The following is a 144,179-nucleotide window of genomic DNA, read 5'->3' as shown; positions in this document are numbered from 1 at the left end:
GAGTAGTTCAAGTCCCCCTGTTGCCAACCAAAACAGCCCTGAAGACATGGATTCCACAAGACCCTTCCATCAGAACCAGTATTCACTCTTTCAGTAACTCTCCTGTTGTACTGGGTCATACGGTCCAACATTTGCTCCCAACAAGCAGTGAACCGGTTTTAATTCCTTGGACCACTTTTAGTAGGTAATGACCACTGAAGAGAAGAAACATCCCACAAAAGTTGCAGTTTTGATGATACTTTGGCCCAGTCATTTTTTGTGCTTCCAACACTCCAACTTTGAGGACAATATGTTAACTTGCTACAAAATATAGGGTGTGTCAAAAAAATGTACCCAAAAGTTTTTGACAGCACAGAAAAACCAATCAATATTATCAGACCATGTGGCCAAAGCATGTAATTTTCTCCCCAATACACAGTTTTAGTACAGTCTTTCCTTTTTGATGTTTTAACCCTTTATATTTTACACCACATGATCAATGTAACCTCCTCTTCTGAAGGTTTCCTAAGAAACAAATCATTTGTCTCCAGTTTTACGGAAACCACCGAGCAAATTAAACTCTCCTTGCCATTGCTGGGGAGTTAGTTCGCTCTGAGACTGAATTTTGGATGGAAAGAGATGCAAGTCAGTCCTTAGGATGCGTTGCACGGAACTCAACGATTTTTGTTCTCTGAATTAGGGTCAACTGTAGCATTTTTCCTGGACTTTAATGTCTTGCCGAACAAACTTTATGATTCCTGAAATGACAAAAACACCAGTAACACTTTACTTGAAGGTATCATCATAATAGTGACGTCACTGTCATAGTAATGGCAAGTTGACAATTTGGCATACAGCTGAAGACCAAAAAGGCCAAAGACAACTTCTGGTTATGTCGCTTTGATTAATATCATGTTGTCATATTCAAGACAACCCAAAAAATATCAAGTTGTCATTGCGAAAACTGAATGACACGTAATGACGGCAGTCGTAAACATTTATGATACTGACATAATGTTTATGACACGTTCACGACTGTGTCATGTAACACTTATGACAGTCTTATGTCACTATTATGATGATACCTTCAAGTAAAATGTTACCAAAACACCATTATTTCCCAATAAAACCATTTCCTGGTATTCATATTCCAGAGTTTTTTTTGGAACACTTTTTTGAGACACCCTGTATATCTGCCCAATGACAGGTGTCTTTGTAATGGGGATAATCAACGTTGTTCACCTGACAGTGGTTACAGCTTTATGGCTCATCAGTGTATATTATTACACAGTTGCATACTGTCTGTTATTGCATTACAAATTGACTGTATCTTTGTAAAATTGCAACATTGCACAAACTTTCAATTCCCCCATGTTTGCAGGAAAAAGCATTTGACTGGCAACCCACTTTATGACACAGTTTCAGAGATAAAGTGCCCAACGTACTAACTTACCTGCACAAACTTTGCCCATGCGCTCTTTGTGTATAAGCCTCTCTCCCTACAAGCATCCTCAGGACCTTTTACAGAGGTGTGGTCGAGAGCGTTCTGACATACTGTATCTCAACATGGTTCTCCAGCTGCAGTATGTCAGACAAAAAAGCCCTGCAGAGGATAGTTATGGGAGCTGAGAGGGTCGTCGGAGTTTCCCTCCCTTCTGTCCAGGAACTCTTCTTGAGCCGCTGCAGGAGCAGGCCACTGACCGTTGTCAGGGACCCTTCACACCCTCTCCACAACCACTTAGAAGTGCTGCCATCAGGCAAACGCTTCCGTAGCATCAAAACCAGGACTGCTTGACTGTTCAACAGCTTCCTTCCTCAAGCTGTTACACTGCTGAACAACTGACCAGGATTTTGTCACCACTGCACTTTAGACTTTAGGCACGTTAACAACAAGCTGCTACTTGGACACTTTAACAGACAATTCCATTTTCATTTCATTTTCAGTCTGATGTCTCAGGGATATGTGTGTGTATGTATGAGTATGTGAGGGGTTGGGGTGGCGTGGGTCGGGGGTTGGTGTGATAGATCTGTGTTTTTATGTAAATCTTTTTTTTCTGTGGATACCTGCGAGAAACTCCCTTTCATTTTGCCTGCTCTACAACTGTATGTACAGCTAAATGACAATAAAGTTTGATTTGATTTTTTAATTTGATTTCGGTATACATATCTGTGTTGCAAATTTGGTGAGAATCCATGAAGTATTGCTCTGATGGTCTGGATGATGGCGATGCAAACAGCTGTGGTTGCATTTCAAATCAATTTTAATGTTATTCCCTCAATGTGATTTTAATCTGTGATCTGACACAAATTTTGTTTTTTGTTTTTTGTTTGTTTGTTTGTTTAAAGAGCAGAGAGACGGAAAGGAAATGTTGACAGATACAGTGGGGCTAAAAAGTATTTAGTCAGCCCCTGATTGTGCAAGTTCTCCTACTTAGAAACATGAGAGAGGTGTGTGATTTACATCATAGATGCACTTCAGCTATGAGAGACAAAATCAGAAAAAAAAAAATCCAGAAAATCACATTGTAGGATTTTTAAAGAATTAATTTTTAAATTATGATGGAAAATAAGTATTTGGTCACCCACAGACAAGCAAGATTTCTGGCTCTCACAGACTTGTAACTTCTTCTTGAAGAAGCTCTTCTGTCTTCCACCTGTTACCTGGATTAATGGCACCTGTTTGAACTCATTATCTGTATAAAAGACACCTGTCCGCAGCCTCAAAAAGTCAGGCTCCAAACTCAGCCATGGCCAAGACCAAAGAGCTGTTGCAGGACACCAGGAAGAAAATTGTAGACCTGCACCAGGCTGGGAAGAGTGAATCTACAATAGTCACGCAAGTTGTTGTGAATAAATCAACTGTGGGAGCAATTGTAAGAAAATAGAAGACATACAAGACCACTGATAATCTCCCTCGATCTGGGGCTCCACGCAAGATGTCATCCCGTGGGGTCAAAATGATCTTGAGAATGGTGAGAAAAATCCCAGAACTACACGTAGGGACCTGATAAATGACCTGCAGAGAGCTGGGACCAAAGTAACAAAGGCTACACACTACGCAGAGAGGGACTCAAATCCTGCAGTGCCAGGCGTGTCCCTCTGCTTAAGCCAGTACATGTCCAGGCCCATCTGAAGTTTGCCAGAGAGCATATGGATGATCCAGAAGAGGATTGGGAGAATATCATGTGGTCAGATGAAACCAAAATAGAACTTTTTCGTAAAAACTCAACTAGTCATGTTTGGAGGAAGAAGAATGCTGAGTTGCATTCCAAGAACAACATATCTACTGTGAAGCATGGGGGTGGAAACATCATGGTTTGGGGCTGTTTTTCTGCAAAGGGGACAGGGCGATCCGTGTTAAGGGAAGAATGAACGTGGCCATGTATCGTGAGATTTTAAGCCAAAACCTCCTTCCATCAGTGAAAGCACTGAAGATGCAATGTGGCTGGGTCTTCCAGCATGACAATGATCCCAAACACACCACTCGAGAAACGAAGGAGTGGCTCCGTAAAAAGCATTTCAAGGTCCTGGAGTGGCCGAGCCAGTCTCCAGACCTCAACTCCATAGAATATTTGTTGAGACAGTTGAAAGTCCATGTTGCCCAGTGACAGCCCCAAAACATCACTGCTCTAGAGGAGATCTGCATGGAGGAATGGGCCAAAATACCAGCTACAGTGTGTGCAAACCTGGTGAAGACTTATAGGAAACATTTGACCTCTGTCATTGCTAACAAAGATTATGTTACAAAGTATTGAGTTGAACTTTTGTTATTGACCAAATACTTATTTTCCACCATAATTTACAAATAAATTCTTTAAAAATCCTACAATGTCATTTCCTGGATTTACTTTTTCTCATTTTGTCTCTCATAGTTGAAGTGTACCTATGATGAAAATTACAGACCTCTCTCATGTTTCTAAGTAGGAGAACATGCACAATCAGGGGGTGACTAAATACTTTTTGGCCCCACTATGGATGTTTGTTTTTCTTTCCATGACCACTCACTGGAGCAGTACAATTGAATGTTTTCCACAAATGAATCATGCAGCAGAAAAAGACATTGCTTGGATGGCAGCATGTGTTGCTCCAAAACCTGGATGTACCTTTCAGCATTGAGGGTGCCATCACAGAGGTGTAAGTTGCCCATGCCATGGGCACCAACACAACACATACCATCACAGATGCTGGCTTTTGAACTTTGCGCTGGTAACAATCTGGATGGTCTTTTTCCTCTTTTGTCTGGAGGACATGACGTCCATCATTTCCAAAAACAATTTGAAATGTGGACGCATCAGACCACAGCACACTTTTGCATTTTGCGTCTGTCCATTTCAAATGAGCTCGGGTCCAGAGAAGGCGGTGGTGTTTCTGGATGTTGTTGATGTATGGTTTTCGCTTTGCATGGTAGTTTCAACTTGCACTTGTAGATATAGCGACGAACTGTGTTAACTGACAATAGTTTTCCTCAGTGTTCCTGAGCCCATGCAGTAAGATCCTTTACACAATGATGTCGGTGTTTAATGCAGTGCTGCCTGAGGGATCAAAGGTCACGGGCATTCAATGTTGGTTTCATGTAGAAAGATGCCCATTATATTATGATTATATTATGGACTGTAGCTGATGGAATCCCCTAATTCCTTGCAATTGAACATTGAGAAACATTGTCCTTAAACAGTTGGACTGTTTTTTCACACAGTTGTTCACAAAGTGGTGATCCTCACCCAATCTTTGCTTGTGAATTGCTGAGCCTTTTGGGAATGCTCCTTTGATAGCCAATCATGACACTCACCTGTTTCCATTTAACCTGTTCACCTATGGTGTATTCAATTGAATATAGGTTGAAGAGGATTTGCAAATCATTGTATTCTGTTTTTATTTATATTTCATGCAACATCCCAACTTCATTGGATTTGGGGTTGTACTAAGGTGATCGCCGGCCACTAGCCCTAAGCTTCACTAAAAGACCCAGAATTTAGATAAAGTTGAGGCCACAGCCCACTCTGTTTGCTAATAAAATGAATTTAAAAGAGTAGAAAGCATAGTAACATACTATGCCAGTATGCTCGCCATACGAAAGGGAAAATAAGTGTGTCTTAAGTCTGGACTTGAACATCTTTACAGAATCTGACTGAATACTAAGATGTTCACCGGCTGCTAGCCCTAAGCTTCACGAACAGACCCAGAATTTAGATGAAGTGAGGTCGGACCTGTTCTGTTAAAAATAGAATGAAATTTAAAGAGATAAGAAGCATGGTACTATTCTATGCCAGTATGCTTGCCATACAAGAGGGAGAATAGATGCATCTTAAGTCTGGACTTGAATGCCACCTTGGAAACTGACTGTTCTATTGACTCAGGGAGATCATTCCACAAAGCAGGTGCATGATATGAGAAAGCTCTGTGACCCACAAACTTTTTATTCACCCTAGGGACACAAAGTAGTCCTGCACCCTGAGAATGCAGATCCGGGGTCAGTACATAGGGTTTAAGTGGGTCAGCCAAGTGGAGAGGTGCTAGTCCATGAATAATTTCATAGGTTAATTGCAGAACCTTAAAATCTGATCTCACAGGGACAGAAAGCCAGTGAAGCGATGCCAAAATGCGTGTAATGTGGTCAAACTTTCTGCTTTGTGTCAAAAGTCTGGCTGCAGCATTTTGAACCAATTGAAGACCCCTAATGCTGTTCTGCGGTAAACCAGAAAATAGAACATTGCAGTAGTCCAATCTCGAAGAAACAAATGTATGAATCGGGGTCTCAGCATCAGCCATAGACAGGATGGGATGAATGTTCGCTATATTTCACAGGTGGAAGAAAGCCATCCTCGTAATATCTCTAATGTGGAGGTCAAAGGGCAATGTAGGATCAAAAATTACCCCAAGGTTCCTCACTTTGTCAGTGTGATGTATGACACACGAGCCTAGGCTAAGCGTTAGCTGGTCAAATTGATGCCGATGTCTCAAACCAAAAATAAAATACAGTTACATATTCCCCATGCTTCATGTATGACGGCTGTGCACCCTGTATGTAACAAGAACGACACCCCCACTCTTTCACACACTATCCTCCAGATGCCTATGGCACACCTGTGCTGCCACTTCCTGAGACCTGTATGTATCCACCACACGTGCTGTGAATTGTGAGACAGGCTTACGGACGTTTCCTTCTGTCAACATTCTTTTATGCTGTGCCAGTGGCATTATGCAAACAGTGTTTGCATAATGCAAACAAGGTGGCAGTAATTAAACCATTACTTAAAAAGCCATCACTTGACCCAGCTATCTTAGCTAATTATAGGCCAATCTCCAACCTTCCTTTTCTCTCAAAAATTCTTGAAAGGGTAGTTGTAAAACAGCTAACTGATCATCTGCAGAGGAATGGTCTATTTGAAGAGTTTCAGTCAGGTTTTAGAATTCATCATAGTACAGAAACAGCATTAGTGAAGGTTACAAATGATCTTCTTATGGCCTCGGACAGTGGACTCATCTCTGTGCTTGTTCTGTTAGACCTCAGTGCTGCTTTTGATACTGTTGACCATAAAATTTTATTACAGAGATTAGAGCATGCCATAGGTATTAAAGGCACTGCGCTGCGGTGGTTTGAATCATATTTGTCTACTAGATTACAATTTGTTCATGTAAATGGGGAATCTTCTTCACAGACTAAAGTTAATTATGGAGTTCCACAAGGTTCTGTGCTAGGACCAATTTTATTCACTTTATATATGCTTCCCTTAGGCAGTATTATTAGACGGTATTGCTTAAATTTTCATTGTTACACAGATGATACCCAGCTTTATCTATCCATGAAGCCAGAGGACACACACCAATTAGCTAAACTGCAGGATTGTCTTACAGACATAAAGACATGGATGACCTCTAATTTCCTGCTTTTAAACTCAGATAAAACTGAAGTTATTGTACTTGGCCCCACAAATCTTAGAAACATGGTGTCTAACCAGATCCTTACTCTGGATGGCATTACCCTGACCTCTAGTAATACTGTGAGAAATCTTGGAGTCATTTTTGATCAGGATATGTCATTCAAAGCGCATATTAAACAAATATGTAGGACTGCTTTTTTGCATTACGCAATATCTCTAAAATCAGAAAGGTCTTGTCTCAGAGTGATGCTGAAAAACTAATTCATGCATTTATTTCCTCTAGGCTGGACTATTGTAATTCATTATTATCAGGTTGTCCTAAAAGTTCCCTAAAAGGCCTTCAGTTAATTCAAAATGCTGCAGCTAGAGTACTGACGGGGACTAGAAGGAGAGAGCATATCTCACCCATATTGGCCTCTCTTCATTGGCTTCCTGTTAATTCTAGAATAGAATTTAAAATTCTTCTTCTTACTTATAAGGTTTTGAATAATCAGGTCCCATCTTATCTTAGGGACCTCGTAGTACCATATCACCCCAATAGAGTGCTTCGCTCTCAGACTGCAGGCTTACTTGTAGTTCCTAGGGTTTGTAAGAGTAGAATGGGAGGCAGAGCCTTCAGCTTTCAGGCTCCTCTCCTGTGGAACCAGCTCCCAATTCAGATCAGGGAGACAGACACCCTCTCTACTTTTAAGATTAGGCTTAAAACTTTCCTTTTTGCTAAAGCTTATAGTTAGGGCTGGATCAGGTGACCCTGAACCATCCCTTAGTTATGCTGCTATAGACGTAGACGGCTGGGGGGTTCCCATGATGCACTGTTTCTTTCTCTTTTTGCTCTGTATGCACCACTCTGCATTTAATCATTAGTGATCGATCTCTGCTCCCCTCCACAGCATGTCTTTTTCCTGGTTCTCTCCCTCAGCCCCAACCAGTCCCAGCAGAAGACTGCCCCTCCCTGAGCCTGGTTCTGCTGGAGGTTTCTTCCTGTTAAAAGGGAGTTTTTCCTTCCCACTGTAGCCAAGTGCTTGCTCACAGGGGGTCGTTTTGACCGTTGGGGTTTTACATAATTATTGTATGGCCTTGCCTTACAATATAAAGTACCTTGGGGCAACTGTTTGTTGTGATTTGGCGCTATATAAAAAAATTGATTGATTGATTGAAGAGAGGAGAGAGAAGAAAGTGGTGAAAGAGAATTTAATGTCGAATGTGCAAGGGCGTCCAACAACCAAGGTGGTCTGGGTATTGCCCATAAAGGATCCTAATATGCAAGGGAAATTCCATCTGAACCATACTGAATTAACTGCACAACATCACCTTGTAAGAGTGGAGGTAATATGCAAGAGGCAGGCAATAATGTAGAATTCAACCACTGGACTCAAAAGTACCATCACCACCCGCGTTTGAGAATAACCAAATTTGACATGAATCTCTGCAACTTGACATTATATGACTGGTAGGCCTGACATAGGAGACGTACACATCAGTGCCATCATTCCAGCAGCTTGATAGAAGCAGTTAAAGTCCCCCCTGAGCAGCAGTAGTGGCGGCTCCAATACAAAAATGAGGAGTGAAATAGTAGAGAAGCTTGAATCTTCGACTGGACTGGGTTGCTTGACGCGAGGACGTTTCGCTTCAAATCGCAGAAGCTTCCTCAGCTAAAATTCTTGCTCTGGAAGTCTGACTTCTGTCTGACTCTTGTAGAGAAGAATAAAGCAGAAGCCAACAAAAGCTGGAGTTTTAAACCTAACCAGACCCCTCCTACTGAGAGGCAGACTGCTATAGGCTAGTGACTACACAATAGCTCTAATTAGCAACTATTGTGCTGTAGTTAGCACACCTAATGGCAGGACTGCTGTCCCTCTAATGATGGGATGGATGCCTTTCTGATGGCTCCCTTGATGACGTGAATGACTCATTACCATGAACAAAAGACTGAAACTCCTTTGACCTGAGTACCCCATTGTAAACAGGGGATAAAGTGTGTCTCAGACCCCCTCCCCGGTTAAGGCTGGGTTTCAAACGTTTCACAAAGAATGCCTCCTTGACCCCTCTCTCAAACCATTTCTTCTCTCTGGCTAATATTTTAACTTCCTTGTCCTCAAACGTGTGGTTAGTGTCTTTAAGGTGGAGGAGAACCGCAGACTAAGGTCCACTGGCGCCCTCTCTGCAGTCCTGGTATAGCCTTTTGTGTAAAGGTTGCTTCGTTTCACCTATGTAGTGTTCATTACAGTTTTCCTGACATCTGATAGAATACACTACATTGCTCTGTTTGTAACTAGGGATCATGTCCTTAGGGTGAACTAATTGCTGTCTCAAGGTGTTAACCGGTTTAAAGTAAACTGGGATTTTGTGCTGTCTGAAGATCCTCTGTTGTTTTTCCCCTACTCCTGCTAAATAAGGGAGAGACACTCCTCTTCTTCTTGTCTCCGTCTCCTGTCTATCTGGTCTCTTTGTTCTCTGGGGACTTCTGCACTTTGTCCAGGGACCATCGTGGGTACCCACATACTGTGAGGGCTTTCCGGACACGTTGTTGTTCTTTAGCCCTTCCCTCTACAGTTGTGGGCACCTGTAGGGCTCTGTGTTGAAGCGTCCTGATCACCCCAAGCTTGTGTTCAAGGGGGTGGTTTGAGCCGAAGAGCAGATATTGGTCAGTGTGAGTTGGTTTTCTGTAAACCCCTGTCTGGAGCTGCCTGTTCTCTCCAATCGTAACATCACACAGTTGGTAGAGGGACAGCGGTCCTGCCATTAGGTGTGCTAACTACAGCACAATAGTTGCTAATTAGAGCTATTGTTTAGTCACTAGCCTATAGCAGTCTGCCTCTCAGTAGGAGGGGTCTGGTTAGGTTTAAAACTCCAGCTTTTGCTGGCTTCTGTTTTATTCTTCTCTACAAGAGTCAGACAGAAGTCAGACTTCCAGAGCAAGAATTTTAGCTGAGGAAGCTTCTGCAATTTGAAGCGAAACGTCCTCGCGTCAAGCAACCCAGTCCAGTCGAAGATTCAAGCTTCTCTACTATGGAAACCACCTGGACAACTGAGAGCCTACACAGAGGAGTGAAATAGTTATCAGAAAGCCCACATTTAGCAAACACCAAGGAAGAATGTTTAGTGAACAATGAACAAGACATTGGATGACCCAGAGATGTTGAGAATAGCGAAGCACTGTGTACAGTTTCGGATGAACACAAACATAACCAACCATCACAACATAGGAGCAAAAGGCTGATATTTTATTCACAGTAATGGTGGTGGAACATCCACCTGACATCAGTTTTGATTGGGTAGGAAGAAAACAGGGGAAAACTACAAAATCAGAATTGTTTGCAGTAGTGGAATCAACACAACAGACCAAGAAAGCAGTGAGGACAACAATGCTGAGAAGCTTGACCATGCACAGAGAGAAAGAAACAGCTGAGTCTTAGCATGGAAATCAGGTGAAGTACATCTAAAGTGATCGGGTGCCATAAATCTGGGATGTGAGGAAATGATCTCACAAGAACTGAAAAGAGTGCCTGTACACTGGCCAGAGGAGGTCAGGGGTGTCAGGAGAATGTTCAAGTGCTTAGTTTAAGATTATCTATCATATATTTATGGTTGTTGCTGTAATGAACAACCTGTGTGAGAAACAGCTCGTGCTTTTCTGCCGTTCTACCATTGAGGGCATCCTTGTGTACGGAATGACTGTGTGGTCCAATGGATGCTCTGCAACAGACAAAAATACAATGCAGAGAGTGATGAACACAGCTCAAAAGATCATCGGCTGTTCTCTTTCTTCTCTGGAAGAATTGCCAACTCTCGACTGCATTCTAAGAACCCATTCACACTGGAGTTTGCAATCAACTTTAAGCCAGATTCAGTCCAGATTGCTTCCTAGCCAGATAGCATTCAGACTTGTTTTTCAAATCTGGCTCATCCTATTGGGCCGCGTTCAGACTAGGGTTTGCAATCCACTGCAAGCCACATCCTGCACCAGACTGTAAAGTTTGGGTTCTGTGCTATTTTGCAAGGAAAGTACATACCTAACAACAAAATATTTTTTATCCCAGAGACTTTGACTTGAGCCTAATTCCTTGACAATGTAACAAAAGTCAGATTTACCTGGTTTTCCAAAGCTCATGGCCATAAAGTGTCGTTTCTCTGTGGTTGTATCTTAGGGTGAAATATGCACCAAAAATGCAGGAAGTGGTACCTAAATATTTGTTCACAAATGCATGCCCCCCCCTACAAAATTGGATTTTCCCTCTGGATTTTCAGAATGACTTTTGATGTACAGATACATACTGCAGATTTTTTAGGTCATGTCAAATCATGCAGATGCAGATTTTTTTATTTTAGTTCTTTTTTATTTGGTGCAAATGCAGATTTTCTTGGGTAAACTTGGAGTAGAAGAACTACTCCGCGCAAATAAAACTTTCCAGTCTGGTTTCTTTGACACTTTTCTGACATCTGAACATGTGGGTGCGTGTTTCTGTATGCCACAGAGAAATTGTTTTACTGGAGAAGACAAACAGTACACGTAGACGTAGTCTGATGTCCCAAGCTCAACCTACACACGCGTTTGAATTCAAGTCATGCATGTGCACGTACATGGGGTGCTGTGGCTGTTTTATGTTTTCCGAAGAGGAACAACGGACAGCTTGATGGAATATTTAACTGTAGAGTTGACTCCTTCAAATAGGTGAATCTGTGTGACATTTCAGATGGAACCTACCCTGCGGGGTATGTTCTCTACGCTTGGGAGAAATGGCATGTTGCGTGCTTGGTACCACTCTCTGTGGCGGACATCGACGATTGATTGTATTTGGTTTTATCGTAGGAGGGCTGGTACTTATTTGGTTTATGTGCAGCCCTAACCTACAGCAGAATTGGCAAGGTGGCTGCTGCCAGAAACACAACCCCTCATCTTTCCGTCATGATTAATGAGTTGAGCAAGGCGATACATTCTCATACTGCATGAACTCAGGTGACCGCCAGCTGCTAACCCTAACCTTCACTGACAGACCAAGAATTTTGATGAAGTGCGGCTGAGATTGTTGCTGTTAAAATGTTGCTGTTGCTAATAAAATGAATTTAAAGAGATAAGAAGCATAGTACCATACTATGCCAGTATGCTAACTGTACAAGAGGGAGAGTAGATGTATCTTGAGTCTGGACTTGAATGTCTCTACAGAATCTGTCTGTTTTATTTATGAGGGGAGTGTATTCCAAAAACATAGGGGCATGATAAGAGAAAGCTGTGTGGCCCGCAGAATTTTTATTCACCCTAGGGACACAAAGTAATCTTGCACTCTGAGAGCACACTGTCTGGGCTGGTACATAGGGTTTAATTAGGTCAGCTAAGGGAGGTGGAAGTCTATGAATAATTTATAGGTTAATAGCAGAACTTTAAAATCTGACCTCACAGCGAAAGGAAATTAGTGAAAAGACGCCAAAATATCGGCCTATAATTTTTCAACTAGGGTCAAAATTAGATTTCTTAAGTAATGGTTTAATCAATGCATATTTGAAATTTTTAGGAATGGATCCCGAGGTTAGCGACAGATTAAACATTTTCAACACAAGAGGCCCAAGAGTGTGCTACAGGTCCTTAAACAGTTTTGTTGGTATAGGGTCGAACAGAGAGGTTGTGCTTTTAGCAGACCTATGCTTGAGGCCACGTAAGTGAACACTGAACCAAGGCAAGTGTGTTTAGGGGGGTGCAATTTTAATGTAGGTGGAGCAATCATGTCGAGTGTGGTTGTGAGCACTGTGTTTAAGCTGTCCACAAGACTCTCTACTGTATGGTCATTTTCTGAAAGTGACACTAAGATATTAGACAGTCTGGCTCCAAGTGCAATTATAGTTGAAGAGTCAATGTGACACCATGATGAAAAATAAGGTTCTCGTTCCAGTAAACAAGGCAATGAGACTGTAACCTTAAGAAGTGAGTGTATTTATGTATTTATGTGTCTTTATTCATTGAATAAATACACTTTTTAGCTTGTTAAAATTTGTAATTGAAACAAGAAACAAGGTTATCTCACCTGACTGAGGGTCCCACTTTTAGTGCCCATCTTATATATAGCCAATCCTGGCACAAGTAGGACAGAGGAGAGGGTCAGTATCCATCCCAGTGCATGGGCCCACATTGGATACACATACCAGTGACTGAATTTCAGAGGTTTGTGCTTCGCCAAGGAAAATATGAGTGAACCCTTAAAATAATAAGTGAATACAAAAAGACTTGTTAGTAGTTTGATGTTATGGAGATGTACAATGACATCGTCATCATCATAATGAAAGCATATACTCACCAGTGAAATGAGGGGCGTGAGGTAGCACCAGCAGATTTTAAACAGTGGACTAGCAAGTACACCAGTCGTGGCCTGAATGATCAAACACAAACGATCTGCCCCTTAATAAAGTAGAACAGATTTCACATTAACAAGACTATATTTTATGTTATATTCAAAGTTATTGGTAAAATAACTTTGCAGTGTTAAAAATAGCAAACCAACCAAATATCCAACCCATAGTCAAGGATTCAAACACACAGAGAAAGAGGATGCAGGCTCCATTGTAAGCGTAGTAGTCAAATAACTGCAACACGTACATCCCTCCCTTGGAACAACAGCAGAGAATAATGTGGATTAATTTTGCAGATGTGGACGTAAGGCTCAAATTATTGTACGCCATTAGTCTCACTTGTGAGAAAGAAATCTGATATTAACTGATATTATAAAATGCAAAGAAACTGTTGCAGGATCAAGCAGTACATGTGCATACTTCTTCTTCTTTGTCTTTCGGCTGTCCCCGTTAGGGGTCGCGACAGCAGATCAATTGTTTCCATCTCACCCTGTCCTCTGTATCTTCCTCTGTCACACCAACCACCTGCATGTCCTCCCTCAGCACATCCATAAACCTCCTCTTTGGCCTCCTTCTTCTCCTCCTGTCTGGTGGCTCCATCCTCAGCATCCTTTTCCCTATATACCCTGGGTCCCTCCTCTGCACATGTCCAAACCATCTCAATCTCACCTCTATGACTCTCTCCACACCATCCCACCTGAGCTGTCCCTCCGATATGCTCATTCCTATTCTTGTCCATTCTCGTCACTCCCAAAGAGAATCTCAACATCTTCAGCTCTGCCACCTCCAGCTCTGCCTCCTGTCTTTTTATTAGTGCCACAGTCTAAACCGTACAACATAGCTGGTCTCACTACTGTTTTGTAAACTTTCCCCTTCGCTCTTGCTGATATTCTTCGGTCACAAATCACTCCTGCCACCTTTCTCCACCCACTCCACCCTGCCTGCACTCTCTTCTTCACCTCTTTACCACACTCTCCATTACTTTGAACAGTTGACCCCAAATAATTAAACTCATTTACTTTCACCACTTCTACTCCTTGTAACTGCACTATTCCACTGGGCTCCCTCTCATTCACACACATGTACTCAGTCTTGCTTCTACTGACTTTCATTCCCCTTCTCTCCAAAGCATATCTCCACCTCTCCAGACTAGACTCAACTTGCTCTCTACTCTCACTACAGATCACAATGTCATCCGCAAACATCATAGTCCACGGGGACTACTGTCTGATCTCATCTGTCAACCTGTCCATCACCACTGCGAACAAGAAAGGACTCAGAGCTGATCCTTGGTGTCATCCTCAAACTCCACTTTGAATGAGTCTGTCATTCCAACTGCGCAACTCACCGCTGTCACATTATTCTTGTACATGTCCTGCACTGCCCTAACATACTTCTCTGCCACTCCAGACTTCCTCATACAGTACCACAGCTCTTCTATTGGCACTCTATCATAAGCTTTGTCTAAGTCCACAAACACACAATGTAACTCTTTCTGGCCTCCTCGGTACTTCTCCAAAAGTATTCTTAGAGCAAACATTGCATCTGTAGTGCTCTTTCACGGCATGAAACCATATTGCTGCTCACAGATCTTCACCTGTTTTCTAAGCCTAGCTTCTACTACTCTTTCCCATAACTTCATGCCATGGCTGATCAACTTTATGCCTCTGTAGTTACTGCAGCTCTGCACATCACCCTTGTTCTTGAAAATAGGAACAGCACACTTTGTCTCCACTCCTGAGGCATCCTCTCACTTTCCAAGATTTTAGTAAACAATCTGGTTAGAAACTCCACTGCCATCTCTCCTAGACATTTCCATGCCTCCACTGGAATGTCATCTGGACCAACTGCCTTTCCACTCTTCATTCTCTTCATAGCAAGCCTCACTTCTTCCTTACTAATCTCTTGTACTTCCTGATTTACTTTCACCACATCATCCAGCCTTTTCTCTCTCTCATTTTCATTATTCATTAGCTCTTCAAAATATTCCCTCCACCTTCTCAGCACACACTCCTCACTTGTCAGCACATTACCATGTGTGTCTTTTACCACCCTAACTTGCTGCACATCCTTTCCAGCTCTGTCCCTTTGTCTGGCCAATCGGTACAAGTCCTTTTCTCCTTCCTTACTATTCAACTTCTTGTACAGATCGCAATATGCCTTTTCCTTTGTTTTTGCCACTTCTCTTTTTGCCTTGCACTGCATCTCCTTGTACTCCTGTCTACTTTCTTCATCTCTCCGACTATCCCAAAACTTTTTCGCCAACCTCTTTCTCCTTATGCTTTCCTTGTCTCCTTGTCTTCCTTCCACTGCCCAGATGTCATACCCAGTACTGTCCTAGCTGTCTCGCTCACCACATCTGCAGTACTTTTCCAGTTGTCCAAAATTGCTTCCCCTTCAACCAGTGCTTCTCTCACCTGCTCGCTAAATTTCACACAACAGTCTTCCTCCTTCAGCTTCCACCATCTGATCCTTTGTTGAGCTCTCACTCTCTTCTTCTTCTTTACCTATAAAGTCATCCTACAACCATCCTATGCTGTCTAACAACACTCTCTCCTGCCACCACCTTAGAGTCTCTGATTTCTTTTAGCTTGGATCTCCTATGTAGTCCACCTGTGTGCACCTTCCTCCACTCTTATATGTTACCCTGTGCTCCTCCCTTTTCTTAAAGTACGTATTCACCACAGCCATTTCCGTCCTTTTTACAAAATCAACTACCATCTGTCCTTCCCCATTCCTATCCTTGATACCATATCTTCTCATTACTTCCTCATCAGCTCTGTTCCCTTCACTAACATGCCCATTGAAGTCCACTCCTATCACCACTCTTTCATGATTGGGCACACTCTCCACCACCTCATCTAACACACTCCAGAAATCATCTTTCTCCTTCATCTCACAACCTACCTGTGGGGCATATGCACTGATGATATTCATCATCACCCCTTCAATTTCCAACTTCACACTCATCACCCTGTCAGACACTCGCTTAACCTCCAACACACTTTTAACATACTCTTCCTTTTAAAATGACCCCAACACCATTTCTCTTCCTGTCCTCACCATGGTACAACAACTTGTACCCACCGCCGATGCTCCTGCTCTTACTTCCCTTCCACTTGGTCTCTTGCACACACAATATGTCTACCTTTCTCCTCTCCATCATATCAGCCAGATCTCTTCCTTTACCAGTTATACTACCAACATTCAAAGTCCCCACTCTCATTTCCACCCTTCTAGTTTTCTTTTTCTCTCCCTGTTTGTGGAAACGTTCTCCTCCTCTTGTCCATACTGTAGAAAATTAAATGAAGTACTGTATATAAAATTACTACATACTGACCTCAGTGATCATGATGAGCTGGGAAAAGAAGCACACAACACACAAGAGAAGAAGCAAACATTCCCGTCGTCCTTTTCTATGCATTGCTGTAGGAACTCTCACAGGTCTTGGCTGGTGGCTGGTGTCTTGATCTGTTAATTGCGTTTGCAGCAAGCTTGCATTGCGACTGAATTGTGCAAGTGACAAATATGTTACTATCCGCGATCATTGATGCAACCCCATGCAGAGTCAATTGAGAGTCTGTTACGACCCATAAGATCAAGTTAAGGGTGAGTTGAGACTTGTGAGAGTTTATCAAGACCACTTATGAGACCCATGTCTCTTGTGCAAGTGTTTTAAACACTTCAATACACACCTGTCGGAGACCAATGGAGAGTGATGGGGAGTGATGGTGACCGAGAGGGATCACTTTTTCAACCATGAAGACCCCATTGTGACCAGCCTGCAACCCCAGTGAGAGTCAGTGAGAAGGACACCAAATAGAGGCCACTTTTCATTCATGACTTAGTCATGGACTCAGTGCAAATGGGGTGTAAATGATCTGGGTTGGAAACTCTCCTTTTCATCATCTGTATTCTCCTCCTTGGTCAGATCAGCTGCCATCGTGGTCTGAGCTTTCATTGCAATGTTCATGATACTCAGCTGTACTTAAGCACCAAACCTCAAATCAGCAACCCTACTGTCCATTATGAGCTGCCTGGAAAGCATCAAGACCTGCGTGTCATCCAACCATCTCTAGCTTAATGACAATAAAATTGATGTCTTGGCTGTAGCCCCCTGTGACCCTTAATTGGAGTAAAAGGGTATAGAAAATGGATGGATGGATGGATGGATGGATGGATGGATGGATGGATGGATGGATGGATGGATGGATGGATGGATGGATGGATGGATGGATGGATGGATGGACGGACGGACGGACAGACGGACGGACGGACGGACGGATGGATGGATGGATGGAGCCCCCATACCACTGCACCAAACAGTGGGTGGATTTCTCTGAACACAGACGGCTGCTCCATCTCTCCTTCCCCAGAGGTCCACAACCAACTGTAGGTGTCATTCACTGTTCTTTCAGTCAAAAATGAAATATCTCTAAATCTACCTTTTACATCCTGAAGAACATCTCTAGACTCTGTCCATCACTCTCCGAGTGGACACTAAGTGTAAGCAGCACATTGCTCGTACGCTTATGTGCCTTCACCTATGTCTCAGTTCGACCTCATGCCTCCTACAAAATGGGTATTTCTCACATACAAATCACTTCATGCTATTGCCCCCAGTACCTATTGGATGTTCTTAATTTTTTAGCATTTACTAAAGTAATTATTATTCAATAATTCTCTGCTAGCTATTTAGCTAAACAGTTAAACAGTGGACATTGGATATTAAACTAAATGTTTTTTTCAATAATTATTTACTATAACATTTCGTTTTATATATATATATATATATATATATATATATATATATATATATATATATATATATATATATATATATATAATAGATTACAATTTGTTCATGTAAATGGGGAATCTTCTTCACAGACTAAAGTTAATTATGGAGTTCCACAAGGTTCTGTGCTAGGACCAATTTTATTCACTTTATACATGCTTCCCTTAGGCAGTATTATTAGACGGTATTGCTTAAATTTTCATTGTTACGCAGATGATACCCAGCTTTATCTATCCATGAAGCCAGAGGACACACACCAATTAGCTAAACTGCAGGATTGTCTTACAGACATAAAGACATGGATGACCTCTAATTTCCTGCTTTTAAACTCAGATAAAACTGAAGTTATTGTACTTGGCCCCACAAATCTTAGAAACATGGTGTCTAACCAGATCCTTACTCTGGATGGCATTGGAGTCATTTTTGATCAGGATATGTCATTCAAAGCGCATATTAAACAAATATGTAGGACTGCGTTTTTGCATTTACGCAATATCTCTCAAATCAGAAAGGTCTTGTCTCAGAGTGATGCTGAAAAACTAATTCATGCATTTATTTCCTCTAGGCTGGACTATTGTAATTCATTATTATCAGGTTGTCCTAAAAGTTCCCTAAAAAGCCTTCAGTTAATTCAAAATGCTGCAGCTAGAGTACTGACGGGGACTAGAAGGAGAGAGCATATCTCACCCATATTGGCCTCTCTTCATTGGCTTCCTGTTAATTCTAGAATAGAATTTAAAATTCTTCTTCTTACTTATAAGGTTTTGAATAATCAGGTCCCATCTTATCTTAGGGACCTCATAGTACCATATCACCCCAATAGAGCGCTTCGCTCTCAGACTGCAGGCTTACTTGTAGTTCCTAGGGTTTGTAAGAGTAGAATGGGAGGCAGAGCCTTCAGCTTTCAGGCTCCTCTCCTGTGGAACCAGCTCCCAATTCAGATCAGGGAGACAGACACCCTCTCTACTTTTAAGATTAGGCTTAAAACTTTCCTTTTTGCTAAAGCTTATAGTTAGGGCTGGATCAGGTGACCCTGAACCATCCCTTAGTTATGCTGCTATAGACGTAGACTGCTGGGGGGTTCCCATGATGCACTGTTTCTTTCTCTTTTTGCTCTGTATGCACCACTCTGCATTTAATCATTAGTGATCGATCTCTGCTCCCCTCCACAGCATGTCTTTTTCCTGGTTCGCTCCCTCAGCCCCAACCAGTCCCAGCAGAAGACTGCCCCTCCCTGAGCCTGGTTCTGCTGGAGGTTTCTTCCTGTTAAAAGGGAGTTTTTCCTTCCCACTGTAGCCAAGTGCTTGCTCACAGGGGGTCGTTTTGACCGTTGGGGTTTTACATAATTATTGTATGGCCTTGCCTTACAATATAAAGCGGGGACATTTATCTAAATATTTAATTTTACATTTATTCAAACATTTCGACAAACACTTAAATACTTAGATAAAGAATAACTATCCAGTACAATGTTTCTTCAAGTCAGGTCTGGTGGCAGGCACAGATGCTGTGCTTCATTACATCCATGACACCAAGGAAACTTGTTGGGTCCTCAATGACAAACACCCAGGTTGACAACTGCTTCATTCCCACATCTCTAAAATAACTAGCTGGCACCCCCAGGTGAAACCTGGGCGTCTCTTTGGCCTTCTCCAGCACATAGCGTCCTCAACACTCAGGCACCTGCACACTGGATCAAGCACAGTGAAACATGCCACATGGCCAAAACGTCAAAGCTGACGCTCCCTCACGAGACAAGTGATAATCCTCACCTCTGTAACTACTCCTTTGTCCTAAATTAAATGTTTAGCTATATTTTAACTAAATATGTAGCCAAAATTACATAAATACAGTTACAAGTTTACAGACACTGGCTAAAAACATTCAAACTCAAATTTCTCTTATTGCACATATTTGATTTTATCAAGAATATTTGTTCAATCAGTTACAATTTCAATTTTACTTCCATATAAAGCTATTTAAAAATAATAGTTACAACAACTGCTAATTCCAACATGTGTTCCTGTAGAAATACTGCCCTATAAGTAGTTAAAAAGTTAGCTTCACTAACTGGTAATCAGCTAACTGAAAAGTTTTTTTTAACGCTAAACTGATAAACAGATAACTACAGATAACCGATAACTTTCAATTTTGCCTCAAATATGCTCTCAGCTACTAAGAAGCTGATTTTGAGATTAAACACCACCAAAGCTTCTAATAGAACCAACCACGATCACAAACCCAAACAGCCAATGCACCAGCGCTTCTGTCTTTGTGCTGTCGGAAAGCATCACTTACCCTGACAAAATACAGTGGTCCAGCGATGAGGCAGAGGTCTTGAAATGGAAAGCAGGATTGAATTATTATGGTTATTATGGTTTTGCTTTATAAATAAAATTATTCCGGATAGAATAACTACATTCATGTAAACTCTTAAAATGTAGAAAGTGATATATAACACATATCTGTTAATTTTAAAAAATGCACTAATTCTGAAGATTTGAACATTAACACACAGAAGCCCAAAGGAATGATGGATAAACTAAGCCTCCGCTCATACTGTTTGGTTGATTCATTCATTCTATGTAAAAACCAACACAAGTGAATCAATGTAACCTGTGTTGGTGTTTACAAATAAATGTGCTTTTGTAAAATATGTCATTTTTTTCATTTATATATAAAAAAGAAAGAAATTTTCAAGATCCCGCAAGACAGCGCTTAAGTGCACGCGTGATGACATCACAACTCTATCCGTTTAGGGAGACAAGGTTTCTTTCAATAACAAGAACTGTCAAAAAACTTTCTTGTGTGCGGTTGGAGTTGTGTGGCGATAGGAATCGCCTTTTGAATGCTTGAATAATGATGTCAGTTGCACAAAGAAACAAAATAATAGTGAAAACATGTTTGGTGCGGTGTCATAACGCATCAATCAGTCGCTCCGTGAGACGTCATAATATCCGATCGGTTAGCGGCTCGGTGCGGTGTTATAACAGATCAATCAGGCATTCCATGAGGCGTCATAACATCAAGCCTGGTTCACTTGACAAGATAATTAGGCCGATATCGGACCCAATCTTCCCCTTCCGACAATCTTAAGGATGCCCCGACAATTGTGATGACGCTAAATATAATCTTAGAAGATATTTCTGCCATGTGTGGTGTGTTAAGAAGGACGTGAGGAGCTAAATGTGACATGCAGCCAATCAGAACGAGAAGTGTCTGACCTGGGAATGTTCGTGTGTGAAATCTGTTCATGTGTGTTGTTTTTACCATGTGGCTGACACCACACACTGTACAACTAAACCTGTCAGATCTATGATTTTTATTTATTTATTTATTTTTTTTATCTCCATGTGTGTGGTCTCTCAGATTTTGGAAACCTACAGATAATTTTAAAATCCTGCAGTCGACAACACTGTGATATAACTGGTCGCCAGTAGATGGCAGTGTTCTATGCATTGTGACGCAGATTAGATGACACCACTGCCTATAAGGGTACATACATTTTAATTATTAATGAGTTCCTTCTGAGATCATTTAACAGACATCTTACTTGTGTGTCCAGACCTAGAAGAATGAAAAACAGACAGCCCAAAGCTGAGGCATGCCCCCTGAAATTGTATCTCAAACTAAATTTCTTGGAGTTTTTGTTGATGACAAGCTTAGTTGGAAAACTCATATAAAACATATTGAGTCCAAAATATCAAAAGTTATTGCTATCTTGTACAAAGTACAATACTTTCTCCCCCAACATCTGTTGGTTTCATTGTATCACTCATTACTTGTCCCTTATATGACTTACTGCATTGAAGTTTGGGGAAATACATATAAAACAAATACTAATCCAATATTTCTGTTACAAAAAAAATGTTATAAGAGTGGTAAGTAAAAAACCATATTGTGAACCAACAAATTCACTGTTTGTTCATCTTCAGTTTTTGAAATTTTATGACTTGGTTGATTATTTTACAATACAGATAATGTATAAAGTTAAAAATGGACTCTTGCCTCATCATGTCCAGGGGCTGTTTAAAATGAGCGAGTCCAGTTATAATATGCATGGATCTTTGGTGTTTGATAGAAGAAAGATTCAAACTACTGCTAAAAGTCATTGCGTTTCGGTAAGGCCAATCTCCAACCTTCCTTTTCTCTCAAAAATTCTTGAAAGGGTAGTTGTAAAACAGCTAACTGATCATCTGCAGAGGAATGGTCTATTTGAAGAGTTTCAGTCAGGTTTTAGAATTCATCATAGTACAGAAACAGCATTAGTGAAGGTTACAAATGATCTTCTTATGGCCTCGGACAGTGGACTCATCTCTGTGCTTGTTCTGTTAGACCTCAGTGCTGCTTTTGATACTGTTGACCATAAAATTTTATTACAGAGATTAGAGCATGCCATAGGTATTAAAGGCACTGCGCTGCGGTGGTTTGAATCATATTTGTCTAATAGATTACAATTTGTTCATGTAAATGGGGAATCTTCTTCACAGACTAAAGTTAATTATGGAGTTCCACAAGGTTCTGTGCTAGGACCAATTTTATTGACTTTATACATGCTTCCCTTAGGCAGTATTATTAGACGGTATTGCTTAAATTTTCATTGTTACGCAGATGATACCCAGCTTTATCTATCCATGAAGCCAGAGGACACACACCAATTAGCTAAACTGCAGGATTGTCTTACAGACATAAAGACATGGATGACCTCTAATTTCCTGCTTTTAAACTCAGATAAAACTGAAGTTATTGTACTTGGCCCCACAAATCTTAGAAACATGGTGTCTAACCAGATCCTTACTCTGGATGGCATTACCCTGACCTCTAGTAATACTGTGAGAAATCTTGGAGTCATTTTTGATCAGGATATGTCATTCAAAGCGCATATTAAACAAATATGTAGGACTGCTTTTTTGCATTTACGCAATATCTCTAAAATCAGAAAGGTCTTGTCTCAGAGTGATGCTGAAAAACTAATTCATGCATTTATTTCCTCTAGGCTGGACTATTGTAATTCATTATTATCAGGTTGTCCTAAAAGTTCCCTAAAAAGCCTTCAGTTAATTCAAAATGCTGCAGCTAGAGTACTGACGGGGACTAGAAGGAGAGAGCATATCTCACCCATATTGGCCTCTCTTCATTGGCTTCCTGTTAATTCTAGAATAGAATTTAAAATTCTTCTTCTTACTTATAAGGTTTTGAATAATCAGGTCCCATCTTATCTTAGGGACCTCATAGTACCATATCACCCCAATAGAGCGCTTTGCTCTCAGACTGCAGGCTTACTTGTAGTTCCTAGGGTTTGTAAGAGTAGAATGGGAGGCAGAGCCTTCAGCTTTCAGGCTCCTCTCCTGTGGAACCAGCTCCCAATTCAGATCAGGGAGACAGACACCCTCTCTACTTTTAAGATTAGGCTTAAAACTTTCCTTTTTGCTAAAGCTTATAGTTAGGGCTGGATCAGGTGACCCTGAACCATCCCTTAGTTATGCTGCTATAGACGTAGACTGCTGGGGGGTTCCCATGATGCACTGTTTCTTTCTCTTTTTGCTCTGTATGCACCACTCTGCATTTAATCATTAGTGATCGATCTCTGCTCCCCTCCACAGCATGTCTTTTTCCTGGTTCTCTCCCTCAGCCCCAACCAGTCCCAGCAGAAGACTGCCCCTCCCTGAGCCTGGTTCTGCTGGAGGTTTCTTCCTGTTAAAAGGGAGTTTTTCCTTCCCACTGTAGCCAAGTGCTTGCTCACAGGGGGTCGTTTTGACCATTGGGGTTTTACATAATTATTGTATGGCCTTGCCTTACAATATAAAGCGCCTTGGGGCAACTGTTTGTTGTGATTTGGCGCTATATAAAAAAAATTGATTGATTGATTGATTGATTATACCACGGAGTCAGGCACTTCTGATTTAAAGCTCTCTTTTTTAGAGGAGCTACAGCATCCAAAGTTGTCTTCAATGAGGATGTAAAACTATTGACGAGATACTCTATCTCACTTACAGAGTTTAGGTAGCTATTCTGCACTGTGTTGGTATATGGCATTAGAGAACATAAAGAAGGAATCATATCCTTAAACCTAGTTACAGCGCTTTCTGAAAGACTTCTAATGTAATGAAACTTATTCCCCACTGCTGGGTAGTCCATCAGAGTAAATGTAAATGTTATTAAGAAATGATCAGACAGAAGGGAGTTTTCAGGGAATACTGTTAAGTCTTCTATTTCCATACCATAAGTCAGAACAAGATCTAAGATATGATTAAAGTGGTGGGTGGACTCATTTACTTTTTGAGCAAAGCCAATAGAGTCTAATAATAGATTAAATGCAGTGTTGAGGCTGTCATTCTCAGCATCTGTGTGGATGTTAAAATCGACCACTATAATTATCTTATCTGAGCTAAGCACTAAGTCAGACAAAAGGTCTGAAAATTCACAGAGAAACTCACAGTAACGACCAGGTGGACGATAGATAATAACAAATAAAACTGGTTTTTGGGACTTCCAATTTGGATGGACAAGACTAAGAGTCAAGCTTTCAAATGAATTAAAGCTCTGTCTGGGTTTTTGATTAATTAATAAGCTGGAATGGAAGATTGCTGCTAATCCTCCGCCCCGGCCCGTGCTACGAGCATTCTGACAGTTAGTGTGACTCGGGGGTGTTGACTCATTTAAACTAACATATTCATCCTGCTGTAACCAGGTTTCTGTAAGGTAGAATAAATCAATATGTTGATCAATTATTATATCATTTACCAACAGGGACTTAGAAGAGAGAGACCTAATGTTTAATAGGCCACATTTAACTGTTTTAGTCTGTGGTGCAGTTGAAGGTGCTATATTATTTTTTCTTTTTGAATTTTTATGCTTAAATAGATTTTTGCTGGTTATTGGTAGTCTGGGAGCAGGCACCGTCTCTACGGGGATGGGGTAATGAGGGGATGGCAGGGGGAGAAAAGCTGCAGAGAGGTGTGTAAGACTACAACTCTGCTTCCTGGTCCCAACCCTGGATAGTCACGGTTTGGAGGATTTAAGAAAATTGGCCAGATTTCTAGAAATGAGAGCTGCTCCATCCAAAGTGGGATGGATGCCGTCTCTCCTAACAAGACCAGGTTTTCCCCAGAAGCTTTTCCAATTATCTATGAAGCCCACCTCATTTTTTGCCTCAATAAGAACACTTCATCAACGCTGAGGCATTGATGAAGTGTTCTTATTGATTTAAGATAGGTCTGTGGAGCAGAGCCGACACTTCACCTGCAATAAAATAAAACATTAATTTATCTGAAAACAATTCAAACCTCTTACCAGAAAGGAGTACAAACATATTTAACGGAAAAATAAGAGTAAGCAATGCCCAAAGGAGAAAAAGATTTACCTTATTTGGTGTTAAAAAACGAAACTTATTCCAGACTGGGGTAAACCTCTTTGAACGATCTATGAAGTCAGTGGAACAAGGTGAGGGCAAGTAAAAATCCACAATCCAACTCCAACAGCAAAACTCCATCCAACAAATCCGCAACATGTCGATACAGTTTGTTTCCTTATAAACACAATTTGGTGCGGCGCATCCGAACGACACACTTCCTGTATCGGTCACAAGATTTTTTTCTTAAAGCTATACACGCACCAATATGGGGTTTCACTCTTGTGTGCTCAGCACAGTGCTGACGTGCCAGTGTTGTTCATCCCATCACTACATTACACGTTGCATGGGTTACCGTACTTAGCGTTAGTTTGACGTACTAGTTACTGTACTTTACAGCTGTTGAGCGAATGCAAATTTAGTTTAACGTAGTGAAAAGTGAAAAGGAAAAGGAAGTGAAAAGGAAGGGTGAAGGGCCTTTGCAGGCGTCAGACGCGGCAAGTACCAGAGGTGCTGCGGAAGCGTCGCAAATCTGTCTAAAAGCATTATTTTCAATGAGACGCGTCGCTTTTTTGACGCGGCAGAAGCGTCGTGGGGAGTGCGCATTGCCGCTTGTCGTCAGACTGCCGTGGTAAAAGTTCAACCCAGTCCAACTTTGGCCGCATACTCTCACGCGCCACTAGTTTAGCTTATGGGAAGCTAAAAGTGGACGCTCTTGTTTTGGCCGAACAACTATCCAGTTTTTGGATATTCTGTGTTAGCGCGTGCCTGTGGCGGACGTGCTTGATGAATTCCTGCACAAAAATCCCAGATAATTGTGATATATTCCTGTGAGATAATGAGTATATCTCATCTAAATAATTCTAAAATTTACCAGTAATAAAATTATGCAGGGGGTGGTGGCCAAGTGGTTAATGCCCTTGATTTCAGTGCAGAAGGTTCCGGGTTCAAATCACACCCCAGCCACATTTCTCCATGTAATGTGGAGTTGTGTCAGGAAGGGCATCCAGCGGAAAACCTGTGCCAATTCAACATGCAGATCCACCTTGGATTTGCTATGGCAATCCCAAGTGCAAAAAAGGGAGCAGCCGAAGGGACTTACTTACTTACCAGTAATAAAATTATGAAGAGAACTGAAGTTTTAAGAGTGGCCATAATAAATATTTAAGAAACTTAAAGTTCATGAGCAACTTCACCTGTTATTGCTTAAGGACATTGTAAACATTGACACGATGGAGTATGACACAGAAGAGTTCAGAAAGATACGATTGGAATGGTTTGATAACCATTTGCATTTGGCGATGAAAGACCTGGGTGTTAACTTCGTGTTAAAGGCAGAACAAGAAGCTGCACTGCAAGAGATCGATCTGGGAAGAGACACATATTCTGTGTGTGTTGTCGCGCCATTGAGAACGGCACACTGAGCAGGGTGCTTTTGCCACTGTGAGCTGTGACGTAGCTTTGCACTGTGCAATAGAAACAAGGCATCAGGCCAAGACACGGAAGACTTCAGTGCAGAAACCACTGATCTGTATAAAACAGTTATATACAGATCAGTGGCAGAAACAAGTCGCAGAATGGCTCATTTATACCCAGCAGTTTTCTGAAGAAAATCCTTGCTTTTTTTTTCTACATCAAAATCAATTTGATTACTGGAAAAAAGCTTCTTACATTAGAATGCTTGTAATTAAAATAGTAAAAAATAAGAGTCTTTAGAAACCTTTCTTCATCTGTAAATTAAAACCATAATTTACCTGTTATTTCAGATTAGATTATTTCTTGTTTATCATAAGGAACCTTGGACATTTATTTTTAGACATATAAAATAACATTATAAAACAATGACATCACGACGACTTACAGAATACTGTAACTTCTTTTAACTTTACTGAATGTATTTTAACTTGCGTCATCTGGGCTACGGTAATCCACCTCTGAGGATAGCTACAGAGGCTAAAGTAGAAATAACTCAATTGTTAGGTTCTATGGAGGTTTGAGGTCATGTTTTTTGCAGTGCAAACACACTTTTAATATTAGCCAGTGAATGACCCACCATCTTCCCAGATAACTGCTATTTGAATTTTGAGTGCAGCGTAATGGCCGTGAGCAACTTGCAATCTGAGGCAAAGCTCCAGATCTCTCTTAATAATGTTGCTGTTCTTTAATGTATACTTAAAAATTGAACATTGTAATTATTGTTCTATTATTAATAATCATATTGTTTCATTTTTAGGGCAAGAAGAACACTGGTGTCATCAAACGGCCTGAAAAAGTAATGATATGGTTGTGCAAGAATTGCAGCTTTAGAACATCAACACGTTTACAACTCTTAAAGCATTATAGGTTGAAACGTTTACCCACTGGTCGGGCACTGCCATGCTTGTACTCAGATTGTCCTTGTCCTTTCAAAGGTTGGGGTGCACTTCGCACACATATATCAAGGGATCACATAACAACAATTAGGGCAAAGTGTTTCATTTTGTTGTCTTCTCTGTAATTCACCTCATTTTGACACAGAGAGGCAATATTTTGAACACCTGGGAGTTCATCTGAAAAAACACAAAACTGCTTGTTGTGTTTTTAAAGACTGTAATTACAGTACAAATATATATTCAACATTTGCATCACATAACAGTAGGAAGCACAATCCTCACTGCCTTGAAGATTTTAAACACACCATATTTCAGACATACTCAATTCGGACAACAGAAGATAGTTGTCAGTTGGTTGATGAAAGTGACATTTCATCAGATGAAACACTTGTCACTGAGGTTGAAGATTTAGGTAAAGTAATTGGTAATCATCTTACTTCATTAGTACTTAAACTGCATCTTCAATGTGCCAAATAGATGCATAGATGAGATTGTAGAGGAGCTCCAGTTGATTAGTTGTTCAGCATCTACACCTGTTATAAAAAATATTGTAACTAAAACCATAACTGTACTGTTGATGGCATGGTCATCAAAGATTTGGTAAATAGCATTTGCCAAATCCTCTTGGCTCAGCCTTAAGTGAAAAGGTCCTCTTGGTACAGCATTCCAAAGAAATAGGTATCTAAAGGAACATTTCTTTGTTGTTGAGCCATTAGAGTATATACTCGATGCAAAAGAGGGAAGGACATTCCAGTATGTAACAATTTTGCAGCAGTTGTCTGAAATTCTGAAAAATAGGGACATTCAGGAAACAGTGTTTAGGAGTGCAAGAGATTGTGGTTCTACAGGTCAGTATACTAGTTTTCGTGACAGTTCTCACTTCAAGAAAAATGCTTTTCTTTTTGAAGAGGAGTTAAGACTTTCACTTCTGCTCTACTGTGATGATTTTGAAATCTGTAATCCTTTAGGAACGAAACAAGCACAAGGTAACAGGTGTCTACTGGGTATTGGCTGATATTGATGATAATGTAGACCTTAAAACTGATATCAATTTACTTAGCTGTTTTGTGCAAGGCAGATGATATTAAGAGATTTGGCTATCCTCAAGTGCTAGACCCATTATTAAATGATTTGAAAACATTTGAAGAGGATGGTTTTTATGTGCCATGTTTAAGAAAAATTAATAAAGGCACTGTATTTTCTTTTATTGCAGATAATCTTGGTGCCCACTCAGTTGCAGGGTTTGATGAAAGTTTCAGTGGGTCATATGTTTGCAGATTTTGTACTGGAGAGCGGTCCCAGATTCAGGAGCATGAAGTCAGGACAGGAGTATCCTCTGGTAGAACAAAACAGCAATACCAGTTGGATGTTGAAGCAGTACTGTCTAGTAACACACATAGACGAGGAGTTAAAAGGCATTGTGCAACTACTCAAAAATTAAATCATTTTCATGTGACAACAGGTTACCCACCTGATGTGCTACACGATTTACTTGAGGGCATTGTACCGGTAGAGTTGGCATTGTGTTTAGATATCTTGATAAAGAAAAAATACTTCTCTTTGGAAGAGCTCAATAGAATTGACAAACAATTCCCATATAACTGGAAAGACAGGACAAATTGCCCCAAAGTATACCACCAAACCTCACCACACGTAAAACCATTGGTGGCAACACACATGAAAATTGGTGCCTGCTAAGGGTGCTTCCACTTATGATTGGCCCAAAAGTACTGGAAGAGGAACAGGCATGGCAGTTGCAGATGACAGTCAAAGATGTTGTTGAGTTGGTTATGTCATCTATCCACACAGATCAAAGCACTGGTTACCTAGAAAGCCTGATCGTCGAGCATAGGCATAGATTTAGCAGTGTTTTTCCATACGAGAAACTGATTCCAAAACACCATTTTATTGAGCATTACCCGCAGCTCATCAAAGCATTTGTGTCCTTATGGACAATGAGGTGTGAAGCAAAGCACAGCTTCTTCAAGAAGATAGTGAGGCAAACTAGCTGTTTCCGTAACATTTTATTTTATTTATTTTTTCCCCTGTCTGCATATACGAGGTCTGTTAGAAAAGTATCCCACCTTTTTATTTTTTCAAAAACCTGATGGATTTGAATCACGTGTGCTTGCATGAGCCAACCTTGAACCTTCATGCGCATGCGTGAATTTTTTCACGCCTGTCGATTGCATCATTTGCTTGTAAGCAGCCTTTGTGTGAGGATGGATGTAGTCTCTCATCAGATTTTCTTTGCAAGGAAAATGGCGGAACAACTGGAGCAGTGCGACTGCATCAAATTTTGCCAGAAACTGGGAAACAGCCAGGTGGAAACCATTTGGATTATTCAGATGGCTTTCAGTGACGACGCTATGGGCATCACACAGATTAAGGAGCGGCACAACCGGTTTAAAGACGTCCGCACAATGGTGGAGAGTGAACCGCGCTCTGGTCAGCCATCAACATGCTGAAATGACCAGATCATTTCCAAAGTGAACGTTGTGGTGATGCGGGACCGTCGTGTGACTATCCGAGAAATTGCGGAAGAGGTGGACATCAGCACTTTTTCAGCACATTCCACTGTGACAGAAGATTTGGCCATGAAAAGAGTGGCAGTGAAATTTGTGCCGAAGGCTTCGGCACAAAGCTGACGGCGGCGCAAAAGCACCTTCGTGTTGAAGCCTCACAGGACATGTTGTGACATGCCCACCTCTTCCACAATTTCTCGGATAGTCACACGACTGAAAAGCCACCAAAAGCCATCTGACTCTTCCGAATGGTGGAAGAGGTGGGCATGTCACAACATGTCCTGTGAGGCTTCCATTTCCTTGCAAAGAAAATCCGACGAGAGACTACATCCATCCTCACACAAAGGCTGCTTACAAGCAAATGATGCAATCGTCAGGCATGAAAAAATTCACGCATGCGCACGAAGGTTCAAGGTTGGCTCATGCAAGCACACGTGATTCGAATCCATCAGGTTTTTGAAAAAAATAAAAAGGTCAGATACTTTACTAACAGACCTCGTATAGTAATGGTAAATGCCACACTGGCAGAACATTTATGAACATTAATACACATATATGCAATTTATTCTTTCAGGACAGAAGGTATGTAGTGCATGAGTGAATGTGGTGTGTGTGTGTGTGTGTGTGTGTGTGTGTGTGTGTGTGTGTGTGTGTGTGTGTGTGTGTGTGTGTGTGTGTGTGTGTGTGTGTGTGTGTGTGTGTGTGTGTGTGTGTGTGACCCCCATCTGCCCTTCCCGATCAGCCTACAACATCCTACTCAAAGCTGACTGACAACTTCTATCAGGAGGGACCAACCACCAAAACAACACGAAGACAGACAAAAATGAAAGACAAGTGGTGAAGCAATAACTGTGAAGTGAGACATCGAGGAGACGGGGCCCCAACATAAAACATGCCGGAACAAACCACCACACATAAACAAGCAGTGACAGCAACAGTCTGTTGTCTAGTTAGTGAGCATTCATACCCTAATCTAGGACACCAGAGTCTTGATCCCCTTGAGAGCACCCAAAACCGAATTGTGGTGTCGGCCACGAACACATAACCAACCTTCCATAACATTTTAAAATTTAAACTTGAAGAGAGTTTTACTGTTATGTACATGGACAAAGACTTTGATAATCAGTTCTTCACTCTAATGTCAACAAACCTGATTAAGGACAAAGACAAAAATCAAACTAGTTAAAACAGAACCTGTTATTCTCACATTGACTCCCATCCATGCGACAGCTACATCCTCTTCTTCTTCTGTCACTTGGTTCATCTGACACCATAATTCTACCTAAACACCCAGAGCATCGATCAGAACCTTGGCCCAATAATGTTGTGATTCCAACCTTCTCATATGATGTTGAGATCCTCCTTCAAGCAGGAAATAATGCATATGAGAGTGATGGCTCACTCCTGCAGAATCCAAGCATGAACTGTAATATACTTGAGAGACTTGCTGAAGCCATATTCAACTTCACTGCCTACCCCACTGGTCTTCAAATACTGGCAGTTGTAGAGGCTTTAATTCAAAAGCATCCTTGTCTCAGGGAACCTACAACCTCATTTTCAGGCATGTATGGATGGCAGCAGCGTCTTAAATACAAGATGGCTAATTACCGTACAAAAATGAGAAGACATGATATACCTTGTCCTGAGCTTGATGCCAACTCCTTGACAAGGAAATCCCCTGGTGAGAAAAATCCTGCAAAAAATTGCAAGAGACCAAAGAGGGCAGAGGTCAACTACCTACCTCCAGATCCACCTGGAGAAACTAGTGACAGTCTCGAGGTTGAGAGACAGGAGCTTCTTCTTGAGGTTAAAAAGAACAACACCAAGTTGATTCAGGAAAAGATGGCCAAAACGTTCTCCTGTCGAAGGCTTGAGGTTGTGAGTGGTAGTCCGGTCCTTGCTGATTTTAAAGAAAGATGGCCTGCTTTGTTTTGCGAAGCTGAGGCAGGTGAAGCTATTGCAACAAAACATACACAAAATGCAATGGTTTTCCATTGTTTCTATTAACCACGGATGTGCTTGTGGATCTTATAATTTCAGATCAAGGAAGAATTCAGGAGAATTACGGCAGTCTCTTTGGAACATATCTTCATGTCCAAACTGGACTACTATACACCTAAACTGATTGCCTTAATGAAAATTAAGAGAGGTGTCCTGGGGACCAAACTGAGGCCATTACTCGACAAACTAAGTCAGGTGTGGAGAGCTGTACATGACCCAGATTTTTGTCAGAACAGAACTGACAGGTCAATTCAAAGATTTGCAGATGTGTGGCACTATTTTCCTCTATTGTTACACGAGTATGTTCCTTGCACTATGTATGCGTTTGCATTTTAATTTGTTAGTTCATTGTGTATGACTCATAGCTCAGTATTGACACAATTTCAATTGTTTGACAGAACCAAGGCATTGAGATGAGACGTTCAAATTGTAACCTTTACAACTTTACAATGTACTTGCCAGCAGACAACTTTACTGATTAATTTAAATCCCTTTGTTCTGATCAGCAACCCCTTGTTAGTCCTGAACATAAAGCCTTCATACTTTTTCCACCTGTTTTTTTTTTTTTTTTCAACCTTACTCACTAAATATACACCCACCACAGTGCCAATATCATATACAGTGTGTTGATGGAAAAATTGATCAGGAATTTTAAGGCATTAAACTGCATAGATAGTCGAGCTGGTTTTGGGTGTTTTAAAATGCCCCAATATATAACCAAAACATTGACCAATGCTTCAATGCAGATAATGAGGGGAGAATCTGTTTGAGATAAAGTTAAATGAATATGATTTCAGGAAGGGAGGTTTGGAAACCTGCTAATCTCTATTTTCCTAAAATGTGGAACCACTGATCAAAGTAATGCTTAATAATGGTTGTTTTTAGGGCATATGTAATCTAGGATATTCAAATCACTTAAGTGATTCAAATGGTTCTATTTTCATTTATTTATTTTTATTTCTTAATTAATTGTATTGTCATTTGATGCAGGAGGACAGCCGCAGTGATGCCACTCAGCACATCCTAAAGATTCTGGTTGTCCATGGGGCGGATGGAGAAGATCCAGTGAATGTATCCATCCTTCTTGAAGGCCAGGAGATATTGCCAGGATGTGGCAATGCTGCCAAAGCTTGTACACTGCTAATGGGACTGATTTATGCCCTCAACCTTGCATACCCCTCACCACTGTGCTACACCTGTGAAGTCTTTCAGAAACTTTTCTTGGAACTGGATGGGATTAAGTTATCCCCAAAAGTGCAAGCTTTAAAGTTGAAATTGTTGTCTTAAATTTTGTAGCCGAGGAAACAGTATATAACAGGGGTGGTGTTATGTGGGCCGCTGAAGAGGAGGTACTGCTGGCCCACTACCACCAGAGGGCGCCCTGCTTGGAGTGCGGGCTCCAAGCACGAGAGGGCGCCAGACCCAGAAGAAGTGACAGCTGTCATTCATCCCCTGCACCAGCTGTCACTCGTTCATCACCATCATAAAAGCCGGACTGCAACTCCACCTCCTCGCCGAGAAATCGACTACCATTAAAAAGGTAATTTCTCTGCTGACAGACACTTTGTGTGTTTAACCTGAACTTCTGTTACAGCCGTTTTCCTGGAGTGTTTCCTTATCTGAGGGATTGGCGTTTGGTGTGACAGCGACGGCTTCGCCTCACATCCCAACCCAGATAAGTGATTAAACCAGGAGCTGTACGAGTGTGTGATTGGAGGTGGAGGAGCTCCCTCCTAACTGTGTATGGACTGTGAATTACTGAGTGTGCGGACTCACACTCATACATCATATCTCTGCTTTCTGCCAGCAATACCAGGGTCGACAGCCGAAGACAGAGGCCACCTGGGGACTCGGGACTTGGCGGCTCCGGTGTTCTTCAGACCGTTGGTGGTGGAAGCCGTGTGGGACGCGGCTTCTCTCTCATCAGGTGTCTTCTATCTTCGAGCCTGCCCACACGTCACCTGGTGTTTATTGACTGTGCAAATTTCTGTACATTTAGTTGTGTATTATCACAACATTAAATTGTTACCTTTTGGCTTACTCATTGTCCGTTCATTTGCGCCCCCTGTTGTGGGTCCGTGCTACGACACCTTCCCAACAGGATTTCTCGGCCATCGTCATGGATTCCGAGGGGCGTCAACCCGAGCTTGAACGGCCAATGGAAGAGCCAGGAGCGCAGGCGTCAGCGGGAGGCGTGTTGAGTGAGCTGCAGCAGATCTTAACCGCCTTCACGGCTCGGTTAGATTTAGTGACCGAGCAGAATGTCCTCCTTAATCGGAGGGTGGAGGCTCTCACCGCCAGGGTGGAAGCGCACGATCAGGGCGCTGCTGCAGCCACTCCTCTGGTTGGTCCTGGGCCTGTATCAGACGTTCCACTGGTCATTCAACGAACCCCCCCCACCGTCCCCTGAAGCATACATAAGCCCTCCGGAACCGTACGGGGGCTGTGTTGAGACGTGCGCAGACTTCCTCATGCAGTGTTCGCTCATTTTTTCACAGCGCCCTGTCATGTACGCGTCAGACGCCAGCCGGGTGGCTTATGTTATAAATCTTCTTCGAGGAGAGGCACGCGCCTGGGCTACGGCGCTTTGGGAGCAGAATTCACGGCTCCTAACATCTTATACTGGGTTTGTACGGGAGTTCAAACAAGTGTTTGACCATCCCAACAGAGGCGAGACCGCTTCGAACGTGCTGCTGTCTATGAGACAGGGGCGCCGTAGCGCAGCCGAGTATGCAGTCGACTTCCGCATCGCGGCAGCGAGGTCCGGCTGGAATAACGTTGCGCTCTGCGCCGCCTTTGTAAATGGACTGTCTCCAGTCCTTAAGGAGCACCTACCGGCTAAGGAGGAACCGCGGGATTTTGACGGGCTTGTCGATTTAGTTATATGCTTAGACAACCGTTTAAACGAGCATCGTCGGGAGCAGGCCGGGGGCGTGCCAGGGCACGAGCCGTCCCTCCCCCTTCCGGTTCCGAAAAGGTGACATCGTCCCCACGCTTCACTGCCAGAGAGCTCTGTGTGGCTACAGCTCCCCCTGCTGAGGAGGCTATGGACACGAGCAGGGCCAAAGTGAAAACAAACATTAGACAAAGGAGGCTGGCCCACGAGGAGTGTTTTATCTGCGGCTCTTGTGAGCACCGGCAGAAGGACTGCCCCAAACGGTCAAACTACAACGCCCGTCCTTAGAAACTGGGCTAAGGGTGGGCCATAACATGCACGCGGGGAAACCCCGCAAATCTGCACGAATCCCAGTAACAAATCTTTGTGGGGATTTAACCCTTCACGCCCCAGCACTGGTAGACACGGGGTCGGAAGGGAATCTGCTGGATAGCAGATGGGCAAAGGAAGTAGGGCTCCCTCTGGTGGCTCTTCTGGCACCATTGCAGGTGCGAGCACTAGATGGCACCCTGCTTCCATTAATCACACATCAGACACAACCAGTGACTTTGGTTGTGTCTGGGAATCACAGGGAGGAGATCGTGTTCCATGTAACACCATCTACCTCCCGAGTGATTTTGGGCTTTCCATGGATGGTGAAGCACAATCCCCGGATAGATTGGCCGTCCGGGGTTGTGACGCAGTGGAGCAAAACCTGCCACCGGGAGTGTTTAGGATCCTCGGTTCCTCCCGGCACTACGGCTAATGAGGAGGTCAAAGTCCCCCCCAATCTATCGGCGGTGCCAAAGGAGTACCATGATCTTGCTGATGTTTTCAGCAAAGATCTGGCACTCACTCTTCCCCCGCACCGACCGTACGATTGTGCCATTGATTTGGTCCCGGGCGCTGAGTACCCGTCCAGTAGGTTGTACAACCTCTCACGTCCGGAACGCGAATCAATGGAGACCTACATCCGGGACTCCTTAGCTGCCGGGCTGATCCGGAACTCCACCTCCCCGATGGGTGCTGGTTTCTTTTTTGTGGGTAAAAAAGACGGCGGACTCCGTCCATGCATTGATTACAGAGGGCTGAATGAGATCACGGTTCGCAACCGATACCCGTTACCTCTGTTGGATTCAGTGTTCACGCCCCTGCATGGAGCCCAAATTTTCACGAAATTGGATCTTAGAAACGCGTACCACCTGGTTCGGATCCGGAAGGGAGACGAATGGAAGACGGCATTCAACACCCCGTTAGGTCACTTTGAGTACCTGGTCATGCCGTTCGGCCTCACTAATGCCCCCGCAACATTCCAAGCTTTGGTAAATGACGTCTTGCGGGACTTCCTGCATCGGTTCGTCTTCGTATATCTGGACGATATACTCATCTTTTCCCCGGACCCTGACACCCATGTCCAGCATGTACGTCAGGTCCTACAGCGGTTGTTGGAGAACCGGCTGTTTGTGAAGGGCGAGAAGTGCCAGTTCCACCGCACTTCTTTGTCCTTCCTGGGGTTCATCATCTCCGCCCAACTCCGTCGCCCCTGATCCGGCTAAGGTTGCGGCGGTGAGAGATTGGCCCCAACCAACAAGCCGCAGGAAACTACAGCAGTTCCTCAGCTTTGCAAATTTCTACAGGAGGTTCATTAAAGGTTACAGTCAGGTAGTTAGCCCCCTGACTGCCCTGACCTCCACCAAGGTCCCCTTCGCCTGGTCGGATCGGTGCGAAGCCGCGTTCCAGGAGTTGAAACGTCGGTTCTCGACTGCACCAGTTCTGGTGCAGCCTGATCCTGATCGCCAGTACATAGTAGAAGTGGACGCCTCTGACTCAGGGATAGGAGCCGTGCTGTCCCAGAGCGTGGAAGCTGATAAAGTTCTCCATCCTTGTGCCTTTTTTTCCCGCAGGTTGACCCCAGCTGAACAGAACTATGACGTCGGCAATCGGGACCTCCTCGCGGTGAAGGAGGTTCTTGAAGAGTGGAGACACCTGCTGGAGGGGGCATCGTTGCCCTTCACGGTTTTCACAGACCATCGGAACCTGGAGTACATCCGGACCGCCAAGCGGCTGAACCCCAGGCAAGCCCGCTGGTCTCTGTTCTTCGGGCGCTTTGACTTCCAGATCACGTACCGCCCCGGGACCAAGAACCAAAAATCAGATGCATTGTCCCGGGTGCACGAAGAAGAAGCCAAAGCGGGGCTGTCGAACCCCACCAAGACCATCATCCCCGAGTCTGGCCACCCTCACCTGGGACATGGAGAAGACCGTCCGGGAGGCCCTGACAAGGAGCCCGGACCCGGGGACTGGCCCCAAGAACAGACTGTACGTCCCACCAGAGGCAAGAGCTGCCGTATTGGACTTCTGTCACGGGTCCAAGCTCTCCTGTCATCCCGGAGTGCGTAGGACCGTGGCAGTAGTCCAGCAGCGCTTCCGGTGGGCGTCCCTGGAAACCGACGTCCGGGACTACGTCCAGGCCTGTACCATCTGCGCCAGGGGTAAGGCAGACCATCGGAGGACTACGGGACTCCTCCAACCCCTGCCGGTGCCTCATCGCCCCTGGTCTCACATTGGCCTGGACTTCATCACGGGCCTCCCGCCGTCCCAGGGCAACACCGTAATTCTCACAATAGTGGACCGGTTCTCCAAGGCGGCCACTTCGTGGCCCTCCCGAAGCTCCCGACGGCCCAGGAGATGGCAGACCTCCTGGTCCACCACGTCATGCGGCTGCATGGGATACCATCGGACATCGTTTCAGATCGTGGTCCCCAGTTCTCTTCGCAGGTGTGGAAGAGTTTCTGTAAGGAGCTGGGGCCACCGTGAGTCTCTCGTCCGGGTACCACCCCAGACAAACGGGCCAGGCAGAGCGGGCCAACCAGGAGCTGGAGCAGGCCCTTCGATGCGTCACCTCCGCGCATCCGGCGGCCTGGAGTCACCATCTGGCCTGGACCGAGTATGCCCATAACAGCCAAGTTTCGTCTGCTACCGGCCTCTCCCCTTTTGAGGCATGTTTGGGGTACCAGCCCCCATTGTTCCCGCTGGTGGAGGGAGAGGTCGGTGTGCCCTCGGTCCAGGCTCACCTCAGGAGGTGCCGCCGGGTGTGGTGCGCCGCCCGCTCTGCCCTGTTAAAGGCCCGGACGAGGGCCAAGGCCCATGCAGACCGCCGGCGTTCCCCGGCCCCCACATACCAGCCCGGGCAGGAGGTGTGGCTCTTGACCAAGGACATCCCTTTGTGTGTCGACTCCCCAAAGTTGAAGGACAGATTCATAGGACCCTTCAAAATCCTCAAGATCATCAACCCGGCCGCAGTGAAGCTTCAACTCCCGGCTTCACTGCGGATTCACCCTGTTTTTCACGTTTCCCGTCTCAAGCCACACCACAGCTCGCCCCTCTGTATTCCGGGACCTACGCCGCCTCCTGCCCGGCTCATTGACGGGGAGCCTGCCTGGACAGTCCGCAGGCTCCTGGACGTCCGTCGTAAGGGCCGGGGGTTCCCAATATCTGGTGGACGGGAGGGGTATGGACCTGAAGAACGCTCCTGGGTGAAGAGGAGCTTCATCCTGGACCTGGCCCTCCTGGCCAATTTCTACGCAAGACATCCGGACAAGCCTGGTCGGACGCCAGGAGGCGCCCGTTGAGGGGGGGGTCCTGTTATGTGGGCCGCTGAAGAGGAGGTACTGCTGGCCCACCACCACCAGAGGGCGCCCTGCTTGGAGTGTGGGCTCCAAGCACGAGAGGGCGCCAGACCCAGAAGAAGTGACAGCTGTCATTCATCCCCTGCACCAGCTGTCACTCGTTCATCACCATCATAAAAGCCGGACTGCAACTCCACCTCCTCGCCGAGAAATCGACTACCATTAAAAAGGTAATTTCTCTGCTGACAGACACTTTGTGTAATAATCTGAACTTCTGTTACAGCCGTTTTCCTGGAGTGTTTCCTTATCTGAGGGATTGGCGTTTGGTGTGACAGCGACGGCTTCGCCTCACATCCCAACCCAGATAAGTGATTAAACCAGGAGCTGTACGAGTGTGTGATTGGAGGTGGAGGAGCTCCCTCCTAACTGTGTATGGACTGTGAATTACTGAGTGTGCGGACTCACACTCATACATCATATCTCTGCTTTCTGCCAGCAGTACCAGGGTTGACAGCCGAAGACAGAGGCCACCTGAGGACTCGGGACTTGGCAGCTCCGGTGTTCTTCAGACCGTTGGTGGTGGAAGCTGTGTGGGACGCGGCTTCTCTCTCGTCAGGGGTCTTCTATCTTCGAGCCTGCCCACACGTCACCTGGTGTTTATTGACTGTGCAAATTTCTGTACATTTAGTTGTGTATTATCACAACATTAAATTGTTACCTTTTGGCTTACTCATTGTCCGTTCATTTGCGCCCCCTGTTGTGGGTCCGTGCTACGACACCTTCCCAACAGGTGGACAACGAGGGCCGAGACATTGCAGGTTTTCCTTGCAACCAATAACCTCAGCAGGTGGGTCGCTGATGAGCAAATCACCTGAGCATAAACACCTGATCATCCATGAAATCACCTGCTGAGACACCTAATTGTTAATGAAATCACCTGCTGAGGTGATTGCTAGTAAGGAAAACCTGCAGAGTGTCAGCCCTTCATGACACGATTCCCACCCCTGGTATATAATCTTAGCTGCCAGTGTTCCCCATGTTTCTCCATCTTGCAAAAGACTGAAAAGACTGTAGCAGCTTTCTTGGACCCTCTGCTCAGACGGCAGCTTGTTTTTGTTTGGACTCTTCACTGTCCCTAAATTTTGAGGACATCAGCCTGCTGGCTGAATGTTATGGACGACGGGTTTTGGCCCCCGGGCCATACATTTGATACCCCTGGTTTAAAGTGCAATGCCATAGTGCTATTTTGAATGTTGCTGTTGGACTGTTATATTTGAAGAAAAGTTCTGTTATAGTATTTGAAAAGCTCAGTGTTTGAAAAGTGCCGTAATATTTGAAGAAAAATGCTGTTATATTTGGAAAAAATCACTGTTAGAATATTTGAAGAAAAGCACCGTTACAATAGTTGAAGAAAAGTGACGTTATATTTCATGAAAAGCACTGTTACAATATTTGAAGAAAAGTGTTGTTATAATATTTTATGAAAAGCACTGTTACAATATTTGAAGAAAAAGTGCCATTACAATACAGGGTGAACACAAAAACACTCCTTGGTTTCAAATATTTATAATATCAAAAGTTACATGAATAATTTTACAATTTTGAAGAAGAATCTGCAAGAGAAAAAAACCTTGAGTTTCTGCCACTAAATACCAAAATTGTAAAATTATTCATGTAACTTTTTGGCAGTTGTGTGCTGGATGGTGTATGGGGAAAAAAACGCCAAACGAAAGCTCCCTTGTGAAGTGAGCGAAGTAACAACTCATTTGACACAAAGAGGCTGAGTACCATAAACATCCATAAATTGTTAACCAGCATGAATTTTATTTGATTTTGCATTTATTAAAATCAGCATTTGCTTTACAAATTTTATGTTTCACTTCCCAGAACATTCACATCCAGTTGTATTTGCACTCAAACCTTTGTAAAAGCACAAGCCCCCACAGCAGTCCCAACAACATGGAAAAGCTGGCTGAATGTGTGGGCTTTCCAGTTCCACTACTTTCTGTGCTCTTGTATCTGAGCTCTTTCTGGTCATGTGACAGTAGATGGCATCGCTTCATATTTCCAGCTGCATCCCACACCAGGATCTCTGCACGAGTGGAGCAACAGCTCGATGTGTACCTTACCCACAGTGGATGAGATGAACCTAGTCCCCATTCAGAGATGTTCAAGGCAGGGTCTCCTTTCTCCAGTCTCACATGATGGTGTTGATGTTGGTGGTGTTCTGCGCTGGTCATCCTCCCTGTGCTTGCCAGATGCTGATCAAGCCCAGTTTTAACTTCACCAGTGGTCTCCCATGCATCAGGGGGGTTGAGGAATAGAGTCAGAATGCCATCACCCTTATGCAACTGGAGGGCTGCAAGGCCAGAGTGCCCCCTATCTGACACAGCCAGAGATATGCTCCAGTTGGACTTGTTACACTCAGTAGGGCAGGATATCTTCATTTGTGCAATGGAGCAGGTTGGTGGGGCTGTATCAGGATCCTAGAGGAAAAACAGTCATGTCAGCTCCCTGCAGATAATTTACTTGTACTTGAGCTTGTTTTGGTGATTTGCATTTTCCATCCATCCATCCATTTTCTTCCGCTTCATCCGAGGTTGGGTCACGGGGGCAGCAGCTCAAGCAAAGCTGCCCAGACCTCCCGATCCCCACACACCTCCACCAGCTCCTCCGGGGGAACCCCGAGGCGTTTCAAAGCTAGCTGTGAGACATAGTCCCTCCAGCGTGTCCTGGGTCTTCCCCGGGGCCTCCTCCCGATGGGACATGCTCAGAACACCTCTCCTGCGAGGCGTCCGGGAGGCATCTGAAAAAGATGTCCGAGCCACCTCAGCTGGCTCCTTTGGACGTGGAGGAGCAGCGGCTCGACTCTGAGCTCCTCCCGAGTGACCGAGCTCCTCACCCTATCTCTAAGGGAGCGCCCAGCCACCCTGAGGAGGAAACTCATTTCGGTCGCTTGTACTCGCGATCTTGTTCTTTCGGACATGAGCCAAATCTCATCACCATAGGTGAGGGTCGGAACGTAGATCGCTCGGTAAATCGAGAGCTTTGCCCCCCTGCTCAGCTCTCTCTTCACCACGACGGTCCGATACAGTGACCGCATCACTGCAGACGCTGCACCGATCCGTCTGTCGATCTCACGCTCCATCCGTCCCTCTCTCGTGAACAAGAACCCAAGATACTTAAACTCCTCCACTTGAGGCACGGACACTGAGCCTTGACCTTCACTAAAAGACCCAGACTTTAGATAAAGTTGAGGCCCGCAGCCTGCTCTGTTTACTAATAAAATGAATTTAAAAGGGTAGAAAGCATAGTAATATACTATGCCAGTAAGATAGCCATGCGAAATGGAAAATAACTGCTTATTAAGTCTGGACGTGAAAGTCTCCACAGAATCTGACTGTTTTATTGATGTAGGGAGATCATTCCAGAAAGCAGGTGCACGATAAGAGAAAGCTCTGTGACCCACAGACATTTTATTCACCATTTTAAACAGTAATAATACCACACTCATTTTGCACTCATCATAAGGCTAGGATACAGTGCCCTCCAAAGTATTGGAACACATTTTAATTTTTATGCCATTTCAAATACAAGAAAAACGAAAAAAATAAATAAATTTAAAAATTTAATTTCTGAAATTATCTTCCTTAAACTCAAACTGAAAGCAAATCTCTAAAACTTGATATAAATTAATTAAAATATAAAAGCCAAGATGATGGGTTGCATAAGTAATGCTATGCTTTGGGATAATACCTGTAAATAATAATCAGTTTTATTGCCACAGTTTTCTTCAGACAAGTCAGGGGACGGATACATGAACATTTCCAAGTCACTGAATAAGACTGTATTTACATCAGTTATGAAGAAATACAAAAATCTTTGCACCTAAACATCAAATCTAGGCTTGCATCTCAGATGTACTTTCTGGCAAATTGTAGATGAACTTACAGGTCTTCTTTTTAAGAAAATCTTCCTCTATACCACTTCATCAGGAAGCTATATGTATTTTTAATTAATTACATTTTTTGGAAATTTGTTATTTTGGTTTTTAGACAACAGAGAACATTACATTGCTATTTAGTTAGAAATCTGTTCAGTTTCCTTTGAAGTTTTAAGCATTATAAACAAAATACAACATGGGAGAGATTGAGAGTGCAAAGAAGAGTGCCTGTCTGCCTATCACAAAGAAATCTGAAGAGAGAGATACAGACATTTAAAGCAAATAAATAAATAATAATAACTTGAATTAAAACACTAAGCGCATCCTAGGGTTTTTGGACTGTCACCTCCACAAACTCCACTCGTAGAGGTTTCACATATTTAATCCACTTGATCCAATATTCAACAAAAGCATCCTTCTGCAAATGTAAACAAAAAGTAACCATTTCCATAACATAAAGTTCATTCACAATATTAATCCACTCTTGTATTGTGGGGGATTCAGCAGCCACGAGTGATGGCTTTTTTACAGGCTGAGATCAGCATGCCAAACATATATTTGTCACTTCTTGCCTGAAAAAGGCAATCAATGCTCAAAATGTTTTTTAGTGTTTGTGCTTGAACAAGATCCACCCCGCAACTGGGTTACAGGACATCAGTGGCCATCACATCACACTGCAGTTCTGCCAACCATTAGGCCAAAAATTAGGTGTAAATACTCCTGTATAGTCATTGTGGTAGTATACGTATAGTATGTATGTATGTTGGGGTTATAAATTCCACTTAATAGTTTGCACGTGATGGCTTTTTAAAAACTAACAAATAATACATTATGAAGATAAATGTTTTAGCGTTTGGCTTATTCAACATTCCTTTAACAACCTGAACAAAATGTGAACAGAAGGCTGTGAGGTAGATCCAAAATTGCATCAGCCAATTCTGGAAATGAATAAAGTAATTAATCCCATCAAAGTGCAGTTAAATCTCAATGAAGAGCCTCACCAGCGGAACCACGGTCAAGTAGGTCACAGCATAATTTGAGTCTGACGAGTCAAGTGCACGAACAGTTATTGTCAGGGTGACAGTCCCTCCGGCCTGAGCTGTGGGTGGAGTGTAATGGTCCACACCACCACGGAGTGATCCTTGTTCTGCAACAGGGAAGCTAAGAAATAGAAATTCAGATGTCAGAAGTAAAAGTTATACGTTTGTTTTTACAATACATTTGATGTTTATGTGTCATCCTGCATATGTCATGTGTATGATTAAAAACCATCAATTTAATGTCACATTTCCTAAAATGTTTCCCTTCACTTGATACATTATGAGATCAAAACCTTTGTTTTTGTTTTTTTGTATTGCTAAGCTTTAAGGCCCCTTCACGCATAACACAAATGTGGGTGAACATGAATGTACCTCGTGTCTTCACTGAAGCAGGAAGCATGCCTTTCATTTTTCAGCTCCCTCTGATTGGAACGTTCTCCAGTCTGAACTGAAAACTGTCTAGACTGACTTCCTTGAACACCCTCTAGTCTATTTAGTGAGATCATGAATGGGATTCTTTGCATAATGCCAATTTTCTAAAACTAAATCTGCCTGATACCATGTCCAGTGTTATTATGACCAAGCTGATTGTATTTTATTTATCACCATCATTCTCATGTTGATGTTAACCTGCCCACTGATGTGTGCTGCTGCCTTTCTTAGCCAGGTCATCCTTGCAAAAGAGGTTTCGATCTCAGTGGAATTCTACTTGGTTAAATAAAGGTTATTATTATTATTTTTAAATATGATGGTCTGTGTTCTGAAATTATTATGTCCACAAGGAAGTGCCACAGGGTTCTGTATTGGATCCCCTTTTATTTATTATTTATATCACACTTGGGGTCTAATGTGTCAGATGCTAATTGCATATTTTATGCTGATGGCACAGTATTTATTGCTGTGGTTCAACTCTTGTCCAGGCCATTGAATCCCTGCAGAAAGTCTTTGTTGCTGTCCAGCACTCATTATTTCAGCTGAAATTAGTTCTCGATGCAGATAAGACTAAGCTCATGTTATTTTCTAACTCTAAGAAGTTGTTGTGAAAGTGTAGGTACACGGACCCACAACAGGGGGCGCAATGAACGGACAATGGAGAAAAGTAAGAACAAGTTTTACTGTTGTGAAAATAGCACAACTGATACAACAATTAGCAATTTGGAGGTGTAAGCCGAAATCTGCTGGTGTCTTGTGGGCAGGCCCGAAGGTAGGAGACGTCCGTCCTAGTTGAACCGGAACCACCCAGATCTCCTCTGCCACCGAAACCCAGAAGTACTGGAACCGCCAAGTCCCGAATTCCCAGGTGGCCACTGCCTCCGCTCGTCGGATCCGGTACTGCTGGCGGGAAAGAACACAAACACACAGGTTGGGATGCGACCGCACCCGGTAGATGAGAGGGGCAAAGCCGCCTCCACCTCTTGTCACGCTGAAGCAGGAAAGGTGAGTACTTATCCGAACACTTGGCCTTCCGCTGTCCTGAAAAGTTTATAAAGTATCGTCACAAAGATACAGTATATGTTGCAGAGGTGATTACCTTAGACTCAAGGTGATATCTCGGCACTGAGGTGGAGACGCTGTCCTGCTGATATACCTCCGTACTGAGTGAAGTCAGCTGTGTCCAGTAATGGGTGACAGCTGTCACCCTGGCTGCTCTCATCAGGCGGCGGCGCCCTCTGGTGCCTGGAGCCCGCACTCCAGGCAGGGCGCCCTCTGGTGGTGATGGGCCAGCAGTACCTCCTCTTCAGCGGCCCACACACAACAGAATGGTCACAAATGATTCCCTCAGTGATCACTCTGGAGGGAATGAAATAGAAGTGGGTCACCACTTATAAATACTGGGGTCTCTTGATTGATGACTCTCGTGCTTTTCAAGCCGCGTGTGGAGAAATTTGTGAAGATACTGAGGCTTAAATTGGGTTTTTATTTTCAAAACAAACTGTGTTTTTCTTTTAATGCAAAAAAGCAGACTTTTTTTTCTGTGTTGGATCATGGGGATCTTTTATATATGAATGCTTCTTCTTAATGTCTTGGCACAGCAGACACTGTTTGCTGTACTTCTCTGAAGGTGCGCTGACACTTAATGCACACACGTTGTCGTGACGATCCCACCCGCTGTGTTCTCAGCCGGACCCCGTGCTTTGTTCCACTGGATGCCATGCGCTGAGCACTGGACACTGGACGCTGTGTGTATAAAATAATTATTTTGTAGCGGATTAATCATTTTCTCTGCAAGTTGGCTGCTGAAAATGACTCTAATGACTTCTTGAATCACAGAGGACCGCTCCAGCTGGAGTCATTCGGCGCACAGAGAAAGCTAGAGAAAGTATTGGAGCCGTCTAAAAAGGTAACTATTTGTCATGTTTACATTGTCATGGCTTGGTAAAACAGTTGCATGTTCTTTCCTTCATGTGTGCAGCTGTAAAAGTATGTTTATGACAAATTTAACATCTCGTTATAATCCTTCAGGCAAGCTGAGTTCTGATGCGGTGCACTGACGCAACCACTCGCTCTGTTTACTTCTTTACTCCACTTGACGAGCTGCTCATAGTGTTGGTGAGCTGATCACGCCACATTGCATGACATTTATGCATGAAAGATTTTTTGAACATTTCAAAATTCTTTTTGCACAATTGCATGCCCCAGCACCCTCTCACATTCAGTCTGCACACGTTAAAAATTAGTTTACTCTCCTGCGTGACACAGGGCGTGCAATTGTGCATCACAGTCGTGCAAATGTAAAGGGGGCTTTAGGTTCATTATAAACTGGAACGTGTTGACACCCCACTGTCAGTTATACTCTCGGGGGTGGCCTGCTGTGGTCACCAGGAGGATCAGTCATTGGTATACTTATATAAAGCAATACTCAGACTGTTGCCTTCCTACATTTGTACTTTAATTGTAAAGAGAAGTGCTGGTCCTTACTCTTTCTGCTCACAAGATTACTTGTTGCTTTCTGTTCCATGTGCCCCTACAGAAGAGGGCTTTTGTCCACTCCACAGCTTTTGCCTGGAATAAGTTGCAAGGAGTGGAAATTAACAGTAATTTCACTGAGCGCTTTTTAATCCACATTGAGAACACTTGGTGCAAACTCTATAACATGCACTTGTTTTTTATAGTATGCTTGTAATTTAAACTTTTATCATCTTTTTATTTGAGTTGTGTTTGTGGAAATGTGTAACTGTGCTTTGTATTTGCTGCTGTTTATCTTGACCAGGAGTCCCTTCAATCAATCAATCAATCAATCAATTTTTTTATATAGCGCCAAATCACAACAAACAGTTGCCCCAAGGCACTTTATATTGTAAGGCAAGGCCATACAATAATTATGTAAAACCCCAACGGTCAAAACGACCCCCTGTGAGCAAGCACTTGGCTACAGTGGGAAGGAAAAACTCCCTTTTAACAGGAAGAAACCTCCAGCAGAACCAGGCTCGGGAGGGGCAGTCTTCTGCTGGGACTGGTTGGGCTGAGGGAGAGAACCAGGAAAAAGACATGCTGTGGAGGGGAGCAGAGATCGATCACTAATGATAAATGCAGAGTGGTGCATACAGAGCAAAAAGAGAAAGAAACAGTGCATCATGGGAACCCCCCAGCAGTCTATGTCTATAGCAGCATAACTAAGGGGATGGTTCAGGGTCACCTGATCCAGCTCCCTAACTATAAGCTTTAGCAAAAAGGAAAGTTTTAAGCCTAATCTTAAAGTAGAGAGGGTGTCTGTCTCCCTGATCTGAATTGGGAGCTGGTTCCACAGGAGAGGAGCCTGAAAGCTGAAGGCTCTGCCTCCCATTTCTACTCTTACAAACCCTAGGAACTACAAGTAAGCCTGCAGTCTGAGAGCGAAGCGCTCTATTGGGGTGATATGGTACTACGAGGTCCCTAAGATAAGATGGGACCTGATTATTCAAAAACCTATAAGTAAGAAGAAGAATTTAAATTCTATTCTAGAATTAACAGGAAGCCAATGAAGAGAGGCCAATATGTCTGAGATATGCTCTCTCCTTCTAGTCCCCGTCAGTACTCTAGCTGCAGCATTTTGAATTAACTGAAGGCTTTTTAGGGAACTTTTAGGACAACCTGATAATAATGAATTACAATAGTCCAGCCTAGAGGAAATAAATGCATGAATTAGTTTTTCAGCATCACTCTGAGACAAGACCTTTCTGATTTTAGAGATATTACGTAAATGCAAAAAAGCAGTCCTACATATTTGTTTAATATGCGCTTTGAATGACATATCCTGATCAAAATGACTCCAAGATTTCTCACAGTATACTAGAGGTCAGGGTAATGCCATCCACAGTAAGGATCTGGTTAGACACATGTTTCTAAGATTTGTGGGGCCACGTACAATAACTTCAGTTTTATCGAGTTTAAAGCAGGAAAATTAGAGGTCATCCATGTCTTTATGTCTGTAAAACAATCCTGCAGTTTAGCTAATTGGTGTGTGTCCTCTGGGTTCATGGATAGATAAAGCTGGGTATCATCTGCGTAACAATGAAAATTTAAGCAATACCGTCTAATAATACTGCCTAAGGGAAGCATGTATAAAGTGAATAAAATTGGTCCTAGCACAGAACCTTGTGGAACTCCATAATTAACTTTAGTCTGTGAAGAAGATTCCCCATTTACATGAACAAATTGTAATCTATTAGACAAATATGATTCAAACCACCGCAGCGCAGTGCCTTTAATACTATGGCATGCTCTAATCTCTGTAATAAAATTTTATGGTCAACAGTATCAAAAGCAGCACTGAGGTCTAACAGAACAAGCACAGAGATGAGTCCACTGTCCGAGGCCATAAGAAGATCATTTGCAACCTTCACTAATGCTGTTTCTGTACTATGATGAATTCTAAAACCTGACTGAAACTCTTCAAATAGACCATTCCTCTGCAGATGATCAGTTAGCTGTTTTACAACTACCCTTTCAAGAATTTTTGAGAGAAAAGGAAGGTTGGAGATTGGCCTATAATTAGCTAACATAGCTGGGTCAAGTGATGGCTTTTTAAGTAATGGTTTAATTACTGCCACCTTAAAAGCCTGTGGTACATAGCCAACTAACAAAGATAGATTGATCATATTTAAGATCGAAGCATTAAATAATGGTAGGGCTTCCTTGAGCAGCCTGGTAGGAATGGGGTCTAATAAACATGTTGATGGTTTGGATGAAGTAACTAATGAAATAACTCAGACAGAACAATCGGAGAGAAAGAGTCTAACCAAATACCGGCATCACTGAAAGCAGCCAAAGATAACGATACATCTTTGGGATGGTTATGAGTAATTTTTTCTCTAATAGTTAAAATTTTGTTAGCAAAGAAAGTCATGAAGTCATTACTAGTTAAAGTTAATGGAATACTCAGCTCAATAGAGCTCTGACTCTTTGTCAGCCTGGCTACAGTGCTGAAAAGAAACCTGGGGTTGTTCTTATTTTCTTCAATTAGTGATGAGTAGAAAGATGTCCTAGCTTTACGGAGGGCTTTTTATAGAGCAACAGACTCTTTTTCCAGGCTAAGTGAAGATCTTCTAAGTTAGTGAGACGCCATTTCCTCTCCAACTTACGGGTTATCTGCTTTAAGCTACGAGTTTGTGAGTTATACCACGGAGTCAGGCACTTCTGATTTAAAGCTCTCTTTTTTTGAGGAGCTACAGCATCCAAAGTTGTCTTCAATGAGGATGTAAAACTATTGACGAGATACTCTATCTCACTTACAGAGTTTAGGTAGCTACTCTGCACTGTGTTGGTATATGGCATTAGAGAACATAAAGAAGGAATCATATCCTTAAACCTAGTTACAGCGCTTTCTGAAAGACTTCTAGTGTAATGAAACTTATTCCCCACTGCTGGGTAGTCCATCAGAGTAAATGTAAATGTTATTAAGAAATGATCAGACGAAGGGAGTTTTCAGGGAATACTGTTAAGTCTTCTATTTCCATACCATAAGTCAGAACAAGATCTAAGATATGATTAAAGTGGTGGGTGGACTCATTTACTTTTTGAGCAAAGCCAATAGAGTCTAATAATAGATTAAATGCAGTGTTGAGGCTGTCATTCTCAGCATCTGTGTGGATGTTAAAATCGCCCACTATAATTATCTTATCTGAGCTAAGCACTAAGTCAGACAAAAGGTCTGAAAATTCACAGAGAAACTCACAGTACGACCAGGTGGACGATAGATAATAACAAATAAAACTGGTTTTTGGGACTTCCATTTGGATGGACAAGACTAAGAGTCAAGCTTTCAAATGAATTAAAGCTCTGTCTGGGTTTTTGATTAATTAATAAGCTGGAATGGAAGATTGCTGCTAATCCTCCGCCCCGGCCCGTGCTACGAGCATTCTGACAGTTAGTGTGACTCGGGGGTGTTGACTCATTTAAACTAACATATTCATCCTGCTGTAACCAGGTTTCTGTAAGGCAGAATAAATCAATATGTTGATCAATTATTATATCATTTACCAACAGGGACTTAGAAGAGAGAGACCTAATGTTTAATAGACCACATTTAACTGTTTTAGTCTGTGGTGCAGTTGAAGGTGCTATATTATTTTTCTTTTTGAATTTTTATGCTTAAATAGATTTTTGCTGGTTATTGGTAGTCTGGGAGCAGGCACCGTCTCTACGGGGATGGGGTAATGAGGGGATGGCAGGGGGAGAGAAGCTGCAGAGAGGTGTGTAAGACTACAACTCTGCTTCCTGGTCCCAACCCTGGATAGTCACGGTTTGGAGGATTTAAGAAAATTGGCCAGATTTCTAGAAATGAGAGCTGCTCCATCCAAAGTGGGATGGATGCCGTCTCTCCTAACAAGACCAGGTTTTCCCCAGAAGCTTTGCCAATTATCTATGAAGCCCACCCTCATTTTTTGGACACCACTCAGACAGCCAGCAATTCAAGGAGAACATGCGGCTAAACATGTCACTCCCGGTCCGATTGGGGAGGGGCCCAGAGAAAACTACAGAGTCCGACATTGTTTTTGCAAAGTTACACACCGATTCAATGTTAATTTTAGTGACCTCCGATTGGCGTAACCGGGTGTCATTACTGCCGACGTGAATTACAATCTTACCAAATTTACGCTTAGCCTTAGCCAGCAGTTTCAAATTTCCTTCAATGTCGCCTGCTCTGGCCCCCGGAAGACAATTGACTATGGTTGCTGGTGTCGCTAACTTCACATTTCGCAAAACAGAGTCGCCAATAACCAGAGTTTGATCCTCGGCGGGTGTGTCGTTGAGTGGGGAAAAAACGGTTAGAGATGTGAACGGGTTGGCGGTGTACACGGGGCTTCTGTTTAGGGCTACGCTTCCTCCTCACAGTCACCCAGTCAGCCTGCTTTCCTCCGCTGCTCGGGATCTGCCAGGGGGTAACTAACGGCGGCTAAGCTACCTTGGTCCGCACCGACTACAGGGGCCTGGCTAGCTGTAGAATTTTCCACGGTGCGGAGCCGAGTCTCCAATTCGCCCAGCCTGGCCTCCAAAGCTACGAATAAGCTACACTTATTACAAGTACCGTTACTGCTAAAGGAGGCCGAGGAATAACTAAACATTTCACACCCAGAGCAGAAAAGTGCGGGAGAGACAGGAGAAGCCGCCATGCTAAACCGGCTAAGAGCTAGTAGCTACGCTAAGCTAGCGGATTCCTAAAAACACGCAAAGTGAATAATGTGTAAATAATTTAGAGGTGATTCAGCAGAAGGAGTGCTTTAGTTAAGGCACGTAAAGATTACACTGGGAAACAAATCGTAATCTAGATAACTAGATCAATCTAACTGCGCAGATTAAACAGCTAACAGATACAGAAAAACACCGCTGTGCTCCGGAACAGGAAGTGATACAATACCGCAGTGAGAGCCAACCTCCCTTGGAAAAGATGTTCTTAATCTCAATGAGAGTTTTCCTTGTTAAATAATAAATAAATGCCACTCACATGATTCGAACCTGCAGTTCACAAAAGCTCTGGTTGCAAAACTGGAACTTTACCACTGAGTTACTTTCACAGTTTTACAACAGGAACATAAATTGCCTAAAATCAACAAGGAGATAAATGTTTTGGGGTTTTTTTAAAGGACAAATTAGATGATGTACAGAAGAGGAAGTTCATTTATGATATATTTTCCTGCCTAACCCGCAAAATATTAGCTGAAGTTAAACGACAAAACAGGTAAGTTAGAGCAAAGTTTGCCACAAAGAGATCTGTGCTGGACTGATTCGGTCTGCTTGTCTTGATCAGTGACTGGGCACAAACACTTCAAGTTCAGTGGCTGAGAGAAAAGGATGCTGGAGATAATTATCGTACTGCACAAACACCATTTTTACACGCATTGTGATGTGCACAGACGCGCGTATTTTACTCATGTTGGGCCTCATGTATCAATGTTGCGCACTTGTGGCGTAAATTTACGGCGTAAACTTGAAATACACCAAAGTCGCCGTGACATGTATCAAGCAGTGCGCACCTGCCCATTTCTGGCGTACGCCTGACGTGATCTTGATAAATGCGGCGGGTGGAAACGATCGTAATTCTAATAAACACGCCCATAAATATTCAGACTCCGCTTCAGACACACCCTCATTTTACGACATGGAAGCAATGAAAAAGAACTTCACCAATCACGACGCGTGCCAATAGAGCATCAAAAGCGGCCATCGTATCAATTGTTTTGTAGTATATAATCAATAAAGTGTTACAGTGGTCCCTCCTTAATCGCTGGAGTTACGTTCTAAAAAATAGCCCGAAATACGCGAAACCGCGACGTAGTCAGCGTTATTTTTTACAATTATTATAGATGTTTCAAAGCTGTAAAACCCCTCACTACACAGTTTATACACTTTCTCAATCAGGCATGAACATTTTCTCACTTTTCTCTCGTGTGTAAACACTCTCAAAGTTCAAACCTTAGTAGGAAAATAATACCAAACTGTTTCAGGCCCAAACATTTGTTTGAGAAATAAAAATAGAAAGTTTTCCTATAAATAATTATGATGGCATTTAGAACTAACAAATTCATTTTAACGATCAACGAACGAGGTCGGACACATAAGAAATTATTAATAGTGACTGACCAGTATGTCACAGATCGGGCCTCTGCGTCCTGACGCCGCACCTTTTTCCACTCACACCTGGCTGCAGGTGTTTGTTTCCGAGTGACAAACACAGTTATGAGTAGTTGTTGGCGCTCTTTTTTCTTCTGGCCGAGAAGATTCTTATAAACAGATACGCAGAACACAGAACACTGTAAAAAAAGGCATGCAAAATTGGACTAAATACTCCGCAAGACTCCGAGGCCACGACAGGTGAATGGAGTTATAGTGAGGGACCACTGTATTCTCTTTTCACATGTCAGTAATTCTTGACATGTGGATATTTGCTCGCTGAATTAATAAGACACGCCTAATCTGTCAGATTTCTTGATTTTTTAAATGTATTTCTGTATTTATTTTATTGTGACAACCGAATGGAGACGACAAAACCTGGTTGCAGTACGGGCGAATTAAGGGAATGACGAAACTACAGTTGTTATTATCAAATTCATAGTCTAAAACGATCACACCACATAAAGTTAAGCTCAGCGCTGCTCTGGCTCCAGGCTCGAAGTCTGGAGAAAAAGGCAAGCAGCGCTGTCTTTGCAGTCAGCGCTGTAGCCACGGATCGTGCTCCATAACAATCCCGCAAAAGCGGGATTTGTATTGATTATTATGTAGTATAATCAGGAAAGTGTTATTTATGTAACATATGCATTGATTTGTATAATGACACTGTTTATCATGTTGATCATTTTCATTTTTATGTGAATTTCAGCGCTGGTTCATTTTGGTGTATAATTTACGCCACCTCTCGACCTGGTGTATATTTTCAGCGCAGCGTACGCCAACGACCACATTGATAAATGCCAAGTAGCGCAGCCGTTTTGACGTACACCCCATATACGCTCAAATATCGCCGTACGCAACGTTGATACATGAGGCCCGTTGTGTGCATCTAAACTGCGCTTTTTTTGTGGTGTGAAAAACGTGTATTGTTTGAGTCGTTACAGCCCATTTAATGGCGTTGTCTTTAATTATGGTGAAAAAAGCGCTGTAATAGCTGACAAAATGCTGTTGTTTTTACGGAGTATTTTTGGTGATATGTGACTGAAAGTGGTGAATTTGTGGCACTGTTGGCTTACCATAAGAGAGGACTCAGCAACTGCATGCATGGTAAAAATTTCATCTGAAATTGCCACCCTGCTTATGGACAGTGTGAGGGTTCAAGGTCTCCGGCACGCTCCCTGTTCTGTCACGGCCATCAGTAGCAGCAGAAGCAGTTGTAGCACCTGCATTGTTATTCTTACTGAGCCAATATCACCCGAGTGCTGTGAATAATTCACCAACATCTGAGTGCTAAAAGTCCTGCTGAAACGATGTGGTGTTCTGCAGCCTGCTGCGCAAAAGCATCTCCGCATTACGCATCACCAGTCAGTACAGGATGGATCAAACCATCTTCCTTGGTCCTGTTTGCACTGGATTTAAGCAGCATATTAAAGAAAGAAATAAATGCCGATAATTTTATTACATGCTTTGCGGACATAGTGAGTGTGTGTGAGAGAGAGAGAGAGAGAGAGAGATAGTTAAACATCAAGTTTTACTTCTTGCTCTGATGACCAGTGACAGTGTGTGCCTTGATTGTCAGTATATATTGTTGCTTGGGATGATATGTGCCGGTGACATTATGTGTGGTGCCTTTGAACAGGGCATATATCATTGTGGCAACAAAATATGCACTGCGTCAATATATGCCATAACAACAGGTACATCTTCTGACACGTTAGATGAACTGACAATGGCTCTGTGATTACATGCTCATTATGGGTGTAAGTGGCGCATCACGCAGAGCCTTTGACTCGCCGTGGGGTTAGAGCGCCACACAGCTGCATATAGTGTTACAGCTGCAATGGTCATCATAATTCACAGACATTATGTAACCTGTGAGAGGGCATGGTATCTGTACCAGCCCGGTCAGGTGAGCAGCACATGCAGTATTTGACTGTGACATAAAACAAGTTTAAAAGACAAGAAAATAAAAGCTGAAAGGTTGAATCTGCACCCTCGCTGAGGAAGAGGAGACTGTGGACGGTGAAAAGGCAGCCATCTGCGTTTTGGACACCAAATATGTACACACTGACAAACACATACACGCGGATTTGCTCCCCCTGGAGTGCAGCATGCCATCGGTGTTAGCACACACTTCAGTTTCAATTCAATTTATTTTCATTTATATAGCGGCAAATCACAACAGATTTGCCTCAAGGCGCTTCACACATGTACAGTCTAACGTTACTAACCCCCAGAGCAACAGTGGTAAGGACAAACTCCCTCTGAGGAAGAAACCTCAAGCAGATCAGACTCGAAGGGGTGACCATCTGCTTGGGCCATGCTACAGACATAAAGTACAGAACAATTCACAAAACGAATATACAGGAAATGCTGTTGGTGCACAGGACAGGAGGGTCGCCAGCACAAATACAACTCCCATCTCTGGATGGAGCTGCACCTTAAACAGAGAGAAAAAACAGAATCAGACATCAGAAAGACAAGAAAAACTGTATAATTTGCCAGTATTAAACAACAAGAAAAACAGAGAAATACTAATGTGGTCGCCGGCCACTAGTCTAAGCTTCACTAAAAGACCCAGAAATTAGTTAAAGTTGAGGCTGCGCCATGCTCCATTTCCTAATAAAATGAATTAAGAGTTAAAAGTGTAAAACAAAACTACACCAGTATGCTAGCCATACGAATGGGAAAATAAGTGCTTCTTAAGTCTGGACTTAAGTCTCCAAAGAATTTGACTGTTTAATTGATGCAAGGAAATCATTCCACAGAACAGGGGCATGATAAGAGAAAGCTCTGTGACCTGCAGACTTCTTATTCACCCTAGGGACACAAAGTAGTCCTGCACCCTGAGAACGCAAAGCCCGGGCCGGTACGTAAGGTTTAATTAAAAGTCCTTGAACAATTTTATAGACGAGTAGCAGAACCTTAAAATCTGATCTCACTGGGACAGGAAGCCAGTGAAGGTATGCCAGAATGGGTGTAAAGTGGTCGAACATTCTGCTTCGTGACAAGTCTGGCTGCAGCATTTTGAACCAGTTGGAGAGCCCTAATGCTAGACTGCGGTAAACCAGAATATAGAACATTGCAGTAGTCCAATCTAGAAGAGATAAGTGCATGGATCAGGGTCCCAGCATCAGCCATAGACAGGATGGGAGGAATCTTCACTATATTTCGCAGGTGGAAGAAAGCAGTCCTCATAATATTTCTAATGTGGAGGTCAAAGGACAATGTAGGATCATAAATTACCCCAAGGTTCCTCACTTTGTCAGTGTGATGTATGACAGACGAGCCTAGGCTGAGCGTTAACTGGTCAAATTGATGCCGATGTCTCACTGGACCAAGAACCATTATTTCAGTCTTATCAGAGTTTAAAAGTAGGACGTTTCTAGACATCCAGCTTCTCAATGATGCAAGGCAATCTTCTAAGGATTTTATGTGAATGAGATTACCAACAGTTATCGGCATGTATAACTGAGTATCATCTGCATAGCAGTGAAAGGTAATCCCAAAACGCCACAGTATGTGCCCAAGGGGTGCTATATAAAGGGAGAAAAGCAGGGGGCCTAAGACAGACCCCTGTGGAACCCCAGATTTCATGTCACTAAGGTTAGAGGTAGTGTTACTGTACAAAACACAGTGAAAACGACTGGTCAAGTATGACGTCAGCCATGCAAGAGCACTCCCAGTAATCCCAAAATGATTTTCCAGCCTATCAAGAAGAATATGATGATCCACGGTATCAAATGCAGCACTGAGATCTAACAGCACCAGAACCGTAGTGGTGTCCAAATGCATTGTAAGCAGAAGATCATTCACCACTTTAGTGAGAGCCGTCTCTGTGATATTTTCTAAAACCAGACTGCAGTGGCTCAGAGAGATTATTCTCAGTAAGATAGTCCACGAGCTGCCATGACACCACGTTTTCCAGAATTTTAGAACAAAATGATAGATTTGATATCGGTCGATAGTTTTTCAGTACACTAGGGTCAAGATTAGGTTTCTTAAGTAATGGTTTAATCACTGCAGATTTGAAACATTTAGGAACAGATCCAGAAGTTAAAGAAAGATTAACCATTTCCAGCACAGTCAGCCCAAGAGTGGGCCACAGGTCCTTAAAGAGTTTTGTTGGTACAGGATCAAATAAACAGGTTGTGCTTTTTGTTGACATAAAAGTTTCATCAGCATGCCTAGTGAGATACTATCAAATTCTGTAAATCTAGGTAACATCTCAGTAATGGCGCCCACCTCAATAGCAGGGTGTAGTGGCTCGATTGAAGCATGCTGGGATATGTTTAACCAAATGTCTTCTATTTTCTTCTCAAAGTAATCCAGGAAATCTTCTGCTGTAAAAGGAGAGCGAACCAGAGGTGGCTGTCCATTAATAAGTGTTGCCACCGTGTCGAACAAGAACTTTGAGTTATGCTTGTTTTTGTTAATCAAATCAGAGTAATAGGTCCACTTTGTAGCCAATAATGCATGCTTATAGTCTAAGATAGCATCATGCCAATGCAAGGTGGAATACTTCTAATTTTGAATGACAGCAATTCCGTTCTAGACCTCTTGCTTTATGCTTGAGGTCACGCAGGTAATCACTGAACCAAGGTGACTGTGATTTGTGGGAGTGCGGTTTTAACACAGGTGGCGCAATCATGTCGAGTGTAGTTTTGAGCACTGAGTTTAACCCAGGGGTGGCCAAGTTCGGTCCTCGAGATCTACCTTCTTGACACTCTTAGTTGTCTCCCTGTTCCAACACACCTGAATCCAATGAAATACTCGTTAGCAGGGTTTTCATGAGTCTTTCATTGGATTCAGAGGCAGTCTAGCTTCGAGATCAGTCTTAGTTGAGGAGTTGATGCATTGCCGTAGTGATATACTGTATAAGGTTGTTGTTCCACTGAACACGACAGCAAAACTGTAAACTTAATAAGTGAGTGATCAAAGACCACTGACATAAGAGGCATGATGTCAATATTCGTGACAGTAATACCACGTGCGAGAAACAGATCCAGGGTATTTCCACTTATGTGCGTTGAGTCCCGAATGCATTGCAGAAATCCTAATGCATCCAGAATTTCCATAAATGATTTGCTGAGGGGATCAGAAGGCTTATTTATAAGAACGTTAAAGTCACCAATGATCAGAATGTTATCTGCACTAGTTGACAAGTTAGAGATGAACGCACCAAATTCATCTAAGATTTCAGAATATTGGCCAGGAGGCCTATATACAGTGACAAAGTAAGACGGCTGATTTTTATTCTTCTGACCTTGGTATATGTCCTGAGCAGAGCGGAGAATCAGATGCTCAGACAAGTTATATTTGTGACCCCCAACAGCAAATAAGCTAAACCTAGATTTATAAATAAGAGCAACACCCCTGACTTGCTTCGCATCACGAGGGACGTGACTAGATGTATATGCTGGTGGGCAGGCCTCATTTAAGGGGAGGACAGCTGTAGGTTTAAGCCAGGTTTCACATAACCCAATCCTATCTAAGTGATGATCAATAATTAGATCATTAATCAACAATGATTTTGAGGACGGTGATCTTATGTTAATGAGACACAGACTAAGGACCTCAGTGGGGTTGACAGTTGAACTGTTTGGATTTAGGGATGGTTCCAGAGTAGCATTTATAAGATGCCACACAGTAGATTTAAGTTTGAGACATTCCACGCGCGTTGTAGGTAGTAGACACAAAATTTTTGCTATTGCTGGAATAACCACAATTTCAACATCATCCAATGTAGTAATGGGTATTAAGTTTGCAAAGCATATCCCTCTATGATTTTTATGGACAGATCTACAGAAGCAGGTCACAGTCTCAACTTGTTGAATTTCCCTCCCTGGCAGATAAACTGCACTATCACCATAGTGTATTTTCTGCACTAATTTCCCCGCTAAGCTAATGGATTCCACACCAACATTTGTCATAAGCCTTGCAGGGTCTCTAATCATCTGCTCCATGGCCTGCTGTAAATTCCTAATATTACCCTCCCTGTTGAGCTCTGTCTATGTTCGCAAACAAAATGGTGGCGCTTTCCCCAGTAGAGTGGAGGCTGTCCGGCATCAGCAAGCCACGGCGGCCCCAGAACGAAGGCCAGTTTTCAATAAAGCTAAAGCCTTGCTGTCTACAAAATTGCACCAGCCATCTATTTAACGATGTCAGCCTGCTAAACGCCTCATCAGTACCCTGGGAGGGGAGGGGACCAGAGACTATTAAGCGATGATGACACATCTTTCTGGCAAGGTCACAAGTCCTCTCTATGTCCATTTTTGTAACCTCTGAGTGCTTCATCCTAACATCACTGGTGCCGACGTGAATAACTATGTGACTAAATCTCATGTCATGTTCCTTCATCTGTCTTCCCTTCTGCAGCGTCAGCACCCTAAAATGAGATGCAATGTCGGGAGCTCTGGCCCCAGGAATACATTTAACATCAGCCGGCATCTGTAATCTGACTTTACAGGTGATAGAATCCCCTATCACTAAAGTCCGGTGTTTCGGCCTGGAGACAGGAGTGGAAGTCACTCGTGGGCTCAGAGAATTCACATCAGGCAATTCCAAGGGGAGAACCGATTCGCAGTGGCGAGTGTTATCGGGGTACTACAACTGGGCACCAAGCCTTACTGGGCTTCATCCACCTCGCCACAGTCCGAAAGCCATCCTACACAGCCGGCGTTTCTAGGCTGATGCTAATGGGTTCGCTAGCCGGCCCAACACTAACCTCACCTGGAGTGCCCGTAACATCTAACAGACAGCGATGGAGCAGCACTCAGAGCAGCCAGAAGGAACCTGTCAGCGGGAATAAAAAGTGCTAAGTCCACATATGCCCTCAAGGTTCAAGGCCACCTCCAATCCAACGACCCACGGAGCATGTGGAGGGGCTTCAAATGCATCACGGACTACAAAAACAATGTAGCACAGTGCTCTGCAGACCCAGTGCTCCCGGACACTCTGAATACCTTTTATGCGCGTTTTGAGGCGTCCAACACCACCACCCCCTCCCGAGTCCCTCCCTCCCCCAAAGACCCCCCAGTCAGCAACATCACTACAGCTGAGGTGAGGAACGTGCTGCAGAGGATCAACCCCCGAAAGGCCCCGGGCCCTGACACAATACCAGGGAGGGTCCTTAAAGACTGTGCACACCAGCTGTTGGAGGTTCTGGCGGATATATTCAACACCTTTCTTCCCAAGCCAGAGTTCCGCCGTGCCTCAAGACATCAAGGATAATCCCTGTACCAAAGACCTCTGCACCATCCTGCCTCAACAATTACAGGCCAGTTGCACTCACCCCCATCACCACAAAGTGCTTTGAGAGGCTGGTGATGAGGCGCCTGAAGCAGCCAAGGGGATGAGACAGCGTACAGGTGAGAAGTGGAGAACTTGACATGGTGGTGCGGAGAAAACAACCTCATCCTCAACACCCAGAAGACCAAGGAGATAGTTGTTGACTTCCGCAGGTCAGCCTCCACCACCCCCTCTACATCAACGGAGCAGCGGTGGAGATCGTCTCCTCCATCAGGTATCTTGGAGTCCACCTCTCCAACACTCTCACCTGGCACACCAACACCATGGCTGTCATCAAGAAAGCCCACCAATGTCTCTATTTTTTGAGGAAATTGGGAAGGGCCGGAATGAACACAGAGGTCCTCAGGGCCTTCTACAGCTGTGCAGTGGAGAGTGTCCTGTCCTGCTGCCTCCCTGTGTGGTATGGTGGCTGCACAGTGGCGGAGAAGAAAGCGCTGCAGTGGGTGGTGAAGTCTGCACAGAGGACTATTGGATACAGCTTACCACCCATTGGGGACATCTACATCTCCAGATGTAGAGACAAAGCCACCTGCATCTTCCGAGATTCCACCCACCCTGCGCACAGTCTGTTCACACCGCTTCCTTCTGGAAGGAGGCTGTGCAGCATCAGTTCAACATCCACCACCAAACTGTAAAGATTACACTACATGCACATTGTCACCTTGTATATATATTCTATGCCACAGGAGTGCGCATATTGCACATTGCAAAAGTTTGTATTGCAAAAGTTAATACAATAGGTTAGGTTAAAAAAAAATTGTCCCAGTTAACTAAGACCTGGAGAAACTGCATTTCGTTCTGCCTGTAAGGGTCGAGTGACAATAAAAGTGAGTCTGTGTCTGAGAAGAAGAAGATGCTCTAACTTACAGACATGGCTCTCTAAGAGAGCCACCCTATCTTCCAACATTACGCAGGATTTACGGAGGGTGTAAAGTAGGTAAAGTAGTGTACTTTGTGCAGTAAGAAATTCAAGAGTATAGCCAAGCAAGCACGAGCTAACCCATAATGGATAAGGTAACCACTCCTAAGGCTCACACAAGATTCACACAGATGTAAATAAATTAATTAAAATTCACAGTTGTTACACTGAAAAAGTAGCAGAACTATTAAACTTGTAGGAACAGTAACAGTGAAAAAAAAAGTGGGTGTACGCTGGCTCACAGATCTGGCAACTTGCTTCCGACGGATTGTTTGCTGTTGTGACGCTCTTCTGAACTTTACACGGTTGTATACATTTCTTTTATTTCTGTTTAGCACTCTTCTGGTTGTTAAGTGTCTCTACTCTGAACCTTATTTAACTACAGTCCTGTTGTGTCTCTCGCCCTGGATGCAGGTTACTAGCAGCGTCCCCCAGGGGTCAGTCATTGGGCTGGTATTGTTTCCTTTATTTATTAATGACCTGTCTTCCACAATTACTTTGAAATGCAAAATTTTCACGGATGATACTAAAGTGTATCATCCCTTACTATCCTCGGTCGATAGGAATGATCGCCAAAAAGACATATATAATCTTCTCTTATGGGCGAAAGACTGGCTGCTTGGGTTCAATGAACAAAAATGTAAAGTCTTACTCAATTGTAAAAGTAACTAAGTTAGATTACTAGTTACTTTTTTAGTTACCTTCCCCAGCTGCTGACAACAACCCTCTGCCACCTCAACATGACAATGATACCTGTTTTGCCAAAACTCACTTTATAGTCACCCTTTCTTGACTTCAATGAAAATAAATACTTGTTTTATAAAAAGTAAAATAAAGACCTCTTTGTTGACCTCATATTTAACTGCTGACAGCACTGTAACAGTAACTTGCAATTTCTAACCTACATTGTTTATAATTGTAACTATTAAATTCTTTCTAACATTTTTCTAACATTTAAATTGTCTCTAAACATTTTACTTGTCGAAATTATTATTATTATAAGTAGTATTAATAGTTGTAGTAAAAAAAAAGGCTTCAAAACTGGACCTTTAATCTATGGGTGTTGTGCCCCATGCCCCCATTCCATCTGGATTCGTCCCTGCTTTGGCGTTTGAGCACAATGAATGGATAACATTTATTTATGCAGAAAACATGACCAGATTTACAGGTAAGAAATTTTTATTGCGTTTTCACATCATGTGGTCCTAAGAAAGAGAGTTTAGGTGCATATGAGTGGAAAATAGTGTTAATTGTTGATGCGTCGCGGAGGATCAGCTGTTTTTAGCGAGCAGATCCGGAGTGGCTCAGCTCAGAATTCTAAATACAGGAGAAAAAAAGCATAAAAAATGTCTTTGTAAAGCTCAGTGCAGGTGTGCTGGTGTCACCACGCCTTAAGAGGTGAGGACGAGTCGTAGCTGCTGCAGAAAACCGCGGATGAAAAGCTCACAGCTCGCTGAAAGTGGGCAGTTCAGTTAAACCACGACCCCCTGCCCACGGACCAAGTTTAATGCTGCTATCGACCCACAATGCAAAAGTAATAGTAACGCACAGTGACTTGGAGAAGTAACTTTAATCTGATTAAAGATTTGGAAATATTACTCGTTACTAAAAAAGTGGTCAGATTATTACCGGCATCACTGGAGGCAGGCGACAAAGCTAGTTCCTGAATTATGTGATCTTTCTTATGAAGACAGACTAGTAGAGCTTGGTTTGACCACCTTAGAGGAGAGACTTGTCCGGGGAGATCTAATTGAATTATATAACATATTAAATGGTTATGAGAATATAGATTATCAAGACTTTTTTGAGTTACGAAGGTATACTGGCCTCAGGGGTCACGAAATGAGTTTGGAGGTGAAAAGAACAAGGCTGATTATTAGAAAAAACTTTTTCAGTGTCAGAGTTGTAGAAATTTGGAATAGTCTACCTAGCAATGTGGTAATCTTGCCAAGTGTGAATGCATTTAAAAATAGATATGACAGCGCTTATAATGCAAAAAACAACACCAGTGGCACCATGCTATAGTTTGTTTTTATTGTTACAGTTTTTATTGTTATGATGTGTCATTATATACTTTCATGTATTCATTTTTTACACAATAAATGAATTATGAATTATGTGAATGGCTAGCGGTTAGCATTCACTAGCGGTTAGCTTTCCCTAGCTAGCTTGACTCCCCCAGCAACACTTAAGGGGAAAACTTCAGTACCTACAAAATTGGCCGGTATAGCTGTTTTGTTTAATTTATTTTATTTGAAATTTGTGTGGAGAAGTACTGTGTAAAAGCAGAGCCACATTTTGGATTCGAGAGCGCAAAGTGCGCCACGTTTGTGCGCAAAGATGATAATAATCATCTTCCCCTGTCGAGCATCTCTGCTCAATGCCACAGGTGGATTAAGAGCAGTCTTTAATGTCTTTAATATGATGCAAGCACAACACCCAGCAGTGTGACAAGGCAGGTCTTCAAAAGAGTGGACCACAGCGCTCACCCTGACACGCCCCCACTTGCTTTCCACCCAGACCTCGGGTGGCAACACTGTGGGATTTCATGCTGTGTTTTTTTTTTTATTTTTTTTTTTTATTCCTTGTCTTTTTTGTTTTATTCTGTTTTATTTTTTTTCATGGGAGAAGGTTCATGTCCACATTTGACCTGCACTCTGGGTAGTTTACCTGGATTCGGGTGCGGCTGCACTCCTAATTGCACAAATCATTAGAGGCGGCTTCATACCACATTCAGGGTATTTGCACACATTCATACACGGCTGTACGAATATGTGTCCTGTACAAATGCAGCTTGAATGTTGTTTGTTTTTACAATTCGTGTGATTCATATGGCATTATTGCTCTAGTGTGACGGGGCCCTACACAAAACCAAGGAACTTCATTAATAAAAGAATAAATACCAATAATCAATCATCTTCAAGAGACATTTGTTGATAGGTAGACTCTCCAGTGTGTCTACGGTGTGGTGGCTATTGGCCAATAAGGTCACCGCTGCGTGTCTTACATTGCATGTCCAAAAAATTAACATAGACAGAATAAAACTGATCAAGTTTTTTTTTTTTTTTACCTGTAAGGTCCTCTCTGATAAAGATATCCAGAGTCATCATGAGCGGTCAGATTGAAGAGTCGGGCCACGCCATGGTTCAGGACCACAAAATGCACCACTGTGGTATGACCAGGTACCAGCCGTGGGTCAGACAACACCTGAAAAGAAGACAGCGATAGAAAGACAGAATCCTGGTCATTTTATCACAACTAATAGAGAACAACTTTATACAGTACTGTAAGGGCCCTGTCACACTTAGCATGAATGAGCACAAATGAAATGAATCAGGCCAAATGTGGGGAAAAAAGCCAAAATTCAAGGCGCAATCAGGAGGGACAGACATTCGGACAGCCATGTACGAATGCCGTACGACAACTTAGAATGTGGGCGGATCACACCTCGACTGATTAGTGCACATTCCGTGTGAATGCCTACAAATGCTGTTCAAGTGTAGTTTTAACACACTACGACTACCCAGACTGCTGTCAGAATGCAGTAAGAATATGAAGAATGCACTCCGATTGCCACCCGAAGTCTGAAAGTCTGCGAGGCAAACATGGGAAGAGGAGGTGGCGATAAGGGGGAGAGCAGCGCTGTCGTCTGCCCTTCCTCCAAGACCTGCCGTGTCACTCTACTGGACCCCGAATGCTTGAGAGATCAGTTTATCACGGACATCAGATCACCTCCATCATCACCAGGGCACACACCTGTTATAACAAGTAGTCTGTGATGTGGCCTGAAATGTAATGTGTCAACGCCCCACATGTGTCTATTCATTGTTGTCCAACAACCCACAACATGTCATGTGTGATGTGATAAATGTGCATTTGATACTGTGGATCATCATATTCTACTTGATAGGCTGGAAAATCATTTTAGGATTACTGGGAGTGCCCTTGCATGGCTGACGTCATACTTGACCAGTCGTTCTCACTGTGTTTTGTACAGTAACACTACCTCTAACCTTAGTGACATGAAATTTGAGGTTCCACAGGGGTCTTAGGCCCCCTGCTTTTATCCCTTTATATAGCACCCCTTGGGCACATATTGCAGCGTTTTGGGATTACCTTTCACTGCAATGCTCATGATACTCGGTTGTACATGCCGATAACTGCTGGTAATCTCGTTCACATAAAATCCTTAGAAGATTGCCTTGCATCAGTGAGAAGTTTGATGTCTAGAAACTTTCTACTTTTAAATTCTTATAAGACTGAAATGATGGTTCTTGGTCGAGTGAGACAGTGGCATCAATTTGACCAGTTAACGCTTAGCCTAGGCTCGTGAGTCATATATCACACTAACAAAGCAAGGAACCTTGGGGTAATTTTTGATCCTACATTGTCCTTTGACCTCCACATTAGAAATATTACGAGGACTGCTTTCTTCCACCTGCAAAATATGTCGAAGATTCGTCCCATCCTGTCTATGGCTGATGCTCATGCGTTTATCTCTTCTAGATTGGACTACTGCAATGTTCTATTTTCTGGTTTACCGCAGTCCAGCATTAGGGGTCTCCAATTGGTTCAAAATGCTGCAGCCAGACTTTTGACACGAAGCAGAAAGTTTGACCACATTACACCCATTTTGGCATCCCTTCACTGGCTTCCTGTTCATGGACTGGCACCTCCCTACCTAGTTGACCTAATTAAACCTTACGTACCGGCCTGGGCTTTGCATTCTCAGAGTGCAGGACTACTTTGTGTCCTTAGGGTGAATAAGAAGTCTGCGGGTCATAGAACTTTCTCTTATCATGCCCCTGTAGTGTGGAATGATCTCCCTGCATCAATAAAACAGTCAGAGTCTGTGGAGACTTTCGGGTCCAGATTTAAGACGCACTTATTTTTCCTTTCGTATGGCTAGCATACTGGCATAGTATAGTTCTGCGCTCTTTATTCTTTTAATTCATTTTATTAGGAAACGGAGTGTGCCACAGCCTCAACTTTTACCTAAATTCTGGGTCTTTTCATGAAGCTTAGGGCTAGTGGTCTGCGATCACCTTAGTATCCTGTTTTTCTTGTTGTTTAATGCTGACAAATTATACTGTATTTCTTGTCCTTCTGATGCCCGATTCTGTTTTTTTTTTCTCTCTGTTTAAGGTACAGCTCCATCCAGAGATGGGTGTGGTATGTGTGCTGAAAACTCTCCTGTCCTGTGCACCAACAGCATTTCTTGTATATCTGTTTTGTGAATTGTTCTCAGGGCTGTGAAAACAGCAGATTTCATCATGGGGAGGGGGGCAGTTGTTAGTGTTGTACTCTTTAATCGTGATCGTTACTGAGTTTTTAAAATGCTTATCGCAAAGCATTCTTTTTTTACGACATCATGCAAGTTTTATTAGTCCGCGGACACTGATCTGTGTGTTACAGACACATATCAGTTTCCTCGGATCCGCGGAATTTCGCGGAGGAAAAATGCCACTCAAAGCCTGGCTGTTACGACAGTTGTCGTAAAGCGGGACTGGTTGGTTGCTGCGGTAACACTGGCTCCTGTGCGAAGCTTAGCTAAACGTAGCATGTGGACTTCGCACACTTTTAGAAATTTCAAGTTTTTAAAAGAAGAATTTTGCAGCATGTCTGTGTCACGGAGCGACATCAGACACAGCGAAGATGGTGAGAAAGACGGTTTGAAAAGGACAAGAATCCATAGAATTGTTGCTGGCTTCATGAATGCACCTGAAAGATGAACAGGAAAAGCAAACTGGTAAGAATATTTTTCTCTCTCTGGAAAATTAACATTGTGCTGTTCAAACAGAATTTCAGAAAAGATTATGTGCCTTTTTTTTCTTTCATTAATCTAGACTTTCTTTCATTGAAAAAGACTGTGGCTTTGAATGAATTTAGGCTACATGAATTTACACAGCAAGGTAAATTAGTTTTTAATTAATGTAGACTTTTTTCATGGGAAAAAAGACACTGTGGCTTTGAGTGGATTTACATGAATTTACACAAGAATGTGTGGCTTTTTTACTATAGAGTGTTTTCAATCACGTGACCGATTTGCTGCAGGACAGGTGCCGTCTCCATTCTGGATTACAAGGAGGCTGGCACGTGATAGAAAAATGTAAAGAATGTACGGTTATTACGATGCTTTAAATCCTCAAGATAAAGCTATTTATCGTGATAGATGTGTAGCAGTTGGTTCAGTGGATCCGTATCTTGTACCAGATAGTGAATTTAGTGTTGATGTAATGAACTGGCCAACAGTATCACACTGCGATATTGTGAACTAGGAAGCTCCCGACCAGGTCAGCCTTGCCGGCCTCCTGCAGAGCATCACAGCGGAGCTCTGAAAGCGGAGGTCGGTCTTGAAGTCCTGAGCGATTTCTCTCACCAGGCGCTAGAAGGGCAGCTTGCGGATCAGCAGCTCGGTGCTCGAGGACCACAATGGAAATAAGCATCCGTATTGGAAGCATTCTTTTGTTATCCTCTGCAGTATTTTTATGTATTCTTATATAATTTTATTGCAGAATAAAATAAAAATAAAATTCTGGTAGCAGTGGATTTCTGTTAGCGGCGGATGTGATGTATCGGTCACGTCATTTTGTGTCCCGTGCCCATTCTGGATTACGACGCGGTGGCCGCTGTGTTACGCTACGTGCATTTGGCGAACAATTGCAGAAGCTTCAACGTCGGTGTGAAGAAGCCTCACGGCACTGTGGCGCTGAGAAGGGTCCATCGCTAACAGAAATCCACTGCTACCAGAATTTTATTTTATCTTATTCGGCAATAAAATCATATAAGAATAAATAAAAATACTGCCAAGGATAACACAAGAACGTTTCCAATACGGATGCTTATTTACATTGTGGTCCTCGAACACCGAGCTGCTGATCCACAAGCTGCCCTTCCAGCGCCTGGTGACAGAAATCACTCAGGACTTCAAGACCGACCTCCGCTTTCAGAGCTCCGCTGTGATGCTCTGCAGGAGGCCGGCGAGACCTGTTGGCAGCTTCCTAGTTCACAATATCGCAGAGTGACACCATCAGCCATTTCATTACATCGCCACTAAATTCACTATCTGGTATAAGATACGGATCCACTGAACCAACTGCTACACATCTACGAGGGTAGGCTGAAAAGTTCTAAGGCTCACTATATTAACTTAACAGTTAATGCATTAACAGTTAATGCATTAACTGTATCATAGTGAGCCTTAGAACTTTTCAGCCTACCCTCGTATCATGATAGATAGCTTTATCTCGAGGATTTAAAGCATTGTAATAACCGGACATTCTCTCCATTTTTCTATCACGCGCCAGCCTCCTTGTAATCCAGAATGGAGACGGCACCTGTCCTGCAGCAAATCGGTCACGTGATTGAAAACCCTCTATAAGGTATGTTATTGATATTTTACCCTGATTTTTAAAATATTCTACAATCTTTAGCTGTGGTTTTTGACATGGTTTAATAGTCTTTTCAGTCTCATTTAATTGTTCTGAGTTAATGCATCATTTGTTTTACAATTAAAAGGAAAATCATTCCAGGTCCTACTTCCATGTCGTATTCTGTTAGTTCAACATGATCACTGACGGTTCAAATGAAAGGTTGAATCTAGGATCATTTAAATATGCACTAATTTTGAGATTTGTTCTTCCAGGAGATGTTGAAAATGTATCAGTAGATGAAAATTTATTTTGGTTTCTGGGGCCCCACAAGGCCCTAGACCCCAGCTCCTGGGGAGCTGCGCCCCCCAGACCCCCTGCGAATTTTCCTCAGATTTTACAATTTTCATTTCACAGCCCTGTGTTCTGTAATTTGTGTCTGTAGCATGGCCCAAGCAGAGGGTCACCCCTTTGAGTCTGGTCTGCTTGAGGTTTCTTCCTCAGAGGGAGTTTTTCCTTACCACTGTTGCTCTTGGAGTTAGTAAGGTTAGACCTTACTTGTGGGAAGCGCCTTGAGGCAACTCTGTTGTGATTTGGCACTATATAAATGAAAATATATTGAAAGTTAAAAATGCATAGAACACTGCCATCTACTGGCGCCCAGACGCTCAGACCCTTACCCATAATCCTTTGCATACCAGTTTTTTTTTGGGGGGGGTTGTTTTTTTCGCGCGCCAGAGAGTTGCTGCTGTTTAAACAACAGAATCCACGACGACAATTGTAAATGAACATTATACAACCAAAATGTACATTTTTATTTCTTTAGCTGCAACAACTCTGTCACGCAAAGAATTAGGGGATATCTCAATACTTAGGGTGAATACTGCCATCAACACTACTGGCCAGTAGATGGCAGTAGATACCGAAAACGTATTCCAAAAATATTCCAAATTATCCCTGTGCTGTATTTAGTCTGTGTGGAGAAGCAACCTGAGCTTCTTCTGCCATTTTTACATAAAACAAACACAATAACAACGTCTATAAACCCAGTGAATATATTCACTAGAGTTTTAGACACAATATACAAAGAGTTTAATGCTGTTGTCTGTGTGAAGCCGGATCAGAGAGTCTTAAATGCATTTCTCCTGTTGTGAGTGTACTGAGATTACCCATAATGCACCTGTACACAGCATGTCCACACTAAAACCTTCAAAATTAGTATGATACTTTAAAACTAAACCACATAGCTGCTGATTTCACTTTATAAAACTTCAGAAGTGACGCTAATTTAAATAACATGTCCGAAATTAGTTTGGTTAAAATTTAAACCATAAGTTAAAACTGTATGCCTCTGGATGACTTGGGTGATGTTGCGGGTGAGTTAGTATGGTGTCAAGAGTAATTATTTTGTGATCAGCTCTTCTCTGACTGCAGAGAATAGAGTGGTTTCTCTTGAAACTGTGTACAGAGAACAGGGCTTTTTATTTGCTCCAAAACATTTATCAGGTAAGTACTACAAACTTTGATATCAGAGTTAACAAATGTTTTTAACTTAAGATTTATTCACTACACCTACAAAAACATGTTCGCCATCTAAAAATTGTCTGACCAAAATTTATTGGAAGATAATTGGTCCGATGATGGTTTCCAACATTATCTGAAAAGCTAATCTGATAATGAAAACCTTAGCTTTGATAATTAGCAGAACTGTTGCACAGATCTGGCAACTTGCTTCTGACAGATTGTTTGTTGCTGTGGCGCGGTTGTACGTATACGCTTCTTTTATTTCTGTTTAGCACTCTTTTGGTTATTAATTGTATCTACTCTGAACGTTATTTAACAACAGTCCTGTTGTGAATTGCTAGCAGTTAGCATTCGCTAGTGGTTAGCATTCGCTAGCAGTTAGCTTTTGCTAGCTAGGTTGACCCCTCCCCTCTCCATTGTTACTTTTTATAGCTGTTTCTTTTCTACCCGTTTAATACTTCTGTTCATTTTTCAGTTGAACTGCTGTGAATTTTAAGTAATTATTTTACTCCTGTGTAAAATCTTAGGAGCGGCTACCATTTTCTCTAGCGGTTAGCTTGCCTTAGCTATTTCGGACCCCTGTAATCATTTTTTCATTTCATTTTTTTACACTCCCGTTAGTTAATTAACTGTTTAGTGTATTTTATAGCTGCTGCTTTTTTACCTGTTTAATACTTCTGTTAGTTTTTCAGGGTAATCAATCAATCAATCAATCAATCAATTTTTTATATAGCACCAAATCACAACAAACAGTTGCCCCAAGGCGCTTTATATTGTAAGGCAAGGCCATACAATAATTATGTAAAACCCCAACGGTCAAAACGACCCCCTGTGAGCAAGCACTTGGCTACAGTGGGAAGGAAAAACTCCCTTTTAACAGGAAGAAACCTCCAGCAGAACCAGGCTCAGGGAGGGGCAGTCTTCTGCTGGGACTGGTTGGGGCTGAGGGAGAGAACCAGGAAAAAGACATGCTGTGGAGGGGAGCAGAGATCGATCACTAATGATTAAATGCAGAGTGGTGCATACAGAGCAAAAAGAGAAAGAAACAGTGCATCATGGGAACCCCCAGCAGTCTACGTCTATAGCAGCATAACTAAGGGATGGTTCAGGGTCACCTGATCCAGCCCTAACTATAAGCTTTAGCAAAAAGGAAAGTTTTAAGCCTAATCTTAAAAGTAGAGAGGGTGTCTGTCTCCCTGATCTGAATTGGGAGCTGGTTCCACAGGAGAGGAGCCTGAAAGCTGAAGGCTCTACCTCCCATTCTACTCTTACAAACCCTAGGAACTACAAGTAAGCCTGCAGTCTGAGAGCGAAGCGCTCTATTGGGGTGATATGGTACTACGAGGTCCCTAAGATAAGATGGGACCTGATTATTCAAAACCTTATAAGTAAGAAGAAGAATTTTAAATTCTATTCTAGAATTAACAGGAAGCCAATGAAGAGAGGCCAATATGGGTGAGATATGCTCTCTCCTTCTAGTCCCCGTCAGTACTCTAGCTGCAGCATTTTGAATTAACTGAAGGCTTTTTAGGGAACTTTTAGGACAACCTGATAATAATGAATTACAATAGTCCAGCCTAGAGGAAATAAATGCATGAATTAGTTTTTCAGCATCACTCTGAGACAAGACCTTTCTGATTTTAGAGATATTGCGTAAATGCAAAAAAGCAGTCCTACATATTTGTTTAATATGCGCTTTGAATGACATATCCTGATCAAAAATGACTCCAAGATTTCTCACAGTATTACTAGAGGTCAGGGTAATGCCATCCACAGTAAGGATCTGGTTAGACACCATGTTTCTAAGATTTGTGGGGCCAAGTACAATAACTTCAGTTTTATCTGAGTTTAAAAGCAGGAAATTAGAGGTCATCCATGTCTTTATGTCTGTAAGACAATCCTGCAGTTTAGCTAATTGGTGTGTGTCCTCTGGCTTCATGGATAGATAAAGCTGGGTATCATCTGCGTAACAATGAAAATTTAAGCAATACCGTCTAATAATACTGCCTAAGGGAAGCATGTATAAAGTGAATAAAATTGGTCCTAGCACAGAACCTTGTGGAACTCCATAATTAACTTTAGTCTGTGAAGAAGATTCCCCATTTACATGAACAATTTGTAATCTATTAGACAAATATGATTCAAACCACCGCAGCACAGTGCCTTTAATACCTATGGCATGCTCTAATCTCTGTAATAAAATTTTATGGTCAACAGTATCAAAAGCAGCACTGAGGTCTAACAGAACAAGCACAGAGATGAGTCCACTGTCCGAGGCCATAAGAAGATCATTTGTAACCTTCACTAATGCTGTTTCTGTACTATGATGAATTCTAAAACCTGACTGAAACTCTTCAAATAGACCATTCCTCTGCAGATGATCAGTTAGCTGTTTTACAACTACCCTTTCAAGAATTTTTGAGAGAAAAGGAAGGTTGGAGATTGGCCTATAATTAGCTAAGATAGTTGGGTCAAGTGATGGCTTTTTAAGTAATGGTTTAATTACTGCCACCTTAAAAGCCTGTGGTACATAGCCAACTAACAAAGATAGATTGATCATATTTAAGATCGAAGCATTAAATAATGGTAGGGCTTCCTTGAGCAGCCTGGTAGGAATGGGGTCTAATAAACATGTTGATGGTTTGGATGAAGTAACTAATGAAAATAACTCAGACAGAACAATCGGAGAGAAAGAGTCTAACCAAATACCGGCATCACTGAAAGCAGCCAAAGATAACGATACGTCTTTGGGATGGTTATGAGTAATTTTTTCTCTAATAGTTAAAATTTTGTTAGCAAAGAAAGTCATGAAGTCATTACTAGTTAAAGTTAATGGAATACTCAGCTCAATAGAGCTCTGACTCTGTCAGCCTGGCTACTGTGCTGAAAAGAAACCTGGGGTTGTTCTTATTTTCTTCAATTAGTGATGAGTAGAAAGATGTCCTAGCTTTACGGAGGGCTTTTTTATAGAGCAACAGACTCTTTTTCCAGGCTAAGTGAAGATCTTCTAAATTAGTGAGACGCCATTTCCTCTCCAACTTACGGGTTATCTGCTTTAAGCTACGAGTTTGTGAGTTATACCACGGAGTCAGGCACTTCTGATTTAAAGCTCTCTTTTTTAGAGGAGCTACAGCCTCCAAAGTTGTCTACAATGAGGATGTAAAACTATTGACGAGATACTCTATCTCACTTACAGAGTTTAGGTATCTACTCTGCACTGTGTTGATATATGGCATTAGAGAACATGAAGGAATCATATCCTTAAACCTAGTTACAGCGCTTTCTGAAAGACGTCTAGTGTAATGAAACTTATTCCCCACTGCTGGGTAGTCCATCAGAGTAAATGTAAATGTTATTAAGAAATGATCAGATAGAAGGGAGTTTTCAGGGAATACTGTTAAGTCTTCTATTTCCATACCATAAGTCAGAACAAGATCTAAGATATGATTAAAGTGGTGGGTGGACTCATTTACTTTTTGAGCAAAGCCAATAGAGTCTAATAATAGATTAAATGCAGTGTTGAGGCTGTCATTCTCAGCATCTGTGTGGATGTTAAAATCACCCACTATAATTATCTTATCTGAGCTAAGCACTAAGTCAGACAAAAGGTCTGAAAATTCACAGAGAAACTCACAGTAACGACCAGGTGGACGATAGATAATAACAAATAAAACTGGTTTTTGGGACTTCCAATTTGGATGGACAAGACTAAGAGTCAAGCTTTCAAATGAATTAAAGCTCTGTCTGGGTTTTTGATTAATTAATAAGCTGGAATGGAAGATTGCTGCTAATCCTCCGCCCCGGCCCGTGCTACGAGCATTCTGACAGTTAGTGTGACTCGGGGGTGTTGACTCATTTAAACTAACATATTCATCCTGCTGTAACCAGGTTTCTGTAAGGCAGAATAAATCAATATGTTGATCAATTATTATATCATTTACCAACAGGGACTTAGAAGAGAGAGACCTAATGTTTAATAGACCACATTTAACTGTTTTAGTCTGTGGTGCAGTTGAAGGTGCTATATTATTTTTTCTTTTTGAATTTTTATGCTTAAATTTTATGTGAATTTATGCTTAAATTTTATGTGAATTTTAATAAATTTATTTGCGTCTGTGTGAGCCTTAGGAGTGGTTAGCTTATCCATTATTGGTTAACTCGTGTTTGCTTGGCTACATTCTTGAATTTCTTAGTGCACAAAGTACACTACTAATTCTACTTTACACCTTCTGTACATCCTGCGTGATGTTGGAAGATAGGGTGGCTCTCATAGAGAGCCGTGTCCGTACGTTAGAGCAGCTTCTTAGCGCAGTGGAGTTAGATGTTACGGGCACTCCAGATGAGGTTAGTGTTGGGCCGGCTAGCGAGCCCAATAGCATCACCTTAGAAACGCCGGCTGTGGATGATGGCTTTCGGACTGTGGCTAGGCGGAGGAAGCCCCGTAGGGCTTGTTGCCCCATTGTGGCACCCCAGTCACACTCGTCAGTGCGAACTGTGAATCGTTTCTCCCCCTTGGATTTGCCAGATGTGAATTCTCTGAGCCCACAAGTGACTTCCACGCCTGTCTCCAGGCCGAAATACCGGACTTTAGTGATAGGGGATTCTATCACCCGCAGAGTCAGGTTACAGACGCCGGCTGACGTTAAATGTATTCCTGGGGCCAGAGCTCCCGACATTGCATCTCATTTTAGGGTGCTGACGCTGCAGAAGGGAAGACAGATGAAGGAACATGACATGAGATATAGTCACATAGTTATTCACGTCGGCACCAATGATATCAGGATGAAGGACTCAGAGGTCACAAAAATGGACATAGAGAGGACTTGTGACCTTGCCAGAAAGATGTGTCGGCATCGATTAATAGTCTCTGGTCCCCTCCCCTCCCAGGGTACTGATGAGGCATTTACCAGGCTGACATCGTTAAATAGGTGGCTGGCGCAGTTTTGTAGACAGCAAGGTTTTAGCTTTATTGATAACTGGCCTTCGTTCTGGGGCCGCCGTGGCTTGCTGATGCCGGGCGGCCTCCACCCTACTGGGGAAGGCGGCGCCATCTTGTCTGCGAACATAGATAGAGCTCTACAGGGAGGGTAACATTAGGAATCTAGAGCAGGCCACGGAACAGGTGATTAGAGACCCTGCAAGGCTTATGACAAATGTGGGTGTGGAATGCATTAGCTTAGCAGGAATTTAGTGCAGAAAATCCACTATGGTGATAGTGCAGTTTATTTGCCAGGGGGGGAAATTCAACAAGTTGAGACTGTGGCCTGCTTCCGTAGTCGTGTCCATAAAAATCATAGAGGGATATGCTTTCCAAACTTAATACCCATTACTATATTGAATGATGTTGAAATTGAGGATGGCCCAGTGGTTGTTCCAGCAATAGCAAACATTTCGTGTCTGCTACCTACAACTCGCGTGGAATGTCTTAAACCTAAACTTACTTCTGGGCATCTTATATATGCTACTCTGGAACCACCCCTAAACCCAATGGATCAGCCTCTGAGCGGCATAAAGCCACTAAGGAAGTGAAAATTGGGATTTTAAAAGCAAAACGGGACTATAAAATGAAGCTGGAGAATAAGATGGCGATGAATAATCTTGGATCTGCTTGGTCAAGCATGAAAGCCATTGCAGGCCTCCAACATTCTAAAGCCAGCAGGACCATCTCTTTGGATGGCTTCCAGTCTAATTTTGAATTTGCAAATGCTCTTAACTGTTTTTATACACGTTTTGATGTTTTTTTTTAGTCAGGAAATACAGGAAGTGAGTCATAAAGTGTGTGGCAATCAGCACTTTTTTATTTCCCAGAAGGATGTTGAAAAATCCTTCTGCTCCCTCAAACCAAGCAAAAGCTGTGGTTCTGATAATATTTGTGGCCGTTTGCTGAAATCATGTAAGAAAGAGCTGAGCTCTATTTTTCAGTATTTTTTTAATCAGTCTTTAAAGATGCAGCACGTACCAAGAGTCTGGAAGGATGCTGTTATTATCCCTGTTCCAACAATCAGTTCTCCCAAGACCCTCAATGATTTCGACCAATCGCACTAACATCGATTGTCATGAAATGTTTTGAGAAACTTGTAAGATCTGAAATCTTGAAGACAATGGAACATGACCTTGATCCCATGCAATTTGCTTATAGGCCCAACAGAGGAGTAGAAGATGCTACAGTCACTTTATTAAATTTGCTTTTTAAACATCTGGAGGGGAAAGGAACACATGCAAGACTTTTATTTATTGACTTTTCATCTGCTTTTAACACAATCCAGCCCACGTGTTAGCCTTGAGGCTTTAGATAATTTTAAAGTAAGTAACAATCTTGTGGGCTGGATTTTGAATTTTTTAACTGGCAGGACACAGAGAGTGAGAGTGAATGGAACTGTTTCCGATCAGGTTATATCCTCTACTGGTTCCCCACAAGGATGTGTTCTCTCCCCACTTTTGTTCATCCTCTATACAAACATGTGCCGTAGCAGCAGAGAGGATAGAACGATTTTAAAGTATGCAGATGACACAGTTATTGTCAGCCTGCTGAAAGACAATGATAACATCTTCAGCTCTGCCACCTCCAGCTCTGCCTCCTGTCTTTTTGTTAGTGCCACTGTCTCTAAACCATTCAACATAGCTGGTCTCACTACTGTTTTGTAAACTTTCCCCTTCACTCTTGCTGATATTCTTCTGTCACAAATCACTCCTATTGACTTTCATAAAAACAGTGCTCCTAGTCAAGTGGGAACAGTTTTAAAAGGTCAGTCAGTGGAGTGTGTCAGCACATATAAATATCTTGGAACTGTCATTGATGACAAACTGAACTTTGAGGCAAACTGTGACATTGTGTACAAAAGGGACGCCAGCGCCTCTACTGTCTGAGAAAACTGTCCACTTTTAACATTGACAGAACCGTGCTGACCTTGTTTTATAGTGCTTTTATAGAATCAGTTTTATCCTTCTGTCTTGTTTCACGATTTGGAAGCTTGTCCCTCAAAACAAAAATTGTCTAAACCAAATTGTGAAATGGTCAAGCAAGCTGATTGGAGAGTCTCAGCTTCAGCCAGAATCCCTGTATATCAAACAGGTACAGAGGATAGCTGGTTCCATTTTGAGAGACGACTCCCACCCTCTTCATAGTGAGTTTCAGCTGCCCCCCTCAGGTCGGAGGTTCAGGGTACCAGCTTGTAAAACTAAACGCTACAGAAACAGTTTTTGTACCAGCAGCCATCAGTGCTGTAAACAAGTAATAGAAACTTAATATAACTTTTGTATTTATTTTTTGTATAGTCTTTTTTACCTTGTTTTATGAACAGCACATTTTTATTTTTATTTATTTAGTTAGTTTTATCCTTTTGGTTCAGTATGATACGTTTTTAGACTTTATATCTACTGATCTTTTAACTCATCTTGCTTTATTCTACTTTGGGGCCGTCCTTGTGTTTTGTTTTGTTTTTTAGCTTTTTAGCACTGTTGTTGCTTTGTCCTGTGTTTACCAAACGAGATGACTCACTCACTGTAAACTAATTTTACCCAAGGGTATAATAATAATTGAATCTGAATCTGAATCTGAAACAGTTCAACTGTCAACCCCACTGAGGTCCTTAGACTGTGTCTCATTAACATAAGATCACTGTCCTCAAAATCATTGTTGATCAGTGATCTAATTATTGATCATCACTTAGATATGATTGGGCTATGTGAAACCTGGCTTAAACCTACAGCTGTCCTCCCCTTAAATGAGGCTTGCCCACCAGCATATACATTTAGTCACGTCCCTCGTGATGCGAAGCAAGTCAGGGGTGTTGCTCTTATTATAAATCTAGGTTTAGCTTATTTGCTGTTGGGGGTCACAAATATAACTTGTTTGAGCATCTGATTCTCTGCTCTGCTCAGGACATTATGCATTACCAAGGTCAGAAGAATAAAAATCAGCCGTATTACTTTGTCACTGTATATAGGCCTCCTGGCCCATATTCTGAATTCTTAGATGAATTGGTGCGTTCATCTCTAACTTGTCAACTAGTGTAGATAACATTCTGATCATTGGTGACTTTAACATTCATATAAATAAGCCTTCTGATCCCCTCTGCAAATCATTTATGGAAATTGTGGATGCATTAGGATTTCGGTAATGCATTCAGGATTCAACGCACATTAGTGGAAATACCCTGGATCTGGTTCTCGCACGTGGTATTGCTGTCACGAATACTGACATCATGCCTCTTACATCAGTGGTGTCTGATCACTCACTTATTAAGTTTACAGTTTTGCTGCCATGTTTAGTGGAACAACAACCTTATACTCGTATATCATTACGGCAATGCATCAACTCCTCAACTAAGACTGAACTCGAAGCTAGACTGCCTGATGTCTTAGCTTCACATTTGACAAATACCCAGTCAGTAGACAGACTTGTGGATAGTTTAAACTCAGTGCTCAAAACTACACTCGACATGATTGCACCACCTGTGTTAAAACCGCGCTCCCCCAAATCACAGTCACCTTGGTTCAATGATTATCTGCGTGACCTCAAGCATAAAGGAAGAGGTCTAGAACGGAAATGGCGTCATTCAAAATTAGAAGTATTTCACCTTGCGTGGCGTGATGCTATCTTAGACTATAAGCATGCATTATTGGCTACAAAGCGGACTTACTACTCTGATTTGATCAACAAAAACAAGCATAACTCAAAGTTCTTGTTCGACACGGTGGCAACACTTTTGCATGGACAGCCACCTGTAGTTTGCTCTCCTTTTACAGCACAAGATTTCCTGGATTACTTTGGAAAGAAAATAGAAGACATCAGGTTAAACATATTCCGGCATGCCTTAATCCAGCCACTACACTCTGCTATTGATGTGGGCGCCACTACTGAGGTATTACCTAGATTTACTGAATTTGACAGTATCTCACTAGGCATGCTGACAAAACTCCTAATGTCAACAAAAAGCACAACCTGTTTATTTGATCCTATACCAACAAAACTGTTTAAGGACCTGTGGCCCACTCTTGGGCCAACTGTGCTGGAAATTATTAATCTTTCTTTAACTTCTGGATCTGTTCCTAAATGTTTCAAATCTGCAGTGATTAAACCATTACTTAAGAAACCTAATCTTGACCCTAGTGTATTGACAAACTATCGGCCGATATCAAATCTATGATTTTTCTCTAAAATTCTGGAAAAAGATATATATGCAGCTCATAGACTATCTTACTGAGAATAATCTCTTTGAGCCACTGCATAGTGTATTGACAAACTATCGGCCAAAATCAACTCTATCATTTATCTCTAAAATTCTGGAAAAAGTGGTGTCACGGCAGCATGTAGACTGTCTTACTGAGAATAATCTTTTTGAGCCACTGCAGTCTGCTTTTAGAAAATATCATTCCACAGAGATGGCTCTCACTAAAGTGGTGAATGATCTTCTGCTTACAATGGATTCAGACACCACTATGGTTCTGTTGCTGTTAGATCTCAGTGCTGCATTTGATACAGTGGATCATCATATTCTACTTCAGGGGTAGCCAAGTTCGGTCCTCGAGAGCCACATTCCTGACACTCTTAGTTGTCTCCCTGCTTCAACACACCTGAATCCAATGAAAGACTCGTTAGCAGACCTTTAATGAGCCTTTCATTGGATTCAGGTGTGTTGGAGCAGGGAGACAACTAAGAGTGTCAGGAATGTGGCTCTCAAGGACCAAACTTGGCCACCCCTGTTCTACTTGATAGGCTGGAAAATCATTTTGGGATTACTGGGAGTGCCCTTGCATGGCTGACGTCGTACTTGACCAGTCGTTCAGATGCAGATGATACTCAGTTATACATGCTGATAACTGCTCGTAATCTCGTTCACATAAAATCCTTAGAAGATTGCCTTGCAGCAGTGAGAAGTTGGATGTCTAGAAACTTCCTACTTTTAAACTCTGATAAGACTGAAATGATGGTTCTTGGTCCAGTGAGACATCGGCATCAGTTTGACCAGTTAACGCTCAGCCTTGGCTCGTGTGTCATACATCACACTGACAAAGTGAGGAACCTTGAGGTAATTTTGATCCTTCGTTGTCCTTTGGCGTCCACATTAGAAATATTACTAGAACTGCTTTCTTCCACCTGCGAAATACAGCGAAAATTCGTCCCATCCTGTCTATGGCTGATGTTGAGACCCTGATCCATGCATTTATCTCTTCTAGATTGGACTACTGCAATGTTCTATTTTCTGGTTTACCGCAGTCTATCATTAGGGGTCTCCAGTTGGTTCAAAATGCTGCAGCCAGACTTCTGACACGAAGCAGAAAGTTTGACCACATTACACCCATTTTGGCATCCCTTCACTGGCTTCCTGTCCCATTGAGATCTGATTTTAAGGTTCTGCTACTAACCTATAAAATTATTCATGGACTGGCACCTCCCTACCTAGCTGACCTAATTAAACCTTACATACCTGCCCAGGCTTTACGTTCTCATGGGTGCAGGACTACTTTGTGTCCCTAAGGTGAATAAGAAGTCTGCGGGTCACAGAGCTTTCTCTTATTGTGCCCCTGTTCTGTGGAATGAGCTCCCTGCGTCAATAAAACAGTCAGATTCTGTGGATACTTTCAAGTCCAGACTTAAGACACACTTATTCCCTTTCATATGGCTAGCATACTGCTGCAGTTTGTTTTACGATTTTTACTCTTTTAATTCATTTATTAGTAATTGGAGCGGGCCACGGCCTCAACTTTACCTAAATTCTGGGTCTTTTAGTGAAGTTTGGGGCTAGTGGCTGGCGATCACCTTATTATTTCTCTGTTTTTCTTGTTGATTAATGCTGGCAAATTATACACTATTTTTTTGTCTTTCTGTGCCCGATTCTGTTTTTTCTCTCTGTTTAAGGTGCAGCTCCATCCAGAGATGGGAGTTGTATTCGTGTTGGCGATCCTCCTGTCCTGTGTGCCAATAGCATTTCTTGTATATTCGTCCGTTAATTGTTCTGTGAATTGTTCTGTAATTTATGTTGTAGCATGGCCCAAGCAGATGGTCACCCCTTTGAGTCTGGTCTGCTTGAGGTTTCTTCCTCAGAGGGAGTTTTTCCTTACCACTGTTGCTCTGGGGGTTGGTAAGGTTAGACCTTACCTGTGTGAAGCGCTTTGAGGCAACTCTGTTGTGATTTGGCGCTATATAAATGAAAATAAATTGAAATTGAAATTGAATTGAACTGTGCCCACCATTGCGTACAGTCAATTTATAGCCAGGGCCTCAAAATATGGAAAGCCCTTACCGAAAAACTGGCAAAGACTACCATACCTTTTCTGAAAAGCTGGAATCTCAGTTTTTCAATGCTATGTGATAGCCATCTGAGAAGAGCAGCTGTTACAAGTTATTGCATGAAACTAAGGTTGAGAAAATTTTCGTGAGATAGCTGAAAATCTAAAAATGGTATAACAACAAATGAGACATGGTTTCCTATGTTTCTGGGTAAGGCAAACCCAATTATGACTTTGACATTGCTGTAAACGGTCAAGCTTGTGACCTTTTGGCAAGGTCAATTACTTTTTTTTTACATTTTTGTACAAATTATATCTTTTTTTTATTTTCACTATCCATAATTTTGTTAAAATCTCTCTATCCATAATTTTGTTTAAATCTCAAAATAAGTCTCTTTCAAATGGTATATAGCATTTGTATATTAGTCTAGTAGGGGCTAGACACCAGCATTTCTACAGTGATGAATATTGCAGAGTTTTAGTGGCATGCTTTTGATTCAAAAATATAAGATATGAATAGTGAAATATGTTTAATGTATTTACATGGATAAACATTCAAAAGGACAAAAGAACAGCTGTAAGCCTATCCTATTACAATTTGTTGGTAAATTATGTATACATTGATAGTAATAATGACAATAACATATTGAAACAATAAAAACAAGTGTAAAGTGAAACCATTAGACAGCAGCATGTTAATGTCTGTTTATTTTTATTTATGTATTTATTTTTTGTGTTTTGCTTTTTTTATTTCAGGTACACAATCAGAAAATGACATTGAGTATTCACAGCTCACTTTACATGTATGCATACTTACACCCAAATTAATCATGACTTAAAAACTGATGACACAAATCATGATTCCTTTTGTGGTTGTATGAACTCCCAGAGTGCACTGCAGTATACAATAACATACCACTTAGATGTTCGGTCGGTGACACCAGTAGAGCTGATTTCACTCTACAATAGTGTTTTACTCTATTTAGACTGGATCAAATGTTATCCCAGCAGAGTAAATTTTACTCAGCAAAATTTACTGTGTAATGTAATGTTTGGAATCACTGCCATTGTCCATGTATATATCCGCAGATATTTTGGTATTTTAAATTTTTTACTCCCAAATACTGGTATCGTATCAGCCACCCAAAAAAATCTGTATTGGTCAGGCTCTAATAATTCTATGGTGGTCAGCAAAGCCACATTTTTCCATAAGATGACTTACCTGTATCTGGACATAGGTGGGCTGGACCATCTCCATGGAAACCCTCTCCAGCTTGTTTCCCCTGCTGTCTCGACCTGACAGGCGAACAAAGAAGGAACTCTGGGTACGACTCCATCCAACCCACCCACTCTTCCACAGATGATAAAGGGGAAGAGGAGGAGTTCAGTACCACTTGAATGAGGCTCTCCCCGCTGGCTCCTATCAGAGTCACATGACTGAAAGAAGCCTCCTGATCAGGAGCCAGACCTGTGACAGCCAGCACCAGAAAAGCAGGGACACCTGGGAAAATAAATAACAAACAAACAAGTATCAATTACCTCATTAACTAAGAAGATGGAGAAGATTAAAAAATATACAGTCAAATGATTACCTGCCACTGGATTGCCTTCCACTCTGGCTAGACCTGGGTGTGTTTCGTTGTTTATTGTGGCAAAGTAATACAAGAAATCTACACTGCTGTCACCTGTAGACAAAGATAGTTTATATTTGCCTCAGTTAAAAAATACTATGATAGTCTAAAGACAATGTAATTGTTTGACTGCTTTTATTTACCTATTACATTGAATGTGATTTGTCCATGACTCCTGACTTGGATGCTCCACTGGCCTGGCTGTATAGGATGGAGTAATCTGATGCGATAGAGACCCTCAAATGCTCCAACTCTGCCAGCAGGCCTTGTTCGCTCAGAAGAACCTGTCTGAGACCTAGAAAATATTTTTTAAAACCTCAAACTGGGCAGAATTTTATAACTGCAGAGCTACTCCTAGCTTAGTCAGCAGAGCATGAGACTCTTAATCTCAGGGTTGCAGGTTTGAGCCCCACATTGGGTGAAAACATTTAACTAAGCCACATGGGGTGTAACTCAGCCACATGGAGTGTGCAGCCAGTGCACTCTGAGTGCCGGTGTCGCCAACCAAACGGTCCCCCTAAAAATCGGTCCCCTGATGACGCGGGTTCATGACACGATTCACAGATTAACACCTTGTTTCTGCTTCAAACTGCACTACGTCATCAATTATCTCAGCGACAGATATCTGAAGCTTTTGTACAACTATCATTTCACATAAATTCAGCATTATTTCATCATAAAAGGCGGCGGAAGCGATCAGAGCACCGTGGCTTAATGCGCTGCTCACTGATGCATTCACTGTGCATTGGATATTTCAGTGCGTCACGGAATTTCACAGAGTTTATGCTTAAAACTGCCTCATTTCTGCTTAAAACTGACTTTGAATAAACAAGCCAAAATAAAGATGCAGAGTACAAATCAACCCAAGGCTGGGTTTACAACGACCACCACCAGTACCGTTGCCCAAAAGGGTCTCACCAAAAATGGGGCTACTGCTGGTTGAAGAAGAATAAGAAGAGGAGAACGTGTCCAGAGACAGCAGGAGAAGAAAACAAGAGGGTGAAAGTGAGAGTTGGAACTTTTAATGATGACTAGTAAAGGGAGAGAGCCAGATGACATGATGGAGAGGAGAAAGGTAGCATATTGCGTGTGCAAGACCAAGAGCATACATGGTGGGTTCAAGTTGTTGTATCATAGTGAGGATAGGAAAAGAAATGGTGTTGGGTTAATTTTAAAGGAAGAGTATACTAAGAGTGTGTTGGAGGAAGTAATGGGTAGACATGGTATCAAGGACAAGAATGCGGAAAGGGCAGATGGTAGATGATTTTTGCAAATGGATGCATGGATAAAACTAACATCTACCAAACGTCTACTGGGGTGTCCCCTCTGGTCAGGGGAAGGTTACTGCCTCAAGTGGCAGAATGTAAGTATCTTGGGGTCTTGTTCACTGGTGGGGGTAAGTTGTAGTATGAGCTTGACTGATTGGGGTGACATCTGATGTTTTACGGACACTGTACTGGACCATTGTGGTGAAGGAGCTCAGCCTGAAAGCGAAGCTTTCAATTTACCAGTACGTTTACCCTCCTGTCCTCACCTATGATCATGACTGAGAGAATGACATGCAAAAGGACAGACATAAATCAATTCAGCACTTAATGTATTGATTAATAATTGTAGTGGTGACTTCATTATTTAATGCTGTGTGAAAAGCTTTCTTTTTTAACACTGGTCATGTTTATGCAAGAAAATGACTGGCAGGATCAAGCCTTACGTGACTGGATGCAGAGGTTACTGTGAAACTAAGCAGAAATTTTTGCAGAATGTACAGTGTGCCACTGTGTTACCTGAAGGACTGGTAAGACTGCATTCTTTAAGGTTCCCAGTAATGTGCAAGGTGACAGATTTAATTGAACTGTCGACTCTGAAGGAATGATATTGCATCACATCTTGACCACTTGCCACACGTAAGTGTCACCTGAGTTTAAAATAAAAACAACACTCTACTGGATTTTGCAAATCTGCACAATAAGCACAACATCTGTAACTTTAAAGCAATCATGCATCCTGTAACTGATATCAAAACTGGAGATCTGCTGGTGTATTTTGTGGATTACGTTAAGTTTTGGCCTTAAGAAGCCTTAAAAATGTTGATCTTGCAGTAGTACCTTATCAGCAGCTGTATTATCCTCAACTATGGTAGACACCTTGTGGATGTCTGAGTCGGTGGTGAATATTGTCATTCCTCCTGTCAGAGAGGACAGGGAAGTGTACAGAGCAAACCGATCAGGCGACAAAGGTTTCTAGTCCTCCTTTTTCTTTCTGTCTATTCTCCATCTTGTGACTGGGGTCTTTGGTCAAGAGAAAAGTCACCTGTGGGGAAAATCGTATGCAAAAGTATGATTTGTTTGAGTGCAACATTTTATATCACAATAAATAAAGTGTGTTATTCAAGTATAAACATTTATTTTATTGAAATTTTTTGAATTATAGGAAGAAACCTCAAGCAGACCTGATGCAGTGAGGTGACCATCTGCTTTTGCCATGCTAACACCAAAAAATAAAACAAAAGCACCACAAACAATGGTCAAACTGTAGAGAGAAAAATGTTGTAGCCAAGCAACTAAGTTATGTTCACGTTTATGTATGTATGTGTACGTACGTATGTAAAAGTTTACATACACTCATCATGGGCATGAATGTCATGGTATTTTGGGGCTTTTAATGATGTCTTTGAACTGTTCTTTTCCCCAGGTGGAATGATTGTACAGCAGACATCATAAATGACTCTAAAAAACAGCAACTGGGTGACAATTTTGAATTTATTTGGGATCTTCTGTAATCCACACAGGGTCAAAATTAGACATTCAACCTCAATATATACACATACCCTCCCACTAATATTTGGTTAAACGTCCCTTACCAAGCTGCACCTCAACCAAATGCGTTGGTAGCCATCAACAAGCTTGTGGCATAATTCTGTCTGGATATTTGACCACTCGTCTTGGCAGAATTGGTAGATTTCAAAGATTCAAGATTCAAAAGAATTTTATTGTCATATGCACAAAGGAACATGTTCCCTGCACAATGAAGTGTCTACTGCATTTAACCCATCCTAATTGCCAGTTAGGAGCAGAAGTCGCCATAAGGTGCCCGGGGACCAGCTCTAGATGTACATCCCTGCTTTAGATCACAGCAGGGCTGAGCAAACCATGACCGACCCAAAGACAAACACACACGTAACAGACATAAGCCGGCCTGGTACATAAACACATATAAAAAAGCACACACAAGGTAAGGAAGAGAAAAAAACCCTCAAGGTTGCTGACTTCGAGAAGCCACAATGAGGAAAAAACTCTTATCAGCACAGAGAACAGTAAACACACAGACAAACAAGAACACAGGATGACAGCTGATTTGAAAGTCCAGTTTATCAGAACACTCCGGTAGCTGCCCTTTTTGGCGCTAAACAATGGCCATGACTGAATCCTGGAAGGGGGGGGTTCTCTGAGCAGTCCACTGTTCAGTCAACGTCAGAGCTGGAGAAGCTGAGGGAGGGGGAAACCAGGGAAGCGAGACTTGAGTGTTTAATCTTCTTGGAGGTTTTTGTCGCAGCGGCCTTGAAGTGCAGCTGTCTTGGGGAAGCCAAATGAATGTCTGATTAGCAGACGCCTGAAAGATTCCACAGTTCTGAGAACAAAGTGGCTTTCAATGCATCTGAATGTAGAAAGGAATGTGGTCATTTACTGACGGTCAAGGCGGTTTTCCAGCACTGCAATCCTCCCAGAGATGGTTTTCCAACGGGCGGTTAACACCCGCCGACTGAGCAGTCACTATCCTTCCAATCGAATCAATCAAGTGGGGCAATCTGGACGGCCCAATCAAAACAGCCTCCACTTTTTAATTTTCCAGTAAACCAGCGCTATGCCCGCCCACAGCAGCACCGGTCACTCCCAAGCCAAATAGATACACATCTTCGACGTCCTCCACAGACAGCGTGTAAAGGCACATGACCTGCCATCTCCTCCACGAGTCCATCACGTAGCCCATGAATCCATCACGTAGTCCCGGCAGGACAGGTCGGGTCCTCCGCCCCCGAATGTCTTGTAGAAAAATAGTGTCAATTGCGTTCAGAGACCACTTTAACAAATCCATTTTGTCACTTTTCAGAAGAGCAAAACTGGAGCCTCACAGACAACACGCCACAGAAGCAGGAAAGATAAGGAGGGAGGGAGAGAAGAAAATGCATCCGTCTCGGCCGAGTGCAAGCTGGCAAAAAAAAAAAAATTCATTTAAATTGGGTGGTTTTCTGGCATGGACTTTAAAGCTGTTTTAAGTATAGTCGGGTTGAGGTTGGGGCTTTGGGAAGACCATTTCAGGAGCTTAATGTTAGCCTGCTTTATCCAATCTACAACTAGTTTTGATGTGAGAAGAAGAAAATGAAGACCAGACTCCAATTCAATTTACTTAATTTATAGTGCCAAATCATAACAAAGCTGCCTCAAGGTGCTTCACACAAGTAAGGTCTAACCTTACCAACCCCGAAAGCAAGCACACCTGCGACACTGGTAAGGGCCCTGTCCCACTGGCGTTTAGGAGGATTTGCGGATGGAATGCGCACAAAAGTGGCCCACATCCGCCAAACAACCGCAATAACTGTGTAACATTCCTGTATGAGTCGGCCGCCATCCGAACATGTCCGTGATCATCCGCAGAGGCACGCATGTCCGCAGGCAGGATTTTTGAGCGGCTCAAAAATCCTGCTGCGGATGAGATCCGCATCACTGCCTGAACACATACTGAAGACATACGCAGGACATACACACCAACGGCCGCATATCCCCTGTCATCCATTGATATCCGCAACTGACAGGTTGGCGCGGCTTGGCAGCGGACCGGGACAGGGTGCAAAACAGATATGACGCTGCCCAGCACAGCCACATCACAGTCGCAAATGGTATGTCACGCATGCAGACAGAGTGGGAACGGATGAAGCGAGTGCATCACGGTCACTGTGCCCCTCATGGGGGCGCCTCCGCGGTCGCCTTCGCTTCTGTTCCCTGTTATATCCGCTTTTCTTCCTCATGTATTCGCTGATCCACCCTGGGACATTTGTCATTTCTGCCCACCTTTGTTGCAGACGCTCAGCTTTTGTCTCCTCATTTCATGCGCAAATCCTCCTAAACGCCAGTGGGACAGGGCCCTAAGAAAAAACTCTCTCTGATGACACTAAGGAAGAAACCTCAAGCAGACCACACTCAAAGGGTGACCCACTGCTTGGGTCACTCTCACAGTTACAAGGCATTACAAAGGTGAATAAACAGAAAACAGGAGAAACAGCAGACTCCCAACAAAATGGATTACAGTACATGTGGTAAATCAGTGTGCACATATACGAGGTCTGTTAGAAAAGTATTGGACCTTTTTATTTTTTTCAAAAACTATATGGATTTGATTCATATGTTTTTACGTCAGCCAAGCTTGAACCTTCGTGCACATGCATGAGTTTTTCCATGCCTGTCAGTTGCGTCATTCGCCTGTGGGCAGGCTTTGAGTGAGCACTGGTCCACCCCTCTCGTCGTTGTTTCATTGCGAGGAAATGGCGGAATGATTTGGGCTTTTTTTCCCATCGGAATTTTTTCAGAAACTGTTAGAGACAGGCAGCTGGAAACCATTCGAAAAATTTATCTGGCTTTCGGTGAAAATTTTACGGGCTTCAAAGCAGGGTGGTGGCCAAGAGCAGGGGTGGTGCCAAGTGGTTAATGCGCTTGGTTTCAGTTCAGAAGGTTCTGGGTTCAAATCCCACCCCTGCCACATTTCTCCATGTAATGTGGAGTTGCGTCAGGAAGGGCATCCGGTGTAAAACCTGTGCCAAATCAACATGCAGATCCACCGTGGATTTGCTGTGGCGACCCCGAGTGCAAACAAGGGAGCAGCCGAAGGGACTTACTTTTACAAAGAATAAGGAGTGTTACTACAGCTTTAAGGATGGCCCACAATGGCGCCCGGCGCCCGCGCTCCGAGCCGCCATTGAGATGCAGAAACCACCACATCATTTCTAAGCGGATCGCTGTGTGGAGCCGGGACCGTCGTGTGCAATTTCTCTGGTTATCACAAGAGCTGGACATCAGCCATTTTCCGGCAGATTTCACTCTTTTAACAAGAGATTTAGTCATGGAAAGCCACGCGGAGGCTTCGCGCGTCACGACCGATTCGCTGATGAAGCGAGACAAAAGAACAGCTCCGTTTCGGAGTGTTAGAGGACAAGTTGGGACATGCCCAGCTTTCCACAATTTCTCTTATACTCACTCGACTGGTAAGCACTGAAAGCCGAGATAGGCATGTCCCAACTTGTCCTCTAACACTCCGAAACGGAGGTGTTCCTTTGTCTCGCTTCATCTTTGAATCTAATATTCAAAGTTGGTTCATTATCCACTTTAAAAATAAAAGTAGCCAATGCCAAAATGATTTTCAACATACAGTAAAGTAATTCTGCATTAAAATGAAACTGACCTTGCTCTGTTTTTCAAGTGCAAGGGCCTTCACTGCATCGAACAAGTGTGCGTCTTTTGGGGAAGCATCAGTGAATACAAAGATGTCCGACAGCGGTGGGCTGTGAGTGAGTGCTAACTGAAAGCATACAGACAGTTGTTAAACATACATGCTAAATGCTAGTGTACATGTACAAATCTCCTGCATGATGGAGCACTTTTAGATTAAAGTAAATAAGCAATTTGGGGCTGATGTAATGATCTCATATAACAACTGCTAAATTGCTTGAGCTTTCCAAATTTTTGCGCATTGCATTACAGAACGTTTTGCAGGTCACTTATTTGGAATAACTGAGTGCATGACAGGGCATGGTACATGACACAGACAGCAGTATGTAAATGGGAATTTTTGCGTGCATTAATAACAGTAAGTGCAAAACGAAAATCAATCAGCCACTTGCAGCAATGCATCATGTGCTCAGTTATGCATAAGCTGCCACATAACTGCATGTTCTGGTGCTGGCACTTAAAAACACATTGTTCTTCAGGCATTTAATTGTTTAGTATTAGTAAGTAAGTAAGTATTATTATTATTATTATTAATATTATTATATTGTTATTATTTTACTTGAATAGCAGAGAGACACATCTCTGGTTCATCTCCTCCACCCAGAGCCAGCAGATTCTCCATGTGGTGCATGAATTCATTTGGGTCATCTGTCTCATACACTGGTCCCACACCTACAAATAATGTCAGCTTTAGGGAACTATCAGTACTAGAACAAAAGCATGTTACATATTTTAAGTTTTAAAAAGTTATGAAGCATATTTGATCATATAATATAATAGGACTGACTGAGTTCCATCCAACTGAGAATAATGTGAGTGAAATTGTACCCATGAATGGAAAATGTATAATATTTTTAAAAACTTGAATATGAAAATATTTTGTATTGTGTCAGCTCTGCTGTCAAAATTATTAAAAGGCTCACCTGGGTCATGGAAAGGCACCAGTAGGAAGGGTCCAGTCCTAGGACTGCTGGCTCTGCTCTGGATGATGGACAGAGCCCGGAGACGAGCGGCTGTGATCTCCTCAAACATGCTACCAGTGGTGTCCATGACAAATACCAATGCAGGGACCTGCTTCACAGTAAAGAGCCTGCTGATGGAAATTAAAGAAATGAAGACATGCATGTCCTCATATTTGAAAGGTTGTCATCATCTTGTTTATGATTGTCCTAGATCAAGTCTAAAGCTCCTTTCACACCGGGCCTGCACAGAGTTGCACTGTTCTGCCTATCAAGTACGCTGGAATGGCTGCGTCATGAAAAAAATGTTCTGTGCAGGGGGAAGCTTGGCCTCTTCTTCTTTCATCAGTTTTTATTGTTATGATGTGTCATTATATACTTTCATGTATTCTTTTTTACACAATAAATGAATTATGAATTATGTGAATGGCTAGCGGTTAGCATTCACTAGCGGTTAGCTTTCCCTAGCTAGCTGACTCCCCCAGCAACACTTAAGGGGAAAACTTCAGTACCTACAAAATTGGCCGGTATAGCTGTTTTGTTTAATTTATTTTATTTGAAATTTGTGGGAGAAGTACTGTGTAAAAGCAGAGCCACATTTTGGATTCGAGAGCGCAAAGTGCGCCACGTTTGTGCGCAAAGATGATAATAATCATCTTCCCCTGTCGAGCATCTCTGCTCAATGCCACAGGTGGATTAAGAGCAGTCTTTAATGTCTTTAATATGATGCAAGCACAACACCCAGCAGTGTGACAAGGCAGGTCTTCAAAAGAGTGGACCACAGCGCTCACCCTGACACGCCCCCACTTGCTTTCCACCCAGACCTCGGGTGGCAACACTGTGGGATTTCATGCTGTGTTTTTTTTTTTTTTTTTTTTATTCCTTGTCTTTTTTGTTTTATTCTGTTTTATTTTTTTCATGGGAGAAGGTTCATGTCCACATTTGACCTGCACTCTGGGTAGTTTACCTGGATTCGGGTGCGGCTGCACTCCTAATTGCACAAATCATTAGAGGCGGCTTCATACCACATTCAGGGTATTTGCACACATTCATACACGGCTGTACGAATATGTGTCCTGTACAAATGCAGCTTGAATGTTGTTTGTTTTACAATTCGTGTGATTCATATGGCATTATTGCTCTAGTGTGACGGGGCCCTACACAAAACCAAGGAACTTCATTAATAAAAGAATAAATACCAATAATCAATCATCTTCAAGAGACATTTGTTGATAGGTAGACTCTCCAGTGTGTCTACGGTGTGGTGGCTATTGGCCAATAAGGTCACCGCTGCGTGTCTTACATTGCATGTCCAAAAAATTAACATAGACAGAATAAAACTGATCAAGTTTTTTTTTTTTTTTACCTGTAAGGTCCTCTCTGATAAAGATATCCAGAGTCATCATGGCGGTCAGATTGAAGAGTCGGGCCACGCCATGGTTCAGGACCACAAAATGCACCACTGTGGTATGACCAGGTACCAGCCGTGGGTCAGACAACACCTGAAAAGAAGACAGCGATAGAAAGACAGAATCCTGGTCATTTTATCACAACTAATAGAGAACAACTTTATACAGTACTGTAAGGGCCCTGTCACACTTAGCATGAATGAGCACAAATGAAATGAATCAGGCCAAATGTGGGGAAAAAAGCCAAAATTCAAGGCGCAATCAGGAGGGACAGACATTCGGACAGCCATGTACGAATGCCGTACGACAACTTAGAATGTGGGCGGATCACACCTCGACTGATTAGTGCACATTCCGTGTGAATGCCTACAAATGCTGTTCAAGTGTAGTTTTAACACACTACGACTACCCAGACTGCTGTCAGAATGCAGTAAGAATATGAAGAATGCACTCCGATTGCCACCCGAAGTCTGAAAGTCTGCGAGGCAAACATGGGAAGAGGAGGTGGCGATAAGGGGGAGAGCAGCGCTGTCGTCTGCCCTTCCTCCAAGACCTGCCGTGTCACTCTACTGGACCCCGAATGCTTGAGAGATCAGTTTATCACGGACATCAGATCACCTCCATCATCACCAGGGCACACACCTGTTATAACAAGTAGTCTGTGATGTGGCCTGAAATGTAATGTGTCAACGCCCCACATGTGTCTATTCATTGTTGTCCAACAACCCACAACATGTCATGTGTGATGTGATAAATGTGCATTTGATACTGTGGATCATCATATTCTACTTGATAGGCTGGAAAATCATTTTAGGATTACTGGGAGTGCCCTTGCATGGCTGACGTCATACTTGACCAGTCGTTCTCACTGTGTTTTGTACAGTAACACTACCTCTAACCTTAGTGACATGAAATTTGAGGTTCCACAGGGGTCTTAGGCCCCCTGTTATCCCTTTATATAGCACCCCTTGGGCACATATTGCAGCGTTTTGGGATTACCTTTCACTGCAATGCTCATGATACTCGGTTGTACATGCCGATAACTGCTGGTAATCTCGTTCACATAAAATCCTTAGAAGATTGCCTTGCATCAGTGAGAAGTTTGATGTCTAGAAACTTTCTACTTTTAAATTCTTATAAGACTGAAATGATGGTTCTTGGTCGAGTGAGACAGTGGCATCAATTTGACCAGTTAACGCTTAGCCTAGGCTCGTGAGTCATATACACACTAACAAAGCAAGGAACCTTGGGGTAATTTTTGATCCTACATTGTCCTTTGACCTCCACATTAGAAATATTACGAGGACTGCTTTCTTCCACCTGCAAAATATGTCGAAGATTCGTCCCATCCTGTCTATGGCTGATGCTCATGCGTTTATCTCTTCTAGATTGGACTACTGCAATGTTCTATTTTCTGGTTTACCGCAGTCCAGCATTAGGGGTCTCCAATTGGTTCAAAATGCTGCAGCCAGACTTTTGACACGAAGCAGAAAGTTTGACCACATTACACCCATTTTGGCATCCCTTCACTGGCTTCCTGTTCATGGACTGGCACCTCCCTACCTAGTTGACCTAATTAAACCTTACGTACCGGCCTGGGCTTTGCATTCTCAGAGTGCAGGACTACTTTGTGTCCTTAGGGTGAATAAGAAGTCTGCGGGTCATAGAACTTTCTCTTATCATGCCCCTGTAGTGTGGAATGATCTCCCTGCATCAATAAAACAGTCAGAGTCTGTGGAGACTTTCGGGTCCAGATTTAAGACGCACTTATTTTTCCTTTCGTATGGCTAGCATACTGGCATAGTATAGTTCTGCGCTCTTTATTTTTTAATTCATTTTATTAGGAAACGGAGTGTGCCACAGCCTCAACTTTTACCTAAATTCTGGGTCTTTTCATGAAGCTTAGGGCTAGTGGTCTGCGATCACCTTAGTATCCTGTTTTTCTTGTTGTTTAATGCTGACAAATTATACTGTATTTCTTGTCCTTCTGATGCCCGATTCTGTTTTTTTTTTCTCTCTGTTTAAGGTACAGCTCCATCCAGAGATGGGTTGTGGTATGTGTGCTGAAAACTCTCCTGTCCTGTGCACCAACAGCATTCTTGTATATCTGTTTTGTGAATTGTTCTCAGGGCTTGTGGAAAACAGCAGATTTCATCATGGTGGAGGGGGGTCAGTTGTTAGTGTTGTACTCTTTAATCGTGATCGTTACTGAGTTTTTAAATGCTTATCGCAAAGCATTCTTTTTTTACGACATCATGCAAGTTTTATTAGTCCGCGGACACTGATCTGTGTGTTACAGACACATATCAGTTTCCTCGGATCCGCGGAATTTACGCGGAGGAAAAATGCCACTCAAAGCCTGGCTGTTACGACAGTTGTCGTAAAGCGGGGACTGGTTGGTTGCTAGCGGTAACACTGGCTCCTGTGCGAAGCTTAGCTAAACGTTAGCATGTGGACTTCGCAACACTTTTAGAAATTTCAAGTTTTTAAAGAAGAATTTTGCAGCATGTCTGTGGTCACGGAGCGACATCAGACACAGCGAAGATGGTGAGGAAAGACGGTTTGAAAAGGACAAGAATCCATAGAATTGTTGCTGGCTTCATGAATGCACCCTGAAAGAATGAACAGGAAAAGCAAACTGGTAAGAATATTTTTCTCTCTCTGGAAAATTAACATTGTGCTGTTCAAACAGAATTTCAGAAAAGATTATGTGCCTTTTTTTTTCTTTCATTAATCTAGACTTTCTTTCATTGAAAAAGACTGTGGCTTTGAATGAATTTAGGCTACATGAATTTACACAGCAAGGTAAATTAGTTTTAATTAAGTAGACTTTTTCATGGGAAAAAGACACTGTGGCTTTGAGTGGATTTACATGAATTTACACAAGAATGTGTGCGTTTTTACTATAGAGTGTTTCAATCACGTGACCGATTTGCTGCAGGAAGGTGCCGTCTCATTCTGGATACAAGGAGGCTGGCACGTGATAGAAAAATGTAAAGAATGTACGGTTATTACGATGCTTTAAATCCTCAAGATAAAGCTATTTATCGTGATAGATGTGTAGCAGTTGGTTCAGTGGATCCGTATCTTGTACCAGATAGTGAATTTAGTGTTGATGTAATGAACTGGCCAACAGTATCACACTGCGATATTGTGAACTAGGAAGCTCCCGACCAGGTCAGCCTTGCCGGCCTCCTGCAGAGCATCACAGCGGAGCTCTGAAAGCGGAGGTCGGTCTTGAAGTCCTGAGCGATTTCTCTCACCAGGCGCTAGAAGGGCAGCTTGCGGATCAGCAGCTCGGTGCTCGAGGACCACAATGGAAATAAGCATCCGTATTGGAAGCATTCTTTTGTTATCCTCTGCAGTATTTTTATGTATTCTTATATAATTTATTGCAGAATAAATAAAAATAAAATTCTGGTAGCAGTGGATTTCTGTTAGCGGCGGATGTGATGTATCGGTCACGTCATTTTGTGTCCCGTGCCCATTCGGATTACGACGCGGTGGCCGCTGTGTTACGCTACGTGCATTTGGCGAACAATTGCAGAAGCTCAACGTCGGTGGAAGAAGCCTCACGGCACTGTGGCGCTGAGAAGGGTCCATCGCTAACAGAAATCCACTGCTACCAGAATTTTATTTTATCTTATTCGGCAATAAAATCAATATAAGAATAAATAAAAATACTGCCAAGGATAACACAAGAACGTTTCCAATACGGATGCTTATTTACATTGTGGTCCTCGAACACCGAGCTGCTGATCCACAAGCTGCCCTTCCAGCGCCTGGTGACAGAAATCACTCAGGACTTCAAGACCGACCTCCGCTTTCAGAGCTCCGCTGTGATGCTCTGCAGGAGGCCGGCGAGACCTGTTGGCAGCTTCCTAGTTCACAATATCGCAGAGTGACACCATCAGCCATTTCATTACATCGCCACTAAATTCACTATCTGGTATAAGATACGGATCCACTGAACCAACTGCTACACATCTACGAGGGTAGGCTGAAAAGTTCTAAGGCTCACTATATTAACTTAACAGTTAATGCATTAACAGTTAATGCATTAACTGTATCATAGTGAGCCTTAGAACTTTTCAGCCTACCCTCGTATCATGATAGATAGCTTATCTCGAGGATTTAAAGCATTGTAATAACCGGACATTCTCTCCATTTTTCTATCACGCGCCAGCCTCCTTGTAATCCAGAATGGAGACCGGCACCTGTCCTGCAGCAAATCGGTCACGTGATTGAAAACCCTCTATAAGGTATGTTATTGATATTTACCCTGATTTTAAAATATTCTACAATCTTTAGCTGTGGGTTTTTTGACAGGGTTTAATAGTCTTTTCAGTCTCATTTAATTGTTCTGAGTAATGCATCATTGTTTTACAATTAAAAGGAAAATCATTCCAGGTCCTACTTCCATGTCGTATTTCTGTTAGTTCAACATGATCACTGACGGTTCAAATGAAAGGTTGAATCTAGGATCATTTAAATATGCACTAATTTTGAGATTGTTCTTCCAGGAGATGTGAAAATGTATCAGTAGATGAAAATTTATTTGGTTTCTGGGGCCCACAAGGCCCTAGACCCCAGCTCCTGGGGAGCTGCGCCCCCCAGACCCCCTGCGAATTTCCTCAGATTTTACAATTTTCATTTCACAGCCCTGGTGTTCTGTAATTTGTGTCTGTAGCATGGCCAAGCAGAGGGTCACCCCTTTGAGTCTGGTCTGCTTGAGGTTTCTTCCTCAGAGGGAGTTTTTCCTACCACTGTTGCTCTTGGAGTTAGTAAGGTTAGACCTTACTTGTGGAAGCGCTTGAGGCAACTCTGTTGTGATTGGCACTATATAAATGAAAATATATTGAAAGTTAAAAATGCATAGAACACTGCCATCTACTGGCGCCCAGACGCTCAGACCCTTACCCATAATCCTTTGCATACCAGTTTTTTTTTGGGGGGGGTTGTTTTTTCGCGCGCCAGAGAGTTGCTGCTGTTTAAACAACAGAATCCACGACGACAATTGTAAATGAACATTATACAACCAAATGTACATTTTTATTTCTTTAGCTGCAACAACTCTGTCACGCAAAGAATTAGGGGATATCTCAATACTTAGGGTGAATACTGCCATCAACACTACTGGCCAGTAGATGGCAGTAGATACCGAAAACGTATTCCAAAATATTCCAAATTATCCCTGTGCTGTATTTAGTCTGTGTGGAGAAGCAACCTGAGCTTCTTCTGCCATTTTTACATAAAACAAACACAATAACAACGTCTATAAACCCAGTGAATATATTCACTAGAGTTTTAGACACAATATACAAGAGTTTAATGCTGTTGTCTGTGTGAAGCCGGATCAGAGAGTCTTAAATGCATTTCTCCTGTTGTGAGTGTACTGAGATTACCCATAATGCACCTGTACACAGCATGTCCACACTAAACCTTCAAAATTAGTATGATACTTTAAAACTAAACCACATAGCTGCTGATTTCACTTTATAAAACTTCAGAAGTGACGCTAATTTAAATAACATGTCCGAAATTAGTTTGGTTAAAATTTAAACCATAAGTTAAAACTGTATGCCTCTGGATGACTTGGGTGATGTTGCGGGTGAGTTAGTATGGTGTCAAGAGTAATTATTTTGTGATCAGCTCTTCTCTGACTGCAGAGAATAGAGTGGTTTCTCTTGAAACTGTGTACAGAGAACAGGGCTTTTTATTTGCTCCAAAACATTTATCAGGTAAGTACTACAAACTTTGATATCAGAGTTAACAAATGTTTTTAACTTAAGATTTATTCACTACACCTACAAAAACATGTTCGCCATCTAAAAATTGTCTGACCAAAATTTATTGGAAGATAATTGGTCCGATGATGGTTCCAACATTATCTGAAAAGCTAATCTGATAATGAAAACCTTAGCTTTGATAATTAGCAGAACTGTTGCACAGATCTGGCAACTTGCTTCTGACAGATTGTTTGTTGCTGTGGCGCGGTTGTACGTATACGCTTCTTTTATTTCTGTTTAGCACTCTTTTGGTTATTAATTGTATCTACTCTGAACGTTATTTAACAACAGTCCTGTTGTGAATTGCTAGCAGTTAGCATTCGCTAGTGGTTAGCATTCGCTAGCAGTTAGCTTTTGCTAGCTAGGTTGACCCCTCCCCTCTCCATTGTTACTTTTTATAGCTGTTTCTTTTCTACCCGTTTAATACTTCTGTTCATTTTTCAGTTGAACTGCTGTGAATTTTAAGTAATTATTTTACTCCTGTGTAAAATCTTAGGAGCGGCTACCATTTTCTCTAGCGGTTAGCTTGCCTTAGCTATTTCGGACCCCTGTAATCATTTTTTCATTTCATTTTTTTACACTCCCGTTAGTTAATTAACTGTTTAGTGTATTTTATAGCTGCTGCTTTTTTACCTGTTTAATACTTCTGTTAGTTTTTCAGGGTAATCAATCAATCAATCAATCAATCAATTTTTTTATATAGCACCAAATCACAACAAACAGTTGCCCCAAGGCGCTTTATATTGTAAGGCAAGGCCATACAATAATTATGTAAAACCCCAACGGTCAAAACGACCCCCTGTGAGCAAGCACTTGGCTACAGTGGGAAGGAAAAACTCCCTTTTAACAGGAAGAAACCTCCAGCAGAACCAGGCTCAGGGAGGGGCAGTCTTCTGCTGGGACTGGTTGGGGCTGAGGGAGAGAACCAGGAAAAAGACATGCTGTGGAGGGGAGCAGAGATCGATCACTAATGATTAAATGCAGAGTGGTGCATACAGAGCAAAAAGAGAAAGAACAGTGCATCATGGGAACCCCCAGCAGTCTACGTCTATAGCAGCATAACTAGGGATGGTTCAGGGTCACCTGATCCAGCCCTAACTATAAGCTTTAGCAAAAAGGAAAGTTTAAGCCTAATCTTAAAAGTAGAGAGGGTGTCTGTCTCCCTGATCTGAATTGGGAGCTGGTTCCACAGGAGAGGAGCCTGAAAGCTGAAGGCTCTACCTCCCATTCTACTCTTACAAACCCTAGGAACTACAAGTAAGCCTGCAGTCTGAGAGCGAAGCGCTCTATTGGGGTGATATGGTACTACGAGGTCCCTAAGATAAGATGGGACCTGATTATTCAAAACCTTATAAGTAAGAAGAAGAATTTTAAATTCTATTCTAGAATTAACAGGAAGCCAATGAAGAGAGGCCAATATGGGTGAGATATGCTCTCTCCTTCTAGTCCCCGTCAGTACTCTAGCTGCAGCATTTTGAATGAACTGAGGCTTTTTAGGGACTTTTAGGACAACCTGATAATAATGGAATTACAATAGTCCAGCCTAGAGGAAATAAATGCATGAATTAGTTTTTCAGCATCACTCTGAGGACAAGACCTTTCTGATTTTAGAGATATTGCGTAAATGCAAAAAAGCAGTCCTACATATTTGTTTAATATGCGCTTTGAATGACATATCCTGATCAAAAATGACTCCAAGATTTCTCACAGTATTACTAGAGGTCAGGGTAATGCCATCCACAGTAAGGATCTGGTTAGACACCATGTTTCTAAGATTTGTGGGCCAAGTACAATAACTTCAGTTTTATCTGAGTTAAAAGCAGGAAATTAGAGGTCATCCATGTCTTTATGTCTGTAAGACAATCCTGCAGTTTAGCTAATTGGTGTGTGTTCCTCTGGCTTCATGGATAGATAAGCTGGGTATCATCTGCGTAACAATGAAAATTTAAGCAATACCGTCTAATAATACTGGCCTAAGGGAAGCATGTATAAAGTGAATAAAATTGGTCCTAGCACAGAACCTTGTGGAACTCCATAATTAACTTTAGTCTGTGAAGAAGATTCCCCATTTACATGAACAATTTGTAATCTATTAGACAAATATGGATTCAAACCACCGCAGCACAGTGCCTTTAATACCTATGGCATGCTCTAATCTCTGTAATAAAATTTTATGGTCAACAGTATCAAAAGCAAGCACTGAGGTCTAACAGAACAAGCACAGAGATGAGTCCACTGTCCGAGGCCATAAGAAGATCATTTTGTAACCTTCACTAATGCTGTTTCTGTACTATGATGAATTCTAAAACCTGACTGAAACTCTTCAAATAGACCATTCCTCTGCAGATGATCAGTTAGCTGTTTTACAACTACCCTTTCAAGAATTTTTGAGAGAAAAGGAAGGTTGGAGATTGGCCTATAATTAGCTAAGATAGTTGGGTCAGTGATGGCTTTTTAAGTAATGGTTTAATTACTGCCACCTTAAAAGCCTGTGGTACATAGCCAACTAACAAAGATAGATTGATCATATTTAAGATCGAAGCATTAATAATGGTAGGGCTTCCTTGAGCAGCCTGGTAGGAATGGGGTCTAATAAACATGTTGATGGTTTGGATGAAGTAACTAATGAAAATAACTCAGACAGAACAATCGGGAGAGAAAGAGTCTAACCAAATACCGGCATCACTGAAAGCAGCCAAAGATAACGATACGTCTTTGGGATGGTTATGAGTAATTTTTTCTCTACTAGTTAAAATTTTGTTAGCAAAGAAAGTCATGAAGTCATTACTAGTTAAAGTTAATGGAATACTCAGCTCAATAGAGCTCTGACTCTGTCAGCCTGGCTACTGTGCTGAAAAGAAACCTGGGGTTGTTCTTATTTTCTTCAATTAGTGATGAGTAGAAAGATGTCCTAGCTTTACGGAGGGCTTTTTTATAGAGCAACAGACTCTTTTTCCAGGCTAAGTGAAGATCTTCTAAATTAGTGAGACGCCATTTCCTCTCCAACTTACGGGTTATCTGCTTTAAGCTACGAGTTTGTGAGTTATACCACGGAGTCAGGCACTTCTGATTTAAAGCTCTCTTTTTTAGAGGAGCTACAGCCTCCAAAGTTGTCTACAATGAGGATGTAAAACTATTGACGAGATACTCTATCTCACTTACAGAGTTTAGGTATCTACTCTGCACTGTGTTGATATATGGCATTAGAGAACATGAAGGAATCATATCCTTAAACCTAGTTACAGCGCTTTCTGAAAGACGTCTAGTGTAATGAAACTTATTCCCCACTGCTGGGTAGTCCATCAGAGTAAATGTAAATGTTATTAAGAAATGATCAGATAGAAGGGAGTTTTCAGGGAATACTGTTAAGTCTTCTATTTCCATACCATAAGTCAGAACAAGATCTAAGATATGATTAAAGTGGTGGGTGGACTCATTTACTTTTTGAGCAAAGCCAATAGAGTCTAATAATAGATTAAATGCAGTGTTGAGGCTGTCATTCTCAGCATCTGTGTGGATGTTAAAATCACCCACTATAATTATCTTATCTGAGCTAAGCACTAAGTCAGACAAAAGGTCTGAAAATTCACAGAGAAACTCACAGTAACGACCAGGTGGACGATAGATAATAACAAATAAAACTGGTTTTTGGGACTTCCAATTTGGATGGACAAGACTAAGAGTCAAGCTTTCAAATGAATTAAAGCTCTGTCTGGGTTTTGATTAATTAATAAGCTGGAATGGAAGATTGCTGCTAATCCTCCGCCCCGGCCCGTGCTACGAGCATTCTGACAGTTAGTGTGACTCGGGGGTGTTGACTCATTTAAACTAACATATTCATCCTGCTGTAACCAGGTTTCTGTAAGGCAGAATAAATCAATATGTTGATCAATTATTATATCATTTACCAACAGGGACTTAGAGAGAGAGACCTAATGTTTAATAGACCACATTTAACTGTTTTAGTCTGTGGTGCAGTTGAAGGTGCTATATTATTTTTTCTTTTTGAATTTTATGCTTAAATTTATGTGAATTTATGCTTAAATTTTATGTGAATTTTAATAAATTTATTTGCGTCTGTGTGAGCCTTAGGAGTGGTTAGCTTATCCATTATTGGTTAACTCGTGTTTGCTTGGCTACATTCTTGAATTTCTTAGTGCACAAAGTACACTACTAATTCTACTTTACACCTTCTGTACATCCTGCGTGATGTTGGAAGATAGGGTGGCTCTCATAGAGAGCCGTGTCCGTACGTTAGAGCAGCTTCTTAGCGCAGTGGAGTTAGATGTTACGGGCACTCCAGATGAGGTTAGTGTTGGGCCGGCTAGCGAGCCCAATAGCATCACCTTAGAAACGCCGGCTGTGGATGATGGCTTTCGGACTGTGGCTAGGCGGAGGAAGCCCCGTAGGGCTTGTTGCCCCATTGTGGCACCCCAGTCACACTCGTCAGTGCGAACTGTGAATCGTTTCTCCCCCTTGGATTTGCCAGATGTGAATTCTCTGAGCCCACAAGTGACTTTCCACGCCTGTCTCCAGGCCGAAATACCGGACTTTAGTGATAGGGGATTCTATCACCCGCAGAGTCAGGTTACAGACGCCGGCTGACGTTAAATGTATTCCTGGGGCCAGAGCTCCCGACATTGCATCTCATTTTAGGGTGCTGACGCTGCAGAAGGGAAGACAGATGAAGGAACATGACATGAGATATAGTCACATAGTTATTCACGTCGGCACCAATGATATCAGGATGAAGGACTCAGAGGTCACAAAAATGGACATAGAGAGGACTTGTGACCTTGCCAGAAAGATGTGTCGGCATCGATTAATAGTCTCTGGTCCCCTCCCCTCCCAGGGTACTGATGAGGCATTTACCAGGCTGACATCGTTAAATAGGTGGCTGGCGCAGTTTTGTAGACAGCAAGGTTTTAGCTTTATTGATAACTGGCCTTCGTTCTGGGGCCGCCGTGGCTTGCTGATGCCGGGCGGCCTCCACCCTACTGGGGAAGGCGGCGCCATCTTGTCTGCGAACATAGATAGAGCTCTACAGGGAGGGTAACATTAGGAATCTAGAGCAGGCCACGGAACAGGTGATTAGAGACCCTGCAAGGCTTATGACAAATGTGGGTGTGGAATGCATTAGCTTAGCAGGAATTTAGTGCAGAAAATCCACTATGGTGATAGTGCAGTTTATTTGCCAGGGGGGGAAATTCAACAAGTTGAGACTGTGGCCTGCTTCCGTAGTCGTGTCCATAAAAATCATAGAGGGATATGCTTTCCAAACTTAATACCCATTACTATATTGAATGATGTTGAAATTGAGGATGGCCCAGTGGTTGTTCCAGCAATAGCAAACATTTCGTGTCTGCTACCTACAACTCGCGTGGAATGTCTTAAACCTAAACTTACTTCTGGGCATCTTATATATGCTACTCTGGAACCACCCCTAAACCCAATGGATCAGCCTCTGAGCGGCATAAAGCCACTAAGGAAGTGAAAATTGGGATTTTAAAAGCAAAACGGGACTATAAATGAAGCTGGAGAATAAGATGGCGATGAATAATCTTGGATCTGCTTGGTCAAGCATGAAAGCCATTGCAGGCCTCCAACATTCTAAAGCCAGCAGGACCATCTCTTTGGATGGCTTCCAGTCTAATTTTGAATTTGCAAATGCTCTTAACTGTTTTTATACACGTTTTGATGTTTTTTTTAGTCAGGAAATACAGGAAGTGAGTCATAAAGTGTGTGGCAATCAGCACTTTTTTATTTCCCAGAAGGATGTTGAAAAATCCTTCTGCTCCCTCAAACCAAGCAAAAGCTGTGGTTCTGATAATATTTGTGGCCGTTTGCTGAAATCATGTAAGAAAGAGCTGAGCTCTATTTTTCAGTATTTTTTTAATCAGTCTTTAAAGATGCAGCACGTACCAAGAGTCTGGAAGGATGCTGTTATTATCCCTGTTCCAACAATCAGTTCTCCCAAGACCCTCAATGATTTCGACCAATCGCACTAACATCGATTGTCATGAAATGTTTTGAGAAACTTGTAAGATCTGAAATCTTGAAGACAATGGAACATGACCTTGATCCCATGCAATTTGCTTATAGGCCCAACAGAGGAGTAGAAGATGCTACAGTCACTTTATTAAATTTGCTTTTTAAACATCTGGAGGGGAAAGGAACACATGCAAGACTTTTATTTATTGACTTTTCATCTGCTTTTAACACAATCCAGCCCCACGTGTTAGCCTTGAGGCTTTTAGATAATTTTAAAGTAAGTAACAATCTTGTGGGCTGGATTTTGAATTTTTTAACTGGCAGGACACAGAGAGTGAGAGTGAATGGAACTGTTTCCGATCAGGTTATATCCTCTACTGGTTCCCCACAAGGATGTGTTCTCTCCCCACTTTTGTTCATCCTCTATACAAACATGTGCCGTAGCAGCAGAGAGGATAGAACGATTTTAAAGTATGCAGATGACACAGTTATTGTCAGCCTGCTGAAAGACAATGATAACATCTTCAGCTCTGCCACCTCCAGCTCTGCCTCCTGTCTTTTTGTTAGTGCCACTGTCTCTAAACCATTCAACATAGCTGGTCTCACTACTGTTTTGTAAACTTTCCCCTTCACTCTTGCTGATATTCTTCTGTCACAAATCACTCCTATTGACTTTCATAAAAACAGTGCTCCTAGTCAAGTGGGAACAGTTTTAAAAGGTCAGTCAGTGGAGTGTGTCAGCACATATAAATATCTTGGAACTGTCATTGATGACAAACTGAACTTTGAGGCAAACTGTGACATTGTGTACAAAAAGGGACGCCAGCGCCTCTACTGTCTGAGAAAACTGTCCACTTTTAACATTGACAGAACCGTGCTGACCTTGTTTTATAGTGCTTTTATAGAATCAGTTTTATCCTTCTGTCTTGTTTCACGATTTGGAAGCTTGTCCCTCAAAAACAAAAATTGTCTAAACCAAATTGTGAAATGGTCAAGCAAGCTGATTGGAGAGTCTCAGCTTCAGCCAGAATCCCTGTATATCAAACAGGTACAGAGGATAGCTGGTTCCATTTTGAGAGACGACTCCCACCCTCTTCATAGTGAGTTTCAGCTGCCCCCCTCAGGTCGGAGGTTCAGGGTACCAGCTTGTAAAACTAAACGCTACAGAAACAGTTTTGTACCAGCAGCCATCAGTGCTGTAAACAAGTAATAGAAACTTAATATAACTTTTGTATTTATTTTTTGTATAGTCTTTTTTACCTTGTTTTTATGAACAGCACATTTTTATTTTTATTTATTTAGTTAGTTTTATCCTTTTGGTTCAGTATGATACGTTTTTAGACTTTATATCTACTGATCTTTTAACTCATCTTGCTTTTATTCTACTTTGGGGCCGTCCTTGTGTTTTGTTTTGTTTTTTAGCTTTTTAGCACTGTTGTTGCTTTGTCCTGTGTTTACCAAACGAGATGACTCACTCACTGTAAACTAATTTTACCCAAGGGTATAATAATAAATTGAATCTGAATCTGAATCTGAAACAGTTCAACTGTCAACCCCACTGAGGTCCTTAGACTGTGTCTCATTAACATAAGATCACTGTCCTCAAAATCATTGTTGATCAGTGATCTAATTATTGATCATCACTTAGATATGATTGGGCTATGTGAAACCTGGCTTAAACCTACAGCTGTCCTCCCCTTAAATGAGGCTTGCCCACCAGCATATACATTTAGTCACGTCCCTCGTGATGCGAAGCAAGTCAGGGGTGTTGCTCTTATTTATAAATCTAGGTTTAGCTTATTTGCTGTTGGGGGTCACAAATATAACTTGTTTGAGCATCTGATTCTCTGCTCTGCTCAGGACATTATGCATTACCAAGGTCAGAAGAATAAAAATCAGCCGTATTACTTTGTCACTGTATATAGGCCTACTGGCCCATATTCTGAATTCTTAGATGAATTTGGTGCGTTCATCTCTAACTTGTCAACTAGTGTAGATAACATTCTGATCATTGGTGACTTTAACATTCATATAAATAAGCCTTCTGATCCCCTCTGCAAATCATTTATGGAAATTGTGGATGCATTAGGATTTCGGTAATGCATTCAGGATTCAACGCACATTAGTGGAAATACCCTGGATCTGGTTCTCGCACGTGGTATTGCTGTCACGAATACTGACATCATGCCTCTTACATCAGTGGTGTCTGATCACTCACTTATTAAGTTTACAGTTTTGCTGCCATGTTTAGTGGAACAACAACCTTATACTCGTATATCATTACGGCAATGCATCAACTCCTCAACTAAGACTGAACTCGAAGCTAGACTGCCTGATGTCTTAGCTTCACATTTGACAAATACCCAGTCAGTAGACAGACTTGTGGATAGTTTAAACTCAGTGCTCAAAACTACACTCGACATGATTGCACCACCTGTGTTAAAACCGCGCTCCCCCAAATCACAGTCACCTTGGTTCAATGATTATCTGCGTGACCTCAAGCATAAAGGAAGAGGTCTAGAACGGAAATGGCGTCATTCAAAATTAGAAGTATTTCACCTTGCGTGGCGTGATGCTATCTTAGACTATAAGCATGCATTATTGGCTACAAAGCGGACTTACTACTCTGATTTGATCAACAAAAACAAGCATAACTCAAAGTTCTTGTTCGACACGGTGGCAACACTTTTGCATGGACAGCCACCTGTAGTTTGCTCTCCTTTTACAGCACAAGATTTCCTGGATTACTTTGGAAAGAAAATAGAAGACATCAGGTTAAACATATTCCGGCATGCCTTAATCCAGCCACTACACTCTGCTATTGATGTGGGCGCCACTACTGAGGTATTACCTAGATTTACTGAATTTGACAGTATCTCACTAGGCATGCTGACAAAACTCCTAATGTCAACAAAAAGCACAACCTGTTTATTTGATCCTATACCAACAAAACTGTTTAAGGACCTGTGGCCCACTCTTGGGCCAACTGTGCTGGAAATTATTAATCTTTCTTTAACTTCTGGATCTGTTCCTAAATGTTTCAAATCTGCAGTGATTAAACCATTACTTAAGAAACCTAATCTTGACCCTAGTGTATTGACAAACTATCGGCCGATATCAAATCTATGATTTTTCTCTAAAATTCTGGAAAAAGATATATATGCAGCTCATAGACTATCTTACTGAGAATAATCTCTTTGAGCCACTGCATAGTGTATTGACAAACTATCGGCCAAAATCAACTCTATCATTTATCTCTAAAATTCTGGAAAAAGTGGTGTCACGGCAGCATGTAGACTGTCTTACTGAGAATAATCTTTTTGAGCCACTGCAGTCTGCTTTTAGAAAATATCATTCCACAGAGATGGCTCTCACTAAAGTGGTGAATGATCTTCTGCTTACAATGGATTCAGACACCACTATGGTTCTGTTGCTGTTAGATCTCAGTGCTGCATTTGATACAGTGGATCATCATATTCTACTTCAGGGGTAGCCAAGTTCGGTCCTCGAGAGCCACATTCCTGACACTCTTAGTTGTCTCCCTGCTTCAACACACCTGAATCCAATGAAAGACTCGTTAGCAGACCTTTAATGAGCCTTTCATTGGATTCAGGTGTGTTGGAGCAGGGAGACAACTAAGAGTGTCAGGAATGTGGCTCTCAAGGACCAAACTTGGCCACCCCTGTTCTACTTGATAGGCTGGAAAATCATTTTGGGATTACTGGGAGTGCCCTTGCATGGCTGACGTCGTACTTGACCAGTCGTTCAGATGCAGATGATACTCAGTTATACATGCTGATAACTGCTCGTAATCTCGTTCACATAAAATCCTTAGAAGATTGCCTTGCAGCAGTGAGAAGTTGGATGTCTAGAAACTTCCTACTTTTAAACTCTGATAAGACTGAAATGATGGTTCTTGGTCCAGTGAGACATCGGCATCAGTTTGACCAGTTAACGCTCAGCCTTGGCTCGTGTGTCATACATCACACTGACAAAGTGAGGAACCTTGAGGTAATTTTTGATCCTTCGTTGTCCTTTGGCGTCCACATTAGAAATATTACTAGAACTGCTTTCTTCCACCTGCGAAATACAGCGAAAATTCGTCCCATCCTGTCTATGGCTGATGTTGAGACCCTGATCCATGCATTTATCTCTTCTAGATTGGACTACTGCAATGTTCTATTTTCTGGTTTACCGCAGTCTATCATTAGGGGTCTCCAGTTGGTTCAAAATGCTGCAGCCAGACTTCTGACACGAAGCAGAAAGTTTGACCACATTACACCCATTTTGGCATCCCTTCACTGGCTTCCTGTCCCATTGAGATCTGATTTTAAGGTTCTGCTACTAACCTATAAAATTATTCATGGACTGGCACCTCCCTACCTAGCTGACCTAATTAAACCTTACATACCTGCCCAGGCTTTACGTTCTCAGGGTGCAGGACTACTTTGTGTCCCTAAGGTGAATAAGAAGTCTGCGGGTCACAGAGCTTTCTCTTATTGTGCCCCTGTTCTGTGGAATGAGCTCCCTGCGTCAATAAAACAGTCAGATTCTGTGGATACTTTCAAGTCCAGACTTAAGACACACTTATTCCCTTTCATATGGCTAGCATACTGCTGCAGTTTTGTTTTACGATTTTTACTCTTTTAATTCATTTATTAGTAATTGGAGCGGGCCACGGCCTCAACTTTACCTAAATTCTGGGTCTTTTAGTGAAGTTTGGGGCTAGTGGCTGGCGATCACCTTATTATTTCTCTGTTTTTCTTGTTGATTAATGCTGGCAAATTATACACTATTTTTTTGTCTTTCTGTGCCCGATTCTGTTTTTTCTCTCTGTTTAAGGTGCAGCTCCATCCAGAGATGGGAGTTGTATTCGTGTTGGCGATCCTCCTGTCCTGTGTGCCAATAGCATTTCTTGTATATTCGTCCGTTAATTGTTCTGTGAATTGTTCTGTAATTTATGTTTGTAGCATGGCCCAAGCAGATGGTCACCCCTTTGAGTCTGGTCTGCTTGAGGTTTCTTCCTCAGAGGGAGTTTTTCCTTACCACTGTTGCTCTGGGGGTTGGTAAGGTTAGACCTTACCTGTGTGAAGCGCTTTGAGGCAACTCTGTTGTGATTTGGCGCTATATAAATGAAAATAAATTGAAATTGAAATTGAATTGAACTGTGCCCACCATTGCGTACAGTCAATTTATAGCCAGGGCCTCAAAATATGGAAAGCCTTACCGAAAAACTGGCAAAGACTACCATACCTTTTCTGAAAAGCTGGAATCTCAGTTTTTCAATGCTATGTGATAGCCATCTGAGAAGAGCAGCTGTTACAAGTTATTGCATGAAACTAAGGTTGAGAAAATTTTCGTGAGATAGCTGAAAATCTAAAAATGGTATAACAACAAATGAGACATGGTTTCCTATGTTTCTGGGTAAGGCAAACCCAATTATGACTTTGACATTGCTGTAAACGGTCAAGCTTGTGACCTTTTGGCAAGGTCAATTACTTTTTTTTTTACATTTTTGTACAAATTATATCTTTTTTTTATTTTCACTATCCATAATTTTGTTAAAATCTCTCTATCCATAATTTTGTTTAAATCTCAAAATAAGTCTCTTTCAAATGGTATATAGCATTTGTATATTAGTCTAGTAGGGGCTAGACACCAGCATTTCTACAGTGATGAATATTGCAGAGTTTTAGTGGCATGCTTTTGATTCAAAAATATAAGATATGAAATAGTGAAATATGTTTAATGTATTTACATGGATAAACATTCAAAAGGACAAAAGAACAGCTGTAAGCCTATCCTATTACAATTTGTTGGTAAATTATGTATACATTGATAGTAATAATGACAATAACATATTGAAAACAATAAAAACAAGTGTAAAGTGAAACCATTAGACAGCAGCATGTTAATGTCTGTTTTATTTTTATTTATGTATTTATTTTTTGTGTTTTGCTTTTTTTATTTCAGGTACACAATCAGAAAATGACATTGAGTATTCACAGCTCACTTTACATGTATGCATACTTACACCCAAATTAATCATGACTTAAAAACTGATGACACAAATCATGATTCCTTTTGTGGTTGTATGAACTCCCAGAGTGCACTGCAGTATACAATAACATACCACTTAGATGTTCGGTCGGTGACACCAGTAGAGCTGATTTCACTCTACAATAGTGTTTTACTCTATTTAGACTGGGATCAAATGTTATCCCAGCAGAGTAAATTTTACTCAGCAAAATTTACTGTGTAATGTAATGTTTGGAATCACTGCCATTGTCCATGTATATATCCGCAGATATTTTGGTATTTTAAATTTTTTACTCCCAAATACTGGTATCGTATCAGCCACCCAAAAAAATCTGTATTGGTCAGGCTCTAATAATTCTATGGTGGTCAGCAAAGCCACATTTTTCCATAAGATGACTTACCTGTATCTGGACATAGGTGGGCTGGACCATCTCCATGGAAACCCTCTCCAGCTTGTTTCCCCTGCTGTCTCGACCTGACAGGCGAACAAAGAAGGGAACTCTGGGTACAGACTCCATCCAACCCACCCACTCTTCCACAGATGATAAAGGGGAAGAGGAGGAGTTCAGTACCACTTGAATGAGGCTCTCCCCGCTGGCTCCTATCAGAGTCACATGACTGAAAGAAGCCTCCTGATCAGGAGCCAGACCTGTGACAGCCAGCACCAGAAAAGCAGGGACACCTGGGAAAATAAATAACAAACAAACAAGTATCAATTACCTCATTAACTAAGAAGATGGAGAAAGATTAAAAAATATACAGTCAAATGATTACCTGCCACTGGATTGCCTTCCACTCTGGCTAGACCTGGGTGTGTTTCGTTGTTTATTGTGGCAAAGTAATACAAGAAATCTACACTGCTGTCACCTGTAGACAAAGATAGTTTATATTTGCCTCAGTTAAAAAAATACATATGATAGTCTAAAGACAATGTAATTGTTTGACTGCTTTTATTTACCTATTACATTGAATGTGATTTGTCCATGACTCCTGACTTGGATGCTCCACTGGCCTGGCTGTATAGGATGGAGTAATCTGATGCGATAGAGACCCTCAAAATGCTCCAACTCTGCCAGCAGGCCTTGTTCGCTCAGAAGAACCTGTCTGAGACCTAGAAAATATTTTTTAAAAACCTCAAACTGGGCAGAATTTTATAACTGCAGAGCTACTCCTAGCTTAGTCAGCAGAGCATGAGACTCTTAATCTCAGGGTTGCAGGTTTGAGCCCCACATTGGGTGAAAACATTTAACTAAGCCACATGGGGTGTAACTCAGCCACATGGAGTGTGCAGCCAGTGCACTCTGAGTGCCGGTGTCGCCAACCAAACGGTCCCCCTAAAAATCGGTCCCCCTGATGACGCGGTTCATGACACGATTCACAGATTAACACCTTGTTTCTGCTTCAAACTGCACTACAGTCATCAATTATCTCAGCGACAGATATCTGAAGCTTTTGTACAACTATCATTTCCACATAAATTCAGCATTATTTCATCATAAAAGGCGGCGGAAGCGATCAGAGCACCGTGGCTTAATGCGCTGCTCACTGATGCATTCACTGTGCATTGGATATTTCAGTGCGTCACGGAATTTCACAGAGTTTATGCTTAAAACTGCCTCATTTCTGCTTAAAACTGACTTTTGAATAAACAAGCCAAAATAAAGATGCAGAGTACAAATCAACCCAAGGCTGGGTTTACAACGACCACCACCAGTACCGTTGCCCAAAAGGGTCTCACCAAAAATGGGGCTACTGCTGGTTGAAGAAGAATAAGAAGAGGAGAACGTGTCCAGAGACAGCAGGAGAAGAAAACAAAGAGGGTGAAAGTGAGAGTTGGAACTTTTAATGATGACTAGTAAAGGGAGAGAGCCAGATGACATGATGGAGAGGAGAAAGGTAGACATATTGCGTGTGCAAGACCAAGAGCATACATGGTGGGTTCAAGTTGTTGTATCATAGTGAGGATAGGAAAAGAAATGGTGTTGGGGTAATTTTAAAGGAAGAGTATACTAAGAGTGTGTTGGAGGAAGTAATGGGTAGACATGGTATCAAGGACAAGAATGCGGAAGGGCAGATGGTAGATGATTTTTGCAAAATGGATGCATGGATAAAACTAACATCTACCAAACGTCTACTGGGGTTGTCCCCTCTTGGTCAGGGGAAGGTTACTGCCTCAAGTGGCAGAATGTAAGTATCTTGGGGTCTTGTTCACTGGTGGGGGTAAGTTGTAGTATGAGCTTGACTGATTGGGGTGACATCTGATGTTTTACGGACACTGTACTGGACCATTGTGGTGAAGGAGCTCAGCCTGAAAGCGAAGCTTTCAATTTACCAGTACGTTTACCCTCCTGTCCTCACCTATGATCATGACTGAGAGAATGACATGCAAAAGGACAGACATAAATCAATTCAGCACTTAATGTATTGATTAATATAATTGTAGTGGTGACTTCATTATTTAATGCTGTGTGAAAAGCTTTCTTTTTTTAACACTGGTCATGTTTATGCAAGAAAATGACTGGCAGGATCAAGCCTTACGTGACTGGATGCAGAGGTTACTGTGAAACTAAGCAGAAATTTTTGCAGAATGTACAGTGTGCCACTGTGTTACCTGAAGGACTGGTAAGACTGCATTCTTTAAGGTTCCCAGTAATGTGCAAGGTGACAGATTTAATTGAACTGTCGACTCTGAAGGAATGAGATTGCATCACATCTTGACCACTTGCCACACGTAGGAGTGTCACCTGAGTTTAAAATAAAAACAACACTCTACTGGATTTTGCAAATCTGCACAATAAGCACAACATCTGTAACTTTAAAGCAATCATGCATCCTGTAACTGATATCAAAACTGGAGATCTGCTGGTGTATTTTGTGGATTACGTTAAGTTTTGGCCTTAAGAAGCCTTAAAAATGTTGATCTTGCAGTAGTACCTTATCAGCAGCTGTATTATCCTCAACTATGGTAGACACCTTGTGGATGTCTGAGTCGGTGGTGAATATTGTCATTCCTCCTGTCAGAGAGGACAGGGAAGTGTACAGAGCAAACCGATCAGGCGACAAAGGTTTTCTAGTCCTCCTTTTTCTTCTCTGTCTATTCTCCATCTTGTGACTGGGGTCTTTGGTCAAGAGAAAAGTCACCTGTGGGGAAAATCGTATGCAAAAGTATGATTTGTTTGAGTGCAACATTTTATATCACAATAAATAAAGTGTGTTATTCAAGTATAAACATTTATTTTATTGAAATTTTTTGAATTATAGGAAGAAACCTCAAGCAGACCTGATGCAGTGAGGTGACCATCTGCTTTTGCCATGCTAACACAACAAAAAATAAAACAAAAGCACCACAAACAATGGTCAAACTGTAGAGAGAAAAATGTTGTAGCCAAGCAACTAAAGTTATGTTCACGTTTATGTATGTATGTGTACGTACGTATGTAAAAGTTTACATACACTCATCATGGGCATGAATGTCATGGTATTTTGGGGCTTTTAATGATGTCTTTGAACTGTTCTTTTCCCCAGGTGGAATGATTGTACAGCAGACATCATAAATGACTCTAAAAAACAGCAACTGGGTGACAATTTTGAATTTATTTGGGATCTTCTGTAATCCACACAGGGTCAAAATTAGACATTCAACCTCAATATATACACATACCCTCCCACTAATATTTGGTTAAACGTCCCTTACCAAGCTGCACCTCAACCAAATGCGTTGGTAGCCATCAACAAGCTTGTGGCATAATTCTGTCTGGATATTTGACCACTCGTCTTGGCAGAATTGGTAGATTTCAAAGATTCAAGATTCAAAAGAATTTTATTGTCATATGCACAAAGGAACATGTTCCCTGCACAATGAATTGTGTCTACTGCATTTAACCCATCCTAATTGCCAGTTAGGAGCAGAAGTCGCCATAAGGTGCCCGGGGACCAGCTCTAGATGTACATCCCTGCTTTAGATCACAGCAGGGCTGAGCAAACCATGACCGACCCAAAGACAAACAACACACACGTAACAGACATAAGCCGGCCTGGTACATAAACACATATAAAAAAGCACACACAAGGTAAGGAAGAGAAAAAAACCCTCAAGGTTGCTGACTTCGAGAAGCCACAACAATGAGGAAAAAACTCTTATCAGCACAGAGAACAGTAAACACACAGACAAACAAGAACACAGGATGACAGCTGATATTTGAAAGTCCAGTTTATCAGAACACTCCGGTAGCTGCCCTTTTTGGCGCTAAACAATGGCCATGACTGAATCCTGGAAGGGGGGGGTTCTCTGAGCAGTCCACTGTTCAGTCAACGTCAGAGCTGGAGAAGCTGAGGGAGGGGGAAACCAGGGAAGCGAGACTTGAGTGTTTAATCTTCTTGGAGGTTTTTTGTCGCAGCGGCCTTGAAGTGCAGCTGTCTTGGGGAAGCCAAATGAATGTCTGATTAGCAGACGCCTGAAAGATTCCACAGTTCTGAGAACAAAGTGGCTTTCAATGCATCTGAATGTAGAAAGGAATGTGGTCATTTACTGACGGTCAAGGCGGTTTTCCAGCACTGCAATCCTCCCAGAGATGGTTTTCCAACGGGCGGTTAACACCCGCCGACTGAGCAGTCACTATCCTTCCAATCGAATCAATCAAGTGGGGCAATCTGGACGGCCCAATCAAAACAGCCTCCACTTTTTTAATTTTCCAGTAAACCAGCGCTATGCCCGCGCCACACAGCAGCAAGCCGGTCACTCCCAAGCCAAATAGATAACACATCTTCGACGTCCTCCACAGACAGCGTGTAAAGGCACATGACCTGCCATCTCCTCCACGAGTCCATCACGTAGCCCATGAATCCATCACGTAGTCCCGGCAGGACAGGTCGGGTCCTCCGCCCCCGAATGTCTTGTAGAAAAAATAGTGTCAATTGCGTTCAGAGACCACTTTAACAAATCCATTTTTGTCACTTTTCAGAAGAGCAAAAACTGGAGCCTCACAGACAACACGCCACAGAAGCAGGAAAGATAAGGAGGGAGGGAGAGAAGAGAAAATGCATCCGTCTCGGCCGAGTGCAAGCTGGCAAAAAAAAAAAAAATTCATTTAAATTGGGTGGTTTTCTGGCATGGACTTTAAAGCTGTTTTAAGTATAGTCGGGTTGAGGTTGGGGCTTTGGGAAGACCATTTCAGGAGCTTAATGTTAGCCTGCTTTATCCAATCTACAACTAGTTTTGATGTGAGAAGAAGAAGAAATGAAGACCAGACTCCAATTCAATTTACTTAATTTATATAGTGCCAAATCATAACAAAGCTGCCTCAAGGTGCTTCACACAAGTAAGGTCTAACCTTACCAACCCCGAAAGCAAGCACACCTGCGACACTGGTAAGGGCCCTGTCCCACTGGCGTTTAGGAGGATTTGCGGATGGAATGCGCACAAAAGTGGCCCACATCCGCCAAACAACCGCAATAACTGTGTAACATTCCTGTATGAGTCGGCCGCCATCCGAACATGTCCGTGATCATCCGCAGAGGCACGCATGTCCGCAGGCAGGATTTTTGAGCGGCTCAAAAATCCTGCTGCGGATGAGATCCGCATCACTGCCTGAACACATACTGAAGACATACGCAGGACATACACAACCAACGCGCCGCATATCCCCTGTCATCCATTGATATCCGCAACTGACAGGTTGGCGCGGCTTGGCAGCGGACCGGGACAGGGTGCAAAACAGATATGACGCGTGCCCAGCACAGCCACATCACAGTCGCAAATGGTATGTCACGCATGCAGACAGAGTGGGAACGGATGAAGCGAGTGCATCACGGTCACTGTGCCCCTCATGGGGGCGCCTCCGCGGTCGCCTTCGCTTCTGTTCCCTGTTATATCCGCTTTTCTTCCTCATGTATTCGCTGATCCACCCTGGGACATTTGTCATTTCTGCCCACCTTTGTTGCAGACGCTCAGCTTTTGTCTCCTCATTTCATGCGCAAATCCTCCTAAACGCCAGTGGGACAGGGCCCTAAGAAAAAACTCTCTCTGATGACACTAAGGAAGAAACCTCAAGCAGACCACACTCAAAGGGGTGACCCACTGCTTGGGTCACTCTCACAGTTACAAGGCATTACAAAGGTGAATAAACAGAAAACAGGAGAAAACAGCAGACTCCCAACAAAATGGATTACAGTACATGTGGTAAATCAGTGTGCACATATACGAGGTCTGTTAGAAAAGTATTGGACCTTTTTATTTTTTTCAAAAACTATATGGATTTGATTCATATGTTTTTACGTCAGCCAAGCTTGAACCTTCGTGCACATGCATGAGTTTTTCCATGCCTGTCAGTTGCGTCATTCGCCTGTGGGCAGGCTTTGAGTGAGCACTGGTCCACCCCTCTCGTCGTTGTTTCATTGCGAGGAAATGGCGGAATGATTTGGGCTTTTTTTCCCATCGGAATTTTTTCAGAAACTGTTAGAGACAGGCAGCTGGAAACCATTCGAAAAATTTATCTGGCTTTCGGTGAAAATTTTACGGGCTTCAAAGCAGGGGTGGTGGCCAAGAGCAGGGGTGGTGGCCAAGTGGTTAATGCGCTTGGTTTCAGTTCAGAAGGTTCTGGGTTCAAATCCCACCCCTGCCACATTTCTCCATGTAATGTGGAGTTGCGTCAGGAAGGGCATCCGGTGTAAAACCTGTGCCAAATCAACATGCAGATCCACCGTGGATTTGCTGTGGCGACCCCGAGTGCAAACAAGGGAGCAGCCGAAGGGACTTACTTTTACAAAGAATAAGGAGTGTTACTACAGCTTTAAGGATGGCCCACAATGGCGCCCGGCGCCCGCGCTCCGAGCCGCCATTGAGATGCAGAAACCACCACATCATTTCTAAGCGGATCGCTGTGTGGAGCCGGGACCGTCGTGTGCAATTTCTCTGGTTATCACAAGAGCTGGACATCAGCCATTTTCCGGCAGATTTCACTCTTTTAACAAGAGATTTAGTCATGGAAAGCCACGCGGAGGCTTCGCGCGTCACGACCGATTCGCTGATGAAGCGAGACAAAAGAACAGCTCCGTTTCGGAGTGTTAGAGGACAAGTTGGGACATGCCCAGCTTTCCACAATTTCTCTTATACTCACTCGACTGGTAAGCACTGAAAGCCGAGATAGGCATGTCCCAACTTGTCCTCTAACACTCCGAAACGGAGGTGTTCCTTTGTCTCGCTTCATCTTTGAATCTAATATTCAAAGTTGGTTCATTATCCACTTTAAAAATAAAAGTAGCCAATGCCAAAATGATTTTCAACATACAGTAAAGTAATTCTGCATTAAAATGAAACTGACCTTGCTCTGTTTTTCAAGTGCAAGGGCCTTCACTGCATCGAACAAGTGTGCGTCTTTTGGGGAAGCATCAGTGAATACAAAGATGTCCGACAGCGGTGGGCTGTGAGTGAGTGCTAACTGAAAGCATACAGACAGTTGTTAAACATACATGCTAAATGCTAGTGTACATGTACAAATCTCCTGCATGATGGAGCACTTTTAGATTAAAGTAAATAAGCAATTTGGGGCTGATGTAATAAGATCTCATATAACAACTGCTAAATTGCTTGAGCTTTCCAAATTTTTGCGCATTGCATTACAGAACGTTTTGCAGGTCACTTATTTGGAATAACTGAGTGCATGACAGGGCATGGTACATGACACAGACAGCAGTATGTAAATGGGAATTTTTGCGTGCATTAATAACAGTAAGTGCAAAACGAAAATCAATCAGCCACTTGCAGCAATGCATCATGTGCTCAGTTATGCATAAGCTGCCACATAACTGCATGTTCTGGTGCTGGCACTTAAAAACACATTGTTCTTCAGGCATTTAATTGTTTAGTATTAGTAAGTAAGTAAGTATTATTATTATTATTATTAATATTATTATATTGTTATTATTTTACTTGAATAGCAGAGAGACACATCTCTGGTTCATCTCCTCCACCCAGAGCCAGCAGATTCTCCATGTGGTGCATGAATTCATTTGGGTCATCTGTCTCATACACTGGTCCCACACCTACAAATAATGTCAGCTTTAGGGAACTATCAGTACTAGAACAAAAGCATGTTACATATTTTAAGTTTTAAAAAGTTATGAAGCATAATTTGATCATATAATATAATAGGACTGACTGAGTTCCATCCAACTGAGAATAATGTGAGTGAAATTGTACCCATGAATGGAAAATGTATAATAATTTTTAAAAACTTGAATATGAAAATATTTTGTATTGTGTCAGCTCTGCTGTCAAAATATATTAAAAGGCTCACCTGGGTCATGGAAAGGCACCAGTAGGAAGGGTCCAGTCCTAGGACTGCTGGCTCTGCTCTGGATGATGGACAGAGCCCGGAGACGAGCGGCTGTGATCTCCTCAAACATGCTACCAGTGGTGTCCATGACAAATACCAATGCAGGGACCTGCTTCACAGTAAAGAGCCTGCTGATGGAAATTAAAGAAATGAAGACATGCATGTCCTCACTCATATTTGAAAGGTTGTCATCATCTTGTTTATGATTGTCCTAGATCAAGTCTAAAGCTCCTTTCACACCGGGCCTGCACAGAGTTGCACTGTTCTGCCTATCAAGTACGCTGGAATGGCTGCGTCATGAAAAAAATGTTCTGTGCAGGGGGAAGCTTGGCCTCTTCTTCTTTCATGGTTTTGAAGCTTTATTGCCAGCAAAGTTCAGTGGGATGAATAAAATCTAGCAATGCAGGTATGGGCTGACAAAAAAAAAAACGTAACAGGATTTTTTGCCAGACTGGCGTAGGGTACAACTGCATATACATGGTGTACAGTAGTGTAGTGTTCTGTAGACTTGCATGCAGTAGCCAGTGGTGGGCACACTTCCGATAATCCAATAACAGATAATTATCGAAGATAATTTTTTCGTTATCGGATTATCTTTTTAGATAACTTTAAAAACCATTATCGGACTAATTATCTTCCGATGAATTGTCCTCCGATAACTTTTAGACCGATAACGCAGTAAACCCAGCTGAACAACAGCAAACACTTTTAAAATTTAAAATCAGTTGAGACCTACCTATTAAAAGTTTCCTAACATGTATATAGTTATACCATTTGCAAACAGTAGAGAGATACTTCCAGGAAAAACCACTCTACCTCTGCAGGCAGTCACAAAAAAAAAAAAATTCCTTTAACACCATACTGATATGTTGGCAATATCACCCAAGTCATCCAGAGGCATACATTTTTAACTTATGGTTCAAATTTAACCAAACTAATTTTGGACAAGTTATTTAAAATTACTGTCATGTCTGAAGTTTTATGAAGTGAAAATATCTGATATATGTTTTAGTTTTAAAATAATGTGCTAATTTTTAAGGTTTTGTGAGTACATGCTGAGCCCAGCAGTGCATTATGGGTAGGACAGGGTGTTCACGACAGGACAAATGTATTTCAGACACGCTGTTCAGGCTCCACGGACAGCAGCATTAAACTCTAGTGCCTAAAACTCTCGTAAATGTATTCTCTGGGTTTATAGACATTATTGTATTTGCGTTTGTTAAATTCCACGCATCTTAAATGTAGTAGACGGATTATCGGTGTTCATGGCAGTATTTTTTTTTTTTTACAACTTAAGTTTAAAAACAAAACAACAACAACAACAACAACAACAAACATTACAAGACAGCTTTGCGGTGTTTGCACAGGCACAGTGCGAGCGGCTGGACACTTGTAGCTCTGCAGCAGCAGGATACCCTCACGACGGCCAACCAGAATAATATCAAACAGGTTAGATTTTCATTCAACCATACGATCGGCGATCAGGAGGTGGTCGTCAGATGTTAAACGCAGCTTGTTACTCCATGTATACTACACGATGCAGGACGCGCGATTAACCTGAAACTCGGTCCAAAAAATTCTCTCGCACAGTGTAAAGCCAACATTTATGTGTCAATATTGAGTGCACATTTTACAACATCATAAAATGTGCGCACATTCTCTCCACATGTAAAACATTTTGCGATGACACTTCCAGGGCTAGGTAAAAATGCCTGTTTTTACAAATAAAAAATGGAATATTTTACAAAAGCACATTTATCTCAATTATCTGTAAACACCAACACACGACACACGTCACATTAATGTGTTGGTTTACATAATGAATGATTGAACCAATCAGTGTTTAGCAGAGGCACATTTTACCCAGAATTCTTTGCGATCTGTCTGTGTGTGTTACAAAACCTCAGAATTAGTGCATTATTCAACATTAAAAGATATATGTTATATTTTAACTTTGTACAAATGACAGAATTGACATTAATGGAGTTATTCTAACTTTGTACAAATGACAGAATTGACATTAATGGAGTTATTATATCAGTATTCACACAAAAAACATAAGTCAGGATGACTTTATTTTTCAAGACCTCCACCTGACCGGAGCATTGTGATTGGTAGAGAGCTGGTTTTGTGACTGCTCTCAGGGTGCTTTAGTGCTGTAGCCATGTAGCTTCCAGCAGGGAGCAGCATGTTCAAACATAGAAATGCTGACTCATTGTTTGAGTCTTATATTGCTTCCAAAAGCGATCGTGGTGTTAAAACTCAAATCCAGCTTGTTAGTAGTTGCAAATGTACCAGAGACAACACTGGAATTTATTGGTTATCTCTAACTTCCGATACATTTTTGGGTGGTTTATCGGTTTATCTTTATCAAAGACAACTTTTCAGTTATCTGATTATCTGTTATCAAAGTTAATTTTTTGGTTATCTGTGCCCACCACTGGCAGTAGCGTAGTGTTGCGTAGAGTTGTTTAGAGCACTGCCTCCAGTGCTCTACACTGAATGTCCGCGAAAAAATTAAACATTTAATTTTTTGCATCCATTTCACGGACCCCTTTGCATCCCTCAGCGTATTGCCACATAGGGCTGCATAAGCTTGGCGTAGTCGGTATGCCGTATTATGCAATTCTATGTTGGCCCGGTGTGAAAGGGGCTTAAGATCCAAGCTTATAATTATTTCCTCAAGTCGCCCATCAGAAATGTATCTGTAAGTGGTGAAAGTATTAAAGCTGTTGAAAAATGTCATATCAAGAGTAATATTTGTACCTCTGGGAGCTGTGCTTTTGAGTTTGAGAAACATCTGGGGGGAGGGTCATGAGGTTATCAGCCAGAAATTTTTGGTGATGTAAACACCGTGTATCAGCTATCTGATGCCTGTTATTAAGAACTAGTTGCCATTGAGAAAATCGTAAAGGCCTTCCTCTGTGTATTATATTAGTCGGCATTCTTCTTCAAGGGAAAAGATGAATGGTATGTTATTGATGAAACCTACTTGAGGAAGATTGTGTGGCCCACAGTATCTCTTAGGTCTCTTAGAACTGCCAGTGTGGCTTCAGCTGCCAGATTGGCAGCTTCCATGTGGAGGTAATGGTGAGGAGAGAAGAGAGGTGAGGTACTGTCTTTGTTGATGCCCCCTTTGGCTTCTGTATGGCGACTGCTATCCAGGATACCCCCATGACTACATTTACCTAAAAAACATAGTTTGTATTTTCAAAGCAGGTCAGAGTGCACATTTGTCACTTAAAAAAATGAAGCCATGAAAACATTTGGAGTGACTATTTGAATTCTTTAGGTTTTTCAAAACAATTGTGATCTGTTTAATGATGACATACCCTGTGGTTTTGGGGGATAAGTGCTAAAGTAGCCAGTTGTGAGAAGTTGAAAGTCTCTTTTGGTGCTTGACAGTTCTGGCAGGAGGTTGCTTCTGCAGGTGGTGCTAAAGCAGTCCATGCAGGTAGGAACATCATCTGGAATCAGAAATTTATAGAAGTTTATCATTATCAACCCAACCAATTAAAGGCACAAGCTGCGATTATGCATCTAAGGTCCCCCCAACACCCCCCCAAATACTCCATGAATCTTGATGAAAGGAGTGCCATATCAAGATTTTGGCAGTTTCAGGTATACAGATGGTGCATGTGTTTTTCCAGTTTCATATCAGGCAAACGTTAAAATACAGTTAATTTAAAGTGTGTGTGTGTGTGTGTGTGTGTGTGTGTGTGTGTGTGTGTGTGTGTGTGTGTGTGTGTGTGTGTGTGTGTGTGTGTGTGTGTGTGTGTGTGTGTGTGTGTGTGTGTGTGTGTGTGTGTGTGTGTGTGTGTGTGTATAGATACACTCACACACAGACACACATTAGTGTATTGATTGGGTAATGTTTATAAAATAGGTAGCTGACTTTTTTCAAGGGTGAAAATAAATTATATGAGGTATTGTGGCCCGTCTGTTTTGGGGGGTTTTCTGCTTCTCTGTCCGTCTGCCTCCCGCTGTATGTCCAAGTGCGGGTGTGTACAGCCGATGTACCCATCTCTGCTCTCTCGGCATGTGTGCCTGCATGTGGTTGTGCAAGTGGGCCCCCCACACACACACACACACACACACCGGTGTTCGGTCGTGTCGGCTCCTGTCTCTCTGTGTGCATATGTGCGATCGTTTGACTGTCTTCCTGCGTGTTCGTGACTGAGTCCCATGTATGTCTCTGTCTTGTTGGTCCCATTCGTGTAGGTGTCTGTGGTCCCTCACAGCTGTTTCAGGTAGGCGTGTCTCTCTGGCATCCTGCTCTCTTATGCATCTTGTCTCTGTGCATGCATGTGTGGTTGTGATCGGTCGTACGTGCGGTGTTGTCCTCCTAGTCTCCTGTGTCCTCCACTGTCTGTCCGTTAATCTCCTGTCTCCTCAGTATTGTTCTCTTTTCCTCTCTTGTTTCTCCCTCTCTCGCCATGTGCGGCACCGGTCGATTCTTCCCGGCCTCGTATCGCCTCTCATGACCCAGTTTTTGTCCACTGTTGTCTTTGTATGTGGTTCCTATGTTTCCCCAAGGTCAGCTCTCGATGTACTATTTGTGATATCGCTCCTCAGTTCCTGTCCCTATCGGGCATGTCTGTGCCTTGGAGTCTTCTGCTCTTATCTTTTTATGTTATGTTATCACATCTAGTTCCAGCTTTGTATCTTGTATCACATCTTGTCATCATACCTTTTATTTTGTCAGTTATTATTTCTGCATCTGCCTTCATGTCTTCTTGTTCTGTTATCATCGGGTTGAATATGTCAGATAATGTGCTTTTTCTTATCTTCAGCTACTTGCATATGTCCTGGTATCTGCTGCCCGCTGGTGTTCTCTTTTAGTCAATACATGTTTTCTGCCAGCGCAATCAATACACCTGCAAATGATTAAGCTGTTTGTGATTTAAGTCAGATATTTAAGTCAGATAAGTCAGATTTAAGTCTTTCGGGGGCTTGGCCATTGTATGTCATCGGGTGCTTGGCCATTGGGATATCGTCTGAATGTCATTTAAATTGCGTGTGAAACTTCTCCTGTGTTCCCCTGTGATTCTCCTCAGTAGTAAGTACCAGATTTTGTTTTTTGCACTCATATAACTGTTTGAATTCACCTTTTCCATTTTTATCCCTCGTCACGGATTCCTCTCACTCTGAGCGCGTTGTCTTTGTATTTTTGTTCTTCCTGGATTACCCCCACCTTGTGTGGCTGGAAGAAGCTCATTTGTTGAATCATGTTGTAGCGCATGGCCTCGATTCACCCTAATTAAATAAATACATTAATGATGTCTCAACAAAAACCTGAGTTTTGAACTGCAGACAAAGACCGAAGAGGAGGTACTGCTGGCCTACGCCAGAGGGCGCCCTGCCTGTAGTCGGGTTTCAGGCACCAGAGGGCGCAGTCACTACCCAGGAGCCACGACTGACAGCTGTCAGCAATCACCATCATCACCACAATAAAAGCCTGGAGGAGACACCACATCTCTGCCGAGATATCAGTTTACCACTCAGGTAATTCTCTCAGCCGTTGTTTCTGTGCCGAACGCACATACTTGTTTGTTCTGAACTTTTTGCAGGAGTACCTGGAACTCTACTTGCAGCTGGAGCTGGGTTTGTGGACGGTGGTGGGAGTGACGATCTTCATTCCTCATTCCACTTACGATAAGTAGTAGTTCAGGCTCTGCCGTTAACTAGTTCCAGAGTTGGAGGTGGAGGTGTTCCCTCCAAGTGGATAAACATTGTGAGTTGCTGACTGCTTACTGGGTGTCCACACACCCACCATTAACCTGTTTTTGTTCCTGCCAGCAGTACCAGATCTGACAGTTGAAGTAGAGGCCACCTGGGGACTCGGGACTTGGCGGCTTCAGTGTACTGCAGGTCTTCGTTGCCGGCGGAACCTTGTGGGCCCCGGCTCTTCTCTGGATAGGTGTCTCCTACCCTCGGGCCTGCCCACACGTCACCTGTTGTATTTTGTAATTAACTGTCTAAAAGCAATATTCGACCTGTTGTGCACATTTGCCACAATAAATTGTATTTATTGGACTATCTATTGACCGTTCATTTGCGCCCCCTGTTGTGGGTCTGTGCATTACACTTTCCCCAACAATTACGATGACTGCTTTCTTCCACCTGCAAAATATAGCGAAGATTCATCCCATCCTGTCTATGGCTGATGCTGATACCCTGATCTATGCGTTTATCTCTTCTAGATTGGATGACTGTAATGTTCTATTTTCTGGTTTACCACAGTCTAGCATTAGGGGTCTCCAATTGGTTCAAAATGCTGCAACCAGACTTTTGACACAAAGCAGAAAGTTTGACCACATTACACCCATTTTGGCATCCCTTCACTGGCTTCCTGTTCATGGACTGGCACCTCCCTACCTAGTTGACCTAATAAATCAAATCAAATCAATTTTATTTATATAGCACCAAATCACAACAAACAGTTGCCCCAAGGCGCTTTATATTGTAAGGCAAAAGCCATACAATAATTACAGAAAAACCTCAATGGTCAAAACGACCCCCTGTGAGCAAGCACTTGGCGACAGTGGGAAGGAAAAATTCCCTTTTAACAGGAAGAAACCTCCAGCAGAACCAGGCTCAGGGAGGGGCAGTCATCTGCTGGGACTGGTTGGGGCTGAGGGGAGAGAATCAGGAAAAAGACATGCTGTGGAAGAGAGCAGAGATCAATCACTAATGATTAAATGCAGAGTGGTGCATACAGAGCAAAAAGAGAAAGAAACACTCAGTGCATCATGGGAACCCCCCAGCAGTCTAAGTCTATAGTAGCATAACTAAGGGATGGTTCAGGGTCACCTGATCTAGCCCTAACTATAAGCTTTAGCAAAAAGGAAAGTTTTAAGCCTAATCTTAAAAGTAGAGAGGGTGTCTGTCTCCCTGATCTGAATTGGGAGCTGGTTCCACAGGAGAGGAGCCTGAAAGCTGAAGGCTCTGCCTCCCATTCTACTCTTAAAAACCCTAGGAACTACAAGTAAGCCTGCAGTCTGAGAGCAAAGCGCTCTATTGGGGTGATATGGTACTATGAGGTCCCTAAGATAAGATGGGACCTGATTATTCAAAACCTTATAAGTAAGAAGAAGAATTTTAAATTCTATTATAGAATTAACAGGAAGCCAATGAAGAGAGGCCAATATGGGTGAAATATGCTCTCTCCTTCTAGTCCCCGTCAGTACTCTAGCTGCAGCATTTTGAATTAACTGAAGGCTTTTCAGGGAACTTTTAGGACAACCTGATAATAATGAATTACAATAGTCCAGCCTAGAGGAAATAAATGCATGAATTAGTTTTTCAACATCACTCTGAGACAAGACCTTTCTAATTTTAGAGATATTGCGCAAATGCAAAACAGCAGTCCTACATATTTGCTTAATATGCACATTGAAGGACATATCCTGATCAAAAATGACTCCAAGATTTCTCACAGTATTACTGGAGGTCAGGGTAATGCCATCCAGAGTAGGGATCTGGTTAGACACCATGTTTCTAAGATTTGTGGGGCCAAGTACAATAACTTCAGTTTTATCTGAATTTAAAAGCAGGAAATTAGAGGTCATCCATGTCTTTATGTCTGTAAGACATTCCTGCAGTTTAACTAATTGGTGTGTGTCCTCTGGCTTCATGGCTAGATAAAGCTGGGTATTATCTGTGTAACAATGAAAATTTAAGCAATGCTTTCTAATAATACTGCCTAAGGGAAGCATGTATAAAGTGAATAAAATTGGTCCTAGCACAGAGCCTTGTGGAACTCCATAATTAACCTTAGTCTGTGAAGAAGACTCCCCATTTACATGAACAAATTGTAATCTATTAGATAAATATGATTCAAATAAGTTCTCATGGTGCAGGACTACTTTGTGTCCCTAGGGTGAATAAGATGTCTGCGGGTCATAGAGCTTTCTCTTATCGTGCCCCTGTTCTGTGGAATGATCTCCCTGCATCAGTAAAATTCTGTGGAGACTTTCAAGTCCAGAGTTAAGACACACTTATCTTCCCTTTCATATGGCTAGCAAACTGGTATAGTTTTGTTTTACGCTTTTTAGTCTTTTAATTCATTTTATTAGTAAACTGAGCGTGCCACGGCCTCAACTTTACCTAAATTCTGGATCTTTTAGTGAAGCTCAGAGCTAGTGGCCGGCGATTACCTTAGTATTTCTTCTATGTTTCTTGTTGATTAATGCTGACAAATTATACAGTATTTCTTGTCTTTCTGATGCCTGATTCTGTTTTTTCTCTCTCTGTTTAAGGTGTAGCTCCATCCAGAGATGGGAGTTGTATTTGTGCTGGCGACCGTCCTGTCCTGTGCACCAACAGCATTTCCTGTATCTGTGAATTGTTCTGTAATTTATGTCTGTAGCATGGCCCAAGCAGAGGGTCACCCCTTTGAGTCTGGTCTGCTTGAGGTTTCTTCCTCAGAGGGAGTTTTTCCTTATCATTGTTGCTCTGGGGGTTAGTAAGGTTAGACCTTATTTGTGTGAAGTGCCTTGATGCAACTCTGTTGTGATTTGGCGCTATATAAATGAAAATAAATTTTATATATATATATATATATATATATATATATATATATATATATATATATATATATATATATATATATATATATATATATACATCATCTAACCAACATATTATTATTCAACAGATTTCATAGGTGTCAAGCTAGTTTGTACTTTGACATTCCAACTTTGATGAAGACCTAGTGAATGTTTGTCCTTTAACACAAACACAAGCAATGCTGTGAGTCTTCGAAACAAAATGTTTGGCATCAGACAAGGATCTGTCTCCAGGGTTATTGTCATCCTTGAACAAATTTTACAAGAGGCTCTCCTGTAGAAGAATTTGGCCCTGCTGCTTCCATTAGTGGTCACCAGATCTGCAATCTTCACAGATGGCATTGACCTAATTGTAGCCAGCCACAAAGAACTACAAGATCCAACCCTTCTTTTGGAGGATGCAGGAGTGTTTGTGATGGAATTTAGCTCAGAAAAAAAAAAGATAAAATCATGGTCAGCAGTCGATCATCAACATGTGCTTGTAAAAACCTGGCTCCTTCAAGTACCATCTTTATCCTGGTATGGAAATTCATTCACAGACATCAAGAACAGAATCTGGCCTAGGGACACTGTCAAACCTCTGTCTTGTAAAACAGAAAAATGATGATGAAGCTTTGAGGGTTCAAACTCGAGAACACCCTACTTCTAACAGTACTTGTGTGTTGGTGTAAAGCAGTGGTGTCCAAAGTATTCCAGAAAAGGTTGAGAGGGTGCAGGTTTTCTTTGCAGCCACTGACTCCAGCAGGTGATTTCAGTGATTAACATCACTTTGAGCAGATGGGATGAGTTCATCAGTGAAATCACCTGCTGGAGTCAGTGGCTGCAAAGAAAACTTGCACCCTCTTAACTCTTTCTGGAATATGTTGGACACCACTGGAGAAAGGTTGTACACAATTTGCTGAATCTGCACATCTGTTGAAGTCTTTGAATTAAAATACCAGCTCCTTGGCATCCTGTACAAAGAACATAAAACACATTAGTTTAGCTGGATAATACATCATATTATGTAACATTAAATTCTTGGTCTGTTAGTGAAGGAAAGGGCAAACTGCTGGTGACCACATTAGTACCCTCTCTGCTTCTCTGTTGGTTTACTCCTGGGAATTAATGCTTTAGGTGCTGTTAGCTCTGGCTGACTGATTCTGCTCTTTTCCTCTCTGGACCTGGGTCAATGATCTGTCAACATGTACTGGACCACTGGACACCAAACTACGTTCCAGGGGCAGCCATCCTGATGGACGGTGCAATAGTGCTGTGCTTCAAACTGACTTTCAAACTCTGGGACGTTTTTGGAATTTGATCTGTTTTGGACTCTTGTTTGTTTTGTCTTTTATGTTCTCTTTTCTGCATTTGGATTTTGTTTTGTTGTAACAATTTCTATTTTGCTGGAATGCCCTAAACAGTGGGCCACCCATCTGAGTCTGGTCTGCTTGATGTTTCTTCCTCAAAGCAGCACCACAGGGAGTTTATCCTTACCACTGTCACCTATGTATATGCTCAAGGGTTTGATAAGGTTAGATGTTGAAGTGCCTTGTGGCAATTTTGTTGTGATATGGTGCTATAGAAATAAAATAATTGAAAATGTAGTAGTACAGTTGTTTCAATGGCAGATAAATTGTTGAACTATTTCAGTAAATGTTGGAGGATTAGCCAATGTTTGCATTAATAATATTTTGAAGTGATGTGTGGTATTTGTTTTTACTACTTTTCCATTTGTTGAAACAGTTAAAAGGATTATGTATTTAAAAAGAATAGATCTTTAGAAAATTCAAATGTCATTAAAAAAGGTACTCGTATATACAGCTGAGCTGCTCTTCAACACTAATATCAGCCAAACTGATTGTTCTTCTCCGTCCTTGACCAGCAGGAGTTTGGATTTATCAAATACTAAGGCTCAAAATATTATAATCTTCTGATGAGGTTTTCAGTGCCAGACTGCTTCCTAAATTTATTTAGAACTGTAGTTACATAAATACTCCGTAGCGAGCAGTGTTGTCACAGTTGCTGTGAAAAGTTACTTTTTACTTACACTCAACAAAAATATAAACACAACACTTTTGGTTTTGCTCCCATTTTGTATGAGATGAACTCAAAGATCTAAAACTTTTTCCACATACACAATATCACCATTTCCCTCAAATATTGTTCACAAACCAGTCTAAATCTGTGATCGTGAGCACTTCTCCTTTGCTGAGATAATCCATCCCACCTCACAGGTGTGCCATATCAAGATGCTGATTAGACACCATGATTAGTGCACAGGTGTGCCTTAGACTGCCCACAATAAAAGGCCACTCTGAAAGGTGCAGTTTTATCACACAGCACAATGCCACAGATGTCGCAAGATTTGAGGGAGCGTGCAATTGGCATGCTGACAGCAGGAATGTCAACCAGAGCTGTTGCTCGTGTATTGAATGTTCATTTCTCTACCATAAGCCGTCTCCAAAGGCATTTCAGAGAATTTGGCAGTACATCCAACCAGCCTCACAACCGCAGACCACGTGTAACCACACCAGCCCAGGACCTCCACATCCAGCATGTTCACCTCCAAGATCGTCTGAGACCAGCCACTCAGACAGCTGCTGAAACAATCGGTTTGCATAACCAAAGAATTTCTGCACAGACTGGCAGAAACCGTCTCAGGGAAGCTCATCTGCATGCTCGTCATCCTCATCGGGGTCTCGACCTGACTCCAGTTCATCGTCGTAACCGACTTGAGTGGGCAAATGCTCACATTCGCTGGCGTTTGGCATGTTGGAGAGGTGTTCTCTTCACGGATGAATCCCGGTTCACACTGTCCAGGGCAGATGGCAGACAGCGTGTGTGGCGTCATGTGGGTGAGCGGTTTTCTGATGTCAATGTTGTGGATCGAGTGGCCCATGGTGGCGGTGGGGTTATGGTATGGGCAGGCGTCTGTTATGGACGAAGAACACAGGTGCATTTTATTGATGGCATTTTGAATGCACAGAGATACCGTGTCGAGATCCTGAGGCCCACTGTTGTGCCATACATCCAAGAACATCACCTCATGTTGCAGCAGGATAATGCAGAGCCCCATGTTGCAAGGATCTGTACACAATTCTTGGAAGCTGAAAATGTCCCAGTTCTTGCATGGCCGGCATACTCACCGGACATGTCACCCATTGAGCATGTTTGGGATGCTCTGGACCGGTGTATACGACAGCGTGTACCAGTTCCTGCCAATATCCAGCAACTACGCACAGCCATTGAAGAGGAGTGGACCAACATTCCACAGGCCACAACTGACAACCTGATCAACTCTATGTGAAGGAGATGTGTTGCACTGCATGAGGCAAATGGTGGTCACACCAGATACTGACTGGTATCCCCCCCCCCCAATAAAACAAAACTGCACCTTTCAGAGTGGCCTTTTATTGTGGGCAGTCTAAGGCACACCTGTGCACTAATCATGGTGTCTAATCAGCATCTTGATATGACACACCTGTGAGGTGGGATGGATTATCTCAGCAAAGGAGAAGTGCTCACTATCACAGATTTAGACTGGTTTGTGAACAATATTTGAGGGAAATGGTGATATTGTGTATGTGGAAAAAGTTTTAGATCTTTGAGTTAATCTCATACAAAATGGGAGCAAAACCAAAAGTGTTGCGTTTATATTTTTGTTGAGTGTATTTTATACAGTTATTTCATTCATAGCTTTATGCAGTTACTTTATTAGGAGCTGCTGACAACTTGTAACTAATAAGTAATGTAACTAATAAGATAAATAGTAATCTAATTTGGTTACTCTTAAGACTGAGTAATCAGCAAAGTAACTAATCGTTACTTTTCTGAGTGCTCAGTCTTAAAAATAACCAAGTTAGATTAGTAGTTACTTTATTAGTTACATTCAGCAGCTGCTGGCAAGTTGTCTGCGGCTGCGAATAAATTAACTGTAAAAAGTAACTAATAAAGTAACTTTGGCGACACTGGTTGTGAGCACAGAAATTTTCCTCTATCAAATAATTGTAGAGCATGCAATGAATAACAGTGGGATCCATTTGGGATGTGTGACAGGTGTGTGGGAGTGAATTACTTTGAGCTACAGGGATTGCAGGCTCGTCCGGATGCAGCAGGTGGAGGTAAACGGAGTCCTGGCCCATTTCCACCCAGTTACTGTGGCTGTAGAAGTCCTGTTTTAACAAAGTTTTGAGAAGCCATCACAACTCATTTTATGATGTTCCTGCAAATCATTTTAGTGACATTCTGAGGGGAATTTAAAAAAAAAGATCCACCACTGCAACATCAGACCACGTCAGTGGAGGAATGTTAATTGTACCTTTTACATTTCCATGTAAGACTAGCATTGAAGCACTGGTCTAAATTACATACACTCCAGAACATAGTGCTGACCATAAAAAAATTAAATATTTGCATGGATTTTTTTTTTTTTTTTCATTTAACAATTCCTACTCAGACGGAGTAAATGCCAGGAGACATTTACAGTTAGTCTAACTCAAGTATTTAGCTAAGGGGTTCTGTGGACTTGATTTACTAATTCCTCTACATGGATAAGTAACCAACTTAATTAAAAGGTGTTGGTGCTACTAGGTAGTCAAATTATTTCTTGTAAATTATTCTATGTCTTTATTTCACCTCCATTTTCTCAGAAATGTCCATGTAAATTAATTTTGTGTATACTTTTTATTTAAAATTTTTACTTATTTCACTTAAGTTACAATTTGTCAGAAAATTGTAACATGTTTTAACATAAATGGAATGGGTTGCATTTATATACCTCTTTTCCATCTGCATCAGATGCTCAAAGCGCTTTACAAATAATGCCTCACATTCACCCCGATGTGAGGGTGCTGCCATGCAAGGCGCTCACTACACACCGGGAGCAATAGGGGACTTTGCTGAAGGGCCCTTAGTGATTTTCTAGTCAGGCTGGGATTTGAACCGAGGATCTTCTGGTCTCAAACCCAACGCCTTAACCACTAGACCATCACCTCCCCTAAAAGAGATCATAACCTGAGATTGTTACAATCTCAGGTTTATGATCAAACACTATAAATTAAAACCTACTGTCAACCTGTCCATTTTTTGTACCAAACATTTTGTAAGTTAGCAACTTATTAAAATGTGAACATGTAAACTACTTTTTTCATTCTGAATATATTCTTCAATTTAAGTTATACAAACTAACCCGATGACACATTTTTGGAGTGTAACAGCAACAAGCTCCAAAAGAGTTATATACCAAAACAGGAGTGGCACTCAGTACACCACATCTCTTTCCCAAGGTACAGCAGACCCTTTACCTCCAACTCGTATTACAAAACTTTGACCTGATATTATTAACTTGTATATGACTAAAACTACATACGATATATTTATATCAGAATTTTCCATTGGCATGATGAAAAAGAATATTCAAATCAACACATGCTTTCATAAAATATTAAATGAAAATGTTGAATAAAAAATGCCTGATAACTCAGTTGAGATCATTAGAAAATCAGGTAGCATTTACCATTCCCTTAGGAAAACTTTTGAGTTACCTGATTTTCTAATGATCTCAATAATTTATATTTTATTTAATACTGTGTAGTTTTGTTGCCTTTCATATTCCAAGTTTCATATTTCCAAGTTTCTTGTGTTGCTGTGTACCTGCATGGAATGAAGTAGCTGACCCAGGCTGTGTCGGGCACTTTGGTATTCCTTGGCCCATACTGAGAGCAGAGTCTGAGTCCATAACTGCCTCAACATCTTCATGGCACTGTCCACATGCTCAGAGTCAAAGTGGTACACGGGGTTGGACCTGGTGGAGCTCATGAAATCCACAGCTGCATTGGACCTCACAACCTCTCCAACAGCTCTCCAGAAGCAACGGGTGACCTGAATGGATAAGGACTGGTTTGCACTCAGTGACTTTAGATATATGCCTGCTCAAATATTGTTGGAATAATTCGCCACAGAGAAGTTCACACTTTTAAATGATAGAAAAGTTTATTTTAAAATGAGATCTAGAATGTCAGTCATTCTTTCCATTATTTCATATTATGTATTCTTCAAAAAGAAATCAAACCTTATATAAAATAGACATTGATTGTAAGAAAAACTGGTCAATATTATTGGCACCTCTGAATTTTAAGGACAGAATTGAAAATATTTTACAGAAATTAATGCAAATGAACCAATTTTGTACAATCAGAATATTTTATAAAATGTTAAAAGTTAATGAACAACAAAGGCAAAAAAAGAAAAAAGGAAAAGTTGCATTCATATGGTGTTGAAATAAAAAAAAAATACAGACATAAATGCACACATGCCACAGTTATTTGCACATGAATTTACAGTAGTACATCGATTTTCACAGCCAGATTTCTTTACATATGTCCTTGATTTCATTTACCCTTCATCCGGAAAGTATTCACAGCATTTCACTTTTTCCATATTTTGTTATGTTTTGTTATGTTATCTTATTCCAAAATGGAGTAAATTCTTTTTTTCCTCAAAATTCTACTTGCAGTACCCCAAAATGACAACATGAAAAGTTTTTTTTAGGAAATGTATTAAAATAAAAAAATTAACAAATCACATGTACCTAAGTATTCACACCCTCAATACCTTGTTGATGCACCTTTGGCAGAAATTACAGCCTCACGTCTTCTTGATTATGATGCCACAAGCTTGGTGCACCTATCTTTGTGCATTTTTGCCCATTTCTCTTTGCAGCAACTCTCAAGCTCCAACAGGTTGGATGGGGAGTGTCAGTGCACAGTCATTTTCAGATGTCTCCAGAGATGTTCAGTCAGATTCAGGTCTGGGCTCTGGCTGGGCCATTCAAGGACATTCACAGAGTTGTCCTGAAGCCACTCCTTTGATATCTTGGCTGTGTGCTTAGGGTCATTGTCCTTCTGAAAGATGAACCATCGCTTCAGTCTGAGGTCAAGGGCACTCTGGAGCAAGTTTTCATCCAGGATGTCTCTGTACATTGCTGCATTCATCTTTCCTTCAATCCTGACTAGTCTTCCAGTTCCTGCCACTGAAAAACATCCCCGCAGAATGATGCTGCCACCACAATGCTTCACTGTAGGGATGATGCCTGGTTTCCTCCAAACATGATGCCTGGCATTCACGCCAAAGAGTTCAGTCTTTGTCTCATCAGACTAGAGAATTTTACTTCTCATGGTCTGAGAGTCCTTCAGGTGCCTTTTGGCAAACTTCGGGTGGGCTGCCATATGCCTTTTACTAAGGACTGGATTCCGTCTGGTTACTCTACCACACAGGTCCGAGTGGGGGACTGCTGCAGAGATGGCTGTCTTTCTAGAAGGTTCTCCTCTCTCACCTGATCGCTCAGTTTAGACGGGCAGCCAGGTTTAGGAAGAGTCCTGGCAGATCCAAACTTCTTCCATTTACGGATGATGGAGGCAACTGTGCTCAATTGGACCTTCAAAGCAGCAGAAATGTTTCTGTACCCTTCCCCAGATTTGTGCCTCGAGACAATCCTGCCTTGGAGGTCTACAGAGTCAGTGGAGACAGGATGCACCTGAGCTCAGTTTTGAGCTTCATGGCAAATGCTGTGAATACTTATGCGCATATGATTTTTTGTTTTGTTTTGTTTTTTTTTTTTTTTGTTTTTTTTCATTTTTGATACATTTGTAAAAATTTCAAAAAAATCACGTTGTTATTATGGGGCATTGTTATAGTAGAGAAGCTTGAATCTTCGACTGGTCTGGGTTGCTTGACGCGAGGACGTTTCGCTTCAAATCGCAGAAGCTTCCTCAGCTAAAGTTCTTGCTCTGGAAGTCTGACTTCTGTCTGACTCTTGTAGAAAAGAATAAAACAGAAGCCAACAAAAGCTGGAGTTTTAAACCTAACCAGACCCCTCCTACTGAGAGGCAGACTGCTATAGGCTAGTGACTAAACAATAGCTCTAATTAGCAACTATTGTGCTCTAGTTAGCACACCTAATGACAGGACAGCTGTCCCTCTAATGATGGGATGGATGCCTTTCTGATGGCTCCCTTGATGACGTGAATGACTCATTACCATGAACAAAAGACTGAAACTCCTTTGACCTGAGTACCCCATTGTAAACAGGGGATAAAGTGGGGTATTGTTTACAGAATTGTAAGGAAAAAAATTAATTTCATCCATTTTGGAAAAAGGCTACAGTGAGGCTGTAACATAACAAAATGTGGACAAAGTGAAGCACTGTGAGTACTTTCTGGATGCACTGTATGTGTATATATATATATATATATATATATATATATATATATATATATATATATATCCATCCATCCATCTATTTTATTCCGCTTTATCCGGAGTTGGGTTGCGGGGGCAGCAGCTCAAGCAAAGCCGCCCAGACCTCCCGATCCACACACACGTCCCCCAGCTCCTCCGGGGGAACCCCAAGGCATTCCCAATCCAGCCGAGATGGGACGTGCCCGGAACACCTCTCCAGCGAGGCGTCCAGGGAGCATCCAGAAAAGATGCCCGACCCACCTCAACTGGCTACTTTCGACATGGAGGAGCAGCAGCTCGACTGTGCAATTTTTATATATTGTATCTCTAGTAATGTGATTTCGTTTCATGGTGGAATGGAACACGCAACAATTTTCTTAAAAGGAAGACATGAAATTTCAGTCACCTCCATGAAGCTGTATTACAAATAAAAGTTGCACTGTGTCCAGCTTTTCCAGTCACATTCACAGAAGCCTATAACTCTATCGGAGTTGTCACGGGTGGCTTGCAAGCTTCCCTCACTTGTCTCTTTCTTGCATGGCCTCTCAGTATTTGGTAATTGCCTATTTCTGATGGATTTACCATACAGTACCATACTGTGTATTTTGTGATATATGAAGTAAATGAAACCCAAAATCTACTGCAAATTCAGCACAACCTTCAAAAATTTGTCAACATATGCCTGTATTTTTTCTCCACATGAAAGCACTTTTAGGTTGCTCATTACTTTAGAAAATGTATTGAATAATCTGATGATACTTATATTCATTTATGGTATATTTCATTCTGAACAGATTTTAAATTCTACTTATAATTCAGGTGAGCCAACAATCTCAACCAGGAATGTACATTAAAAACATTTATTTTAAATTATATTACTCAGCAGGTTCTTAATCAGAAAAAGATAAAAGTGATGATGTACCATCACTTACCATGTCCTCTACACGGGTTTGATTGTGTCCCTTTGTGCTTCTCAGAGTCTCCATGGTAACCCTAAGGATGGCCTGCTCTGTAATGTGCTGATGTGTGTGCGAGCCCCAGGACAGCGTTAAGACTTGGGACCAAATGTTAGGCAGGAAGCCCATGCATGGTAAGACCAGGAGAAGGTATGCAAGGAGAACCCAGTGCAGCCACTTCCAACCTCTGTCCCAAATACTTTGTCTGTCCTGTGACATCATGTCCTGGTGGGAGGGTGCAGGGATCACATCCTACCTAAATATCATGAAGACAGAAGAATTTTTACAGTGTAAGAAAGCAAACTTCTTCCACTTCCAGAGTATTTTATAGCAGATAAAGATATTAAGATTGATAATATTAAAGAAATAGTAAATGAATTTAGTGAGTTTTTTGTACATGTTGGTTATAACCTTGCAAAAGAAATTCCCGAATCAAGAATTAATTATGAAAGAGATAAACATATTATCAAAAACTCTTCCTCCATGTTTATTAATGCTGAAAATGATAGAGAAATACTTGACATTGTGAAAACATTTAAGAATTAAAAAGTCTACAGATTGTTTCGATTTTGACGTTATTAGTAAAAGTATTATAGAGTATATAGTGCAACCATTCACATACATTTGCAATTTGTCCTTTTGAACTAGTATTTTTCCTTCAAAAATGAAAATAGCAAAAGTTATCCCTATTTATAATAATGGGGAAATATACAAATTGACCAATTATAGACCTATTTCATTACTTCCACAATTCTCAAAAATTTTAGAAAAATGATTTGTCCATAGACTTGATAAATATATTGATAAACATAATTTTTTTAAGTGATAACCAGTATGGCTTTAGAGCAAAAAGGTCCACTTCAATGGCAGTGATGGAATTCGTGGAAGGCATTTCTACTGCAATGGATAATAAGGAATATACTGTTGGTGTTTTTATAGATTTAAAAACTCAGCCACATGGGGTGTGCAGCCAGTACATTCCGAGTGCCGGTCCCAAGCCCGGATAAATGAGGAGGGTTGCGTCAGGAAGGGCATCCGGCGTAAAACAAGCCAACCCAACTATGCAGACTAAGAATCGAATTCCCATACTGGATCGGTCGCGGCCCGGGTTAACAACGTCCGCCACCAGTGCTACTGCCCAACAGGGTGCCGGTGGAATTTGGGCTACTGCTGGGCGAAGACGACGAAGAAGAGGAGGAAAACGTTGCCACAAACAGCAGGAGAAGAAGAAAAGTAGAAGGGTGGAAATGAGAGTGGGGACTTTGAATGTTGGTAGTATGACTGGTAAAGGGAGAGAGCTGGCCGATATGATGGAGAGGAGAAAGGTAGACATATTGTGTGTGCAAGAGACCAAGTGGAAGGGAAGTAAAAGAAGGAGCATCGGCAGTGGGTACAAGTTGTTGTACCATGGTGAGGACAGGAAGAGAAATGGTGTTGGGGTCATTTTAAAGGAAGAGTATGTTAAAAGTGTGTTGGAAGTTAAGCGACTGTCTGACAGGGTGATGAGTGTGAAGTTGGAAATTGAAGGGGTGATGATGAATATCATCAGTGCATATGCCCCACAGGTAGGTTATGAGATGAAGGAGAAAGAAGATTTCTGGAGTGAGTTAGATGAGGTGGTGGAGAGTGTGCCCAAGGACGAAAGAGTGGTGATAGGAGCAGACTTCAACGGGCATGTTGGTGAAGGCAACAGAGGTGATGAGGAAGTAATGGGTAGATATGGTATCAAGGATAGGAATGGGAAAGGACAGATGGTAGTTGATTTTGCAAAAAGGATGGAAATGGCTGTGGTGAATACCTACTTTAAGAAAAGGGAGGAGCACAGGGTAACATATAAGAGTGGAGGAAGGTGCACACAGGTGGACTACATTCTTTATAGGAGATGTAAGCTAAAAAGAAATCACAGACTGTAAGGTGGTAGCAGGAGAGAGTGTCGTTAGACAGCATAGGATGGTTGTTTGTAGGATGACTTTAGAGGTAAAGAAGAAGAAGAGAGTGAGAGCTCAACAAAGGATCAGATGGTGGAAGCTGAAGGAGGAAGACTGTTGTGTGGAAATTTAGCGAGCAGGTGAGAGAAGCACTGGTTGGAGGGGAAGCAGTTTTGGACAACTGGAAAAGTACTGCAGATGTGGTGAGGGAGACAGCTAGGACAGTACTGGGTATGACATCTGGACAGTGGAAGGAAGACAAGGAGATTTGGTGGTGGAATGAAGAGGTCCAGGAAAGCATAAGGAGAAAGAGTATATTGAGAGCTGTACAAGAAGTTGAATAGTAAGGAAGGAGAAAAGGACTTGTACCGATTGGCCAGACAAAGGGACAGAGCTGGAAGGATGTGCAGCAGGTTAGGGTGGTAAAAGATGCACATGATAATGTGCTGACAAGTGAGGAGTGTGTGCTGAGAAGGTGGAGCAAATATTTTGAAAAGCTGATGAATAAAGAAAATGAGCGAGAGAAAAGGCTGGATGATGTGGTGAGAGTAAATCAGGAAGTACAAGAGATTAGCAAGGAAGAAGTGAGGGCTGCTATGAAAAGGATGAAGACTGGAAAGGCAGTTCGTCCAGTTGACATTCCAGTGGAGGCATGGAAATGTCTAGGAGAGATGGCAGTAGAGTTTCTAACCCGATTGTTTAATAAAATCTTGGAAAGTGAGAGGATGCCTGAGCAGTGGAGACGAAGTGTGCTGGTTCCTATTTTCAAGAACAAGGGTGATGTGCAGAGCTGCAGTAACTACAGAGGCATAAAGCTGATCAGCCACAGCATGAAGTTATGGGAAAGAGTAGTAGAAGCTAGGCTTAGAAAACAGGTGAAGATCTGTGAGCAGCAATATGGTTTCATGCCGAGAAATAGCACTACAGATGCAATGTTTGCTCTGAGAATACTGTTGGAGAAGTACAGAGAAGGCCAGAAAGAGTTACACTGTGTGTTTGTGGACTTAGAAAAAACTTATGATAGGGTGCCAAGAGAAGAGTTGTGGCATTGTATGAGGAAGTCTGGAGTGGCAGAGAAATATGTTAGGGTAGTGCAGGACATGTACAAGAATAGTGTGACAGCGGTGAGATGCGCAGTCGGAATGACAGACTCATTCAAGGTGGAGGTGGGATTACACCAAGGATCAGCTCTGAGTCCTTTCTTGTTTGCAGTGGTGATGGACAGGTTGACGGATGAGATCAGACAGGAGTCCCCATGGAGTATGATGTTTGCAGATGACATTGTGATCTGTAGTGAGAGTAGAGAGCAAGTTGAATCTAGTCTGGAGAGGTGGAGATATGCTTTGGAGAGAAGGGGAATGAAAGTCAGTAGAAGCAAGACTGAGTACATGTGTGTGAATGGGAGGGAGCCCAGTGGAATCGTGCAGTTACAAGGAGTAGAAGTGGTGAAAGTAGATGAATTTAAATATTTGGGGTCAACTGTTCAAAGTAATGGAGAGTGTAGTAAAGAGGTGAAGAAGAGAGTGCAAGCAGGGTGGAGTGGGTGGAGAAAGGTGGCAGGAGTGATTTGTGACCGAAGAATATCAGCAAGAGTAAAGGGGAAAGTTTACAAAACAGTAGTGAGACCAGCTATGTTGTATGGTTTAGAGACGGTGGCACTAACAAAAAGGCAGGAGGCAGAGCTGGAGGTGGCAGAGCTGAAGATGTTGAGATTCTCTTTGGGAGTGACAAGAATGGACAAGATTAGGAATGAACATATCGGAGGGACAGCTCAGGTGGGACGGTTTGGAGACAAAGTCAGAGAGGCAGTGTTGTGGAAAGTAACTTTGACAAGTTACTTTTTTAGTTACTTTTTTAGTTGCTTTATACAGGTGCTTTATGCAGTTACTTCATTAGCAGCTTTATGCAATTACTTTATTAGAATCTGCAGAAAACTTGCAACTAATAAGTAATGTAACTAATAAGGTAACGAGTAATCTAACTTGGTTACTCGTAAGATTGAGCAATCAGAAAAGTAACTAATCAGAATATTACTCATTCATATTATATATCAATGATATGTGTAATGTTTCCAAACTATTAAAGTGTGTTTTATTTGCTGATGACACCACTCTTTACTGTTCTGGTAAAAACCTAGAACAGCTTCAGACTACAGCGGAAAATGAATTAAATATATTAAAAAACTGGTTTGACATTAATAAGTTATCTCTGAATTTGAACAAAACAAAGTTTGTTTTTGCCACTCCACAAATTAAAAACCCGGTTGCAATCAGGGTTAATAATATTGAAATTGAACGAGTGTATGAAAATAAGTTTCTTGGAGTGACAAGCTTTGTTGGAAACCTCATATGAACAATGTAAAATCTAAAATGTCAAAACTATTGCTATACTTTATAAAGTAAAGGATGTCCTTAACAAAAAGTCACTATTCATACTTTATTGTTCATTACTACTTCCAGATATTAGTTATTGTCTAGAGATATGGGGTAATACATACAAAACTAACACTCTCATGCAAAAAAAAGCTATAAGAATTATTAATGGATCAGATTATAGGGAATCAACTAACGCTTTGTTTATTGACAGTAATGCCCTCAAAATTTATGATTTAGTGGAATTTAAAATGCCACAGATAATGTATAAAGTACACAATAATTTACTTTGCCGCAATATACAGAAGCTGTTTGAAATCAGAGAGAGTCAATATGATTTGAAGGGAACAAGTATTTACAAGAAATCAAAGATACGAACAAATATAAAGCAAAGATGTGTGTACATCATTTAAAAAATGCTGGGTAAAAGTATTTTCACCTTGCTAGGCTGATTTACGAGTATTCCATATTTTATAGCAATGTTTTGAGATTATTTATGTAGTTTGTGTGTACTTTAGTGTAATCTCTCCTTTCTTTGCCCGTCCTTCAGTCCTCCTGCTGCTCACATTTACTTCAGCTTCTTTGTACAGACGCTCCTGTTGTTCTCTGTCATCCTCATTCAAAAACAATAGTTTGGTTTTGTTCTCAAACTTTGCCCTCTTTACAAGGGGAGAGTTCCCTCTCCTCTCTCATCTGCCATGTCAGATTAGTTTGCACTGACTGGGCTTGTTGTGAATTGAGCACACACATGTTGTTACTTTCATTCATACTGCAGGCATAATGCAACATCTGACATGCATAATTATTAAATATGCAATTTTTTTCAAGTTTGCAACTTGGTTGTTTTGATTTCAGCAGTTATAGTTGTTGAAATAAGCTATGCATTTAATGCGCATGCTGCAGTTTGTATGCAAAAGAATTTCTAAGTGAAATTTCTAAAGGGTAAAAACGCACTTACCCAGGTTTGTCCTCATTTTTAGAAAAAAGGGCTTCAGATATTGCAGAGATATCACCCTTCGATGCAGCACGTCTTCTCTCTTGTGACCACAGAGGAAAGAGCAGCTATCTCAGAGTTCCTGTCTGCATCACCACATTGTTGAGTCTTCACGCTTTGTCCTTGTGTACTTGTACTCAGTTACAAAAATACAAAACTATTACTGTAAGAACCTTGCGCTCAGGGTGATGTTGACGCAGAACGGTCTTGGGTGTGCTTCTTATGACGTGAGACTTGCCAATGCCAGAGGCGCCAGTCACCCCATCTTGTGCCCCTCCTTACCACCCATTATCGCATGGTGCATTGATTCACCACAATAGGGATGCATACATTACTGGGTAGAGTGTTCAAACCCAACCCCCTGCCCTGTGTCCATCACTTTCCCTTTTCTCCATAAACCCAAAAAAAAGCAGCTTTCCACGAGTGCAAACACAACAATCCTATCACATCTCCCCGGGAACCCCCATGTCTAATGGCAGTGAAAGGAATACCAATTTGGCTCCATACTGTATTACAGTTTACTGAATTGATTGTTGTTGATTGGATTTATCTTTTGGACCTTTGTTGTTTTAGAAAGTTTCTGCCTGGTCAGTCAAATTATTGTCGTTAAGACAAGTGTTGACGATTGTCACTTCAGGCAAAACAGGAGTGCGTACATGCAAAAACTGACTCGTTAAATTAACTCAATTCAATTATTATTGAATAGAATTCATCATAGTACAGAAACAGCATTAGTGAAGGTTACAAATGATCTTCTTATGGCCTCGGACAGTGGACTCGTCTCTGTGCTTGTTCTGTTGGACCTCAGTGCTGCTTTTGATACTGTTGACCATAAAATTTTATTACAGAGATTAGAGCATGCCATAGGTATTAAAGGCACTGCGCTGCGGTGGTTTGAATCATATTTGTCTAATAGATTACAATTTGTTCATGTAAATGGGGAATCTTCTTCACAGACTAAAGTTAATTATGGAGTTCCACAAGGTTCTGTGCTAGGACCAATTTTATTCACTTTATACATGCTTCCCTTAGGCAGTATTATTAGACGGTATTGCTTAAATTTTCATTGTTACGCAGATGATACCCAGCTTTATCTATCCATGAAGCCAGAGGACACACACCAATTAGCTAAACTGCAGGATTGTCTTACAGACATAAAGACATGGATGACCTCTAATTTCCTGCTTTTAAACTCAGATAAAACTGAAGTTATTGTACTTGGCCCCACAAATCTTAGAAAAAAGGTGTCTAACCAGATCCTTACTCTGGATGGCATTACCCTGACCTCTAGTAATACTGTGAGAAATCTTGGAGTCATTTTTGATCAGGATATGTCATTCAAAGCGCATATTAAACAAATATGTAGGACTGCTTTTTTGCATTTACGCAATATCTCTAAAATCAGAAAGGTCTTGTCTCAGAGTGATGCTGAAAAACTAATTCATGCATTTATTTCCTCTAGGCTGGACTATTGTAATTCATTATTATCAGGTTGTCCTAAAAGTTCCCTGAAAAGCCTTCAGTTAATTCAAAATGCTGCAGCTAGAGTACTGACGGGGACTAGAAGGAGAGAGCATATCTCACCCATATTGGCCTCTCTTCATTGGCTTCCTGTTAATTCTAGAATAGAATTTAAAATTCTTCTTCTTACTTATAAGGTTTTGAATAATCAGGTCCCATCTTATCTTAGGGACCTCGTAGTACCATATCACCCCAATAGAGCGCTTCGCTCTCAGACTGTAGGCTTACTTGTAGTTCCTAGGGTTTGTAAGAGTAGAATGGGAGGCAGAGCCTTCAGCTTTCAGGCTCCTCTCCTGTGGAACCAGCTCCCAATTCAGATCAGGGAGACAGACACCCTCTCTACTTTTAAGATTAGGCTTAAAACTTTCATTTTTGCTAAAGCTTATAGTTAGGGCTGGATCAGGTGACCCTGAACCATCCCTTAGTTATGCTGCTATAGACGTAGACTGCTGGGGGGTGATGCACTGTTTCTTTCTCTTTTTGCTCTGTATGCACCACTCTGCATTTAATCATTAGTGATCGATCTCTGCTCCCCTCCACAGCATGTCTTTTTCCTGGTTCTCTCCCTCAGCCCCAACCAGTCCCAGCAGAAGACTGCCCCTCCCTGAGCCTGGTTCTGCTGGAGGTTTCTTCCTGTTAAAAGGGAGTTTTTCCTTCCCACTGTAGCCAAGTGCTTGCTCACAGGGGGTCGTTTTGACCGTTGGGGTTTTACATAATTATTGTATGGCCTTGCCTTACAATATAAAGCGCCTTGGGGCAACTGTTTGTTGTGATTTGGCGCTATATAAAAAAAATGATTGATTGATTGATTGATCCAATGAGTCATTTTTTTGAGTGTATCAGAAATGTCTGGTGAACTTTGATGCACCAGATTGGTGAAAAGAGCTTATTTGTTTTGACTACATAAGATTCCATAGATGCGTCTGTCAGCTACCTGATGGTTAGAGGATGTTGAAATTATAAAAACTTATGAACAGCTGTGGTTGAACTCACATGTAGGGCAAATGCCTTTTGAACACTGGACATATGCATGTTGCTCTGCTCTGCCTAGCAAACAAGCTAGCAACCACAGAGAGAAAGATGATGCCCACAATGGGCAAATTTTGAACAAAATATACAGCTGAGTGGGGCAAATAAAACCTGAATTAAAAAATAGATAGAATGTGTGGCTGCAGATGGTGTCAAAACCTTCTTTTAATCAAAATGGCAAATTATTGAAGGCTAACTCCAAAATGTTTCAAAACCTGGTTTGAGTCTGTATGAGAAAAACATCATCTTGAGCTGTGATAATGTGGCCTCAGTCAGCCAACAAATTCAAAAGAAATGGTTTGAAATGGTCCAACCCCTATCAAGGAGAGTGGTTCTGGAGCCGAGGCTATGCATGAAGGAGAGGCCTACCAGACTAACTGGTATCGCTCCACCTCCTGCACAAGCTCCGGCTCCTTCCCCCACAGCAAAGTGACATTCCACACCCCCAGAGCTAGCCCCCGCCACCTGGGTCTGGTCCACTGAGGCCATCGACTTTCACTGCCACCCATGGGGCAGCGCACCCGACACCAGCGGTTCCACCTGCGGGTGATGACCCCACAGGGTGGAGACAGAAGGTCCACATTGCCTTTTCGGGCTGTGCCTGACTGGGCTCTGTGGCAAGCCCAGCCACCAGGCACTCTCTGACGGGCCCTCCATCCAGGCCTGGCTCCAGATGGAGGCCCCGGGCTTCCTCCAGGCCAGGTCACATTTCCTCTACCTCATTCTGTCATGGTGTCTTGTGCACCATTCTTTGTCTGGCCTCTC

General features: G+C 42.1%; 1 protein-coding gene and 1 long non-coding RNA gene across 2 annotated transcripts; both read right to left on the bottom strand.

The window, feature by feature from the left end:
- Window positions 1–40,567: 40,567 nt before the first annotated feature.
- Window positions 40,568–141,135, bottom strand: vwa7 (von Willebrand factor A domain containing 7). The gene is made up of 17 exons (XM_034167954.1): window positions 140,829–141,135; window positions 135,547–135,826; window positions 132,029–132,256; window positions 130,452–130,548; window positions 121,157–121,291; window positions 120,817–121,012; window positions 117,786–117,952; window positions 117,419–117,531; window positions 116,811–116,927; window positions 112,426–112,632; window positions 112,103–112,235; window positions 110,450–110,602; window positions 110,266–110,358; window positions 109,893–110,173; window positions 64,121–64,257; window positions 43,695–43,854; window positions 40,568–41,236 (listed from the first exon to the last, which is right to left on the bottom strand). The coding sequence occupies exons 2-17, from the start codon at window positions 135,790–135,792 to the stop codon at window positions 40,643–40,645; spliced, it is 3,057 nt and encodes a 1,018-aa protein (XP_034023845.1). The 5' UTR covers window positions 135,793–135,826; window positions 140,829–141,135; the 3' UTR covers window positions 40,568–40,642.
- LOC117508270 lies at window positions 82,546–83,049 on the bottom strand. Its single transcript, XR_004560037.1, has 3 exons — window positions 82,951–83,049; window positions 82,769–82,861; window positions 82,546–82,677 (listed from the first exon to the last, which is right to left on the bottom strand). It is a non-coding gene; the product is annotated as an uncharacterized LOC117508270 (long non-coding RNA).
- Window positions 141,136–144,179: the final 3,044 nt, after the last annotated feature.

The sequence above is a fragment of the Thalassophryne amazonica genome, chromosome 4 (genome assembly GCF_902500255.1).
Source record: "Thalassophryne amazonica chromosome 4, fThaAma1.1, whole genome shotgun sequence".
Classification (NCBI taxonomy): domain Eukaryota; kingdom Metazoa; phylum Chordata; class Actinopteri; order Batrachoidiformes; family Batrachoididae; genus Thalassophryne; species Thalassophryne amazonica.
This window is presented reverse-complemented; position numbering and strand designations above follow the sequence as displayed.

What these genes read in the sequence shown, in the direction of transcription:
- vwa7 (XM_034167954.1), bottom strand. Translation starts at nt 135,792, where the DNA reads ATGATGTCACAGGACAGACAAAGTATTTGGGACAGAGGTTGGAAGTGG. An exon ending in GGTGCCTTTCCATGACCCAG is followed by an intron (nt 117,532 to 117,785) that starts GTGAGCCTTTTA and finishes CATTATTTGTAG; the next exon opens with GTGTGGGACCAGTGTATGAG. An exon ending in CACTTGAAAAACAGAGCAAG is followed by an intron (nt 112,633 to 116,810) that starts GTCAGTTTCATT and finishes TTTTCCCCACAG; the next exon opens with GTGACTTTTCTCTTGACCAA.